We start from the raw sequence: 118,420 nt of genomic DNA, 5'->3' as shown, positions 1-118,420 counted from the left end.
CTGGCAGGGAGGATATACTTAGGCGGACAATCGAGTGATTGATTGTGTTGATTTATAGTGATACCTGGTTACATGCATATCGCCAGCACCCTAATCGGTTGACTTGTCAAGTCGACTCATTTCTTTTTTCGTCCGTCCAAAATGTTTTCTAATCATCCTAACCGACGAGACACATCTAATCTAAATCTCTGCGCTGTCTGCCTGGGGCGGAGGTTTTTGAGAAGCACTTACTATTATATAATATGTAGGAGTGTATTAATAATAAAGAGTTAATGGATAAGTGGTTTGATTTCCTTTCAATTGCTGAATACCAGTGTGTACCATTTTCACTTAAATTCGAAAGTTATGACTAGGTGCACTTATTTGAAGGCAGCTAGGGTGGGGTGTGTTAGCTAATGCTGAGACGCTTAGTATCTTTACTCAATATGTCGACAATTTACTGAATTTTCTGCAGTTATTAGGTACAGTGAAGGGATACGGAGACTGACATGAGAAAAGGAGACCCGACAAAGGCAAACCATATGCGTTGTACCTCGTTTATTAGATGGTACGTCCAGACTGCGAAGATTGTCCGTCAGTTAAGATCCGGCAAATGTCCAAATACGCATCCAAATTATTTTTTCCCGAACACTGACTCTCGCAGACTACTGGGCAGGGAATTCCTTTGCACGTTTTTACCACCCGCTCTTCCTCTAAAGGTGTGGATCTGTGGATGTACAAGGCAAACACAATGTATACAAATTATATTCGCAATTCAGCTTATGCTGCTTGTTCAAAGTATGTTCTCTGTATATAAAGAAAGAAAAAATCTTAATAATTTTCTGGTTTTCTGCCCCGCTGGAAACATTTAAGTGACATTAATAACCTGTCGAGCTTCGGCTTGCTCAGCCAGGGTGAGTCGCAAACAATGGTTAAATGTACCACAAGTGCCTGTACCGATTGATTATAGCTATCATATCATGTTGTGTGGTGAAGAATCCACAGTAATGTATGTTTCCTAACTGCGATATCCCCCATACTAGAAAATAAAATATTTCATTACAAAAAGCAGGAAAAATCCACATTCTTTTTAAACAGAAAAATGCAGATTTATAGGACCTTGCAGTAATAAACTGAAACACAACAGGCCTATTGAAAAGATGTGATTGATCGTTTAAACTTAGAAATTAATTTGAAATGCATGTTTGGATGAAATTAATAATGCGCATATCTTCCTATGGTGTGTGTCGCTCCCGTGCGGCTGATCGTGGTACTGCAGTTAATTATTGCCTTTCCGACATCGCATGCTACCAAACAAGTTCCATTTAAGCAGTGCAACAATTAAGTTGAACAACTACGAAAATACTCAAGCTTGCAGAGGCGTATGTCGTCCAAAACCTGACCGAGTTCCCCCAAAAACAAGACGAGGACGAAAAGGAAATTTTAGCACGAGCTGCCCATATCATCTATAGAGACAGGAAAATCTGAACCGGTGAGTGCATTGGGAAATTTCATTTGAATTGTTCGATCAGACGTTAGTGCCCACAACTGAATCGAACAATCAACTGAGTTTCATTAAATGTACGTTTAATTAAACAGGTGTGTGAGGCAGGTGCAGAAATGCTGCCGGTAACCAGATACACAGCCCTGTGCCAACCTGTGCAGTCTCTGCACAGGTAAACCAGGTATTATTGTGTTTAGTAATGTCCTAGGCTGCTGCCTCATGGCCACCGAACAAAAGGTAATTCCGCACTTCTGTCTGTTTGCTCAGTCATTATGTTATTTCCATAAGGAGGTTCTGTGTGGCAGTGGGTCTCACAACCACTGTTTTCAATTGTGAAATTTAGTGCACCATAATACAGGTTATTAGACAAAATGCTAGCTGAATATCTTTGGTTTTGAATTACCCTCAATCACATGTTTGATCTACACACAAATTATATGAAGACTTCAAACCCACCAGTTAATATGTCTCAACCATTCTGTGAAATTCCTTTACCTTTATTTTAACAGGTGCCTGTTGTCAACAGCAGTAGCAGCACAGTAGCACAGCACAGCCATCATTCAGCACGTCTGAATCAGCATGTCAGCCGGTTGGCTGGCTAGCAAGCTGTGGATTGGATCAACACCTAATTTAATCTTTCCAACAGAAACTTACCACACACTTCATCCTTCACTCTGTCCACTTATTGATGACTCTCCGCATTGGGTGCCATTCTGAATATACTCAGAGTAACAGGGCATGGACATCAGCCCTCTGTCTTGTAGACATTGTAGAGGTTCCAATACATTTTCGTTGTATACTCTATTGACTCTAATGCATACAGTACCAAAGATGTGTTTGTGTGTGTGTTGTTGCAGTCTACGGAGCTGCCCACAGCAGATAGAAAACCAGAAGGAACCGCAGAGAGATATCAGTGCTCATAACTTCAGATAATGCACGAAACTGACCTATGAAGTGCTGGATTTGACAAATGTATCCTTTGCATTGCGATGTGTGATCAAAGACCTGGGAAATGGCAACATTTGAATTAAGGGCACTACAGTCAACCTCCCTCCATCTGTGTGCTAAGTCTTTGGAACAAATAAACAACATGAGAGAAGAAATCTGAATTATTTAAAAACAATTATATTCTGGATATAATGATAATTACTCATGAGTTTTTTTAAGTATGTAGTTGAGAATCTTAGATTGGTGACAGCGCTGCCTTGCAGAAATTTGAGGTCTCATTACCACATTTCCCCACCAGGTGTCGCTTGTGAGAAACTGCTGTCAGAACCTCAAGTTTTGTGAGCAGCTCATACACTGACACAACAATCACATCGGCCAGTTATTTAGGTATGATGTAACCTTTATTCTTAGCTCCGTCAGTTTTAAACTGGGGTGCCCATTCCAAGGCCCTGGGCCAGATGGTTCCTTGCCCATCTCAACACTTAAGCCCTCGAACTATAATTTACCGCCTTAATAATGTAATATGTTTAACCAGTCATCAGAGTTCGGAGAGATTTCCCTTGGAATAGAGAGCAACGTCAGACAGCTGAGATCCCTAGTGTTGCCGAGAAATGAAATTGAACTAGAAGACAGCTAAATTGATAGGCACACAACTGCATGCATTTGCCATGGAGAGGTAATTTAGAGCGGCGCTCCTTCTCATTCTCTCTTTTATAGATGCTTCATCATGTCATTGATTAAACATCATGTGTATATTGCACTCAAGTGGACCTATTTTCAGTGCAGCGTTTGTTTGGCTGCGATTATGAGCAGGGGTAAGGAGAGGGAGAGCTGTGGAAATGCGATGATTTTAGAAAGTATGATTAAGTCCTAAAGCTCTCTCAAATCGCATAGCGGAATCAGCCAAGTGGTACCATGACGAAGGCATTTTTTTCTCACGTATGGCATTGACAGTTTGAAAACCAAAGATGCGGTTTCTATGCAGTTATGACAGAGACCTGTTGTTGCTGTTGGTAATATTAATTACAATGTAATGGTCTCCTATGTCAGATATTTTAAGTAATATCAGAAGTAAACTGTTAGGTAGCTCCAAAAGGATACGTAGTTTCCACATTGTTTCTATTTTTGAGCAGTGTATGAATCGAAAAATTGCATTTGCTGATGTTGATGCATGATGATGATGATTCAGGGATGAGTCCTGTCTGCTCAAGTTCAACTTACGAATGTGACCTGCTGACGAGCAAGTCAACTAACTAGCTAATACGACCGACAATGGTAATATATACAGTCAAAAACATATAACACGGAACACTTACTATGTATTACCATAGTCTTAAAGGATACTGCCAACAGCTCCGTGTAACTGGTTCTATGGTGTAATGGTTAGCACTCTGGACTCTGAATCCAGCGATCCGAGTTCAAATCTCGGTAGAACCTGACCTTTTCCTTATATGATGTCACTTTCAGGGACTTAGATTTTCACATATTTAATATTTCAACCGCAACAAAACACAAAATGGCCTCCCTTCTACAAATTAGCGAGCTTCTCCTCTTTGTGAAACGTTGAAACAAACGCGAACATTTTTTTCCCCCACAAATAACCGGATGAGAACTTTTTGTCAACCATTCATATGACCAAGGTTTTGCATAAGCCTGTTTGATTGGACATCCCCTTTAAATAAGGGCAGTATTGTAAGCGCATGCGCAGCCGGTCTGATCGAGCAGTTCTACAGACAAGATGGCGGCGGCAATGGATGTGGATACCCCAAGCGGCACAAACAGTGGAGCAAGCAAGAAACGCTTTGAAGTCAAGAAGGTGATTGTTTTGAAAATGATAGCGAGGATAAAACATACGGGGCAGTAAATGTGAAATCCTGATTTGAACCCATGTTACTGTAGCTGGGCAGTGTTAGTTTGTTTAACTTGCTAGCCCATGGCCTAACCATTTCTAGGGAGAACGGGTTTTCCGTTTTTCAGACGTATTGTAGGTTGCTGATGTTAACGCCTTGATCGTTGACAAGCTATCGAAGTTAAAAAGATATATCTCCATAGATTCTTGTCACTTTGGCTCAAGTTGTTAAATACGAGGAGCCGGTCGTTAATGTGGCTTAACGATAGATACAGTTCAGTTCCGCCTAGTTTTGGGAGTTCACGGTATAACCTTATAATAAGTTATTGACAGGTCTTTCGGCCAATGAATCCGTGAATGTAAGCTTACGTTGAGGCGCAGTTGGTCGATAGCTATGTCAGTAAACGCAGGCGACTATCGAGTAGTATTTCTATGTTTTCGATTTGGTTGCCAGCGACTATGTAATCTTACGGTATATTCTTCAGTGATTTGTAAAGGATATCGTTACATAAATTCAGACTAGTCTTTGTGCGATTTTGGGCGGTTCGCTAACATAGCCATCAATAAACTTTACCAACGCTAGGAGCTCAGACAGCACACTACTATGTGCGATATGTCACCATTGAACTCCAGTACTCCATTATTTAAAAAAAAAAAAAAAAAAAGCACTAGGGAAAAAAATGTGTTCAGATGGTGTGCGCTTTTGTTATTGAATCTTATGTTGTGTGTGCACATGTCTTGAGAAAGCGTGTCACTGCATTTAACTTTGTGTTGGTAACAGTGGAATGCTGTCGCTCTCTGGGCCTGGGACATCGTTGTAGACAATTGTGCCATTTGCCGGAACCACATCATGGATCTCTGTGAGTATGGGCGTTCATTTTGACCACACGAGACTGAGAAATGATACTTGCCAAGATTTTTGCCTCCGGGAGACTGCAGCTACACTTAATACTAAGACATACCTTAGGAATCGCACCCTGATGTCTTTGTATTTTTCCTGGTCCTTCAGGTATCGAGTGTCAAGCCAATCAGGCCTCAGCTACATCAGAAGAGTGCACTGTGGCTTGGGGAGTTTGCAACGTGAGTCTCTATTCTCTTTGTTTTTTGTGTTGATTGAAAGCGCTTCATTGCATTTGTCTTATTTAGCAAATCAAAACTTCCATTCCACAATGGACTGAAGAGAGTGTGATGCTGCAAAAATGTAGCAATGTCTTTTATTGTTTTACTATTTTGGTGAAGTTGTAGTTGGTGGTAATTCTCTGAAGTTGGTGATCAGCCAGTGATTATGTCTTGAACTCCCCTCTCTCTGTTTCAGCATGCTTTCCATTTCCACTGTATCTCCCGTTGGCTGAAGACCAGACAGGTGTGCCCTCTAGACAACAGGGAGTGGGAGTTCCAGAAGTAAGTGACTCTTCTATATATATTCCCATTGTGCGTGTTTGTGTACATAGTATTTTCAGAGCGTAGAGTATTTTCAGAGCGTAGTTGGCAAATGCAAGCAAGTCCAGATACAAATAGTCAATGCACAGGTATCACTGGGCAGTGTCACAACAAATGACAGATGACCTTAACTTTAAGAAACTGTAGCGCAGTTCACTTCCCAAAAGCCCAGGTGGACATCAGTTTAGACCATGCTCTGTTACTCACTACTCCATAAAGTCTAGCAGTGGGCTCAGAGTACTGAGTGCATACATATTATAAAGACTTTGCAGTTTTGATCCTGTGTTGGTGTTAAATATGTCTCTCTGTTTTGTGCAGGTACGGACACTAATGAAAGACAGGACCATTATTTAGACTTGTTGCAGCAGTGTCAAAAGTGAACAGTGATTCCCAGCTACACACACACACACACACACACACACACACACACACACACACACACACACACACACACACAAACAGCATTGTGTGGGAACAGCAGTCTACCTGTAGACTTTCTCTCCCATTCTGACATTGTGTATTTCATTGTCTGTTTGCATTGAAAAATGTTTTTTTTTTTTGTTACAGTTTGAACATGGTTTAAATTATAAAGTAAATGTTCCATTAAGTTGTTTTTGCTGTGATTCTTTCAAGTTAAACACATTACAAGGTTTGCTGTGCTGCTCTTTATAATGTACAGCTTCAAAAACTCACCAGTCTCTATGTCACTCCTCAGTGCAATTCATTCTAGTCTGACTTTTTTGAAGGGCTTTGATTGTCAGAAGGCTCATGTAATTCATGTGTGCTCTAAACTGAACAGTCCTGAATAGCCTGTACGTTATGATTAGATTTGGCTTAGCACACACTCTTATTAAAGCTTAGAATTTTTGCGTGTGTCTCATTTATACAGGTAGATATGTATATGTACTGAGGCAACAACACTTATAATACAGGGCGTATGTATACAGGGTATATGTCCAGGGCACAACACTAATAATGTCACAGGATTGTGAGCTGGTGGTGACAAGCGTACTGAGCTGTAACAATGAATTTTTAACCTAGCAGTAGGCCTAAAACCCAAGGTGAAAGTGCAGATTTGAATGTTGAAACTTCAACACCTCACACCAGACATGGCATCGGTACAAGCAGTGACACATAAACAATTAAGAAATTGTGGGGTGAAGATGAAAGATGAGTTGGTATTTTGGGGAGAAAAGGTGGTCAGATAATGAAGGATGTGTCATCATCATTCAGGGAATATATAGCATGTGATCATGAAACCAGTGATCTAGATGCTTTATGTAATATACACCAATGTGAGGTGTGTCTACCTTACTGACGATAAGGGGAAAAACAGTTCTGCAGCAGTTTATAGGCAATAATGAGCCTAGCAGCTGCATTTGCTAACCTGTAGCTCATCAAACCAGTGTGTGCCAGGGTGACCACTACAATATGGCAAAAAAGAGAAGGAAACTGCTCTTGTAGTTGAGCAAGTCAGCAAGCAAACGTCAAAGACAAATGGTTAGAAATAGGAACAATTTTTCTGAATAAGACAGGATAAAACTTGGGACGGCGCATGTAAGTTCCAATGTTAACACTGGAGAGAAAAGGGATGGTCCATAAATCAGGAAGAGATGAGCTACTTTACCAAGTGACCTACTGATAATCGGCAATAGTCTAAATACAGCAGTGAAAGATATTGAAACTATAAAAATCCCCCAAAAATTCAAAAATTAAATGAAATTTACTATTCTTTACCCATATTCATGATGTTTGTTGCTCCACTGAAATACAGTAGGGTTTCTTTACATGTTAGCCTTGTATGTCTCTCTGGATAAGGGGCATTGGGCAAATAAATACTAACAGAAAATCCTTCCGGCAGGAGAAGCTAAACTTCAAGGACATTAAATAGTGTGTGGACCAGACCATCAGACAGCTGTCTGTGCAGCCTGGAGAATTATGCAGTCAGTTATTTCAGTTGAGTCAATAACTTCAGACCTTCTGAAGGCCTACATGTGGACGCAGTCTGAAGTAGAATGCAACGTTATGTTCTGTAAGGAAAAAAAAAAGAGCATACACCATGAGGATTCTCCAGCAACAAACTATAAGGTAATCTGTCAGGACCCGTTCAAAGAAATGAAGATGGTTGAGACAAGGTAACAACTGGACAAAAGTTGGTTCTTTGTTTGCAACAAAAACTTTAATGATTTTAATCACTTTTTTGTCCTTACAGATTTCAAACCCCAAATAGAAGAAAATATTTTTCTTTTTTTTCCAGAAGAGAAAGACAGACAAGTCACGGACATGTTACAGTGAAGGAGATGAACATTAGAAATCTGAGGGAGAGCAGTTAATCAGAAACCCCCAGTTTCTGCCCCTGAAAACAGATAACTGCCACTCTTGTGTTGGCAGTTGTTCCTGGAAATGAACAATAGCCCCATGTATTAGTTTTATTTTGTCTGTGCTGGTGGCTAACATAATGCCAAGCTGTTATATTGGCTTCGTAGGTACACTTTTATTAACCCCCTGTGTTTAACATTAGCCCTAAAGGGAGTAACTGGGGCTTCTGATTATGGGGAAAGTCTTAGGTTGTCTAGTATGGACTCCCCTCATCAAATCACCATTCGTTGTTATGTTTCTATGAATGCTAATTGCCAATTTGCAGGCTGGCCCCATTAATAGCAAGTGCATGTAAGAGTTCATAGTGCAGCCCCTTCCCCAGCCCCCCCCCCCCCCCCCCCAACACACACTTTCACCTTAACCTGACATCACTTCAATCCATGCTCACACTCTTTGCCTCCACTCCCCTGACACTTCCACCCCCAACCGTCATACCTCTTAGTTTACAAACCTGCACATGCGCGCACGCACACACACACACACACACACACACACACACAACCTTGCCCCTCTCTGTCTGCCCCCACCCCACAGCCCACATCTGCCAGCCTGGCCCCCCTTCCATGAAATGTGAGCATCGCAGTAATCCTGAAGTTGCTTTTTGACCCTCCCATTCTCACAACTCCTGCACCTGCCCAACTCTCCCTCACTCTCTATGCCTGGGGACCCCCAAACTTGGAGCTCAGTTTGGTGATGAGAGCCATGATCTTGGGGTTGTTCTGGTATTTGGCGATGTTGGCTGGATTCTGGGCCACGTCCTGGAAAGCTGCCATCACCTCTGGGTCCTGGGGGGAGGTTGGGGGTGTAGGTATGGGACAGAGGGGTTGGAAACAAGTTGTTAATGGGGCAGTCCCAAACAACAATGATGAAATCATAGAGAGGATTACAAGAGACTGAGTGAGGATAATGTCTCTGCAGTGCCTTACCTTCATTGCCATGAGCACCTCAGGGTCATTAAAGAGCTCTCCCAAGCCAGGCATGCCGAAAGGAGGGGCTCCACCTGGGAAACCAGCGCCTCCTGCGGGACATGACAGAAACTGCAATCATCCACACTGGTCTCTTTCTACTCTTTACCGTTCAAAGAAATGCTACAGGGTAACTGCTCAAACATGACAGGTGTTGGCTACATTGGGCCTATGTGTCAGGTCAGGTTGCACAATTTAACTTGTGGTAGGGCTTGAACAGTGTTATTCTCACACTCACTGGCCTGGGAGTGTTGTTGGCCTGATCTGACAATGTTGCTCATTCAACTTGAATGGATACACTTCTGTTCTTGGATGGACTGAATGGATACCCCGAAGGACTTCCAGCACAGGCGTACACTAAATGAATGTAATGTAATGTGTGTGTTCTGTACATTGTCCTCAAGTGTGCATTTTTATAAATGCCTACTCAGCATTACCCCACCACATGCACTCTAACCTGGGAATCCTCCTGCAGCCTGCTGCCTGGCCTCCTCTTCCTGTTCCCAGAGAGAAAACGCAGAGGTGAGAAAACCTAATAGCCTCCATCAGCCTCATCTCCCTCCCTCACTCCCTCCCTCCCTCCTTCTCCTCCTGCTCTCACCCTCTGTGCTCTCTCGTGCTCCTCCCTTGCTTTCTTCACTCTCTCCTTCTTCGCCCTGATCTCGCGCTCCTCTCTCTTCCGCTCGTACTTGCGTCGGTGCTCCAAGATCTTGTTGGCCTGCACAGGGAAGAAGAGATCACTGCCGCCACACCGCACCGACAGACCGCAGTCCCGGCGAAGGCGGGGACAGACTGACGGGCTCTAGCTGCCGCTACCTTGGGCTGGACTTCCTTCAGCATGGCGCTGGCTTCTTCATCGTAGTCCAGCTTGCAGGCGGTGGCCAGGTCTTTAGCAGCTTCTTCCCAATGCCCGAGCAACCTGGCCATGAGTGCAAAGCAGATAGAGGGGAGCAGATAAGACCATTCACAGCAGTGGCTGCACAGTTTTTACAGTGTGTGTGTGTGTGTGTGTGCACGAGTGTGAGCTGAAGGGAGCAGGGGGGCTTGTCGATCAAACATAAACAGCCTGTGCTTCCTTTGTTCCATGTCCGTGATTCATCCTGCCGACATTTACAGAGCTGCGTCTGCGTGGGTGCTCCCCTCCCCTTGTCTGAACTCTCTTGACTTCACCCTTGACGCGCATGGCGCTCTGAGTTGGACCACATGAGCGAAGGCTCATCTCCATCCACGCACACGTACCTGTGCGCCTTCCCCCTCCACTTGTATGGCTGTGCGGAGTCTGGGTTGATGTCAATGGCCCTGTCGCAGTCCCTCACGGCCGCATTCGGCTTCTGCATGCGGATATACACACTGGAAAACCACAGGCAACAGTCAGTACACACAGAGTCCAGCAGACACGCAGCGCTTAGCATCCTACACCAGTAGGGGGCAGTCAGCCCTCGCTCACCTGGCCCGCTTGGCGTACAGGATAGCCAGCCGAGGGTTGAGCTTAATGGCTTCCGTGAAGAGATCCAGGGCTTTCTGCAGGTCTCCTAAAAGAGTGCAGGAAGTCAATAACCAAATGATACAGTTCTCAGTATGTGAGACTGAGGAAAAACTGGCGTAAACACTTTGCATGTCACAGCTGGCACAAATATTGTAGCTGGATATAGAAAAACTTGACGACAGACAAATATGAACAGGCTGCACTTTCTGATCAGATCAAGCCCTGTAAACAGTCAGTCTCACCCCCCCTTATTGAGACCTCCATGGTGGGAAAGCTGCATTTTCGTCACCATCAAAGACTGCTCCACAGAGAAAGAAACAGCGAGCGACAGAGTCTGAGCCACAGCATTAACACTGCCCCTCACCCTCTCCAAGGGCTCCGATGGCTTCCACCTTTTTCTCATTGGCCTGGTCCATCATTTCGTCTGTCACCTGCAAGTCAAACACACTCATTAGCACATATACAAAAAGGGAAATAAAGGATGTGGACAGTGAGTTTTGGTAAACGAGTTTCAAATTAAGTACATGAAAAAAAGATGTCACCTCCAAATTCTCGTAGTCTCCCATCTCCTGAGGTTCATCTGTGTCTGGCTCAATCACCCCATCGTTGTCGATCTCTGTAAAAAAGAAGTGCGAAACACAGACAGTCAACCACGTATCTCTTCCATAGAATCAGAGAGCTGAGGCTGCACAAAGCAAGATTGTTTTGTTTTTTTAAGTTGTGAAGCATTATTCAAGCATATGACAACCTTAAATTTGTGATTGGCAAAATCAATGGCATAAATCTCAATCGGTAAGCATGTACGTGCTCAACTGTATCCACAAATACACTCAAATGCGCACACACACACACAGGGAATAAGTGAGACGCATACCCAGCTCACTCTCCTCGCTTTCAGATGGAGGGGAGGGTTCCTCAGCAGAGGAGGGGGTAGGAGCAGGGCCAGAGCATGGGCACTCCTTCTAAACTCACAGCAGATGGTACAGTACAGTTAAACTCCTATACCAAACAAAAGATCTGCCTAAAGAACAAATAAAATATATACACACACATATGTCAAATGAATTCAACACAAACTCACAACGGGACTAAATAAAGTCCTTTTATAGTATAGAATAACTCTCATAACATTGCATTTACTTAGCTCTCAAAGGACAACATTAATAACAATGACTTAAAAGGGCCGATAACAAAACCAAAAAGACGAGTCAGACTCCCCCATTACCTTGCAAGAAGGGGGTACATCATTTGACTTCAATGGAGGGATAGTAGCTCCCATCCTAAAAGGAATAATCGTCAGCAACCACAAATAATGAACAATCAATCCATCACATCACACATCTGTCAGCGAGTGTGTATAAAAACTGAGACTCAGCGCCAGTGATGCATAACTTTGCCATGTGCGATTCACGAGTAGTTCAGAGTTTGTTCTAGTACGTGCCTGCCAGCGGGTGTGGCAGCAATGACCCAGCAGTGGGACTCTGCATGGTCGTAACCAGAAATGTGATATGCGTGAGCTAACGCCTCATTAAAAGAAGCAGCTCCGTCAACACATGGCGGTTAAATTGTGCATACACCGTCTTTGTTTAGAGCAAATCAAATTAAACAGAATTCGGTCTACGTGCGGAGTTTGTCGAAATTGCTTAAGTAAGCTAATGGTTCAGCGGCAATCGGTTTATTTACCGCAACACTCATGCACATGAGACCTGTTTGTAAACTTCCAGAAAAAACTGACCCCAGCAGCCAGGTCCGGAAAAAGCCGAGCTCTGGCAGGTGCAGCACGGATGGATTCTCGCTGCACAGCTGAACGAAGGCCTTCAGCTCCGTTACTTTCCGCGGGTCCATTCCCAATCCGTAGACCTCACAGACGCTAATCGTTAAAGGGGGATTAAGAAGGAGTGTTAGCTAGCTAACTAGCAACAAGATCAATAACACAGCAAGATAGCAAACTGAACCAATACCATTCGCGTTTTGCCCTAGACAGCTCTGCATGCGTAAAATGAGTTTACTAGCTAGTTGCTACTGGCTTGCTAGCAACATCCAAACCTGTATAAACAGTATAGCTGTCCATACGCATTGTGTCTAAACTATATTTTGAACAACACTGCTAACAATGCCGCGGCGCATCGATGTGGAACAAATTTGGAGCGAGCTAAAACAGGACGTGTTTCTGGGGATTAGCTTGTCTAGCTAGGTTGCAGCCAAACCCAGTGGAATATTCTGGAATAACAAGCTAACGAATGAGCTATCAAACTAGGGAAGCGATTGGATCGTGCATTTCCAAAAACAACACGTAGCTCGCTAATTATCTAATATGCTATTTAACAATAATAAAAACAGACCGTTAGCAAACTCGTTACCTGTGTAACGTTTAGTAACTCTCAATTTGTAATGATCCTCCCACCAACAGCCAGTCACGAGCACTGGATCCCTATGCAGTTTTCCTCGCCTCGATAACTACATGCGTCAAACTGAATGCTGCAGGCTGAGGAGGTTATTTTAACTCAGGCACGATGTCAGGCGCCAAATACGTGTTCAGTTGGGTCCTGGATCGTTGCGAAGAGTCGAGTCGCTGACGAATATAGTCATAAACGAGCACGTCCAATCAAGCTGTTCCGTCCGTGTCCAAGAGCAATGAGAGCCTTAAAGGGGAGGTACTGTAAATCCTTATGTCAAATTTCAATCAGAGAAATGCGGTGGTTAGATAGAAGAGTAGGTGAAAATTAGCGAACTGCACTCATGTTCTCTGCCAGGGTTCACTCGATAGACCTATTATGTTGCTGTGTTTTGTTGTTTTATTTAACGTAAGTCCACGCAAGGTATAGTGACCTATACCATCACACTTTGAAATCTACCTCAAGTTGAAAGTTATGTTGCTAGCGCGCTAGCCTCAGAAAACAAACGTGATCATTGGCTTGCAACCAACAATGCTGACTTCACCCAACGTTTTCATCAAATCTGCTGTCTCACTGGTGTCACGGTCTTTTTGGAGTCGAGGTTAGATATGTTCCTTGTGTGCTCCTTTGTGTTGTTTGTATACGATTTCCAAGTAATATAACTCGGGGCTAAGCTAAGTGTCACAAGGGGTGGGAGAGGACATCATTGAATTACGTAAGCTTCTTCTCTTACACAAATTGGAACCTATGCGCTTGCAGCTGTAGATGTTCGACACCCTACTGCTATGCACGGTGTCAAACAGCTCCTTGACCGGATCACAGTTCCGAATGGGCCGGAATATGACGTCACTGTCGTGTGTGTGGCTTGTATACACGTGCGTCGCTTTTTCTCTCTGCAGGTAGTGTGTGGTGTCAGAACAGGAACGTTGCTGTGAAGACAGGAGGATGGAGACAAAAGAAAGTTCCCCCAAGATATCTTGGCCAGCCCAGCCCCTACACCCACCCACACCTTCTCAAACATGGTGCATCTCACTTTATGTCTCCCAGTTGTAGTTTGTTCTTGGTATTTGTGTATTTCTTTTCATATGTTTCAAGATCAAACCATCAGGCAGCCATAGTAGGCAGAGCGAGAGTAAGGGACTATGTTACAAAAAGAAAATATGTCAAGGGAACAGGAGCTGTTAATAGTGAAGGAGAGATCTCACCTTAGATGTGGACAGCCCCAGTTTGGTCACATACTTACATGTACTTTTGTATTATTTGTATTATTCTGTAGGACAGTCCAGAGCTTTGGATCAGAACATTGTGTCTTTTCCAGTCTGCCTCACTCTTTCACAAAAATGTCCGATTGCTCGATATATGCTTCTGTGTGTTTCTTCAATTTTTGTATCCTCCCACGTTTTTGCCTCTGACAGGGGAGGTGACCCCAGGGCTGACCCAAACGGAGTATGAGCTTCGCCGGCACAAACTGGCCTCCCTCATCGCAGCACAGGCCGAAAAGCAAGGGTCCGCCTCCTTGCAGGGCGCCGGCTCCTCCCACATCGCCGTGGTCCTCTCCCACCCCACCCGCTACATGACCAACGACATCCCCTACCCCTTCCACCAGAACCAGGACTTCCTGTACCTCACTGGCATCTTGGAACCGGATAGCGCGCTGATTCTGTGCTGTCCGCCCCGGCCAGAGCGGGCCATCCTCTTCGTGCCCCGCAGGGACCCGGCCCGAGAGCTGTGGGACGGGCCCAGGTCCGGGAAGGACGGGGCGTCGGCGCTGACGGGCGTGGAGAGGGTCCACAGCACCGAGGAGCTGGGTCTTGTGCTCAGGAGCTTGAAAGGTACAGCACGCCTGTCTCCCTGCCACTGTGACCTGGTACATCCAGTGTTCCTATGTATTGCGTTTCCTTTTAGAACTGAATACGTGATATTACTGTCATTCTGAGTGACTTTCACACTTTTAAGTTTCATATTAATTTCTCCACTGTACCCTTTAAATGGCCTTGAAAAACATGAGTGCCACTTCTATAGACAAGTGGCAATATAATGTCAATTTGTTGCCCATTCAAAATAACTGACAGGCTCATGGACTGCGTTTGATTTTTGTAACATGCTAAGTGTGTGGCAGTCTCTCATAGTAGTGTACCCCACAGCATTTTTACAATGTTTTTACAATGGATTTCATTACTGGTATGATTTGATTGATCACAAGTTATAACCTCATATTAACTTCCCAATTGCTGTCCTTCAGAAAATGTTAGGACGTGGTCAGAAACAAGGCACTACAACACCCGGAGACATGTTACATCTTCTTCCCCTTTTTTCTCTCTCTCCCACTCTCTCCCCCTCTCTCTCTCAGGCAGCACGTTGTGGTACGACGGGTCCCCGCCCTGCCACCCGCAGCTCCACCACGCCCACGTACGCCCCCTGCTTGAAAGCGGGCCCATGGTCCGGCCCCTCAGGCCGCTCATCCACTCTCTGAGGGCCATCAAAAGCCCTGCGGAGGTGGCCCTGATGAGGGAGGCAGGGCGCATCACAGCACAGGTGGGGCACCGCTGTTTAAGGCTGGAGGTTGAGGTATTGGACACAGGGGAGCAGGTTGCCTGTTCCTGGCTCAGAAGCCAATTTAAGTCTTAAGTTTGCTTCCACCCAGATAGTGAGTGGAATGGCCAGACTGTCAAGGTCCTGAATTCAGAATCTACTGCATGATGCTGGGCACTCGCACATCTATGGTTGTTTCAGCTGAACTATATGAATGACAACCAACGCACCATTCTTATTCTGTTTGAATGCCTCATGGGAAATACTGGCATTTCATTCAGTTTCTACAGAAAGCACCTATTGTTTTAGTTTGTGAAAGTAATTCTCTGCAGGAATGATGAGGATTTTGCATTTGAGCCACTCACACAATATAGTGTGAAATGTGATTACATGAGTATTATTTCAGTCATTAGCGTATTGCATTAATCAGAAATCACACCGCAACAGTTAATCTCAAGTGAGGTGTAGTCATTCGCTTTACATGAGGGAGTTTCACGATTATAAAAAGGATGGATGGTAATGGATTGTGCTATGAATTGCAATGAGAAGCTAAAATAATGTATGGTAGTTTGTCAGATCCTCTGTTGTATATGTTAGTTTGCTCCCTGAAGTAGCACCAGTATATCAGAGACCCTCATTAGAGACCCCATGTCTGTATTAATCTTGCTTCTCTTCAGGAATTTTTTCATATTTTAGATAGAGAGAGATATCTAAGAATACTTTTGTCCTCCCTGCACAACAAAAAAATTGTCAGAATTGTGGATTTACATTTTTTAAATGCATTTGGAGCATTGAATGTGTTTTTCATAAAACTGACATTGGGTCACAGGTCATAATTTTTGTTGCAATTTTACCCCAGATAAACCTGTAAATTTAATCTAGTACTTACATTTCCCAAGACCATTAGGTTATTCTGAAGGGTGCAAGTGCAAAGATCCACCTAAATTCTTAACCAACTGATTTGGTCACACGTACAGACTTACCCAGTTATACAAAGCTGGACATCAGTGGATGGACGGAGCACATGAGGCTTCCTGCCACCTGCATGAGCTCTCATGTGAGGCAGTGTGGGACTGTGTTCAGCTTGTTCAGGCTGAGAAGCTATTGGGAACAGTTACTATACATGGGTTCATGGTTGTGTGTCAGTTATCAGTCCATCATATAACAGAATATGTGTGATTCCTGTCAGCTCAAACCTTCACTTTCAGAATACAAACATTCCAGTTTGACCTTGTCATTTTTGGTTTTAGTTCCAAAAGGAACTGAATTGAGCATTGAAAAGTAGTTATAACATGTAAAGGCCATATGATATACCAAGGCCATCAAAAATAACTCATTAAATTCATTTGTACAACCTGCAACATGACACAACACAGAATCAATGCTTTGAACTGGCTGTTCAGTGCATGCTTCAGACTTCAATTCAGTTGAACATCTGTGGTTTTAAATCAAGACAGCATGAAAGAAAGAAAATCCAGGAGCTCCGAAAGAGCTGGAGGAGTGGTCAAATGTCCCTCAGTGCTTGAACTTCCTGAAGGACTACTGGAAGCATGTTCTCAGTGTCAAAGTAGTAGGGCCATGCACAAAATCTTGAGTACATGGATGTGAATACTTTTTTAAAAACGTGCATTTTTGTTTGCAAAATTCCACATTTATCTATGTTGTGTGGGTAGTATTACTATTTCCAATAATATCATATTTAACTTATTTTGCACTGAAATCAGTTATTTTGTTGTACAGTAGAATAATTAAAACATATACAGTTACATTAAGTTTATCCTGTGCGTTTTATGGCGCTGTTAAATGGATTTCTGAGTTGACCTGTTCATAAGAGTTCTAGTGCAGTATGGAATAATGGAAGTTCAGCATAGCCTCACAGCGGCACAGTATGGCCCCGACTCATAATCCTCTTCTTTTCCTCCAGGCATTTAAGAGGACTATGGCCATGTCTCAAGGGGATGTGGATGAAGCTTTACTGTATGCCAAGGTGAGACTCTTCAGCAAACCTCTTTACTTCCTGTCCATCCTGTCCGTTTGCATGGCCTGCATCCAGCGTACTCTGCCCGTTTCCCAGTGCTATCACCGAGTCTGCGGTTTGTACCCCACACAGAGTGTAACAGTAACCTCAGCAATCACCCAGCACGCTGCCTGTGGCCACAATTTGGATATGTACACACAGCATTCAGGTAGAACAACTTATTAAGTAAGCTGTGTTTACAGTGACGCTGTGTTTGTACATACCTGCGTGTTAGTGGTATTGGAGTCACTAGAGTCATGAGACTCTCAGTATTACCACAGAGTAAACTCCTCAGTTCTTTTCATTTCCACTTTTTACTGGAGTTTATTATTTAAATTATGTGTTAACCTCACGCTGTTGTCACTTCTTGCCCTAACCCCTTTGATAGTTGTTAATTGCAAAGCTCAATTTTTCCTTGAAGAGTTCACCTGTGTGCCTCTTCAGGAGCGTCGGCTAAAAAAAACCAAGTTAAAACTTATCCGTATTAACAGCTGCATTTCGCACTTGCTCTGAGGAGGGAGTACACATAACCCAGTTCAGGAAACATACACAGTCAATATGTACAATGGTGTGTTAAGGAGCAAAGTGGTGTGGAAAGCCGTACCCATTTCATTGATCCAATGAAAATGCAAGTGTGTATGAAACCTTTTTCAGTGATGAATCCATTGTGCCAATGACTCGTATATGTGGTATGGGAGGCTGAGTAAGCACTGACTGGATAGTAGTGTTAAAATATTTTGAGGAACTGTATTATACCTGCCCCCCTAGCCATCTACCCATCCCCAGCCCCAAATATAGCTGAATCTGTGCCACAGGGGTCTAGACTAACTCTTGCCAACTATGACTGATGCCACCATTTAATTGGATCCAACTCAGTCAACGGTGCTATCCCAGACCAATGAAAATCACGGTGGTGGCTAGACTTCATTTCACACCAGATTTTAATCACACGCACATGTTATTTTTGTAACTGTAGATTGAATGGTTGTAGTCTTTAGAGTCCTTAGAATTGTTGTGTTATTGTAGTGAGTATGCATTATCAGTGTTCATCATCTTTTGCTCTCTCTCTGACTCTTTCTCTCTCTCTCTCTCTCTCTCAGTTTGATTTTGAGTGTCGTGCCCATGGTGCCAACTTCCTGGCTTACCCCCCTGTGGTCGCTGGCGGCAACCGTGCTAACACGCTGCATTACATCAACAACAACCAGATTGTAAAGGTGAAGCAGAGACAGGCTCATGAATGCTTTTAATCAGAGTGCGGTTTGAAGTTGCTGTATATTAAAGACCATTCTAATAATGCACAGACATTACACAGTGGAAGGTTGTACAGGCCAGTTAGTACAACACTATGGTTATTCACTCTGATACACTCTCACTGTCACTTTTGTTCAGATGTATTACTGACAGTATGTGACTCTTGGTTGTTATAAACGTGGCCCTACTAGATGTACCTTTATGTTGTGGGAACCTTTGGAGAAGAGCAAAGCTAAATGCAAATGTACATACAGTACCAGTCAAAAGTTTGAACACACCTGGTCAAGATAATGGGAAACCTGTATTCAAAGACTTTTTGATTTGAAAGCTTATGCTTAAATGCTTGAAATTTGTTTCTTAGGCATCTACTTCTCTGTTTATATTTGTCTATGTATGAATTTCTTTCCAAAGAATTTTAGGTTCTTCAAAATAGGCAAAAATATTTTTAAATTAAAAATATTTTTGGCTATTTTTAAGAACCTAAAATTCAAGATATTATATAATAAAAATGTCATTATTAATATTAAGTATTTATTTGCTTATAACACTTTTTGTTTGTTGCATAATTTCATTTGTGTTATGTTTGATGTCTTTACTATTATTCTAAAATTGGGAAAATTGTAAAAATAAAGAAAGAAAAGTGTGTACAAACGTTTGACTGGTACTGTACGTAGATAATGAATGTCTGACGTGCATAGTGACACATATACTCACATACACACTGATTTTTACTCATACTGCTTAGCATGTGTGAATTTGTACCAGTGTTAATATTGACTGCGTTGTTGGTCTTTTTGCCCTCAAATGGTAAAACATTTTATTCCTATCTACCTCCAAGGAAGAGATGGGGCGCTTTCACGCTTAATTTGAATAGAAGTGCGGTTTGATTCGTTTGGAGCTGTCTGTGATGTATTAAAACCACCCATTACAAGAGGAGGGGGGGAGTTGCTGAACCTTGGAACTTTTGGAACCGACCATGGCGCATTCGCGATTTTAGTTCCGCCAAAAAAAAAAAATTCATAAGTACAAAAACAAACTGAGGTTTGGGTGGAAATGAATGGCGCCAGACTGCCGAAGTCACCGGTGAAACGAAGTGACTTCGGGCTGTGTCCTGTCCTCCCGATACTCGCTTCAAAGTCCTCCCCAAACAGAGGCAAACGCTCGCTTGGTGTGCTCTGTTTCCGCAGCAGTTAATGGGTGAAAGCAGAAAAATCAGAGGGTGTGTGTCCTCCACATAACAGTGTACTCTCCAGAGAACTTCCTCTGGAGTTAAACTGTGAGCAAAACGGCGCAGCCGACAAGTTTCAGAGCGAAACCGGTGGGATTCTTGTTCTTGCTCAGCAGCAAGTGGACCGAGCAAATGCAAATGAATTCGGGTTTGACTTGGTCTGAAAGGAGGCGAGCCGAAACTGGTAATTTTAGAAGTGCGTCAGGATGCGAACGATTTGTGAGTGAAAATCAGAGAGTGAGTGAGTGAGTGAGTGAATGAGTGAGTCAGGGAGGGTCACAGCTGCTTCTGTGATGGATTTCTTCAGCTGCGTTGCTGTTGTGCAAGGAGGTATATGGCATTTGAATGTTTGGCTTGTTTCACAGTAATGTGAAGTTAAGAAGAATTGGGTATATGGGTACAGTGCCTGTAAATTAGCCACAAAGAGTGAAGTACTGCGATGCATATAGTCTCAGGCATCCAGATGATGATCAGGTGATGTAGATCTGACTCCATTAGGACGTTCCTGCGCTCACAGCCACATGTTCTTGTACACACAGACAAATGCACCCCTCTCCACTCCCTGTCACCCTTTCACTGACTGCCTCTCTCTCTCTCTCTCAGGATGGGGAGCTGGTTCTGTTGGATGGGGGATGTGAATATTTTGGCTATGTCAGTGATGTCACCCGCACCTGGCCAGTGAACGGAAAGTAAGTGGCGTGCTAATTTGATACGATTCTGATTTTATCTGTAGCCACACTCACAGTAGATCTCATTGCCCAATAATGATTGGTGTGCGCTGGAAGCCCTGTCATTGACTTCATTTACATGCACTTATTATTTCTGATAATAGTCCTTACCATTATTACTGTCATATTCAAAATAAGCCGCTTACATGTACCATGAGATACAGCCACCACCAGTATTCCTGTATACATGGTAATGAGAGCATCTCAAATAAGGTCTGTAAAGAACAGGTTTTAATTTTCTTGGTAATGTGGAGAAGAGGTCAGAAGATGACCACTTTTTCAGTACATTGTGTTGATTTCTGTACACTTTTGCAAAATAGATTATTGCAGTCACCTCCTCGATGCTGCAAAAATATGAGCTTTTTGTGTTTGCCATGACAGCAAGCTTACCAGTGAATTATGACCCATTATTCCTTGCAAAATATTGAACATGCGCAGACACAAGCTTACATGAGGGGTATTCCACATGAGGTTTGTACATGACTCAGTACTGTACTCAACAGAGGAATATCCCATATGTCTTATTCGGTTTGTCGTTACCAGAATAAGGCGTTTACACCTTAGTCAAAATACTTTAATTTTTTAATTGAAATCGATACATTGAAATATTAATGACATAAAGAACAGTTTTGGGGATAACAGTCCTACAGGGGACGAGAGGTACATGGAACAGAATGTCTGGGACATAAGATCCAGACATGGGACACTTCAGCAGGGGTGTGGGGGCCGTGAGTCATCTCATTTAGGTTATTGTTGTTATTATTATGTCTGTATGTGGCAGATATCCTCATCAAGGGCAGTGTAGAGGATGTACTAGTTCCAAATGCACAACATTTCACAGAGCAGTAATAACAACTACTCTAAAGAAGACAGGTATCCTATAGTACAGAGAATATGTGTGCATATTAAATATATTGACTAGTATTTTTGCCAACCTTACCTGCCTTTTTCTTACTAATGTACACAGGTGGTTCCTTAATTAGACTGTGACTTGTACCTTTAGTTTCGTACAAGGACACACAAATTGGATGATTGTGTCCTATGAAGTACTTGCTGTATTAATAGCATACCAGGCTTTCATTTGAGCTTTTATCAAGTAACTGCAGGCAGCTGAATAATTTGTCATTTTATGGGCCCTTAAGCATTCCAGTTAGCCCATCTTTCCGGGTTCATTTATTTGGTCAGCAAATTCAAAGACAAGCTGTATTTCAGAAATAAATGTCAAAATCTTACAAGCTTAAAAATAATGAAACATTGGTCATAATGTCATTTGCCTCTCCAAATACCTTGAACAACCCTGGCTTCAAATGGAGCTATTATCTTTTGTGGTCTCACCAGATACACAGCTGAATCTTAGCACAGGCTGTGTAGCAATTAAAACCTGTGCATTACATTTCATTCCATTACATTACATTCATTTAGCAGACACTTTCATCCAGAGCGACTTCCAGCACAAGAGAACAGAGGTGTATCCATCCAGGTTAACATGAGCAACAGTGTCAGACCAGGCTAACAACGCTCCCAGCACTACCACGAGTTAACTTTTGCTAATCTGAAACTGCATGACAGCAAAGTTACGTATATAACAAGTTTATCAAGCTTGAGGAGGTCTACTTTACACTGGCAGTCACACCAATAATATGCAAACCAGTTCCTTTCCTATAGATAGCATATTTGGTAAGTATGTGGTTAGTATATGGTGTTAAATTGAGGATTAGAGAAAGTAGAACTGCTTAACATGCTGTAGATATACTTGTTAAGAACATGCACTCAAATACTTAACAAATAATAACTTGCCATCTGACTACCACTAAAATATGGATGGTGTGTGACACGTATTAAAGACCACCGCACATACATATCAAAGCTGCACTTCACATTTAAAAAACCTGCGTTCGTGAGCGTACCGGCTCAGGTACCTTCACCAATTCCCGCCTTGGTGCCACAGGTTCTCTCCAGCCCAGGCGGAGCTGTACCGGGCGGTTCTGGAGGTGCAGATGTCCTGCCTGTCACTCTGCAGTCCCGGCGTCAGCCTGGACCACATCTACAGCACCATGCTGGCGCTGCTGGGGCGCAAACTCAGGGAGCTGGGCATCATACCTGGCACGGCCAGCGATGCCGACGCACTCAAGGTACCCAATGGCACTGGCGTTCTTTGTTTTTCTTTTTCAATGCTATGTCTTTATGAAGATGTTATAGATGATTATTAATACAGCCAAATAAATCAACGTAAGATTTATCTTAAAATGACACATGACATGTGTGTATCTTAGTTGTCAAGACTGAAATTAATCAGCAAATGATAAACGACGGAATCTTCAACAGCACAAAAACAGCATGAGTAATACGGTAGTAACAAATGTTCCTGTAAACAAGTGCTCCCCAAATAAACCTGTCTGACGGAGGGAGCGGCGGAAGTTAGAAATAGACTGCAGTTCTGATGACCCACCCACTCCACCGCTAATGGCTAAGGCCGGATAGGTAAAAATGACTGAAGATAAATTTAAGAAAAGAACACAATCCGAAGAATTACATGGATCAGTTTACAAAAGCATTTCCGAACTGCTCTGAGCCTCGGTACAGCATACAGTTTGGGGGAAGATGGATTGAAGATTGGCTTGAATGTTTCAAAACCTGATTTATTGTGTTTGTTGTGCGGTAACCTCAGCATGAAAAGATCTGTGTGCAGATGTGATGTAAACACAAAATCCTATTATCAGACTTTGATTTAGTTGTGCCGCTTTGATGTTATCCTGTAGAAATTAATTATCCCAAGACATCATCTTGCCAAATAGTTTTAAAATTTTTGTCTGTAGTAGTACTTTGAGAGTGTTATTGAGTATCACCACAGTATCAATATCATTACGGTGAACTATGACCAATATGTAATGAATTGTCTTTATGAGTATTTGCACTACCTATCATAACTCAGAAACTTGTGAAGTGTGATAGTTTAACAGAGACTATTCTTTTTACCACTAAGCAAGAGCTGATCATGTGAATATCAAGTCAGATTTACAAAATGTACAAGTTTTATAACCATACAAATTATTTGAGTATGGCTCATAAAAATATTAACCCATATGAGCCAGAAATCAACGTCCGATTTTTGAGTATTTTGGGCACCTCAGTGCTTTTCAGCAGAAAGCCGAACATCTTGAAGGTCACATGACCTGATCAGTATCGAGGTAATAAAGTGGGGTATCTTCATTTGTATCATTCTCTGCAACCCTAAACAGTTAAAACCCACCTGCTTGTTTAGGAAGTGGGGTGGTTGAAACCAGTGAACTTTAGCTGCCTTGACTGTCAAAAGTTAACCTCAGTCATTTAGCTGCTGCTGAAAGGTTCACTCATGACAATCCAGACGATGAAAGATTAATGGAGGTGGAGGCGGGAATGGACAGATGTTTCTGTCTGAGGTGATAAGAATGCGTGAAGTGTAGGTCCGAGCTGTCACGCGTTTCATCCCGGTGATCCATATCGCCCTGCAGGCAGCCCGCCGATACTGCCCGCATCATGTGGGTCACTACCTGGGCATGGACGTCCACGACACCCCTGAACTCTCCCGTTCCCAGCCCCTGCAGCCTGGCATGGCCATCACCATTGAACCCGGTATCGGTCTTCAAAAGGATACTGGTTTTGGCTGTTGTGATGCACACACAGTAGTGCTTATTTGTACCATCATACATACAGCACACAGCTATGGAAGCCAGGATCTATCCTAGGGGTGGAGCTTGTCCTGATTTAAACAGTGTGAGGAAGCTTAACACACAAGTAGGAGGCGGCAATAGTATCCCAGGGCCTTTGCCCCGTCAGTCATTTCTGGAGTTTTTCGGTAGGATCTAAACCTTTTAGTATAACAGTAGACACTGACAACAAGGCCCCCCTGTATCAGTACAGAACAAGATACTGGCTTAAATATGATAGATAGATAGATAAATAGATAGATAGATAGATAGAGTACTTTATTTATCCCCAAGGTGAAATTCCAGTGGTACCGTAGCAATTGACATAATGACAAAAGACACACATAACTAACAGAAACGCACACAATGGGGTAGATAAAAAGACAGAACACAGAATTACAAAATTAATATATATACGAAAACCTACTAAATAAAAAATAAATAGAATAAAAATAGAATGTGCAAATTAAAAGTAAAATGTGCGTTGTGCATTGCCACCCAGTGGAGGAGTCTCCTCTCCTGGCACAGAGGGCCGTCATTGTACGCTGTACACTATATTGTATGCTGCACAGCATGCCATATTAATAATGTGCGTCAAATAAATCAGTTATGCAAATGTTACTTTGTACAATGCCGCTCAAAGTGTGATTGTCACAGATCTCTTAATTACCGTACAGTTGTGCAGGCAGATCGAATGACAGGCCTGAAATAATCACCTGGGGAACATTACAGCTCCTCTTTTTCCTCCCTCAGGGCTGTACATTTCTGAGAATGATGAGGGATGCCCCGAACGATTCCGGGGACTTGGAGTGAGGATCGAGGACGATGTGGTGATCCAGGAGGAAGGGGGGCCATTGATCCTGTCTGCAGATACCCCCAAAACCATCCCTGACATCGAGCATGTCTGTGCACGAGGTTGAAAGAAAGTAGGGGGTGAGACATGGGACTAAACTATGGTCTTTAAACCGGCACAAGCATGAGGGAGAGAATGGAAGGCGGATATCGCAAAGTCCCTCTCCACTCAAGCAAGGAAGGTAGAAATGTGGGTGTGTTCTGTAAACTGGTAATGTGAATCTCTACCATCACTGTACCTAACTGTGAATGGACTGTTTTGTTAGTGCATACATAATGCCAGAATTTTTTCAGTGTCCTGTGGGTGAAAGGACTGTAGAACCTTTTGCTACTCTCTCAATAAAAACAAATCTTGGAGGTTCGGTGTGAAATAGGTAAGCAATCTAAAATGTCAGCAAGTAATGACATTTTGCCCTCGAGATCTCTTATTAACCTTGTGCTTTATTTTATGGCAGCTGTCTTGGTCTTCTTTAGGGGAGGGCTTCCTCCACCATAGCACTCTAAACCCTCCATATAATATACTGTCAGGCAATGCCCCTCCATGATGAATGTATGACACTTCAACACTTCTTTGCAACTACAAAATTTTAAGTGTGTGTCTGAAATTAGACCATCAGTAGTTTATCAACGTATACTGATTTCTACTAGTTTTATATGACAGAAAGGTGGTACTGAAATATAAGGAAGCACATCAATCAGAAATTTGTAGTTTCTTCAGAAATTACACGACTTACTTTTTTCTTTAAATTATGCTGCACGAATATAGTAGTTGACATCTGTTGTAATTTGTTCTATGATGATACAAAAAACGTACACATATTTAGAATCACTGAAACTGTATGCTGGAAAGGGATTGTACCCAAATGGGCAAGTGAAAGTATCTTTAAAGTGTAGTTAGTTCTGTTATATATCTTGCTATTTATAATTTGCCTGTGATTAATTGATCAAGCGACCCCTACAAACTACTCAGAGGCATCCAGCTTGGGACAATGCTTAGTGGTACCCTTAACTTACTGTATACTTATATAGATGAGGCAGTTTGTAGGCCTCTCTACTGGAAGCTAAATGGACTGTTGACAATTGAGGGTAATTTGGTGGCTTTAAAAAATACTCTAGTGCGAAATGGTCATAAATATTTTGGTGTGACACGACTGCCCTCCTTTGATACTCATGGTGGTACTGCAGGTCCGAAAGACTACGAAAGTCCTTTCCGGGAATTCCCGAACACCAACCCCCTTGTTATACTGCTGTACCTCCAACCCTCCCCCCGTATCAGAGGAGTAGAAACAACAAGCCGCCATTTTGTTTGTGCGGAGAGACGGAGAGAGGCAGGAGAGACCGAGAGAGAGAGAGACTTCTGCGCCGATCACAACGACTCCGAAAGCCGCCGGGCACAAAAGAGTGGCGGTGTCACCTCGGAACAAAAAACAAGAGAGATCAGAGAGAAGGAGAAAGAGGAAAGGAGAAAGGAAATTCTCGTTTGAAAATCCAAGGAAGGGGGTGTTTTTTACGGAGCCGAGAGGAGAGGCGGAAGAAGGCGATATATTTAAACGAAGGAAAACCTGCGAGGCAGCAGAGAAATTATAATCATAAAAATAATAATAGACCAGTCGTCGCGGGAGGAAAACTCCCAAGACAAAAAAAATGAAAACGTGAACTATCCGTTAGCTAAAGATCAGAGAAAGGGGGAAATTACAGAAAAGGAAGAATTAACTGAAGAAAGAAAATAAAAAGGATAAACGCGAAGGGGGGATACACCATCACAAAGACTCAATGAAAGGATTGAGGAGCCAAAAATATTTTGGGAGGTGTATATTTTTTGGACCCGAAGCTTCCCACTTCAAAAATAACCCATAATATTGTAGCGACCCCCCTCGCTTTATCCGATTTTTGCTCATCGCCGTATTCTCTTGTTCTTGGTTGGGATTTTTTTCTTTACTAGCCTAGCTAGCTAGCTCGTTATACGCAGTGTCAGAATATTTCTTGCTACATTTGCTAATCAATTCACACGCGCGAATCACCGGTGAATTTGCATTTAGCAAGTTGCTAATATTGCTCGTTCTAAATAAAATAGCTCTACTTCGTGTAAACAGGAGCAAACCCTCACCATAGGAAGCGTCCACTGCAAAATAAAACTAAACACTAATTGGATCAATCTGATACCAATTAGTTGGCTATTGTAATAATTTGATACCTAGCTACATCTTTTATGTAAGAATCGAATAATCAGGTTTTAGTTAACTTGCTGGCAGCATATAATAATTGGAGCGGTTCATACAGCGAGCTACGGTTTGGGATTTTTGCAAAGATTTTTGAACCCCGTTTTTTGCATTCAGCACATACATACAGAGGGCGCAAGATCCAAATTTGATGAAAATATAAATGCATAAACAAGTGTTTTGCTATTTTAAAAACCCCTAATATTTACGACTGTACGAAAAGGACAGTAATCATCTCGTTACTTAAGCAAGGGGATGTATTGAATATGCAAGTCATTTATTTTCGAAAAGGTGTAAGCTCTGAGCATCATGGTAATACCGTTGCACACAGACACTGAACATGCATGAGAATTTCATTCAGTTGTCTTTCAGTGTTGTGGCTTAATATTTCAACAGTATTGCACGTGTCTGTTATTTATTCCACTAAAAGGCAATGCAGCTTTTCTTGTCAAGTATTTTATGGTAAAAGTGGAAACGGGTGCTTCTTCCATATGCATTTTCAATAACTAGCTATCATTTTTAATCGACTGCGCCTACATTTGACGGTAGCTACCTACTAATTGACGTTTCAGAATTTTCACTAACCTCGGAGCTACCAAGCTGTGTTTCTTCATTATTTAAGAAAACGCGATAATATTTTTTCTGTGGTGCTTCTGATTTATGAGTGTGGGCTACCTACATAACACAGACGAGCAGTTTCAGATATTAGCCAGCCATCATATGTTTGGAATTGGACTGGAAAAGCGTTCAGCCGCTCTGTTTATATTGAAGAGGCTCGCTAGCTAGTTAGGAGAGCTTGCTTGTTGGGTAGTTAACTTATCAACGCGTGCTCGCCAAGATTGGTCATTGAGCTAAGTAAAATTCACAGGATTTCTTTGCACCGGAAAAATGCAGTGATACAGACCGCCGACAAGCTACCCCCCTGTTCATTTGAGGATTCATTTTTTTTCTTCACGTTCAGCTCACGTTAGCTAGCTACAATGGTAACGGGATCAAATTGTATTGACCGCAATGGGAGCCCCGTCCAAATCGAAGGTTTATTCGTTCTGGGATTTCTGCTAAACATTGCATGAGGCAAACCCTTCAAAGTAGCCGCAGGGGGTGCGTTTGGGTTGCTTTTTTTTATCGCGTTTCCCATCGCGTTTCCCTCGCAGCCACTGCTGCTCCCCGGCTCGGCTTCCTCGAATTAAAACGCTCGATTTCGCCGCCCGACGATGGCGGAAAAGACGGATGCGGTCATGGAGGACAGGTCTTGGGACGATTTCTCCGTCGCCGAAGAAGCTACATGAGTTGAAAGGCCTGTTCGGTTGTGTCTCTCCTCTTTTACCGACTCCACCTTCCCCTCCTCCTACTCCGTTTGCAGAAATCTATAAAGGAACAAAAAATCCGACAGGGGAGGGGGGTTGATACGCCGTAAGCTGAAATCGAGAGGCGAACCTAGGGAAAGAAGAGTATTTTTATACGACACTTTCCACCCCCCGTCGTCAAGAAAAAGGAGAGGGGGAAAAGACAGACTTTCAAAATAAGGGAAAATATCAGAAAACGACGAGAGGACGCGGATAAGGGAACATCTCTCTCGTTTGTGGATATATATTTTTAATTCCTGAAAAATATGGCCGATAATGTTCTGGACTCCGGCCCGCCTTCAGCCAAGAGGCCTAAACTATCCTCTCCGGCACTTTCTGTCTCTGCCAGCGATGGAAACGGTAAATACTAACTATTAACATAAATCGTTGCATTTGCGTTACTGCCGCAAAGTTTTAATCACACAGCGTTTGTTTTTCGTTATTTATTAAACACAAAGCGATTGGCAAGTGTGTACCTTAGTGAGCTAGCTTGTTAGCAAGCTAATTGCCTTTCTCTGTTTTTGCAGTACTAGCCAGCTAGCTGGCTAGCTAGGTAGCTAGAGCTAAAAGGTAGCTAGTTGGCTAGCTATGAAAATATTCTTAACTGTTCAGATAACTAGACTACCTTGGCTTGATTTGGTCTTTTTTAAACGTTCGTCCATTATATCATCATAACTTGGGCATCAGATAACTAATTAGTTGATAGTTTGGAAATGCTTACAACTTCAAGTAATAGACAGACATGTTTTAAGCAACTTGAAGGAAAACTCTTGGCTGAACAAGCTGGTGTTGTGCGAATTGTGTTTTGGTGTATGACGCTAGCTAACTAGCTTTCTGTTTAGAGGATGACAAAGACAACCTTGTTGCTAGTTAGCCATGTAGCTAAATGGCTACCAACCAAACTAAAATACGTAAAAAAGATGAAATGCTTTGTTATTGAAAATGTAACATAACTTTTATTAAAATATGAAAATGTGCTCGAATTTGACAACGTTAGGTAGGTGGCATTTCAGTTGCTTGTGTGTATTTAGCCGGCTAGCCATATAGTTAGCTAGACCTTTTTTCTCAACACTGTTAGCTAGCTAAATCAGCCGCATTTCTTCGTGTGGAAAATGTTGAGCTAACCAGGCGGCTAGATAGCGTTCACGTATTGAAAACTGCTCTGTCCACCGTTTGCCTCGGAATTACATGATATACACTAGGCCCGTCACTGTCCGTGTGTGTTTTGCATTGTTAGCTTAGTTAGCCAGCTAGTATTTTCTGGAGATGGCTTCCCCCCTAACTAGTTATCTAGATGGTTAGCTACCCATAGCTAGCAGCATCTCACCGCAAACTCCTAGCTGTAAACTCAGATCGCATTAGTGTGGTCTGAGAGACAAAGTTGGCTAACTTGTGAAATAACTTGATGTATCACCCCGTATAATGGGGTTTAGGCGTTGTGTGAAGCTGCAGTGTCATTCACATCACCGAATGTTAAGTTGGATTTCGGACATTTTCTCCCATTGTATGCCGTCCCTATTGTTCACCATCGGTCGGCTGTCGTTTTCGGCTTCAAACTCGACAGCCAAATAAAAATGTACTTTTGTATATATTGACACACATTAATACATTTTTTTCCACGAGACGAAATGGTGAAACGAAAAGGCAACACGGGAAAGGCATTCATACACAAGATTAATTTATGTTGCGCAAGTTAACGCTATTTAGTGTAGCTGTGCGTCGATTTGCCATTTTGGTTGTGTGGTTGACGTGTGCGATGAGGAGTGTTTCTAATAATTTGTGGGCTAAGTCATATGTAGTATCGGTGGCCTCTGTGTCTCTGTCTCTAACAATTGAAGACTTTAGGTACGTAGTGGATATCATCTGGCAAACGACAGAAACTGTTCAGACGTATAAAGGTGAACATTCTGTTGCCAAAATGAGAATTGCCTTTAATGGTGTATTCTGCTTTTTGGATTTAGCTGCCATGACTGTAAGAGCTGCTGAACTGCACTGATTTAGTTCCACTTTCTGTTTTTTGTTCACGAGTGTCATGTGTCTGTCATTACTACAATTTACCCACAGATTTAGTGCCGAATTCCAAATATGTGTTCACTTGCACAGTTAGTAGTAACTTGCAGCAGCTCATAAGTCCAAGACCTGCTGTCCTATGTTTTGTTTGACATACGCGGAAAGAAAGCATTAAACATTTTGCTTGTCCTCTAGACTCCCCTGATGAAAATCATTGAGGTGGCATTTTTGCTCCTCAGAAATAAGTCATGGTTGGGTTTTAAGGTTTGAGTTTCCCAGTATAGTGTAATGTATTAGAAACTTAAGTACCGCAGAATACCGATGTGTCCTGTGAAGTGTAATTCAGAAGGATGAACGAAGATTTGGGAGCCATTTGATTTAGTTGTACAAGTCACTTTTTGTAAAAAGTTGAAAGCCAGCTGCAGCTACATTTCACAACACATTAGAGCAGATATGTTGGACACATCATGGTTAATGCACCTGGGATTTAGCCATGAGTATCAAAACATTAAGCACAGCTGGGACTGTTAAGTTTCCTACAAACTTTGATTTTTGAAGTTTGAACAGTTGACCAAACTCGGCATACACAACTGATTGAGCCATGGCAGTGCTGGAGATGCCTATAGACTTGCATGTCAAAATTGCTCTGCTCTTTGCTGCCATGGCCAGAATGCTCTTCCAGCCACACAGTCTTCCATTGCTTCTTGCAGGCATTCTATGGCAAGCTGGTTGTGAATGTGATAGAATTGCGGTTCAAGGTTGTGCACTTGCTCTCGCTGATTTGAGTGTTTTCAGACATTCTCTCTGGCGCTTGAGGATGTCAGTGTTCAGTTTTATAGTGCGCTGGGCAGCTTGGTCCAGAGTTGTGGTACATCTGGGCTTGCTGATGTAATAGCACTATGGTCAAGCTGTGCTTGGCTAAGTCAGGCTCCTTCTTCTCAGAATTCATGATGCTTGGGCGACTTGTGCGTTTGTGACACCCAGTCCTGCTCCTCTGCAGAATCAAAGGGAGAACCTTCCGCCCTTCCCAGTATATTCCCAAAAACATGTATACACTGTGGTTAATACACTAAGGTTTAATACACTGATACAGGTTTTGCAGGAGAGCTTTTTCTTAGTCATCATTCAGGGCACTGAGTCATTATTGCATTGCTCTTTTGGCAGAATTGATGTTTTAGTCTCTGTGGGGCTTGCATGGTGAACATTTGGTTTAGTTTGGAGTCCGAATGTGTTCAGTGTGGAGGAGTGATTCAGAAATTCAGGGAGAAAGCTAGGAGATTAGCCTTAATTGTTAATGCTGCTGTAGGTTTTTTTTCTGACATGCTAGTGAGTGTTTTGTTAAAGCCATCCTTGTTCTGGTCCGGCATAATGGGGGATGGACTAGAATGTACTTTGGGATGTAGTCTTATTTCTGAGGCTCACGCGAATTTTTTTGGCCCCCTTCTTTAATGGACATTTCACTGAATGGCTCATTCCTTTTTGGCTTTGTTTTCCTTGTATTCATAATCAAGAATAAAGCCATTTTGATATGTGCGTGTTTTGTTCAAATCAGAGCAGGGAGCGTGCAGTATGTTGTAGGCCAGCATATGTGTCAAGCTGTGTAGAGATGGAGCTACATCTTACTAATGGAATACAGAGCTACAAAATGACGGCTGTTTTGTAGATGCACTACCAGAGAGTGCTGGAACCAGGTTTCTGCTGATTTATTTTTGACCAGAAGAGCTTAAGGGGGCTATGTTGATTGGATCTCGTCAGACAACCCCCCCCATCTCCCCCTTAATGGTGATACCTTTTATGCCACATTCACGGTCAGAATCGGAGCCTCATTTTTGTTAGAGGTCCCATGCTAACATTGTATGCATATCTGTGTAAAGTCTTGGTGCGTGCCTCTGAGCCCACTGTAGCGCGCTTGTCCCAGTGTGTGTGTGTGTGTGTGTGTGTGTGTGGAAGCGCAGTGTACGCGCACCTTCCCTTTAGTGTTTACCTCCCTGCGGCTTCACACCCCTGACCCTTCAGCTTCCACTCGCTGCCTGGCACCCTGTCAAACCACAGCTCGTGTCCGGGAGAGGATTCCTGCCCTTGCAAGTGGCTGGGAACGGGCTCAAGCCCCACACTCTGGGCACCGAGGGTCCAGGAGAGGGGTAGAGAAACATTGGCACTCCCCTCTCAGGCCAGCGGCTGTGTCCGCTCAGTCGGTCTGGTCCCAGTCGTCCCTGCCACTGCTCTGGCTGCGCCGTGCTGTCCGAGGGCCCACGTGGCCGTCAGTCTCGCAGCGTGGTGACTGAGCACTGCAGCACTGCTGTCATCATTTTGTGTTCATGTTGCGTTCAAAAGACTCCACGCGGAGCTGGCGCATAGTGTAAGTGTCTGTGGTGAAGCTCCGTCAGGAGAGGATCTGCTCTGTGGAAGCGTTTGTTTGGCAGTCACACGAATACATCTTTTTTTCTTGAGTCTTCAGGCTGCGATCCCACTGGTTGTGGGTTGGGTTTAGTTGCTCTCTCACTACACTTTAAGGTTCAGGGATGAAAGGTATCATACAAAGGCAAATGATTATCCGTGACATTCAGTGGCAGTCTTTAAAACCGGAGAACTTGCCCCCCTCCGCTTTGAAATATCTGTCAGGCAACCTGTGTACTTCAGTGGGCTGAGGGATCCAGTCTGAGTGGTGGTATTTTATCTCTCTCTCTTTCTCTGTGCCGGAGAGCCTAATTGTGTTAACATGTGGTTGTCAGTCGTGGAAATCTTTCCACTTTTAAAGCCCAGCGCACTCAGTATATCTTCCTTCATTTCACATAACAGCTTAACATCCAGAAACTAGGGTGGTGTAAACGGCTAATCATTTAAGATGACTGTCAGTTAATGCAGTGTGTGGTCAGGACCTATTACCGTATATACCCATAAGCCCTTTCTCACAGCATGGTGGCGGTAGCTTTGATGCGTCATCCAGCCAGTAAATACACCCTACTGACATGAGATTCCTGGCTAGCCCTCAGTGGGGCGATGCACTGTAATATCTAGTCTTGAGTACAGCCTTGTTCCTCTGCTTATTGGTCAAAAGGGCTCGCTAATTGTGGTGTTCTCTGTTTTCCCCAGATTTCGGTTCCCTGTTTGACCTGGAGCACGACCTCCCCGACGAGCTCATCAACTCCACAGAGCTGGGCCTGCCCAATGGCGGCGACCTCAGCCAGCTGCACACGAGCCTGGGAGGAGGGGGCGTGGCCAGCGGCGGCCAGGACGCAGCCGCCAAGCACAAGCAGCTCTCGGAGCTCCTGCGGTCGGGTGGCCCGCCAGCCTCGGCCCAGCAGGGCGCGGGCGGCAGCCCCGGCGGGGGCTCCATGGGGCTCCTGGGCAGCATGAACGCCTCCCCCGGACCCCCGGGCCTGGGGCAGCAGCAGCAGCAGCAGCACCCCTCGCCCCAGCAGGCGGGTATGATGCAGCAGGCCGGCATGGTGGGCGTGGGCGGCCTGAACAGGGGCATGATGGGAGCCCAGAAGGGGAACGGACAGCAGCAGGCGCCCACGCCCCAAGGCCTGATGGGGGGTCAGGTGATGAACGGCTCTCCGAGGATGAGCTACTCGAACCCTGGGATGGGGAGCAACAGTAACCTGCTGGCAGAGACACTGCAGCAGCAGCAGCAACAGCAGCAGCAGCCAGGAGGCCAGCAGCTGGGAGCTGCAGGACAGACTGCACTGAGAGCACAGCAGCCTGGAGCACTGAACAAGGTATCCGCCCTGGAGTACCAGCGTGGAGCTTCCCCTGCTGCAGAGCTCAGCTGGGTTCTGCAGTCCTGTGGAAAACAGCATGGTTTTGGTGTTACCACTGTCTCCACAAATAATCTTTTGTGAATGACATGATCAGAAATACTAAAGCAAGACATGTAGAAATAGGGTACTGGTAAAAAAAAAAAAAAAAAAAAAAAGCCATCGTTTGGTTATCAGCATGACTGGGCTACTCGCTTGCGGTTTGTAAGTAATCCAGCTAGCCAGCATACATACCAGGATTCCTGTTGGCCTCCAGAATCTTTGAAAATATTTATGTGAAGAGTGATCAGGAAATTGGATTATAAAAAAGTACATCTTTCAGGCCTGCTGGCCTCAAGTGCCACTCGTACAGAATGACATAAGTGTATTTGTCAAATGTGACAGGATACTTAACTAGACGTATAATGATTATAGTTACACATAAAAAAAAATCAGTACCTAGCTTGCCATCTTTGAAATACGCCTTACAGAGAAGGGAGGCCACTGCTCACAGAGAGAAATCCACAGATCTCTCCTCTTAGCAGGGAATCAATAAAATGGTATGCAGTTTGCTTTCTCTGGCCAGTTTTTGCACAAAAGGCTCACCGCTGAACTGCCATCATTTTTCTCTTTCCTGCATTCTTTTCAGAAAAATACGGCACTTAAATATCATGGGCGCCTGGTCCTGCTGCTAAGCAGTAGCAGCAGTAGTGTTAAGCCCTGTAGAGTGGCTGTTCATATCCCTGGGAACTGGTGCTGTGACATCGCGTAGAGGCTGAATGGGTGGGCTTCTGCAGCGGTGGGAAGGACGGTGGGAGCTAGGGGAGAGTACAAGGGGTGGAGAAAGACTCATAAGGGTGAGCAGTGGGTGTGAGAGACGAGCGTGTGCGCGGCGGCTGTAAAAACCCAGAAGGGGTTGTGTGTAACGGCAGGATCTGGGTTTTGGACTGTGGATGTTACAGAGCTGGAGGCAGGCCAGCCTCATGAATCTGCCGCTTACACGTTACATGTGTTCTGTTTGATGTCGGATGTGCTGGACCAGGACACTGAGGTATTGCTCACCTCCTACTGACAGTGTCAGCTGGCAGTGAGCAGATCAAAGACCAGCCAAGTGTCTGGTTGGGTCCGGTGTAGTCTCGTATTTGCACCTAATAATGTCAAAAAATGAAAGAGTGCAGCGGGGGGGAACACAGTAGTCCTCAGACGGTTTTATTTTGGGATGTATACTTTGTGTAACTAATTGTCAGCATTGGTTGACTTGGCTAAAGTAGATGTAGTTTTTGCATCTTCAAAGAAAATGTGTTAGTCTGATAGGCTACTGCCAGACCCCCCCCCCCCCCCCTTCTCCCTGTCCCCCAGTCCTACCAAACAAGTTGACTGTTGGTTCTGTTTCCCCAGAATGATGAGCTTTGCAGATTGGAAACCCATGCACCACATTGATCAATTAAACTCGACACACAAGTTTCTTGTTCGCTCACGTCAGCTCTGGGCATTTGGGCCGCAGTGTAGCATAAATGGGTTGTTGTTGCAAACGATCTTGAAAATGACTTAACCGAACAAACCATTCTCTGCTTAATTGACCAGAAGTGAATTGTCTCAGCTACTTAAAGGAAACTGACTCTGTTAAATTCTGGGGGTGGGGTTTTTTTGAGACACAACCATGGGTGTTGCTTTTTCTCCTTGGCGCTAAACACATCCGTCTCTCGTGTCTTGGTGCTCTTGTTGGGCTTGTTGTTCACCTAAGACCTTGTGAGGTAGTGACAGTCTAAACTGAGCACCTGAACCTGTGTGGCTGGACAACCGCTTTTTTATCAGAAGCCTTGCTAGAGAGTACAGTGTGTAGAAGGTCTCTTAAGAGAGCCGCAGTTTTAGTTTTACTTTTTGTTCCTGTCAGGAACTTGCACGTGTGTAACAGTGAGGACTCCCTCGTATAATGGTCATCTTGGAACCTGGAAGCACAGCTGAGCTTACCCACAAATTGGTGTTTCTCATGCCCCTCCCTCACCATTTTTGCTGAATTATTCCACCATTCGTTTTCTCACTGCCCCTTTTTCCCCCCTCTTCTTCTGCTCCTCCACAGATGGGAATGATGGGTAACCCGGGTCCCTATGGTGGCCCCTACGGTCAGTCCACAGGCCAGGGTATGGGCGGGGCCGGGCTGGGCCCGCAGCTCCAGAACAAGCAGGGACTGCCCAACAGCATGGCCCAGTTCAACCTGGACAAGAAGACGCCGCCTGTACAGGGGATGGCTGGCATGGTGAGGGTGGGGGGGGGTGGAGGGTGGTCTGTCTGTCTGTGTCACATCTGTCTGTCCTCTAGTGTCACAGTGTCCATAGTGTCTGGTTTAGAGCCTCATGTTTGCTGTATGTGTAAATGCCTGTGGATTCCCAGGCTGTTTTCTGCCCACTGTCCTCTGGCTACAGAGTTAACTCCCCTTCTCCACTGTGTGCAGGCCTCCCAGCAACCCCCCGCAGTAGTTCCTGGAGCGACAGGAGCCGGCGGTGCCGGGGGGATGCTGCCCTCCGCCCCCAGCGCCCAGGGCGGCCTCGGATCGGTTTCGGCAGCCTCGGCCGTGGCACCCCCAACCGCCGACCCGGAGAAGCGCAAGCTGATCCAGCAGCAGCTGGTCCTCCTGCTCCACGCCCACAAGTGCCAGCGGCGGGAGCAGGCCAACGGGGAGGTGCGGCAGTGCAACCTGCCCCACTGCCGCACCATGAAGAACGTCCTCAACCACATGACCCACTGCCAGGCTGGCAAGTCCTGCCAGGGTGAGTAAGAGCGAGCCGCCAGGCCGCTTCAACGCACCGCAGCTCCACCACACACTGAGCTCAGGTGTGACGGACACTCCATCTGTCTTGCACCTCTCCTCTCTCCTCTCCTCTCTGCCTTTCATTCCTTTCGTTGTCCAGCTTGCAGGGTGTCTCTCCGTACCTCCCCAGCTTCTCGACCTCTTGCCTCCTCTCTGAGCCCTCCCCCAGGCACACCGAGCATCTCACAATGCTCCATTGAGCTCCGCCGTCCAGCGAGCACTTGGCCTGACGTCTGTTCTCTCTTCCTCTCCCCTCAGTGGCGCACTGTGCCTCGTCCCGACAGATCATCTCTCACTGGAAGAACTGCACGCGACACGACTGTCCCGTCTGCCTGCCGCTCAAGAACGCCGGGGACAAGAGGAACCAGCAGTGTGAGTGTCTGTATCCGTCTGGTTGGGGCTCCTACTCCATTTGCAGCTCTGTCGCTGGTGCTCGTGTCTGTTTTGCTAATTAGGGCTTAAGCCGTTTCTGTGAGATTCTGTTGTTTTGCTCTGATGATGCTCTCATTCAGGATGGTTGTTGTAATACAGTGCGCCAGGGGGCTTATTGCACAGTACCGTAAGACTCACTGCCGGGGAGAGCAAGTGTTTATACTGTTTGGTGGATTGCTAATTTACTCTCTGAATAATTGTGTTAGATATCGATGCCCGTCTCTTCTTACTGGTCCCTCTGTTTCTCTTCCTTTCTTTAGCTCTCTTGGGCAGTGCAGCAGTTGGCCTGGGCAGTTCTCTCGGGGCTGTTCCAGGAGGCCAGCCCAGCGCCTCCAACCTCAACCCGCCCAGCCAGATTGACCCCAGCTCCATCGAGCGGGCCTACGCTGCCCTGGGCCTCACTTACCAGGGCAACCAGATGGCGCCACAGCCTGCCCAGACCTCACTGCCCAACCAGGGGCTGCAGGGCCAGCCTGGCATGAGGTCGCTCAACGCCATTGGTGAGTTGGGAGGACCAGAGGGCGGGGTCACAGCTAGTGAGGACTTCAGAATACTCCAGCCCACAAAAGGAAGGAACAGTCTCAGTACAGATTCCAGTCTGGGAGTTCAGTTGTATAAAGTGGCTCTGCTTTGAATGTAGTAGGTGGTTGCACGCCACTGGTGTGGTAGTAAAATGTGAAAGTGTAATAGTAACGTGTCAGGTTGTATGGTAAAGTGTGTGTGTGTGTGTGTGTATATGGTGAAATGTTGCGTGCGAGTATGATAAAACATCAGTATATGGGTGTGTGTGTCTGTATTGAAAGTGTCCATGGGACTGTGTATAGCCATGCACCTCTTTCCTCTTCCCTCGCCCACACCAGCAGGAGGGAACCCCATGGGTGTGAATGGAGGAGTCGGGGTTCAGCCCCCAAACCAGCAGTCGAACCTCCTGCCGGACACCATGCTGCACACCAACATCAACTCGCAGAAGTACGTCTGCCTCTTTTGCACGGCTCCTAACACACACACAGCCCCTGTCGGTGTGCTGTTTGCTGAGTTTGCACTGTTCCAAGGGCAGAGTAGTGTGTTATTTCATGTTTTAAGCTTGGTCTGCCCCACAATGTGAGAGCGCATGGTGTGTTGGTGGTGCTGAGGCTGATTTGATCATTGACCCGTCTTCCCCCTCTCTCTCTCTCCCGTCCTCTCCTTCACTCTCCCTCCCCCCAGCCTGATGAATGACAGCAGTGGGGTGGGCAACATGGGCTCCATGCCCACGGCCACCCCACCCTCCAGCACGGGCATGAGGAAGAGCTGGCACGAGGACATCACCCAGGACCTGCGCAACCACCTGGTGCACAAACTGTGAGTGCAGCGCGCCTGTCCCCAGCCTGCGGCACAGATCCGTAACACCCCCCCCCCCAGCAGCACTGCCTACACCCAGTGAACATCATCACTGAGCAGTGTAGTCCAGAGGGAACCCTGCTCAGCTGTTTTTATCCCATGGTTTCATGCACTCATATCTCTGTCAGCTGGCTTGTACCTTGTCTGGCCAACTGCTGAAACTGCTGTGCTTCTAATGTTCTAACATTGTTGACTCCCTATGTGACTTTTTGCTTGTGTTTTACTCTGCCTCACTTGTAAGTCGCTTTGGATAAAAGCGTCTGCCAAATGAATAAATGTAAATTTAAACGCACATGCGCGTGCCACATTGCTCCAGCATCTGTGTGCCCCTTGTGCGGGGCGCTCGCCTCCTTTACCACGGTCACTCACATCAGAGCATGTTAATGCCTTCCCAGTGTACTAAGACTCTGGCTCCCTCCAGAGGAGCTAACATCCCTCCCCCTCTCCTGTTGTATGCACAGAGTGCAGGCCATCTTCCCCACGCCAGACCCCGCAGCCCTGAAGGACAGGCGCATGGAGAACCTGGTGGCCTACGCCCGCAAGGTGGAGGGGGACATGTACGAGTCGGCAAACAGCAGGGTGAGCCCCGACCTGCCTCTACACACCAGCACGGGCCGGCGCTTTTAACCCTATCAACCAGAGGACTCTGATTTACTTCAAATCTGGCTCGTGTTAATGTTGCGTATGAGTGTCTATATCCCTGTGTCATAACTTTCAGTCTGGGCCACCAGACTTTCGTGCCCCATTCTAACAACATCCAGTATGTGTTACATTAATTATTTGCTTAACATGTTGTAATCCAAGGCACACGATAAGGCATGGTTTGTATGTGTGTACAGCTGAATGTTTACTGATGCAGTTTGGGCTAAACTCATTAGTCAAGGGTATAAGCACCTGGAAATTGAAGGGAGAGATCTTGGCTTACAAGTCCCATAACACAATGCCACAGTGCCTCCATAATGTGTTCTTATAAAGTTGTGAGCACGTTGTGGGGTAGTGGGGTATTCGTTCCGTATTGTAAACCCCCTCTCACTGTTGTAGGCGGAGTACTACCACCTCCTGGCGGAGAAGATCTATAAGATCCAGAAGGAGCTGGAGGAGAAGCGGCGGATGCGGCTGGAGAAGCAGGGAATGATGCCCACGCAGCCCAACCTGCCCCCCTCAGCCCTGGCACAGGGGCCTCCGGGCCTCGGGCAGCCCCCGCTGGCCCCCGGACAGCCCCCGAGTGAGTAAACGCCACCACTACCACCACACACTCTCTCTCAGACTCTCTCTCTCTCTCTCTCTCTCTCTCTCTCTCTCTCTCTCTCTCTCTGTGACTCTTTCTCTCTGACTCTCTCTGACATATTGTCAAGAAAAGGACATCATGGAGACGCCAGTAGTTTGTTGTAGGCAATGGTAGCTGATCTCAGATCAGTGCAGGTGTTCCTACCATGATGTGGCACCCTTTTATTTATTCCTTATTTCGATGCTCGTGTCTTCCTCTCCAGATGGCCCTCACTCGGACCCGTCCCTCGTACGACCCACGGTGCCCAACCAGATGGTGAACAGGATGCAGAACCCTGCCGGTATGTCCTCTCCATCTCCCCAGGGGCCAGAAAGTGAGCGCAGAGATCGGTGTGTGCTGCACACAAGACTTTCCAGCTGTGCTGTGGACAGGATTCCTTTATTCCTTCATTTTGGAAACTCCATGGAAAGTGGTCAGATATCCCACTATCTGTGGAATGATTACCCTTAAAACATTTTTTACTCCTGTGGGGGAGAGAAGCCGATCTTCATTGCTTCCTCGTTATTGTGATGTCAGATACTATCAGATCAAACGGTGTCACTTTGCTGATATTACCAACAAATAATGCAGGCTTGTAAATTACCCCGGCTGCCACCAAGCCGTCCATGCAGATGTGCTCAAAATGTCATCTGCGCGGTATTTACTAATATTGTAAAGCATTTGTTATGTAATAGAAATGTGTCCCACCACGGTTCCATTCTTAACATTGACCATCTCTGCTATTGCAGCAGTAACGGTAATCCTTGACAATCTTAATTATCCTTAAAATGTCATGGAAAATGTAAATCACTTTTGTAAGTGGTTGCCCTGTACAGAGATGTGTGTTTGTGTGGTGTGTACACATGTGTAAGCCTATCCCATGTTAAGATGGGGGTGTGTGTCTACTAGGGCAATATAATGCGTGGAGAGTAGTCGTAGGCGTGTGTCATGGTTGAATAACTGTGTGTGTGTGTGTGTGGGTGTGGATGTGGATGTGGGGTTGTGTTTCAACATCGCTCTAGGGTGTGTGAAGCTGTTGCCCTGATTAGACACTTCTGTCTGAGCGTATGTGAGGTTGTGCATTGCTAGGTAGTGGAGCGGTGTGGTATGGTACTGTCTTGCTGCAGTGGTGCTGAAGGTTTGTGGGTGCGTTCATGTTAGTCTTTATGAGGACTCGGTGCTGTGAACATGTGTGTCTGAAGTATGGTCATTTTGGATGATGCCTTTTGCTACCCTGTGCCCATCCACTCTCCTCTCTGGTCTCGCAGGGATGAACCAGTTTGGTCAGATGGGGATGCAGGCCCCGGGTATGAGGTCCTCCCTCCCTCTGCAGCTCGGCACACCCCTCAACCAGGTCAGGAAAGCCAACATTCATTTCTACTACTACAAGAATAACGCCTGGCCCTGCAGAGCTGTTTGAAGCTAATGTTCTGTGTGTGTGTGTGTGTGTGTGTGTGTGTGTGTGTGTGTGTGTGTGTGTACAGATGGGCATGGGGCCAGCCAGAATGGGTCAGCCCAATGTAGCTCCGCTGCAGAGCCAGTACCTGCCTCCTGGACAGTTCCCCGGATCGGGCCCAGTGGGCATGGCACAGCCCGGGACACAGGGCGGCATGGCTCAGGTGAGGGGGTGCTCCTGGCTTCTCTAATGAACAGATGGCAGCGCACACCTGTACATGTTATCTGACAGACATTCTCTCTCTTTCTCTCACACACACACACACACACACACACACACACACGCTCACGTCTTCAGGTTTTATAGTATTGGTCAGCTTACCTGAGCTTTCTTAGTCAAGTTCATGCATCGTGTTTTGACGGCTGTGACTCATGAGCTGTGTTCTCCATCTCGCCCCCCTCCCTTCCACCTGTTCCCTCTCTCTCCCTCCTCCTGCAGACTCAGATGCCGACACCCCCTTCGCTCCCCGTCAACAGTCCAGTGGCGCAGCCGGGGTCGGTGGGAGGGGCGGGGGGTGGGGCGTCTGTGGGCTCCATGGGGCCTGGCAGCGTCGGCCCCGCCTCCAGTCTGCCCCCGTCCTCCAACTCCTCGCAGCCTAACTCCCACCCGCACTGTCCTCCCCTCCGCCAGAACTCGCCCTCCCCGGCTCGCAGCCTCACCCCGACCCCCCACCACACGCCTCCCGGGTTGGCAGGCTCGCAGACCCCCCAGCCCCAGACTCCAAACCCCCCCCAGCTGGCTCCTCCGGCCCCCCAGCCGCAGTTGCCTCAGCCAATGGGGCCAGGAATGAGCTCGGATAAATCCGCCCAGCTGCAGCAGCAGCAGCAGTTGGGAGGCGGAGCCTCGGGGACGCCCCAGTCCGGGCTGGCTGTCTCTGCGCCCACCCCCAGCGCTCCCCTGCCACCCCAGCTCCCACGCACTCCGGTGAGTACCGCGGTGCATGGAGTACGGTGGAGGCCCAGATCCCCCCTTCCCTCACGGTGTTACTCTTGCATGCATTCTTTACCACCCGATCGTTTCGCCTTTTCACTGTATGGGTACCCTCGGTCATTTTCATTCTCCATACTGGGTCATATTCTCTTTCCTCCCTCTTTCTCTCTTTCTCCATTGGCTGCAACTTGGTCCTTGTTTGGAACTGACGTATCCCCCCTCTTGCCCGCCCGACAGTTGTCCCAGAAGTCCTCGCTGACTGCGGACGGCCAGGCCTCCACGCCAGCCTCCGTCAGCAGCGCGGACACGAGCTCCCAGCAGGCTCCGCCCGACGCCACTGCCTCCCTCGACCCCAAGATGGAGGTCAAACAGCAGGACGAGGATGAGGGCGAGACCGAGGGGAAGGCCTCTGGAAAGATGGGCGCGACGCAAGCAGAAATGAAGAGCGAGGAGAAGCCAGAGGTGAGAGGAAATGAAGGAGGGAGGGAGGAAAGAGAGAAGTGAGTGTGTGATGGAGAGGAGCTGGCGTGAGGGCACAATCTCATTCCTCCCGTCCCCCCATCTCTCAGATAAAGAAGGAAGAATCGGCAGGTGACGGATGCAAGGTGGAGCCCATGGAGACGTCGTCGGGGGCGATGGGTGAAGACAGGAAGCCAGAGATGAAGGTGGAGCCTAAAGGGGAAGAGGAGGGATCAGGGTCGTCAGGCACTCACAGCTCTCCGGCCAGCGCTCAGAACAAGAGGAAAAGTACGGAGCGGCCATCTTTCTTTCCCACTCCATCACTCCTGTCTGTTTCCAGTTTGTGCCCCGGTGCCAAGACAAATTCAGTCGCTAACCAAATGTGTAACTGTACTTCATCAGCCTTCCCCTCTAGCCATCTACATTACATTACAATACATTACGTTATGGCCATTAAGTTGACGCTGTTATTCAGAGCAACTTACATCAGTTACAGTTTTTTTAACATGTTACAGCTGGACATTTACTGAGGCAATTCTGAGTTAGGTACCCTCCCCAAGGGTACTGTAGCAGTGCCCCAGCAGGGAATCGAACCAACAGCCTTTCCATTACGAGTCCTGCTCCTTTACCACATTGCTACACTGCCGCCCTTCTCTGTGTAGTGTTGACATGAATTACCGTTATGGTTCTGTAACCTCAGTAAGGTGCTCAGTAAATCTCAGCTGTGCTCAGTCATCACGTTAATCTGTCCTGTGCCGTGCGTGTGCGCCACACTAACTCTCGCCCCCCCCCCCCCCCCAAACTCTCGGTGTGCCAGTCTTCAAGCCCGAAGAGCTGCGGCAGGCCCTCATGCCCACCCTGGAGGCGCTGTACCGCCAGGACCCTGAGTCCCTGCCCTTCCGGCAGCCTGTGGACCCCCAGTTACTGGGAATACCCGTACGTATTCGAACTAGTAACCGAACTAACCTGGTAAGGGACTGCGCTGGCTTCCATTTTGCTTTTTTTCGTTTGTTTTTTGTTTTGTTTTTTCTTCATTTCTCTTCTTTTTCTGATCCTTCTGACTCTTCTTCTGTTCCTGCTGTCTCGGCTCTTTCTCCATCCACTCTTCCATTTCATGTGTGTAAGAGAATGAGTGGGAAGCTGACGCCATGTCTGAGTGTACAATGCCGTTCATGGTTGCAGTGTGTGTGTGTGTGGTGTGTGTGTTTGTCTGTCATAAGTGAGTCGTTTGACTGTTGAGGGGATGAATGATTTGGGTTTGTGAGAAATTTGGCTGTTTGCATGTCTTCATGTGCCTGTATGCGTTACTGTATTTTTGTTCTGAAAGTATGGGTTGCACAGATTTCCATCAGATGGTAACCCAGGCGTCATGTCTGTTGGACGGGTCATGTGAGGATATGTGTGTGTGTGCACGTGTGTTTGCCTGTGTCTATGTGTGAGTTCACGCTTGCTTCCCTCCAAATCTTTCTCATTTACTGCAAAAAAATTCAGCCTTTTTATGAAGTAAAATAATGCAATACTAAAAACGTTTTCTCTTCAGTGGCTGTTCCACTCCACTCTGCCTTTAAGCACCTGGAGCTTAGGGAGTGATGCGGTTCAGAATATTTAGCAACTGCATTAAACTGTACAAAAGCAGCGTGTTTGAGGGTGCGTGATGCATCTGCAGAATGAAGACTCAGTCACGCACCAGTGAGTGTAAATTTAGTCTCGGGCAGAGGCGGGGCCTGGGAGTACGTGGTTAGGATTCCCCGTTGGTGACATGCTAGGCCGCAGGGTTCAGAGTGTGCCGTTCAGGGGAAAGGTCGTTGGTACCCCCCCCCCCCCCCCTCAGATCACCGGGGTAAACGGAGCAGGAGCGGAAATGTCAACGTCGGCGGAATGTTGATGGCTTCATTAACGCCGCGGGGGTTGCCTGGATACCCAGCAGTGCTGTGTCACTCACGGCAACGGAGTGTAGAACTACCTCCCAGCCGCCGTTCGGCTTCGTCTTGGGGACTAGTAAGCAGCGCTCCGCTCTGGTGCTAGCCATAGTCAGCGCAGTCAGCTGCTGCTAACCCCATATGGTGATCCAGTGTAAAGCCAAGCACCTTCTCTGAAGAGCTCACTACACCAGGGAGTAGCAGGAAAAAATACTGAAGCACCCAAATCGAAGTGTATTACCATCAGAAGTGTCAATGAACACACCTCTGGGTGTGGGTGTACTTTAAAGCCACTAAGCGTTTTTAGTCTATTGCCTTATTTTATTTCATTTCAGTTATTTTTTAAATTAATTTATTTAATTGCAAGCTTCAGAGCTTCCCCAAAGCTTTTAAGCTTTTTTTAAAAAATATTTTTAACCTGAATTTTTTTTAATTGCAAATGCTTATTTTACAATGCAAGCTTCCTAGACAGTTCCTGGCCAGTAATCAGTATTGTGTTGAAGTTGTGTTTGCAGTCAGCTGCCTGGGAGGAGTGTGCCAGCACCAAGCCTGTGACATTGCTGTTAGTCCAGTCTGCTTCTGAAGCCACTGAGTGTTTTACAGCATTCAGACTGGATGAGCCCACACCATCTGTCTTACCGGAATGCCATTGGATGGGCGTTCTACCTCCAGTCATTGATAGCCCCAAAAAGGAATAGCGGAAGCACTCCTGTCTTAAGGAGACACTTTAGAGATCTGTGTTATGTGACCTCTAGCTGTGTGTCTTGTCACCCTTCAGTCACTTGCTGGAGTCCCAAAATTTTGGCATAGCTACACAGTGCAGGTCTTAGTGCAGGGCTTTCTTTGGAGTCCTTCTCGCCGGACAAAGCACTGGCCTCTGCTTGGTGGGCAACATGTGGAACCCGAGACTCACAAACCTGGGGATGGCCTAATTCTATCCTCTCAGCCTGCCGAACGTGGCTGACTTGCTCGGCTATGCATTTCATGGCCTGAGGATGAAACTCCATGAATGGATTGTACGTTCACACCGACGTTCTGTGCGGTTCATCAGCATGGTCTGTCAGTTTAACACGTGGCCTGGGTCTGTAATTTTACCCAGGGCAACTTGTGTTGACCGTGGCGATGCCGTTGATCCCCAGGTTTTGTCTCTGGTTTTGGCTGTTGTTGTGGCACACTCCTCCACACTGGCTCAGAGCGTGATCCCCCTCCATTGCCCGAGTGTCCTACCCCTATCTTACTTAATCCCCATCGAGTGCCGTACACTCACAACAGCGTGCTTGCTTCAATGAGTGACAACTTCCACCTCCCCCTTTGTAATCCAGTCCAAATGAACTACCCAGCCAGCAATGTTTAAGTTAAGATATTAATGTTAAGATGCTGCTGATTTGCCACCCTCCTGGAATTTGAATGACTTCATGCGTTTTAAATACAAAGTCCCACTCCATGCACGGTGTGATTGTATCACTTTGGCAATGGGGGGGCTGAGCTTTGAATTTGACAGTTTTCGTGTCTTGCTACAGTGTTGATTCTGTAGCGGAATAGGCTGTCGGCTTTGTTCTGTTCATATTGCTTTAATGACTTGATGCACTGGGCTTTAATTGTGCTGCTCGTGTTTTGCTGTCCATTGCTTGGCCAGTGAATGCTAACAGCAGTAACGCCAGTGTGAGTGTGCAGTCTGTGCGGACTTCCGCAGTGCCTCTCTCCTCAGCTTTGCACCCAGCTGTTTTGTGTGACATTTCTCATAACTGCACATTCTGCAAAACGAGCCAAAGTCCTGCGTTCAAAATGCTGAGCAAGATTCGCTTAAAACGGCGCTGTCTCCTTTTCGGCTTCATTAGCTTCATTCTGCTTTCTCGCATCACATACATACATTATATCTGGTCTATCAGGGATGAAACGTAGTACAGCCTTTTTAAGATTCAGTTTGTCTGGAGACTTCATGAAGTAGGCAGACCGGCAACAGTAGGCTAGCACTGCAGTCAGTGCTTGAGTCAGCTGGGCCAGTGTCACCTCGTGGTCAGAAGGTGCAAGGTTAGGAAAAGCAGGTATTACTGTCATTTTGCTGTCTGCTCATGATAACTTTGCAGCTGTCAACATTTCTCCCCTGTTCTTTCTCCTCCCCCCCCCCTGCACCGGACTGATGCTGATGACAATGTCTTCTTCTGATCGCCCCCTCCGCTGTTTCTGTTCATCCACCAACTACTCCAAAAATGACCCTGCCTCCGAAACTCTATCCCCACCTACCATCACGACCAACTGTGGTTGGACTCTGCCCCTGGTTCCACCCCGGAACCTATAGGACTACTTTGACATAGTGAAGAACCCCATGGACCTGTCCACCATCAAGCGGAAGCTGGACACGGGGCAGTACCAGGAGCCCTGGCAGTACGTGGACGACATCTGGCTCATGTTTAACAACGCCTGGCTCTACAACCGCAAGACCTCCCGCGTCTACAAGTACTGCTCCAAGCTGGCCGAGGTGTTCGAGCAGGAGATCGACCCCGTCATGCAGGGCCTGGGCTACTGCTGCGGGAGGAAGGTGAGAGAGGGGGAGGCTTGCCTGCTTGGGGGGGGCCTTGAGTCAGTAAGGGGGGCTGCCATATTCTGCATTTAAAAAAAAAAAAGAAAGAAACGCCAATAAAGAAATTATACTTGGTGTGTCTCTCAGGATGAGAGCTTTAAAAAACTGCTCTAAGGGACCGGGAAGTGAAGGCTGTATCTCTGCCCACTGGAGCGTGAGGGAAATTGTGGCTTCTACCAGCATGACCACCATTCATTGTAGCAGTCACCCATGGAAGAGTAATGTCTCAAAGGATGCACAACCTTTAAGAGCCACAGAGATGATTAGGAAACACTTTGCAACAAGGAGCGTTGCATATGTGTGCGTGTCTGCACGTTTGGAGGGTTGGGTTTTTTAATTATGGCAGGCCAGGTTTTTTTTCCCTTCCTCACTGGATGGTCTCCTTCGTGCTTTGATAGTGCTGCTTTCTGCAGGACGTGACCAAACCCTGGTATTCCTTCTCTTCCTCCTCCTCCTGCTTTGTCCTGGTCTGTCTGTCCTGCAGCTGGAGTTTTCCCCCCAGACTCTGTGCTGCTATGGGAAGCAGCTCTGCACCATCCCACGCGACGCTGCTTATTTCAGCTACCAGAACAGGTGAGTGCTGGACACCACACAGACACGCACACACACACGCACACCCACGCACATACATACACCGACGAGCAGAAACGGCCTTAAATACCTGTAGGCATCGTTGCCATTATTTTATAGACTTAGCTGACACCCTCATGCAGGGTGAATTCCACAGCTTGCATTTCTCACACTGTCCATTTATCCAGCTAGAAGTGTGTTGGAGCATTTCAGATTAAGTGCCAAGCTCTGAGATACATCATTGTCCCCACCTTTCAGGGGTTCAAACCTATAGCCCACTTTATTCTAGCGTTTGCTCAGACGTGTGCGCTAGGGATTTTTGGCCTGTGAAGTGCTTCAGCATGCATGCAGTTCACCTGAAACATTTAAAGAGAAGTTGTGTTGCAGTAAAGCTTCTGATCTCACTTTTAAATGCATTGAAGTTACAGTTGTATCAACACTGTACACCTCTAATGTATCTACAATTAATTTCACTTGAGAATGTCTGCATATTAACGGATTGTTGTACTTTGGCTATGAATGGTTACCTCACATTCACACCTCATTTTCATTGTTTAGAGAACCTTGGCATTTGTAAAGTCGGTCCCTTAAACAGCCCCCATTTTGTCCCTCATAGGCATGGAACTGATATATGTGAGGCAAATACAGCCACGCTGGCATTTTCTGGCCTATAGCCAAGGCCAGTCAATCAAATCTTATCGTTGATTGGTTGAATTATCCATCATTTTTGAGGAATTCAGAGAGCTGGACATCAGCTGGATATCAGCACTTTTATTTTTTGTAATTGACTGATTTCATTATTGTAATGCACTTTGCATGCGCATGCAAGTTATTTGAACACACAAATTAAAAAAAATATTGTCACTACAATTTGAATTGCACCTGAAGCAGAGCTGCATCTTGATGGATAGATGTTGATTCCAAACGGAAGACCAAAGCGCAGAATTTGAGGAGTAGCATTTTTTTTCTTAGAAAATAATGGCTGTACAGTGGCCTTTTTCAGTGAATTTGCAGTTGAAGTGGCCAGCATCAGCATGATTCCACAGGTGCGCTTTGCTTTATAAATGCTTGAATCTTTTTTTGACTGTGCTTAGAAGAAGCAGCTGTAGGAAAGATGTCCCTTAATCACTGAGACGCTGAGTTAAGGGCCTCCATATTATCTCACTTTGCTGCTGGAGCCTCTAGAGGTGGACAAGGCTAATAAAATAGCCATTATGCAGAGGGCCTGTTCAGCTGATTTCCTTGACCAGCCTTTGAAAATACTAGGAAATAAAAATGGGACCTACTTTAAAATGGACTTAGAAGATTATGGATCCCTGTTACACCTGTATTTGTTTTTTTGTTTTGCTCATTTGCATATTTTTGCCCCTCCACCCCCCTGCCCATCCAGTTGATTCTCCTGTTACTGTCTAGCTGTGATGTTGTTTTGCTCAGTGACTTGTCTGGAAGCTAATCTGTGCTTTGCCTTGGCTTTCTGCTTTGTGTTATCTTGGATGTTGTCACGTCCTCCCCCACATTTCCCCTCCTTGCCATCCCTCTGTTGTCCTTGTCTCGTCTGTAACGTTTTATTTTCACACTTTTTTAATATTCATTTTACCCTTTCCTCCCATTGCCCTCTTCTCCCTCTCTCTCCCTCCTTTTTTTAACGCTTGTGATGTCTGCATTGGCCTGCTTTGCTGTGACCAATCATCCACTCCGAAATATCACACACAAAACCCCCCAAAAATCCTGCATCATGATTGGCTGCCCCGACGACGACCCCGCCCTCTGCCTCTCCTGTGTGCCCGCCCCCCTTGGCCTGCCCTGCCCTGATTGGTGGCTGCTTCTTCGTGCCCTCTCTGTGATTGGCTGTGCTGTGGGGAACGGTGTAGTTCACCAAAATATGGGCTTCTTGCTGACAGGTACCACTTCTGTGAGAAGTGTTTCAACGAAATCCAGGGCGAGAGCGTGTCCCTGGGGGATGACCCCTCCCAGCCTCAAACGTGAGTACACAACGCCATCTCACCCCCCCCCCCCCCCCACAATGTGTTTATGTACCTCTTCATATCTAACATGACTCCTATGTTTGCTGCTGCTGGAGTCTGTCCAGCCTGTCACATTTTACAATGTGCCTTTTCCCCCTTTTGCTCTTCCCTTGACTTCCCTGACTCTCATGTTTTCTCCTCTTTAATACAGTCTTTCTTTCTTTCTAAATCTAATGGCAGCCTGCTCTTTCTCCACTTCACTCTCAGATTCCCTTTTGCCTGTCAGTTTGGTTCCCTCTCTAACCTCTCCTTTATTTCCTACTGCAGGGCAGCAGTTTACATTCACTGTGCTCTCTTCTCTCTGTCTCTCTCTCTCTGACTCGAGCTTTTCATCATTCCATTGTATTGTAAGAAAACATGCCGTGATGTTCACTTTACCCAGTGTGTAGTTGACAAAGGCATTTAGAATTAGCCGTAGCTGATGAAGATGGAAAGAAGCCAGGTGGAGTCGATTGCTGTAGCTTAGCCTCGCTCCGCTCTGGCGGTGGCTGTTGACTGTAGGGTTGTGGGAGGGTGTCTTAACGGGAAGGCCCTGGGGTCGAAGTTTCACTCGCTGCGGTCCTGACGCCCTGCACTCGCCGGGCTTCTCCTTTCGTTTCAGATCCATCAGTAAAGACCAGTTTGAGAGGAAGAAGAACGACACACTGGACCCTGAACTGTACGTTCGTTTCTGCTCGTCTGCCGCTCCCAGACCACATTTTACTGCCTTTTTAGGCCGTACAGAGCTTCCTCATTGCAACAGTACTTCATAGTCTGTGTTTGTGTTTAGCGGTATCTACAGTGCCACATCATTTGACGTCAGGGCTTAATCTAAATAAGGAAGCAAGGGTCTTTTTTTTAGGTTTACAAGTAAATTCCGAATAATATGTTCAGTGAAGCTAGGTCTCTTGAAGTGCGGAACCCTTGTTTAACTCCTTATCTGTCTGTTGCTAATAGTTGAAGGCTGTACACCCTATGACAGTGCTTACTCCCACCAATGATTTAGTGTATTGCTGACCCCTGTTGAATGCATTTCTTGTAAGTTGCTCTGAAGTGCTCTAAGTGCGCCTGCTGACTGAATAAATGCAAATGTCCTTTTTGTCTGTGTCTGTCTGTCTCCCTCTTCTCTGCAGACTCGTGGAATGTATCGACTGTGGTCGTAAAATGCACCAGATCTGCGTCCTGCACAACGACACCATATGGCCGTCGGGGTGAGACCGCCTGCCTCTGTGTTCTTGTCTCGTGGGCTTTAGCTGTTCCTCCTTTTCACACCGTCACAGGGTCTGTCTCCGGTTCCGTCTCCCTCTCCCTCCTCACCACTCTCCTGCTCTGTCCTGGGACTCTGACCGCTTCTCTGACCCCCTCTGTGCCCCCCCCGTTGAACACGTCACTGTCTTTCTTGTTGGAGGTTGCCTGCGTCTCTGCAGTCAGTCATAAGCGTAAATCTCGCTCTCTCTGAATCCCCACAGCTTTGTCTGCAATGGCTGCCTGAAGAAGTCCAATAAGACAAGAAAGGAGAACAAGTATGCGGCAAAAAGTAAGTGCAGGGAGAGGAAAAACGCTAGGGAGTTTGATCGGCCTTTGCGTTTTAGACACACAAATAAACCTGATTATTAGGGTTTGTTTTTTTTTTCCCTTCCTTAAAACAAGTATTGAACTGTTTAGCCATCATTGTTTTTATTATTTTCATTGATATTATTTCATACCTTAAACATGTTTTATCTTTCAATAAACTTGGCTGTATTGGCTGTACTGAACGTGTGGCCCCCTTCGTTTCTAACCAGTCTGTTTCTTTTTCTTCCCTTCTCTCTCTCTGCTCATTCTATCACCCCCTTCTCTCTCTCCCTCTCACTCGCAGGGCTGCCCCAGACGAAACTGGGAAGCTTCCTGGAGACGCGGGTGAACGAGTTCCTCAGGAGACAGAGCCACCCGGACTCTGGTGATGTCACTATCCGTGTGGTCCACGTCTCTGACAAGGTGGTGGAAGTCAAACCAGGCATGAAGGCCAGGTAAGGGTCAAGGAGGAGTTGGGGTGGTGATGTCACCATTGGGTTAGTTTCGATCAGTTAGGAAAGAGTGTGTAGGTGGCTTGTTAAGAGGGTTTCCCTTAAAATTCTGCGTGATCAAATGTTACGGTTCTTGAAAAGTCATATAGAATTGCCCCAGTCTTTAAAATCAAGTTCCTTTTCCTTGTGTAGAATGTTAAATATATCAGTCTTTCCTACTAGCTCACTTGGTTGCACATTTAAGTCCACTAACAGAAATCATTGCATTGACACACAGTTGCAGATTGGCAGCAAACACCAGTCACCAGACGAAATGGTTCTAAAGTAACGCGTCTTTTAAGAAGTACATCCCCTGCGGTAATTCCATCTTCAGAGTGGTACAATTTCACGGGAATTTGACTGTTGCTGCAATAAAAAATTAATCCTTGAAAATCTCACATTCATACTTGGAAATATTGAAAAGTTAAGTCACAGGCTGAGTGGTGGAACCCGTGTATCCTGGAGCGGGGCAGTAGGGAGGCCGGGGTGGAACCGGGCGCGTGCTCAAACGCCGATTGTGTGAAATGCCGTTTAGATGAGGTGAGGGACGTATGACCGGGCCAATCAGTGGCTGAAATGGAGAATGAAGAGGGATTCAAGGGACAGGGAGAGGAAAGGATGGTCATGCTTTTTAATCATTTAATTGTATTCATTATGCGCTCATATAGAGCTGCTTACATACGTAGTAGTCCATAGGGGTAGGCATGTAGCTGTGTAGATACTGAATCATCATTGAATATAGTGGTATAGTGGGAAACATTCCCACTCTAAGTATCGTTGCCATTTTAAGCCACTGAGCTTGCACTGCCACAAGCTTATTTTTTGCCACCAAGCTTTTTGCCCCAGAGGAGGCTTATACTGCTACCAGGCCTCTGTATCCATATAAGCAAGTTGATTAATCAAGTTTTACCACAAGCTTCTACCTGTGGAGGTGGGGGCAGGTTGGGTTTGGGGCCAGTATGTTATCTGCAGAGGTTTTCAGTCTAAGGGTTTCAGCCTGCACCTGAAAATGGACGGCGACCCAGCTGTCCTGACTGTCGCCCAGAGCAGACAAGGGCATGCTCAGTGGTTTCAGCTGACGGATTGTGTCTTCCACACTCCTGTGCTCACCCTCCTCTTTGCCTCGCCCCTGCAGGTTTGTGGACAGCGGGGAGATGGCGGAGTCCTTCCCGTACAGGACGAAGGCGCTGTTTGCGTTCGAGGACATCGATGGTGCCGACGTCTGCTTCTTCGGCATGCACGTGCAGGAGTACGGCTCGGACTGCCCGCCGCCCAACCAGAGGTGAGGAAAACTTCCACACTGCACCCTCAACGTCAGCCCAAAACCCGTCTCGCAGCCAGACATCGGGATGGAACCCTCCGGAAGCTCATCTGTCCAGCTAGCCCTGTGTTAAAACGCAACAATTCCTGCGTCTCTAACCAACACAGGTCAAATCACTGTGTGGTTACTAGTCCAAGTTAAAGCTGCATGTGTCCGCACCCGCTCAAGCCCTCAGGGACCAAAGTTGATGATCATTTGTCTTTTTACTACTAATACAACACAATGACTAGATCGGTCTTATTAGCTGTTCTCTTTAACCTGTGTGTCTGTTCCCCAGACGGGTGTACATCTCCTATCTGGACAGTGTCCACTTCTTCCAGCCACGCCACCTGCGTACAGGAGTCTACCACGAGATCCTCATCGGGTACCTGGAGTACGTCAAGAAGCTGGGGTGAGTGAGCCGGTCCTCTAACACACGCTCAGTCTTACTTCTAGATTACTCTCCACTACATGCTCATACATCTCTCTAGATTACCCACCACTACACATCAGATGTTCATGTCTTCCCTGCAATGTCCATATATATGTATGGATATTATATCCCATGCTTAACGTATGCCAACATACTCAGCCTGTTACCCTCACCAATGAGAGCCCTGCCTTGTCTTGTCAGGCCTGCAGTCTGAGATGGCATTGGCTTGCTCCCGGTGCAGGCTGGCCACACTGCATGTACTGTGTGCTCCAATATAAATACCATTCCAGTTCTGTGTTTTCTATCCTGTTTTCTATCTTGCTTTTGTGTACCTCGCCTCAGAAGAGCTGGCTGAGCTGTTGGTTAACCGTTTGCGGTAAAGCCTGAGGACCTGACTTGTTCTGCTTTTCAGGTTTACAACGGGGCACATTTGGGCCTGTCCCCCCAGCGAAGGGGACGACTACATCTTCCACTGTCACCCTGTCGACCAGAAGATCCCCAAGCCCAAGCGCCTGCAGGAGTGGTACAAGAAGATGCTGGACAAAGCTGTGACAGAGCGCATTGTACACGACTATAAGGTGGGGGAGAGTGTGTGTGTGTGTGTGTGTGTGTGTGTGTGTGTGTGTGTGTGTGTGTGTGTGTGTGTGTGGGGGTGTGTGATAATTAATCCCACGTAGCAGCCAAGTTTGACATTCTCAACGTGAGCTAATTTACTGTGACAGCGGTGTGCCCTTTTATCTGATGAACTGATGTCTAGATAAATGTTAGGGTCTAAAGAAATCAGAGCAGCGAAGGTTTGGCTGCAGTGTAAATCTGTTGCACACTCTTACCTCTGTTCTCCCTGAAATTAACACCCAATTGCACCCTACGTGTCCACCTTCGTGCATTGTAATAACTCAGTCACCTGATGTACTCCATAAATCCAGAAGAATACAACCCTTCCAAATCCTATCCTCCATACAGTGCTCACTCCGCAGTGGTGCACTGTGGGACTTGTAGTCTGTCGTAGGATTGCGTTCTTCACATTTCAGCGCTCCTGCTGAGTATACAATGTTGCGGTGAGGCTGTCTTAATGTAGTACAACTGGTAATTCCAAAAGGTGAAGCAGAAAAGAATATACTGAAAAAATAGATCAGGAACTTTTTCTCCCATATGGATCCTCGTTTCTTGTTACAATCCATTCGTTACACTCCACACTTGTAGTTAATCTAAGTACTATAGCAGAAATTGGATATTTTTCAAATTATGGTTGTTTCATGCAAAGACCTGACCTTAAATCATTTAGTTCAGATCATTTTTTTTTTTTTTGATAGAGGTGAGGCTTTGCCCTATTCTTTTCCCTTTCTTGAGGCTGACAGCTCTGCAGACCCACGCCTCTGTTCTGTGTTATGCATTAGAATATGTCAGTCCTTTTTGGCAGTGTGCTAACCTCCGTCTCACCCCTGCCTGTCCTCAGGACATCTTCAAGCAGGCGACGGAGGACAGACTGACCAGTGCCAAGGAGCTGCCCTACTTCGAGGGGGACTTCTGGCCCAACGTGCTGGAGGAGAGCATCAAGGAGCTGGAGCAGGAGGAGGAGGAGAGGAAGAGAGAGGAGAACAGCACCTCCAGCGAGAGCATCGACGTGAGTGATGATGGAGAGGGAGGCATAGGGCAGTTTTCGTGGCACTTTGAAGTTTTAGGCTAGAATGGGAGATGAGCACAGTTCTGAGATGAAGGCTTTGTGCCGGTAGGTTCTGAGATGAAGGCTTTGTGCCGGTAGGTTCTGAGATGAAGGCTTTGTGCCGGTAGGTTCTGAGATGAAGGCTTTGTGCCGGTAGGTATGAGCAGCTGTACTGATATCTGTCTCTCCGCCTTTATCCTCCTCCGCCGCCGCCAGGCCACCAAAGGGGACAGTAAGAACGCCAAGAAGAAGAACAGCAAGAAGACGAGCAAGAACAAGAGCAGCCTGAGCCGAGCCAACAAGAAGAAGCCGGGCATGCCCAACGTGTCCAACGACCTGTCCCAGAAGCTCTACGCCACCATGGAGAAGCACAAGGAGGTACAGGAAGCACGACTGTCAAGGCCTCTACTGCTAACCTGTTCACTTAGCCGTATGTTTTCACGATGTGGATTTTTTGTTTGACAGCCCAGGCAGTCTGAAAATGGTGCCCTTTCCCACAAAATCAGATGTACACTCTTCCTATATGAGCAGTGTTACCCATCTTTCCTTGCTCCGTTGTTGATGGTTTATGTTGCAATATACATGCAGGCATTCTGCATACATGCTGGAAGATGTATGAATGTTTCAACCTCCCCCTCCTTCCCCCGCCCCCATCGCCACGCTTCCCTCCAAAGGTGTTCTTCGTCATACGTCTGATCGCGGGCCCCACGGCCAACTCCCTCCCGCCCATCGTGGACCCGGACCCCCTGATGGCGTGCGACCTGATGGACGGGCGGGACGCCTTCCTGACGCTGGCGCGGGACAAGCACCTGGAGTTCTCCTCGCTGCGACGCGCCAAGTGGAGCTCCATGTGCATGCTGGTGGAGCTGCACAACCAGAGCCAGGACCGCTTCGTCTACACCTGCAACGAGTGCAAGCACCATGTGGAGACCCGCTTCCACTGCACCGTCTGCGAGGTGAGGGCGGGGGCCCATGTATTTGGCGGGGGTCGGAGTGGGGCGGGTCTGAAAGAGGAAAATTCAGGACGTTGAAAGGCCCCAGTTCTAGACTCTAATGGAATCTGTGGGGATCTTGTTGAATGAAGCTGTCAGAATTGTGGAGGGAGGCGAAACTGGCTTAATCGTGGCGCTTATTTGCTCGATTGGTGGCAAAGCACTTGGCTGGAATTGGAGCCCTCCTTATCCAGGGCTGAGTAGCTGTGGTGATGAGAGAGGGGGTGGGATGTTGCTGGGCGGAATATGATTGTGAAAATGGGATAGACCCAAAGTGGCTATCAAACAGCAAACCAGGGGTGGATGTTTAGGTGAAGAGTGGTTCTTAAGCAGGGAGGGAGATTAGTTTTGACTTCACAGTGAGTGTAGATTAAAGGAACAAGTCTAGTACAACCAATCACTGAAATATTTAAAGGGGACAGTGGGACAAGGTGGAATGGGGAGAGTATGATGCGGTACAAGCCACAGAGCTTGTGTGACATTCCTAACCCACTCCTGTTTTCTCCTCTCCTCACAGGACTATGACCTCTGCATCACCTGCTACAACGTTAAGGGCCACGAGCACAAGATGGAGAAGCTGGGCCTGGGTCTGGATGACGAGAGCAACAGCCAGGCGACGGCTGCGACTCAGAGCCCCGGTGACTCCCGCCGCCTCAGCATCCAGCGCTGCATCCAGTCGCTGGTGCACGCCTGCCAGTGCCGCAACGCCAACTGCTCGCTGCCGTCCTGCCAGAAGATGAAGCGGGTGGTGCAGCACACCAAGGGCTGCAAGCGCAAGACCAACGGCGGCTGCCCCATCTGCAGGCAGCTCATCGCCCTCTGCTGCTACCACGCCAAGCACTGCCAGGAGAACAAGTGCCCCGTGCCCTTCTGCCTCAACATCAAGCACAAGCTCCGGCAGCAGCAGCTGCAGCACCGGCTGCAGCAGGCGCAGATGCTCCGCCGCAGAATGGCCAGCATGCAGCGGACGGGCCAGCCCGCCGCAGGAGGAGGAGGAGGTGGCGGCGGGGGGCTACCGTCGCCCGGGAACAACGGCACCACTGCCCCCAGCACGCCCACGTCAGGAGGCACCCAGCCCCCCACCCCGCAGACCCCCACCCAGCCCAGCCTGCCCCCCATGCCCCAGCCCGGGGTGGGGGTGGGAGGCCTCCCCGGCCAGCAGCAGCAGCAGCAGCAGCAGCTCCAGCAGCAGATGCCCCAGCAGGGTGGAGTGCCCCAGCATCACCTCCACCACCACCTGCAGCAGATGCCCGGCGGGGGCATGATGAGCTCCCCCCAGCAGCCGCAGATGATGCCCCAGGTCCCAGGTCAGCAGCCCCAGCCTCCCTCCGCCCAGCAACTCCAGCACGCCAACAGCCTCCCCCCATACACGCCCCGTCACCCGGGCTCCTCCCCGCACTCCCAGTCCCAGGGGAAGCCGGGGCTGGGCCCAGCCACACCCCCCCAGCAACAGCAGGCTGCTCCGCCTCAAATCCCCCAGCAGCCCAACCCCGGCCAGTCCCCCATGGCCCAACAACCCCAGCAGCAGCAGCAGCCCGCGGGCCCACCCCCTGCCGCCGTGGAGATCGCCATGAAGATCCAGCGTGTGGCCGAGACCCAGCGGAAGATGGCCCAGGTGCAGATCCTCCAGAGGCAGGTGGCGCAGGCGGCCGGCATGATGCCCCCGCACCCCCACCACCAGCCCCCGCAGCCCCAGGCCCAGATGGGCATGAGCCACCCGGGAGGAGGGATGGTGGGGGCGCCGGGACTGCCCCCCCAGGCGCAGGCGGCAGCCGCCGCCAGGGCCCACATGGAGCAGCAGCAGCAGCAGCAACAGCCGCCGCAGGGCATGATGGTGGGGGCGGGCATGCAGCAGCAGCAGCCCCCGCAGGCCGCGACGCAGAACCAGCTGCCCCCCCAGGTGCAGCTGCAGCAGCAGGGGGGCCCCCAGCTGCAGCCCCCCCAGCAGCCCCAGCAGCAGCAGTGGGGCAGCCCGGCGATGCCTCCCCAGCAGAGGCCCGGCATGATGGGGCAGATGGGCCACCCGGGGATGGTGGCAGCCCAGCAGCAGGTCCCCCAGCAGCAGCAGGTGCCCCAGCAGCCGCAGCAGCAGCAGCCCCAGGTGGGGCGGAGCGGGGTGATGGGCGCCGCGGGAGGGGTGCAGGGCGTGGCCAACCTGCCCCAGGCCGCCCTGCAGGAGCTTCTCCATGCCCTGCGCTCCCCCAGCTCCCCGCTGCAGCAGCAGCAGGTCCTCAACATCCTGCGCTCCAACCCGCAGCTCATGGCCGCATTCATCAAGCAGCGCGCCTCCAAGTACAAAGGCGCGGGCGGCCCTGGGGGACCCGGGGGGCCCGGCGGACTCCCGGGAGCCATGGGCGGCCAGCCGGTCAACGTGAACCCCGGAGCGGCCGCGGCGGGCATGCACCTGGGCCAGGGTGTGGGCATGCCCGCTATGGCCCAGCTCCAGCAGCAGCAGCAGCAGCAGCAGCTACAACAACAGCGCCCTCTGCTGGGTGGAGGTCTGCAGCAACAGCAGGTTGCGGCTCTCCAGCAACAGCAGCAGCAACAGCAGCAGCAGCAACAACAGCAGCAGCCCGGGGGTATGCAGGGCCAGGGCCCCAGCATGGCCAACATCAACCCTCAGTTCAGAGAGATGCTGATGCGGAGGCACCTCCAGCAGCAGCAGCAGCAGCAGCAACAGCAGCAGCAGCAGATGAGCAACCACGCCCAGTTCCAGCAGCCCCAACCCCCCCAGCAGCAGCAGGGCTACCTAGGCCAGCCCGGCATGCCCCCGCAGCAGCCCGGCCAGCCCCAGCCGGGAGGGCCTCAGCAGGGAGGCCAGCCGGGGCAGCAGCCCCCCCAGGGCTACCCGGGCTCCGTCTCCCAGCAGCAGGCGGCCGCCGCCGTGCTCCAGCAGCGGCTCCAGCAGCATCAGCACCACCTCCAGATGCAGCAGCAGCAGCAGCAGCAGCAGCAGAACGCCATGGTGGGACTGGCGGGGGCTGACGGAGGGCCGGGCGGAGCGGGCGGAGGCCCCCCCCAGCAGCAGCAGCAGCCCCAGCCCCCCCCGCAGCCCGGCCCCCAGCCCACCTCCTCCCAGGCCATGCTGCAGCAGGCCATCCACCAGAGGCTCCTGCAGCAGCAGCAGCAGCACCTGGGCGGCGGCTCACCAGCCCAGCACAGCAGCCCCATGAGCCCCCAGCAGCAGCAGATGTCCCAGCCGCTGCCCTCCTCGCTCAGCAGCCAGGTGCGCTCGCCCCAGCCCTCCCCGCGGCCCCAGTCCCAGCCGCCCCACTCCAGCCCCTCCCCCCGCATGCAGCCCCAGCCCTCCCCCCACCACATCTCCCCCCAAACTCAGACGGGGTCCCCGCACCCGGGACACCTCCCCCAGCACCACCCTGGCATGGTGGTCCCCCCGCCCCAGCCGCCGCCCCAGCAGCAGCAGCAGAACCAGAACCCCAGCTCCATGGACCCGGGCCCCTTCGGCGCCGACCAGAACGCCATGCTGTCGCAGCTGGGCGGGATGGGGGGCCTGCACGGGCCCGGCCCGGCAGACATGTTGGCGGGCGGCAGCCAGGACCTCGGGGCAAACATTAATCACAGTACCTTAGACATCATGTAGCATTACAGTACATTCAGAAAAACCGGGTGCCGGGGACAGTGTTAGGATTTTTTTATTATTATTAATATTATTTAATATTTTTTCGATATAAATAAAATGAACTGAACTTCCTATGGGAGATGCTACAATAAATCAACAAGTCAGTGAATGAAATAAAATAAATGAATGGTAAGTTATTGCTGTTAATATATTTTTTTTTGCTAATTGTGTACAAAAGGGGATAGTTTGTCTCTCTCCCTCAGAGAAAAGACACAGGTAATATTTTTGGGGTTGGGTGGGGAAGTATTTGCCTTTTTTAAGAGATATTTTTAAGATTTTAAAGTGGTGAAAAATTAAAGAGCAAAATGATTTAATGCAATGGACTTTTTATTGTTAATTCTTTCCTCCATAAACCAGTCTCTATTGTATCATTTTTGCAGAGTGATGTGGATTTATTATATTATTGATATTTTTCCTAATCCAAACATCACAGCATATCTTCCTTTAAAGTTTGGGTTTGCTTTATTTTATTTATTTTAATTTTTTTTGACGGTTTGTTGGTATATGTACTTTGAGACTGCTACAATTCACAAAGAATATATTTTTGTTAATAACTGTTGGAACAGGGGGCGGTTAGTTCATTTTACATTTCTATTGCTGGGGGTGGGAGTTTAAATAAACTGTAAGTATAGTGTTGGAGAGATTTTGAGGGTAGGATGCAAGTTTCTGTGGCCAATAAGTTTTGTTTTTTGTGCCGCTTTGGAGATGCCAAGCCATTGGACAGAGGCGAAGCCCTCCCACACGCACACACCCTCGACCCTTGAACGTGTGTGTGTGTGTGTGAGTGTGCGCGTGCGTGCGTGCGTGCACTCCCCTTGTATTTGACACTTATTTAACATTGGATCAGGGGGTCACATGCCGGTGTGCTGTAACTGTGTGAGTGTGTGGGGTGGGGGACGGGGAGGGGGTCGGGCAGGCCAGTGGAGTTGTGGAATTGGGAATGTTCTGGAATGCAGAGGGAAACCCTTACAGTGGACTGTACTAAACAGAACTGAGGAGGGGAATCTGGAGAGCAGGGGGGGGAGTGCGCCCCTCCAAACTCCCTGCTGCTCCCTCTGGACTCAGACCCAGCACAGAACCCTGAAGAAGCCAAACCCCCCAGCGCCCTGCCCTCCCTGGAAGTACCAGTAGCCTGCCCCTCTCTCTCTGCTCAGAACTTTGGGATTTTAATTTAATATTTTTTACTGTACAAAGAAAACACAACTGTGGACTTAAATACTGTTTTTTTTTTTTTTATAATAAAATGAAAATATACAAAAAAAAGATTTGTGAGGACTTTAAGATTGACAGATTGAAAGGTAAGAATTTTTTTTTGCTGTCTGTCTCCCTTCCCTTCTGGTTAGTTTCTGTAAAATGGCTAACAGGAATCACATCACGTCTCTCGACAGGAGTCCCTATGAAATGTGACATCACAAAGGTGTAAATGAGTACCAGTATGCCTTTGACTCCTTACCTGGGTTTGATAGAGGGCAGTGGAGATGCTGGTGCTTTTTGCAGATCAACATGCGTTCACACACACCTCCGTTGTAGCATTTCTGCTCCTAATGGAGTGTGCCGGAAGGTGAGGACTGTGTAGCATTTGCGTTACAGTCTAACTACATCCCCAATAGACATCTTGGGCACTGCAGTGGCAAAGCCAGTTAAGACACCTGTTGCAGGCAGAGCCCTGCAGCTCAGACCCAGGTTTGAGTGTCATTTGCTGATGAGGACTGGAGTGGAGAAGCACGGTTAGCTTCATTAAAGCCAGTTTCTCAGTATAGCTCAGCTCTGTCTCGGGGTCCTCAGAGCCTCTATGGTGTCCTGTAGCAGTCTGTCAGGTGCCTGCGAGTCAGGCCAGGGGCACTGTGGACCTGGTAGTATGAAACTTGCACAAAACCAGCAGCAGTTATCACTTGGCATTATGTCATTTCAGGTGGGCAAGTGTAGAGTAGGCTACAGTAGGACAAATTGGTGATTCCAAATCTGGTGAAAAAGGCGAGAGGGAACAGAAAGAAAATCCTGAAGAAAAAGGGCTTCGAGGTGGCTGCATTGGTCCTTAACCAGTGCTGGATTACAGTGGGGTGAACATAGGTCTTTACATGCAGAAAAGAGTTGTGATTATTGGAAAGTGTTAGGATTCCTGAGAACATGTAGTTGCCTTGACTGACCTTGCAAATGTGACTGTTCTGTGGGCTTGGACCAGAGGATGCTGGAGTAGTGGTTTGCATGCCTGTGCAACAGCCACAAAGCTGTTACCCATGAGACGTGTTGTGGCTGTAACTAACAAATCATTTTCACAGAGCCAGACAGTGCCCTACCACCAATTTATGAACCTACAGGGAACAGTCGTGCATCTGAGCCTGCAAAGAAGATTATCAAAATAATATGACAACAAGTTCAAAACATGGCAATTGTGTATGTATTTTCTTCCATGGAGAAAAAAAAACAGCTATTGTCTTGGGAGGAAAAGAGGCTCCTCATATTAACACAAATGTCTTCATGCTACTGCAGACGGAAGCCACAGGTAAAAGGGTATGGTTATCTCTGTAGAACTTGAAATAAATGGGTTGTGTTCTTTAATTGAGGGATAGCTGTGAAATAGGATTAATTGAATTTATGAAAAAATGATGAATTTAGGGGAAAAAATAAGTTCTATAAAGACAAAGACCTATGTTCACTCCACTGTAATGATTTAGGACCAGTCTAGCCAATTTGTGATGTTGATGAATTAGTCCTGAAGGCCAAGCAACTGGTACAAATGTGGCTTTTTTGGGTTAGCGAATTTTGAATAAGTGGTCAAAGAATGATTTCCTTTATATATCATTAACCCCTCCATCTCACTTGACCAATCAATTATCTTCTGATGGTGCTATTGTGATGTCACTACAGTGATGCAGAGATCATATCACTGGAGAGAAGATGCAGTTTGCATCCCTTACCGGTGAGTTCCTGCTGCTATTTAACATGTTAAACCTAACCAACTTATAGTGCCTAACCCTTTACTTCCACTCCAGGTTAATGACAGATCTCAGCATCTAGGTTTCATTGAATACCCTTCATGCACCAGATAGTACGCATTGCACAGTGTAGGATCAAGGTAGCTCTTGACTGATGTAAGATCATTAGTTCCCCCTACTTATATGTGTATTCCAATTAAGTGACTTACCAAAATTTCCCAAATTATGAACGCAAACCTACAGCTGTAGCCAAAAAAAATGCTATGTCTTCCGTTTCCGTTGATCAGCTTCTCAGCCTTCACACCCAAAATGTGGCAAGGCCTTGTATTACTTAATTTCTTAATATACTTCACTCGTCTGAAGTGCTTGAAGAGGGAGTATTTGTCTTCCTGCCCACTGGGGTGGAGTTGATATACCCAAACCTAGTCAAAACCGTGTAGCCTGCAAATGGCACATATAAATGTAATGTGCTGATGATCACATCTCTTACCTCAGTAACATTCTATATTTGCAAAACCCTCTACAGCCATGGTGTCTCACCATCAGGTTTAGGAAATGACCAGGTTTCCAGGACATTGAGAGGGTGCAGTACACTACATGAGGATTACTGAGACATGAAGGCAGAAGCAGGGGGTGGCCCATGGCGAAAAGCACCTTTCATGATCAGCATACATGTGCCCTCACAGAGGGTGTGCCATGTAGTTATACTGACCTCTGGTGGTTACCCCAGGAAGTACTAAGCACTGTATGTCAACGTGAAGTGTGTGCAAGTGACATTGTACCAAACTACCTAAGATGAATTTCATATGCATAACACCAGTGTAGGATCTCAAAGCGAAGATCTCCAGTGAACAATGTGTATCACCCACCAGGATAGACAGTATTATAGAATGGTCACTTTTGACTGTCCAGTAGTCCAGACCAAATTCATTTCTCAGGATAGGTGATCTCTGTTTTTGTGTTTCTAAATAAGCACAGAAACTACAATAAAAAACTAGCTTTGATACAAATTTTATCAGCTGTTCTTTCTGCCGTTCAGGATCTGCATATTTTAACTGACGTGGTTCTGTTCTGGGTTAATTTGTAAGTACATTCAGCTTCTATGTAAGTCTGCTGGGTATACCCCTACATTTGTTCCAATGTGAAGTGGAGATTATCATTCATCACTTACAGGTTTATGTCAGTCATCACCATGATCTACACCTTTATCTGAAAGTTCTATTTAGCAGTTTAAAAATGCTACATGTACAATAAAATTATGTTCCGTGAAAAGGGATTAAAATGATTAGAACTGTAACTCTTGAAATGAAATCTACCCATTCAAAAATATTGAATATTGCCCATTTATTTTTAGTACAATCAGATAAGAATGTCTTATAAAGAGGACTTGCCACAGACTTTCTGATACTCTTTAACTGCACAATAGTCATTACGTCATTTTTTTAACATACTGGACATTACATGGCACAATGTTCTATCTTACTCAACAGCGAATCAGTGCGACACAAGCAACAGAGAGTACACTGGCGCAAACATGCACGAGTCCTACTTATCATTGCAGTATCAGCAGTACTGTCATTACATGAAGGAACACCTCTCCTTAACAAACACGTAGGTTTCCTGCAAAATAATCACATTCAGTTGATAATACAAAAATAGAGCCACATTTTTAAATTCTACTTGGAAAAATAAATGGCAGAGAAAAACTAATTAAATTCTGGTTTTCTTTCCTTCTCTTTTTGCCTCTGAAATGCTGCACTCCAGGGCTTCCACCTGCCTTCCAATGGGTTTTCCTCTTCTGATTGATATTCCTCTTATTTGGGCAGAATTTACCTGAAAAAATTATGCTGATATTCACAGCACGTGTTAGTGTCTCCGATCTGGATTGTGGAGCTATAGGTGATAAAAAAGAAAAATAATGGTGATGCACCTGTGCCACCTGTGATGTCATGTGATCATGTGAAGACCCAGAAACCATAAATCAACACATGATGTAATCATCAAAGTTCAACTTATTTGTGAGCACTTCATCGTGATAGTCTCCGCACCAACAGCAGCAAATTCTTCATTTTTATATGGCAGATTCTGATTATTTCAGCAAGTGGATACCATTTCTTTTGCAATATCCATCATCGCAGCCAAATTAAAGGAGCATTTTGGAATGTTTATCGTGCAACATTAAGGCCTCCTGTCACCCTTTTAACTGATCAGACAGTATTCCTGCCCGATAATTGTCCCACGCTTTTGTTAAATGCCACTTCTCATTCTCCGCAAAATGCTTCTTTTAAATTAAAATAAGAGATTATATACATGAGAGAATTAAGAAAAAAAAAACTATTTTCTCATTACTGTTGAATCACAAATCAAAGCAAATTACAGCCTTAAGGAGGTTCACCTCTCCAGAATGCAGATGCTCATAGAAAGAGGGAGGGGCCAACAGCCTCCAATTACCCGCCAGAGATGACAGACATCTGCTGAGTGGGCCACCTGCTCAAATGCTGAATGAACTCTTCCTGTAACAGAGGAAAACGCTGATGCTAGTCTCATACGTGACATAATAAAATAATGCAGTGTAGCCCTATCTGCAAGCTTGCCAGCCTCAAGCTTTGACATAGTGTGTTTCAGTGCAGGTGCACGTACATGCATCCAGTGACATGTATCATGTATATGACTGTGACATGGATATTTCAGTAGGAGAAAGTAGCACAAAGGAGAAGAAAAAGAGAGAGAGGGAGAGATAAGAGAGGGATTACTCAGGAACACAGAACAGAGGGAGGAAGAGAGAGAGAAATAACGCCGTCCTTGTTGGGAGAGAGGGAGAGGAGGTACTGGAAGGGAAGACATAGTGGCTATGTTTCCATTCGAGGTACTAGAGTTGACTCAATAGTTGTGGAAAAATAACGCCAACGGAAACAAATGCCGCAAGTAGCTGTGCGTGTCAACCTAACCTCCAATTCCAGACAGATGCAGGAGAGTCCGTGTGCTCAGCACAAGTTTGTGTTCACATTACATGTCTTCAAAAACACAGCATGGCTGCAATAATTCATTTCTGACACCAGGAATTCTACACCTGAACCGCATAATGTATGCAATTTGGAGGCAGGTCTGGTGGGTTGGTCTGTGAGGTAACTGATGAATCCTTACCTATAGAGGAATCATTACTTTGAGCCAGCAGGGGACAGTGTAGAAGACATTAAAATCCAGCGGAGGTCACCTGACGGTGAGGAGCGCCTGTCACTTACAGCTTGTATGTTTGGAAACATAGCCACTGTCTTACCGTTTCCCTCTCCCTCTTTCACCCACCGTCTCCCCCTTCCCCCTTTTCTTCAGGACTCGAAACCCCAGGCCTTAAAGAAGCCTTTTGCTGCCAGGGCCTCTTTGAAAGTCACTGTGAGCGAGTTGATGGTGACCTCAGTGACAATCACTTTGCCCGGGCTGAGCAGCGGGGAGGAGCCCTCTCGCATGTCACTCACAGTCCCCACTTCCTGTCCCGCTGTGGGAGCGCAGCCTTCCGAACTGCCAGCGACCGTGACTTCCTCCGGCCCAGCTGCAAGGGTACGTTCCTCCTCCTTCTCTAGCTCTGAGATAGAGAGAGAGAGAGAGAGAGAGAGCAAGTGAGAAGTGAGTACATTGCTACTCAGCCCTAGGCTTGGAGGGCAGTGGTGTCTGCAGCCAGGCACTTCATGCACCTCATTCAACTGATCATTGCCTTTAGTAAGTCAATATAGCCTCCCTTTCTAGTTCAGAGAGTGTGGGGCCTGCAGTTTATAGTTGTCCTAATATGCTGGAAACGACCAGTTGTGCATCACGCTCCTCACACTGCAACTTGTATGGGAGTGCAGTGCTGTGCACATGTCAACCACAACTATTTCTCACATTACAATTACCACAGTGCCAGAGGAGAGCAAACATGAGACAGAGGAAAATCTTCCTGGTGTCAGAACCCAGCCTGCCCCGGTGAAACAAAGCCAATTATGTTCCACCGCTACGGACCGCTCAGACCTGAACCCTGGGTCTTAGCTGAAGGACTCAAAGTGAGTGCCACAGTCAGCTGAGTCACTCGTTTACATGGTCACAGGAACACATGGGCTTATTTACATTTACATTTACATTTATTCATTTAGCAGACGCTTTTATCCATTTATTAAGTTTTATTTTACCGTTATGTGTAATATGTGCAGGTTTTTATATTTATGTCTGCTAGCTAGCTAGGTGCTGGCTTTCAAGCTGATGAAACTAAAATGTCAACAATTTTATATCATTTTTTTACTGAAAATGTTCGCAGAGATTGAGGAGCAAACACATGTTGAATGTGTCATCTTCAGTTTTGCCAGGGAATGTCCTTACTTAATGTAGAGTAAGACTGTTTGGCGTGTGTCCTAGCTTGAAGGCTTTACCCTCAGCTGCACAGTTCAGCAACTCACACAGTGTATACCTGACCAACCGTAATCACAAAACCCCGGACTGAGAGAGTGAGAAAAAGTCAATTCGACTGCTGCTTAATCACTATGCGGCTATACAAACACCTACCAGGTAGAATGTCTTCATGCGCCTCTGTCATGGGCTCTGCCTCCGGTGTGCCCTCCTTCTCCCCCTTATTCTCATCCTCTTCCTCTCGTCCTTCCTCCTTCTCTCCCTCTTCTTCCCGGGCTGGGGTGGGGGACCGCGGCGGAGTGGGGGACCGGGGTGGAGTGGGGGACCGAGGCGGAGTGGGGGACCGAGGCGGAGTGGGGGACCGAGGCGGAGTAGGGGACCGGGACGGAGTGAGGGACCGGGGCGGAGTGAGGGACCGGGGCGGAGTGGGGGACTGGGGCGGAGTGAGGGACCGGGGCGGAGTGGGGGACTGGGGCGGGGTGGGGGACCGGGGCGGAGTGCTGAGGCTCCCGCAATGGGACGCCCTCAGCTTGCGTTTGCACGGGACCTGCTGGCGGTACCCGGGGCCTCCTGCCACCTCGTCCTCCGGCTCGGCGCTCAGAGAGCGGGCGAGGGACAGACGCTGACGGGCCATGGGCTTCTCCGGCATCTTGTGCGCGCTGCGTAGGTCCATGGTGTAGATGTTCTGCTGGAGAAGAGAAAGTTACTGCTGTTCTGCGCATGTGCCGACCAGCCAGCGGTGTAGCGGTGCGAGAGCAAGACGAGGTGTAACGGTAATCACAGTTTAACTAACTCAACACCACACCACGCTTAAATCCCTGCTACTTCTCTCTAATTCTACACTTGGATAGAAAGCAAGTATGCTTACCTGCAAGAGGAGTCTCCTGGCCCGGAGCCCTTTTCTCCTGTACGCCAGGGCTCTGTCCTTCTCCTTCCTGATGTAGAGGCAGAAATGGGAAAGAAAGAGAGACATACGCTGATCAAGGAATGCAGAGAAAGAAACGGGCAATTTTACGAGAAACACAACCAAATCATTATGATTTCAAAATACACAGCTGGAACTGAATGTGATAGAGTGGTACACACAGAATGTGTGACTGTATAACTGTTTGGCCAGTAGAGGGCCTTTTCCCGTGGAATTGCGGTGGGCAGGTTTACTCACTTCTCCTTATAGGCCAGGAGCAGGAGAGGATCTAGAATGTTGTCTTCTGGCTCCCATGTGCTGTACCTAAGGAACGCAAGGGCACGCAGTCACGTGGCGCCCACGTGCAAGAGCATTCTGATAGGCTGCAAACGTCGACTGATTTACAATACAAATACTACCTGTATTACGCTTTAAATATATACTTACTTCGGTGGCCACCCCTGCCACTTCAGCAAGTATTCCACAGTCCCCTGCGAAACAGAGAGATCTGCATTAGAGCAGTGCGGAAAAACAAGAGGTAAAACACTCAGCTGACGTTGTCCGGTCATGTGGTACAGGCGAGCCCCCTAAAATAATGACCTCTTAGCATAGCAAATGCTCCATATTATCGTGGCAATTTTCTTTGATTAAGCATATTATCGCGATCAACAATTCGTATTATGGCGTTTATTTAAATTGCGCGTAGCTGGAAAGCTTTTGTACTGGTAAAGTGGTAAGAAGGTAACAGCGGTAATGACGGGGCGAATAAAATGAATCGAACGTTTCGAGCGAACTGGGGGCGTGGCAGCTAACATGTAAACAAATCTATTGCGCAACGTGCGGCAGCATTCAGGTTCCAACCAGAGCGGAAAAGTCTGGAAAGATTCACCGCATGCGTTTCCAAACCCCTGTGGCACACGTATTGGACTCACGATATTTAATATTACACGAATCATCGTGTAAATATATGATAAATTTAATCCCCATCATTCGTAATATTTTAATGCAATTGGCCATCACATATTTGCATGCTACGTTGTTGTAACATATTCCAGTTGATAACGTTATATAGCCTACCACACTACAAATGTGACTGATTTATCAGCATTATCCCCAAATCCCTCATTTTGTCCGTCGATTCACTCTGTGCGTGTATAAATAAACTGCGTAGGTTGCCCGCCCCCCCCCCCTCACTCAACACGAGCACCAACTCGTGTAATCTCAAGCACGCACACTGATGCTACGGACTGGGAAACGAGGTTACCTACTCCCGTTTCGCCCCATACGTTTCACGCAAAATTCAACCAACGTGAAAAAGACTTGGATTTTTAGTTTATATTCATGTTTACCGTAGTAGTCTGAAAGGAGGACGTTGAAAAGTTACCGAAACAGCTAAAACATACAGCGCGCAATCTGGTAGGTTGTTTGCGCGTTATTCAACTATATAACGTTACGGAAACTACGAGCATTTTTACACACTACACTGGACTCTGGTGCATATATGGAGCGCATAAACATCTTCCCGAGTACCAGTCTTACGAATCGCAATAGCTTCCATATTCCTTACCTTCCTAATCCTCTTCTTCGTAATCGCTTCTACGGCAAATACTTGTTCACCTATTGATGACAGCTCCATCTGTACTGCGCTGCGTGTTCAGCACGCTCACAAGCAACGTTGATGGTGATTCTGTTTACTGCCCTCTTCGATACTCCCCGTTCTTCACAAAATAACAGTATAATCCTACAGTCTGTATCGATAGTTGCTTTCCTTAATTTAACTCCTCCCTTCCGCGCTACAATTTTTATTTCGGTTTCAGATGCTTTGTTTTTTCTTATTCATTCTCTTTCTGTTTCGCGGAGTTTACAAATCTGCGACACATCTACACTGCCAAGCGCGTTCCTGTGACGCTCAAAGCGCGCCCCCCGCGAACTGTCCTTCCCTTTGCAACGCTGTTTGCCCCTAGCTGCAAGCACGCGAGTCCGTGCACGAAGATGAAAAGGCAAACAATAGTAGTTTAACTGCGACACTGCGAGTACAGGATCAACAATATTTTAACTAGAGGAAAAAATAGTAAAGTATCCAATAACATCAATACCTCCAATTATATTTCCCCCACAAATTATTTAGCAAAAACGTGCTAAGGAATATGCAGCAAGGATTGATAACCTTTACACTCATCTACACGCTTCAAACAAATGCACGCACACATGTCACGGATCCCCTGCATGATTACCTATAGCTTGCTATACCTTGTGCACAAACACAGTGTTCATAACATACAGAAACGGGCACACAAATCAGACCCAACAAAACAAGTTAGATAAGTACAGTATAAATCATTTTATTTAATGTGGAAAAACAATGACATAACCACTTCACTGAAATCCAGGTCTACTTAAATAGAGGAGAGGGATACAAGAGTGAGAGAGAACAGGAATATGAGTGAGAGAGAGAGAGAAAAGGAAGATTGTCTTACTACAGTAATATCCAGCTCATTTCAATGCACCATGAGAAAAGTGGATGTTTTTTTTCACCCATTATGTACTACGTACAACATGCAAAGTGCAAAATACACTGAATATGAGAGAAACATAATGCTTTCTATGTACATGTGTAAACACTGACCCTGATTCTGGTATCATCAAATATGCAAATTGTAGTGACCGATGAATGCTTTAAATAACTCTGCTAAATGCAAAAGAGCATTTAATAAGAACCAGTCACTGTGTCAGTAACAGTACATTTTTGTACTTACATATTGTGTATCATTTGTGTTTTTCTAATTCAGTGTTACCAATATTCAAACATCCATGATTTCAGACAGCTGAAACTCTGATAAAGCTGGGGCTGTTGCATGCTCAGCTGTCTTCTACACGCCAGCAACAGAATAAAATGTCATATTAGCTGCGTGTCCTACGACAGCAAACATCAAAACGCCACTCCGTGCATGGACTCCGTCAGATAGTAAGTGAGGGAACATTTCGTTCTGTTGCACTGTGTTTTACTAAGTGTGATTGCAGTGTTTGCATAGTGCAGGTGGCTTTTATGCATCTGTAACTCAGTTCTTTTTTATAAAGCTATGCAATAAACCTGTGTGAGTAACCTGCAATGATGCCAGTGCCATGTAACATACACAAGTACGCTGTTAGAAAGTTACTGGTGTGCAACACGTTTATATATTGTTTCTGTCATTATACATTATCTTGTCAACCGTACCCCAAACACCAACAATAAACTTAAACCTAATGATATCCCTGAATATATTTTGCACAAGTTTGTTTGTGAGAAAGTTACACTCTACTCCACCTCAGTAACATTGCCCACCTACTATTAACTGGTCAATATTATACTGATATTAACTTATTCTAATATGTATACTTTACATCTGCACAGCACTGGATTCCATGTATCTGTAAGAACCCTGGTACACAGTTCCGGGAAAATCGGGGTGTTTGATTAGGGTGCCATCAAAACACCTGGGTGGGTCTTGCACACACTGCACTAGCTGAAAAACGGACACAGTTACATAAAAACGCACACACACTTCAATTAGATTTGATGGGATGCCAGTGGCAGCAGAGGAAAAGTGAACTTTGACCTTTGCTGTGACAGGTTTTTGCTACGACAAAACGTGGTGCACTCAACGGTTTGTAAATATCCACCCCAATCATTTACCGCTCCCATATGGATAGGTGCATAGATGTTGTGAAGACAGACAGTGAAGGAACAAGACACTAGCAGACATTTAAAGGAAAAGAGAGACCGAATGCACAGCAGCCAGGAAGAGAGACACAGACAGACAGAAAGACAGATGTTTTGATAGTGTCATATACTGTAAGATTCCCATTTTCAAAACATCAACACTGACAATGTAAATGGAACATTAAAAAATTGATCAAAAAAAAAAAACATACTATACTTCCCAAACACCAAACACGATGTTCATAGATTGGTTTTGCATTTGCTGAGGGTCCTCTTGTGATTGCCTGTGGATGTCCAATCCTTTCACTGCTTCAGTGTCCCAGGTCTGTCCAGCATTGCAAAACAAGAAAAATCTGGCCTCTGTGCTTCTTCTCGATTGGCTTAACTCATCCCTACCTGTTCTCAGACTGGCTCTCTGACTTAGCCATGCCCACAACCTGTCTGACCATTGGCCAGTCGTGCCGTTAAAGGTGGCTGAAATATTTAACCGCTGTCAGTCCGCCATGTCTGCTGAGCTTCAACCTCTTCCGGCACAACCAATAGGAGTTCACAGTTCTTCCCTCGTAGCTGGTGTCGTAAGAACTTCCTGTCATGTGATCGGGAGTAAAGAGATGAGCATGAGGTTGACTTTCAGTTCTACAGAAACATTAAGATCAGTGACTACAAGCCCACAGCTACATCAGTGGTCATTACCGATTACCATTATAATGAATGATTACAGTTCAAAAACAAATATTATGTAAATGTGCCTTCAGCAAACAGAACATTTTTGTGGTACGTCTGCTTGGTGCAATTTGGAGTAAGTTCTCAGCTGTCACTTGAGCGGAGTCAGTGAAGCCTACCTGACCTCCATCTTTTAAAACAGTACAAAGTACAGCGTGTTTTCTTAGAGAAAAAACAAGAAATATTCAGTGTAAAAACAAAAAAACTGTTTCCCATCACTGTGTCAGTAAAGGACCATAAATTTGTTCAAGGTAATCACAATAATCATTACCTTGTACTGCTGCAATACTTACTTTCAAAACAATATCAGGGTAATTACAAACAAAAAACAATGTTGTCCCTCCCAGAGGGTAAGGTGTACAATAAAAAAAACAAGGCACCATGTGGTAATTTCATCTCATTACAAGACCCAATCTGCAGAAAGGAGAGTTTGAGGTTGGTCCCAGTAGTGCAGTATTCTCCAGAGGGCAGTATAAGAAGATGAGCTCTGATCAGGTGCAGGCAGGCAAGTGGAGTCTTTATAAACCAGCATCAGAGGCTTGGGGCAATGAGGTAGCGCAAAGACGTGGGCGGCGCGGAGCAGGTACCTGAGCTCGTCAGGGGGACCGATGGCGTGGGGGGAGCGCAGCTTGGAGTCCAGGTTGTAGTAGGTGCCCCCCACCTCCCGCACCCCGATCCAGTGCTGCCGCTTGAGGGGGAGACGCAGGGGGCCCCAGCGCAGGTTGGAAGGCACGTTGAGGATGAAGCCGGTCACGTTGGACAGCGCGATGCTGCCCACGTCCCTGAGAACAAAGGGGGAGAGGGAGAGCGCGCACACTGACTGGCTCGGTACGACAGCACGTCAACGCTATGCCGGGGGAGGTTAGTGCGAGCGCGCACACTGACTGGCCCGGTACGACAGCACGTCAACGCTACGCCGGGGGAGGTTAGTGCGAGCGCGCACACTGACTGGCCCGGTACGACAGCACGTCAACGCTACGCTGAGGGAGGTTAGTGCAGGTTAAGCAGGCGTGCGCTCACGGAACGCTGTGGCGCGTTAACGCGGCGGGAGGCGGATGGGGTTTGAAGCACACTGACTGACACGGGGAAAAACGCAGTACATTAACACAACAGAGAGAGAGAACGACACTGTGTAAACACCTTTACCTCCTAGACAAAAAGTGCAGTAGAATATTGAGAGAGGACAGGGCAGTATAAAAACACTTACAGGACAATATGGTACATCAACACCACTCAGAGGGAGGACGCTACATTGCATAAACGCACAGACTGACAGGAAATGATCAAAAGGCACAACTGCTAAACCGGGTTTAATCCACACACCGGCTGTACTGGCCAGCACTCCTCACTTGACAGAATCTTACCTCCTCTTGTCCCACCACACAGCCTCAAACCCCCGTATCTGCAGGGCAGCCATGATGACATTCACGTCATAGTTGCCATTTCCCAGCATGCTCTTCTTGTGTGGTGTCACGAGAGTATTGGGAGAGAGCCTTGGGTGAAAAATTCCAGAAAAAAAAAAAAAAAATCAAAAAAACACTGATGTTTAGTAAGACAGACAGAAAAGTAAGGACAGAAAGATAAGTAAATCTCCCATATCAGAAACCCCCAGCACAGACAGACGGTGATACCACAATCAATTTCAGTAATGACAGAGATGCCACAGGTCACAGATTTGTGCATGCGGTGCACAGATATGCATCCTGGCCTGCTGACATTGCAAATTTCGAGATCTATTCCCATTAGACGTTGGAAAAGTTGAAAGAAGTTTGTGTTCTGGAGTGGTTACGTGCGTACCAAGGCACCGTCTTGTGTCCCTCAAGTTCTCACAACTGTTGCATGAAAACACCATACATTTTCAATTGGATGTAACATGGAGCGTCTAAATGCGAGAAAAAAACTGTATGCGTGGGAAATCCAGTTGTATAATCCCAACAAAGCAACCACTGGAAAAACCAAGCCTTGATGGATCATGCAAATATTAAGTGGTTCACATTCGTGCAGCGCAAAGACCACGCTACCCGCTCTCACCTCTGGAAGATGTCCTGCAGTGTGTCCCTGCTGAAAGCTGCCCCGTCCTGGAAGACGTTATTGAGCGCGTGCAGAGCGCACAGCTCCCGACGCTGCTTCTCATGGTAGATGGCAGGGGGCGGAGTCAGAGAGAGGGGAGGCCCCGAGGCGCCACTCCCCTCTCCCTCTGAGGAACCACCTCCGGCCGCTGTTCCGCCCCCTTTCAGCTTGCTCACTTTCCATGGCATACAGCCCAGCTCTCGTAGACCCCGCCCCCCCCTCCCCTTCCCTGAACCCGGGACACTCCCCATCACTGACCCCCCGTGCCACGGCAACTCTTACCACAGCAACCATCCACAAGCATTAGGAGGTGAGGGGGAAGCAAGGGGAGGGGGAGCGGGTTAACAGGCAGTGAACGTCAACCCCTCTACCCTTATCGCTGCCCTGGTCAGAAAAAAGGTAAGAAGAACACCTGATCAGTGTTTTTTCCCTTAAAACTGTTAAGAATGGGAGTGGAATAATACAAGAAAAATGGCCTGAAGATGAGAAGAAAAAATAGTGCCTATGTTTGGCCAAAGAGGAAAAATATACACATGTACACAATATGAAAAAACGGAACTAAGAAAAATACATTGTCAAACAAAAACACATTTCCCTTCCTTCCATATCATCCATTATGCTCTTCCCACCTGCCTCTCCCAATCTTAAAGCCCAGAAGTTCTTTCCATTTTTAAGGTCCCTTAGGCAGCTTCCAGCATGAAACCCTTTTCTGTAGACTCCAGTGAAGACTCTTCTGTTCAGGAGTTACAGCCAAGGTCTGTGGTGCATTGAGTCAGAGAGGAAGGATGTGGCGCTCCTCTTCCTTAACTCTGGAGGATAGAAGGTTCATTGCTGTAGGAACAAGGGTGAAAAGGCATAAGGCACGTGATGGGAGAAAAATATACATGTCAGACACTCTAAACCTTAACTGAGCCAACGGGGCTATCTGTGGACAACATCCAACACTGTTCAAAGTTTGATAATTTGCGGTGGAAATAAATGTGTTTCTAAGGGTGTCTGAGCGCATACCAACACCTGATCAATTTCACATGAGGGTTCTTACCAACAAGAAGAAAAACAAATGAACGACACCCATTCACACCCTTTTAAATGGATCTCTATACTCTGTACACGCAACGAAGGAGTGGGCTCTAGTACGTGTGACGACAAACCAAAGTGCACTTTCTCCCTCAGTAAAATTGTCAAACAATTACAGGTGGCAACTTGGTCCGGAAATGACCCAGCTCGGTTTGTAAATCAGTTAGTTGTATTTAAATAAAGTAGGAGTTCTACAGACCAAGCGGACTCATTTTGGGGTCAGGTTACCATCAGACACAACTCAAATAATCTCCTCCTTAAAGCGGTCTGGATTACTGGGTCTTCGTTGATGAGCCAGGGGATGTTAAAGAATATGAATCTCCATCAGAAATGGACCAGCAATACAAGAGACAAGGAACAGATAAGGAATCACCTAATGTCTTTTTTGAGGACGGACTAATGATGCACGTCTGCCTGTATGACAATTCTTACCTGGATCTCTTTCCTCAAATCTCCCTACATTGTTACCAATAGCTTTCAATCTATTGTTCCCTATACTGCTGAAGTGCGTTTAACAGGAAATGTGCTCCTATGTCACAGACAAATGACCTAACTACCTTCACAGGATGCAAACTATTATAACACACGACAGCTGAGACGCCGACCTGATACTTCTATCAGGCCACTTAACTTTAAACGCAGTAAAAAAGCTAAATTTACTAACGTTAAGTAACCATAATACACCAAGCACCACCTACCAGGAGATTCCAGTTATTCCTTATATTTTACAAGATCTGACTGTTTTGCGCAAACCAACATAGAAAGAAAAATGTACCACCAATAGCTAGCTAACTAGAAACATGACATACATATAACTAGGTAGCTTGCTAAATTTGTTTGGTTATTTGGTTCTCTGGAGGCTAGCTAAGGAGCTGGGTAACATCTGAGTTTCAAATGTAAAACGGAGCAAAATGTAACACTAAAAACAGCCAAAAGAGCATGTTGTAGCTTTCGAACTCATTTAGTTAAAAATAAAAAGCTAATACCTAACTATGAGGCTAGTTTCTTTGTAAACAAGAATCAGATCGCAACGCACAAAAAGCCAGACTAGCTAGCCAGCTGTAAATTCTCAAAAATATCTTTTTTGGACAATCTCGTTCCAAATCGTCAGGTAAATCTAACAGACACATCGAAACTGGGTTGTGGAATTATCTGAGCACCACCATCTATTTCTCGATATTAACATTAATGTTCACGTACCGTCCTCAAGTTATTTGCCTCTTTTCCCTTTTGATCTATTTATTCTTCCGTCAAAATGCTTTTTTTCCCTTCTTGCAGCAGCAACTACAGTAGCTTCGCAAAACACAAGCATGTGTAAAACGTCATTCGATTTTTGCTGGCGTGTCATGGCTTGCGTCACATGCGATCCGCGTGCTGCAGTGCCTGGAATGCGCACGTTCATGAGAAAGGGAGGATCAGTCGTGCGCACTCATACCCGCTTTGGTAGTAACGGGGCTGCGCAGCGTGACCCGTTGACATTTATGAGATCAGATTACACGAATCTTTATCAACGTTAGACCGGTTCTGTGAGGTATATCTCAGTTACACCTCCGCCTGCCAAAAACTGTTTGGGGGACCCTATGCTTACATAGTAGTATAGTTACATTCACATTTAAATTGATTCAGTTGGCAGACGCTTTTATCCAAAGGGACTTACAAGTGAGGCAGGGTACAACACAAATACAATATATTACTTTTAACAAATAAATCAGCAAGATCTCCTTAGCAGGGTTTTGGCAATAGTACTAATCTAGACTATTATACCCCTTCTTGCTGTGTGCCAGGTAGTTTATGTTCTTGACAGCAAATTAAGACCATCTTGCCCACCCCAATCTTAACCCCAACAATTTAGTTAAAAATTGTCTCTGATCAGGGTTCAGCTGCAGACCATTTCCACTCATAGGAATGTGCAAGTCATGATGTCACAGAAATAGACAGACAAACTGAGATAATAAGCCTTGATTATAATAAACATCAAAGGGGTGCTATTACATTTGTCTTATCTAATTTTTTTGTTGTGATGGAAAAAATGCTTTTGAAATGTGTATAGGGTTTTCATCCCAACCAGATGATAAGCAAATAATGACCAAACATGCAGAAAAATAAAGTTAGACCACATGTGGTCTGTTGCCTCAGGTGATTGAGTGGAGTGATTGCAATAACCAGACATGGGGAGTCACACTTATCTGAGTCCTAAGTGACTCAAGTCATAACTCACAAGTTGCCAGAGATGAGACTGAAGTCCTGAGTCCTGCAATGGTTGCACTGAAGTTTATATTTGTACTAGTAATTTATTAAAATATGGTAAAACAAAACTTATTGTATATAATTTTCTTCCAAATAAAATTGCTATGCACACTAATAGTCTATGCATTTTAGTAATTCATTCACCTTGACATTTCAATCACTCATCTGTATTCTTATGTCTGAAGAACAAAAATTCACAAAGTAATCGCACCCAAAACAACCAAAAAATGCTGTTAAAGGACATGAAAAGAATTGTCATCCCATCCTAACTTACAACAGAAACCTACAAGTCATTGCACTGACAAAAACTTTGAACTGGGCAAAATTTTGTCACACAGCTGACAGCGATAGGCCTCAATATGACTGAACATGTTCTCCACCAAGACCACCAAGGCTCTCGATGCAGCGCAGAAGAATGAAGAATCCTCCAGTTTAGAGACCAGAACAGGAGACAATTCTGTCCACACTGCATGTTAAATTAGTGGCTGAACTTGATGGCTGAACTACAGATTTTTACTACAGATACCCAGTTTTTATTTCCCAGGAAGTAAAAAATAGTTCTCTTTCTTTTCCAGATAGAACATTCACTTTTTTCTGTGATTGTAGGGACTTCTGCCTTTGATGCATTTTTGTAATCATATTTCACAAAAATCAAACTGAAATCAACTGTTGATTACAAAGTGAACTATTGAGCTAATTATTACTACTTATACAGAGCAGACTGCTGAAACATAGGAGACAATAGAAACAAAACAGACATTTGCTTGAATACGGATGCAGATCAAGATTATTTTGTTGTGACATTCATGTGAGGAATCTACCTCTGTATAGACAGAGACATATTCAGCTAAAAAATGCACTTTGCAATAATCAGTTAACCCCTTATTTTATCATCATAAGGTCAGGCAATATGTTTGCCACTGATCTGAGCTATTAGAAAACACACAAATGGAAATCAACACTAAAATCCCGACTGATTGGTGGGCCACATGATTTATGTCACTTGACTTTTTTGGTATTTATTGACTCGTTAGCTAGCTACAAATTAATATAATGGCAAGACACATCAACAGAGACATATCTAGTGAGCAAGTGAATATCTAACCTAGCAGGTCTTTGCATGATGGTGTGGCTTTAACCAAAACATTTCATCTGCACACAAGTGAAACCACGCAAAGATATAATCAGTGGATGCATCAACCAAGAGATGTGCAGGGACCAATCAGCGCACCAAACCAAGCACACCAAACCAAGCAAGCAATGAGACTTGGAGAAGAAAGCTGCTTATCAGATAAACAGCTGCAGAAATAGATTCATGGCCAGCTTCAGTTTATACATTTTCATTGCAGTGGGGATTCCTTTGCTATACAGCTGAAATTGTGCTAATACACACTGTCTAACAGTGTTTGTTGAAATTAAGCCCTTAATTGTGAATGAAATTAAATTAAGAGTTTAAATACCTTCAAAATCAATAGTAACCCAATAGTTGATAATTACTTAATTTGTGAAGGCTTCAGTTTTCATTTTTTCATGTGTTTTGGGAGGGAATTCCTCAGACACTAATGGACAAATAAATGCAACACAAATATAAATCAAATACACTAGCAACTACCTATATTAAAGTGCACTGATAACTAAATATGTTTATTAACATAAATGAGAAAGACAATATGTAATATAACTGTGTATCTTCTGAGCACGTCTTAAAAACTATCTGTGGTCATGTAACATGTTAACCTAAAAGTGTTATTTTTCTTTATTAACTCTTACTGAATTCACAGCCCTTACAAACATATCCATTATCATTAACAAAGGTGGATAAATGCAAAGGGGACGGAGTGGGCTACAAACAGCAATACAAATACCACAATTTACATAAAATCAAATATCAAACATTTTTTTTTTTAATACAACACTACAACAGTAAAGCTACCCAGCCCTGCGCTTTGTGACTGACCAATTTCTGTGACATATCAAAGCTGCACACAGTGATAAGAGGACCAGTCAAATGACAGCGCCGTCACGAGCCCCTTGAGTAGAACTGGAACAAACAGTTCAGGGACTCCCAGGTCATATGAGGCCCCCTGTTCCTGAACTTCATTGCTGGTCCTCTCCCTGCCCTTCCCTCCCCTTCCTCTTCAGCCTCGTTTGCAGCTCTGCGGCCATGGTCATGAGCTGCTCCTGCCTCATTCTGTCCTCCTTCCTCTGCAGCTCGTGCAGGTAGTGCCTCCTCTGTGCCCTCATCTGTGCCACCCTCTCAAGCAGCCACCTGCTCTGGGCTTTCCTTTCAGCCGCGGGGCAGGTTGGTCCGACGTCCAAGATCTCTGGCCTCTGGCCACACAGGGACAGCATGGTCCTGTGGTCCCCAGAAGGCTCTTCCAGAAGCCGGGTTAGTGTAAAGGAGCCACTGGGAGTGTCAGTGTGGGTGAGGACTGGGAGCACGTGGCTCAGAGCACCCTCGCCAACCAGCTCTAGCAGGGCCCTCAAAGCCTTCATCCCATCCCATGTGTCGCTTGTTCTGGGAGCCTGCAAGACCAGCAAGAAGGCGTGTGGGCCTGGGCTAACCAACTGCAGGCCTCGTAAGGCTTCCCACGCCACCTCGCCGAGCCCCAGAGAGGAGCCCAGGATATCCGGCATGGTGACTACCATCACCTCCCTCCCCTCCACAAAGGCTTTCTGAATCTCACACTGCTTGTGGTACCCTGTGGCTCTTCTCCCACGAATGTCATGGCAACCCAGCAACATGTCCCGTAACAAGATAAGGTTGGCCACTTCAGGCCCCACCAGAATCAGTCTGAGCTCAGGTTCAGAAGGACAGAGAATCACAGGGGTAGGGAGTTGGAAGTGTCTTTTCTGGGGAATGTGGACAAGGAAAAACTCTGGAATGGAAGACAAAATGTGATAACAACAAGAAAAAACACCAAGTCAAACCTAATATCGCATGGGAACAATTTCACAATCTGTAGCGGGGGTTCAAGCCTTCAGCCACCGGACCACTGAACTCTTAGAACTGCAAAACTCTACCCAATTTCACAGATTCATTTAAAGTTAAAATCCTGCAAGAACCACTGAAATTAACTTCAGATGAATGTATGAAGAACAGGAAAGGCAGTAGGAAGTACATATATATCTGGTGGACTTTTGGGGTGATGTAGGTGACTCACCTCTCAGTTCCTGTATCATTTTGGTCACAAACTGAAGGCATTTCTTCATGTTGGAGAGCGAATCTGGTGAGACGAAATTGCACATAGATTCAAAACAGTCTAAGATGCAGGTTATAATGATGGTTACATAAATTCAAGACAAACAGCAGAGCCCAGAAAGCCATACTAAGAAACCTCATTTTTATTGCTTTTGTTTGTGTGGTCATAAATATTTCATTTGAAGAAAAACAGATATTGACATAGAAATTTAACTGCTTTGGCTTGGACAACTGAATATGGTTATATAATATATTAGATTATAATAGAGCTAAAGTACATTAACTCATAAAATGACATTGATATATCAAATGAGATGGCCACCATATGGCTTTAAAACAAAGAGTATATATCAGGCACACTTAGACACTTCAGACACTTTTCTGTAAGATGCTGGATTTTTAACTTGGAGTACTGAATTGTACTAAAACATTGTCTGACACTTACAACAAGCATATAACACACATTCCTAATTTTAAAAATTCAATAGCAAAAATCAGTGAATATAAGTAAGTCTATAGAACATTCCTGTTAGATTTCAAAAATTAAAAATGAATTTCAGTTTATACTTTTGCATTGAACATTGGACTTCAGAGACTCACCTACTGCAACCTTCTGGAGATGACACAACCACTTAAATAAGGTCTGTAAACCTGAAACACACAAGACAGTAACATCAACACTCAACACTTTCCCTGCTTGCTTAATAAAAAATTCCGTTGTCTCCAGTCATAACTTATCTTTCTCCGGTTTGTCATCTTTGGATTACTGTAGGATATGTTGTACTGTTGTAATACAAAATGAATGTATGCCCTTACATATTGCACTTCCAAATTTATTGCAGCAGTAAGTATTTTTAGCTACACTAGCCATTATAGCAGTGTGCGAGATACTGACGCACATTCAGATGTGGTTGGTTTTGTTTTTTATACACTGTTGGTCCTGCAGCTTTACTAAACACCATTTGTGCTCTTGCTCTGTAAGCCACTCTGGATAAGAGCATCTGCTAAAGGAAAAAATGTGAACGTTAACGTCTCATAATGGAAACTAGGATGACTCATAGGGGCAAAGCTTATCACAAGCAGAGACGCAAATGGTTGACATTTATATACAGTGTTTATATGGTATTTATATAACGTTGACATATATAGGTTGGCAAGTCTTTTTGGTGTGGCTTGTGTGGGGAATGAACCCGCAGCCTGCTTGCTGGTGACCTGGCACAGGAAATGAGCAAATTAATTTTGTCAAAATGTGCTAAGGGTGCAGACTCTTATCCTGCTTTTCCCGATCACCAGGAGCAAGCTTCAGATGGAGGCTGATGCTGGACTCATATATACTCAGTGCTACATGTGCTAGGACAGATTTGGTAGGCCGAATATAGAGCAGAACACAGTGGCCAGCGAATGCTCCAGAGTCATACGGATAAAATCAAAGTGCTCCTCTCAGCCCAAAATAACTTCCTCAGACAGAAAGTGTTCTGCTGTTCTGTTCAAATCAGCGGTGCTACTAGAAGTATTTTGTCTCACTTTTCATTGTAGAGGTGCCGTTTTCCAGGTAATAACTGCGAAAAAAAAAATGGATATGCGGTTCCACTTCCCCCCCTTCATCCTTTAATTTTTTATTTAGAATAGTATCAAAGAACTAGCATTTTCATCTTCTGCTGAGGAAGCTCTGAGGAAAGGAGGCACAGAGAATCAAGTAAAGGCTCTGATATTTAAAAAAAAAAAAGAAGATAAAGACATGCAGTGAACTAAAGCTGCAGACCCTCTGGGGCTTGCTTCCCAATTTCTTTTAGTAGTTATCCTGCTGTTTTCTAGAACACATATAACCCTAGGAGAAAAAAACATGTTCCATTCACATCCAATTTAGTATAATTAAAGCTGCATACAAATGTGCAAATGTAAGCTAAACAGGTATTTTTTGGTGCCAAAATTTGAACAAGCTGAAAAAGTTGAATGAACAACACCTTACCATGCAATCTTTTCATATCACCCATTTCATGCATGGACTGTTTGATTGTTTATTGTCATCCCAATGGGAAATTTGTCCTGCATTCCAAAGAAATCTGATATACTATTCACTTTTAACTGTACGAAGCTGTCCTGTCCAGGACATGAAAGCCCACTAAGACTACACGTTCAGAACAATGAACAGCAGCTAAGAAGTTACTACAGTATTACACGCTGGCCTTGGTAATTAACTTCCTTCATGCAGTTAAATACGCAAAGTAAGACACACCTATGGAGAATGAGTCCTACAAATATGATCACATCCTATGTGCTTTGTCTCCCACCTCTTTCAGGTAAGAGACCAGCCAGAATGGGCCTTTTAATGCCTCTTACCTGTAAGACAAAGAGACATCAACACAGCAGGCACTCACCGAGGATGGTGTTGACAAGGCGGGACACCCAACTCCACAGTGAGGTCACACCTGACATGATGAAAGAAAGAATCCTTGTAGCAAGCATTTGAGATGTTATAATGTATTTGCAAAAACATTTCACTTGTTCATTTCCTACAGCAAAACCTGATAAACGGTCACTTAAATGTCTCAGGAAAGCAAAAATTTCAAATCCACATGCAGGAACTGTATTGGTTCCTGTGCACTGTCATAACATCATATGGTAAATATAACTATGTGTGTCTGTGAGTGATTCTCTCCCAATGGCACTGCTGCTCTGGACAGATGTGCACCTTCAAAAACATACCCGTGAGAGAGCAGATAAGACGGACCGGCCATCTTATCAGGGCAGGGAGAGCTGGCAAGAGAATGTGGTTTTAAGAGTTAAGATCTTGATGGGACACCAATTTACCCGTGATTCAGAGTGATGAATTGCAATATATTAAATGAGCAAGAGTGGAGAAAGTTTTCAATAAACTCGAGAAGAAAGAATTCAACCAATATGCCTAATACAAAGAAGCGCAAAACTGTAAAAATACAACAACAGAATTCCATTTTCTGACCACCATGGTAGATGGAAGAAATAAAGTGTTACAAATAAAATGGCCAGTAAAACGTGGATGGAACAGACAGAGAGAGGAGAATTTGCTGACCTTGTGAGAACCTGTAGAGGCAGAAGCCCAGGATTGCAAGTGCTCCTGTCAATACATTGTTGAAGTCGAGCCACAGGGCTTAAATATAGACACAGACACAGGTAAAAGACTGGTCCAGATAAATACAAACGCAAAAATACACAACTGATTGAGTGGAAAAAAGACTTGGGAATCCTCCGAAATTCAGCAGAAGTTTCATAATTTCTGTCGTGATTAACAACTCAAGTTAGTCGCAAGGAATGATGTTCAGTTGTACTTTGCCCCTTTCTGAGACCGCCTAGACACAACGCAAAAATCAATACACAAACAGCTATTAACACGGACACACTACATTATAATAGTTTACAGTCTCAAACAAAACGCCAAAGTAACCCTTTTGAAGGATCATATTGCCTGACAAATTCCGGAGGGAACATAAACGGAACGCAAATTGTCCAAATTCAAAATTTTTCAATAAGTAGGGTATAGATGTATAGGTTCATCATAAACCCCCTTGACGTAAATGTCACTTTGAAAATAACTTGTCAAAGAGAGTTGGTAAGTTATCCCATCACTCTGAATGCCTCACCAGACGCGATGTCCTCTTCGGTTTCACAGGGGAAGGTCGAAGTGCACGAACTCTCGGGTTTACAGTCGCACTCCATGGCCAACCCACAACACGGCTATAGCGACCCCCACACCTCAGCAAACTCACCCGGCCCTTTCACCATAACATACTTTATCTGTTTCTAAGTGACGCGGTACTGACGTTTTCATCCTCTAACCACATCATTTTAATCTGTTATTTTTTTCTTTTACTAGATTATAACACAAAATGGCTGATGGAGCATTGATTCAATTAACCAATCACAATGATCTACAAATCACAAATCTAACTGAATACCGTCCTCGTGATTGGAACACATTTTACTGATAACCACCTTGCCAGCATTTAAAGGTAATTGCCCGGTGATGCGGTGCAAAACACTGAACAAAACATCGGTAACAATCATGCAATAAAGGCGCAAAAGGTTTATTCATACCAGTAGGGGAAAACAGTTACATGCACAACAAACATGTATTTTCACCCCAACTTGTATAGTTTATAGCCTACAAATTTTGGCCTTCCTAATCAGTGCCTTAGACATGAATTGACCACAAATGACATGTCGAGTTTTAAGCTACATGACTCATTAATTACTACATGACAGCCTACTGTTATGCGTTTTAACATGTGGCTATCGTAAAACACTTGAATTTATTAGTTAGATTATTTATTATTATTATTACTGTTATTATTGACCTGTTACTGTTGGTGTCTCAATCTGTAACAGTGCGGAATTTGTTTGAAAACAGCGGTTTGGACTACTTGCAAGAAGCGATCCCGTGAGGAAAAAATGGGGTAGCATTTGTCGCATCCGATACACCATACCCCCCTCAACCCCTACGTGTGCAACAATGTGGAAAAAATACTAGATATACGATGTCAGCTGTAACCAACTAGCTGCCAGTAGGCCGCTATTCTTAACAATGAATGTGCATTTTTCACACCGGTGCATACTGTATATTGCTGTATGGGCATAGCAGACAGAGCTTTGAGCTCTTAAGTAGGTTCGCACGCAGCTTATGCACGGAGTTTGAGCACATATCGTGTCATTCGCTCACTAAGTAATGTCGTTATCCTGATTTGTTCGTTTTATTCTGTTTGCCAAGTAACACTATATATGTATGCAATACTTTTAGTATTCCTTGTTAATGTATAGACCATATATTTCAGTGCAACTAGCTACTGAACTTGTATTTTAGCTAGCTAAGTTAACCGGTTTTCGTAGCTAACCTTAGCTAACAAGCAAAAGGAAAACGGAACGATTTTGGGAGGTGATGGATCATAACACGACATTTACGGTTAAACTCTACATTTACGACCTTTCCAAAGGAATGGCTCGCCAGCTCAGTCCAATCATGCTAGGTGAGTAGTTTAGCTAGCGAAGATATTATGGCAACTTTAGCTGGGGTAGGATGCCAGCTAGGGGGCAGATGGGAAGTCAGGAAACGGCGAGGAGGACGGAGGTGCAGGCTGTTTCTGTGGGATTACTGGCAGGCCAGTTAGCTGGCTTTAGACTCAGCCTTACACAGTAGATAGCAGGGGCTAGCTAGATAACGGCTATAATCTAAACAGTGCCACTGCTGCATTTAACTAATGTATGAAACCGGCGACCTTGTCACTTTTTACTGTAGTAGTTGAAGTCGTCCTGTTGCTGGCTAGCTGAGCACCGCATCTACCTGTATGGCTATCCTGCTAACAAACTACCCAACAGCCGACAGGTGTCAAATGAAAATCAATAAATATATGTATTTTATATAAGAAATTGATGTCGCTTGAAGAAATGTGTCTGAGCAAATTAACGACCACTAGGTGTGACAAAGGCAAATGCTTAAAGGTTGCTAAACTAATACAGTCGATAGCTAGGTAGCTAAATACCGTTACATAGATGAGGACTAGGTAATGAATGGGCCGTGTATTTTAAGAGAGATTGACCAGTTGATGATAAAATAATATACAAGATACATCTGTAGACCACTCGTGCTTGCATTTTGGCTTTTAGTGTATGGGTGCAAGGACAGAGTTCAGAGTAGTATGTTGGTAGCTAACTAGCTAGGTAGGCCTAGTTATAGCTAGATTAATTCTTGACAGATTTCGAATCAGTTCACTAATTAAATGACCAGAAGTCAACGATTCCGTTGCAACGGATCATCCACCTTAGAGAGAGATCCTCTACTGTTTCCCAAACCACAAGTATTTACAGATTAACACTTTTAAGAAAATGGTGCATTACAAGTGAAACTACATCATAAGGATCCCCTCCATCACTGCATTCCACAGTTCACTATTTCACTAGTAACTTTGTATTACAGGTCAAGTTTGAACTTTGTACTTTGTTTCTTTATCTTTTTTTTTTTTCCAGGGAAGCAACTTGATGGAATTTGGTAAGTACAAAGAATTCAAAGAATTCTGATTACTTCGTGGGTAAAAATGCACTCCAGTGATTGTGGAAGTCAAAATGTCTTGTCAGCATTTAGGTACTGCACATCCATACCTCGTGAAATTCAAACTTTGTGAGAGAGTGAAGGAGAGAACAGCCATGTCTATGTAGCACTCTGTAAAAACACATTTTTTGCCATTGTTGTAGGCACACCTCCATCGTGGTCTATGGTGAAGAGTTCTTCTTTGGAGGAGTGGGCATTTCAAGCTGCCTGCCGGTAAAATATTTATTTTGTTGTATTTACTTATATATATATATATATATATTTTTTTTTTTACTTTTATTGTATGTATTTTACCTTTATTCCTTTTTGTGGTAGACCTAACATTAATAATGCCTGCTGTAGTCGTACTGTAGCTAATGCTATTGTAGTGCCAGCCAATGAACAATTGACCCTGTCTCTGAATGGTTTCCCTGTGTATGTGTATACTCACTGACTCTAGCCTGCCTGATCTTCAGCTTGCTACCATACTTCACTTAATACACCCATGTAAGCTTACACATAACACATCAGCCCCCAGCACTGTTCCTTGTACCCCTCATCACAAAAGCCCACTATATGTACTCAATAATAATCAGAGCGAAAAAAAAATCATTGCGTCTCTATGCATTAAGTACTGGCTGCTGGTTACAGAAAAAAAGAGATCTGCATTAAAAATATGACTATGAAAATCACTATAATTAAGGACTGGTAATGATGAATCTCTTAATGGCTTAGTGCCCTTAGCAACCACACTTTTTTGGGGGCGGGGAGTAGCAATCTTATTAAAGCTTATGGAAAAATGTAAGGAGTAGACCCTGCCTGACAGGGAAGCAGTGGGTAAATGCATTTTACATGTGGAGTAGGGTTGAGGCATCTGCTGCAGGGCTGAAGTGAACTAGAGGCCTGGATCAGTTGAGAGTCAGCTGCAGGGCTTCATGTGACCTGTGTATTTCAGGGCGGGACTGTGCTGGGTGAGCCCAACTCTATCATCGAGCTGGGAACTACAGAGGTGACAGAGGAGATCTTCATGGACTACCTGTCCTCACTGGGAGAGACCACATACAGGTGTGTGTGTATGGATAGGGGTGGGGTGGGTGCGGTGGGGGGGCATTGTAGTTTGTGATACCTCTTCACGGGATGCTGGATCATCATGTGGAATGTAAGTGTACATGTTTGTGTGAGAGTGTCTGGGTGTGTGTCAGTGTTTTTGTCTGTTTTTCTGGACTTGGTACTGATGTCTGCATATTTGTCTTTGTGATGCCTCTCCACTGGGTGAGCATAAGGTTTATGCATTTGGCTTAAAGTGTATATGTATGTCTCCGGAGTGCCGCCATGTCGTGAATCTCATTACAGCCTCTCCCTCCCTCTCCCCGCCTCTTCAGAAGGGACAGGTACCGGCTGTTTGAGCACAACTGTAATACCTTCAGTAATGAGGTGGCCCAGTTCCTGACGGGAAAGAAGATCCCCTCGTACATCACAGACCTGCCGTCCGAGGTGCTCTCCACGTAAGTCTGCTTTCCCTCTCAGCCTCAGCGGAGCAGAGGAGCTGCCGGTGTGTTCAGTGACTCACAGTCCTACAGCAGCGATGTGGATGTGCACTCTTAAGAGAGGCATTTACAGCACAGGTATAACCTGGCTAGCACACACACACACACGTACAACATAAAAACATTGGGGAGAGCAGTGAATAATATTGCAGCATTTTTGTAATGTGCATTTCCAGTCGGTGTAGCAAAACTGTGTGTTATTGTGATGAGAGATCAGAAATTCGGTTATACCTCCTCGATACTGCTACATTGTGTCTCATTTGGCAGTGTAGCATAGTGGTAAGGAGCAGGACGCATAGCTGAAAGGTTCAGTTTCCCGCCGGGGCACTGCTGTTGTACCCTTGTGCAAGGCACTTAATGCAGTCAATATCCAGTTGTGTAAATGGATGGGCGGCAGTGTAGCATAGTGGTTAAGGAGCAGGACTCGTAACCCAAAGGTTGCCGGTTCAATCCCCGCTGGGACACTGCTGCTGTACCCTTGGGCAAGGTACTTAACCCACAGTTGCCTCAGTAAATATCCAGCTGTATAAATGGATAACATTGTAAAGAACTGTAACCTATGTAAGTCACTTTGGATAAAAGTGTCTGCCAAATGAATAAATGTAAATGGGTAATATATATAAAAATTGTAACTTATGTAAGTTGCTCTGGATAAGAGCATCTGCTAAATGCCAATAATAGAATGTAATGTAATTTGCACTGTTGGTTCTGTGTCAATAGTGAAGCAGTATATTACGAAAGCCAGGGTTGTTCAGTTAGGGCAGGAGGAGCACTGTTTCTGTCCTTACTGATCTGTGTGTCCCTCTGTGTCTCCTCCACCTCCAGGCCCTTTGGTCAGGTCCTCCGTCCCATTCTGGACTCCATCCATATCTCTCCCCCCGGGGGAAACGTCATCGGTGGACACCACGACCAGAGCTAGACTCACGGGTGCCTGCACACACACAGAGTAACATATACATGCATACATATAGAATACATATATATTTAATATAAGAACCGTCATGATGTAAGGCAGGTCTGCAGCTCTGTGCCTAATGGGCTTCTATATCAGTGGTTCCCAAATCTTTTTTTTTGTGATTGTGTATCCGTGTGTAGACATACTAAGACTTTCCTGTAGTTTTACTCTTAATAACTATTCAGTTTGTCTGTCAAACTTACATAATTTCCTGCTGATCCCGCTATAATTGTTAAACTGTAACATGAGATTAAACTAGTGAGAAGTGGCGTACCTGTGTTCAGACACCTCCCAGCTGCTTTGAAAGCTTTGTGTTCCTCTGGATTGGGACATATTGCAGAGTGTCTGCTTTTCTGTACTTTCTCAGTGAATGATCACTGAGAATAAGTTGGAAGAGGCTTAAAAATAGAGGGGAGACCTGCAGAATGGAGGAGAATGGATGGGATGTTGAGCTTCGAAACTGAATTGAAATCGCTACATTGGGGGACGTGGTCCCAAAGAAATTACACCCTCTGCTCAACTCCCCCCTCGCGAAAAATGATAAATGATGGAATCAAAAATCGAAGGAATTTCACATATGTGACGTATGTCAGCCTGTAGATGCAATATAATACAATCTCATTCACTCATTAGCATAGATTGTAAAATTAACAAGCATTACAGGAGTGATATAATGTTACCTGAAAGTGACTGGAATTGACATTTTGTATTCTGCTAAACAGTCATGTTTCGAGTTAGCTGTGATTACTGCTGCTGAATACCAGCATGGAAATCACATTAGAAAAGTGCACTGCCCTCTGCTTTACACAATTATGTATTACAGTATGTACTATAGATGCTTTGGTAGGCCCCTGCTGCAGTCTACCAAGCTATACGCTTTCTACATAGGAATATTCAGATTTAAGAATTAATACAGATTCCATACATGAATGTTTGTAGATGAATGAATTTTGTAAAATGCATTAGGAATGTTTATAGAAGGAAATGCGTCATGTTGAGCAGGTTAATACTGGAACTGAATTTGTGACTGTATCATCCACAGATATATGGCTACTGCATAAGCTACGATTCTACAAATCGCTGTGTGTGTGTGCGCGTGTGTGTCTGGCCCCCAAACTGAAGGACCATTATAACACAGGAACCCTTTACTTGGTGTCAGACATTGCCAATTGCCATTTACTTGACTTCCAACAGCCTTCTGTCAGCCATACGCCTAGACAAATTGTTTAACTGTTGTATTACCGTGTAACATTTTTGTAATGATAGATGGAATTAATTGCTCTTTGTTGTCAATATTATGATATTTAATAATTTATTATTATTGCTTTATCAGTATCATTAGTGCTATGGTCATGCTGTTTTGATACTTTTACTTGTAACTGTGAAGCCATCCACGAAATGTTTATACCAAGCATTTCTGTTATATACCTCTATTTGTTTGCCACGGACCAACTGTCCGTTCATTATTTTAATTAAATAATTAAAATGTATTCAAAACGGACTTATTTTGAGGCTGCGGGTTTCTGTTTCCCATTTGAGATCTGACGTCGCTTGCCAAAGTGGTTTAAAGTACCTAACGGGGAAGGGGGCTGTTACTTCCCATGGTCAGTAAAGCAGTGCATGCTGGGTTACTACATTTCAACATGTTTTAATGTGTCATTCAATCCTGTCCAACGCATGCATTTACATTCCTGATGAGGATTTTGATAATATTGGGGCGGCAGTGTAGCATAGTGGTAAGGAGCAGGGCTTGTACCCCAAAGGTTGCTGATTTGATTCCCCACTGGGGCACTGCTGCTGTACCTTTGGGCAAAGTACTTAACCCAGAATTTCCTCCGTAAACATCCATCTGTATAAATAGATAACGTGAAAATTGTAACCTATGTAAGTCTGCTAAATGCCAATAATGTAATCAGTGTCATCAAAATGTGGTTGGTGTAAAAACTCTTTAAAATAGTTTATCCTATTTAAACTATTAGAGGTTATGCAAATATGTGAGACGAGAGAGCACTTGGGATGATTTGCAGCATGCCTGTACTGCCAAGGAATCAGTGGAAGAGATGGGGTACAATATTGCTCTATAAGCTGTCTCCTCTGAACATCCACAGGATGGCGCCAGTGTTCTGTCTTAATTTTGCTGCGGCTTTTCTGTCAACTTGGAGTCCACACACTCCAGCACATCATCGAATCGTCACACAGTCCCATCAAAACAACGTGGCTACGTTCTCCGCTTCTGTGAAACATCTGCGATTCACACTCCGGTCGTAAGCAACAGACCCTGGTGTGATGGCCACCAGCGATCTGGGGAAGCTGTGGCTCAAACCCTTAACCCTCAAACTCCCTTCTCGGTCAGGCTTACAGGTGGGAGCATGGGGTGTTTAGAGTCATGCATTACACAGGTACTTCCAAGTATAAGGTAAAGCTTACAAGCGTTTGGTCAGAGGAGCTCTCTGTTCATAATGCTTTAAAGCTCTTGGCTTCCTGTTGTGAGAGTGCACGGACCCAGACAGAAGATGCACAAATTTAATCTGAGGATTCTGTTTACTATGCAGGAAGGCACATATTATCTCCAAAAATAGAAGCAGTTTATTTAATTATTCATTGTTAAGTTTATTATTAGGTCAAAGAGCCCTGAAGAGGACTACTCTGACAGAATTCATTGCTGCGAATTTAACTCAAAACAACAACTGCGTTCATGAAAACATTATTTCTGATGCTATTCACACATTTTAAAACCCAGTACTTAGATTTGTAGCCTGCCAGATCTGTATGTGGGTAGTAAACAAAACAAAAACAAAAAACAAAAAGCAACATTCCAGTAATGCCAATTATTGTACTCCACGTTAAATAAGAAATGAGACAGAGCAGTCAGCGCAGCTGAATAACGGAATAAACTAAAATTATGAAAATTACCCCTTTATCTCCATTCACTTCCCATAGTGTTTAATCCTCATTCAAGAGTAAAATCTCACGGTATTGTATGATAAACCTCATTAAAATGCATTAAAACCTTTCACTACGCATGGAGGTATAGTGCAGTTCGATATAATGTGATAGACAGCAGGAAAAAATTCAAAGTCCTATGGCGAAAATATTGAATTAATATCAGCTTTTACCATAAAGCAGCTGGCTAAGCTCCCACAAAGCTGTCAAGGTTTAGGTTTTTAATCCACCCCAGATCTTAATGGCCTAACTGGAGCCGTCTTTGACTAGGCTGTCAACACATGCGCAGTTCTGCTCTCTTATTAATTGTTCATTAAATGCGTCTGAAACCAGAACCATTCACAGAGGATTTGAACACCACCCCCTCCCCGTTTTAATCTGTTGCATGCTGTTTGTTTGTCCCTTGTTTTCTGAAAACTTTCACCTCCTGTCTTCCCCCTAACCTACATTCCCGTCCGCTCGCTGTTTTCTTTCGGGGGCCTGTTTCAGAGGAGTCAGACCACATGAGCGTCAGCCTCCCCCTCGTCCTCCTTTTCTCCCTTGTGTTTCTGCGCTGAGGTTAAGGCATGCTCTGGTTTTCGCTTCGATTCCCCCACCCTTCCTTCCTCCTCTCTCAACCCCCTCTCCTCCTCTCTCTCCAGAGAATCTTCTCAGCACTCTGAGCTCCCCTTTTAAACACCGCTGACCTGAAACCTCTTACTAACTCCTAAGTAATCACATGATTTAAGTGACCCCCACAGACCCCCCCCCCCCAGCAAGTTTTGCTGTGGATGCAGTACTGGTATTAATAATGCATGGCACATGATCACAGAATAATGAACCAATGGTGTGCTAGCTCACCGAAGAGATAAGGTAGGAGGTGATCTTGTGAATTCACACATGCTAGCATGCACACAGTAAAGCGCACAGTCAGGCATACAGACACGCGTGCACATGGCATTTAGTTGTTCTCAGTGTAGGGGAACAAGTACTATCAATCTGAGGATAAAAAAAACCATTTCACTGCATGTAGCAGGGATTTAGCAGAAAATAAATAGAAAATTAGAGAAGAGAAATGCAAACAGAGACAACTACTTAAGAGCTTGGAAACCTATTCATTTTGGACCCTCTCATCCCACCTTAGCTTTCACTCCCTTGACAGGCCACCTGTTCAGATCTCTAGATGAGATACCCCATGAGAATCTGCCTCCCCAAATTCAGACCAAGACAATTCCTGCAAATAATGCCACATATAATACATATACATGTATACCTTTTTTGCTTCTGTTAGGATTAGTTCATTGATGCTGAAAACTTCTCAGAAATGCCTCTGGGGGTTGGCTTTGGGAAGCTGAGTTGGCCTCATGTGCCCCTGCCGATATATTTGTTCACAGACAAATCGTACCCACCTCCCTCCACCACCTGTTTAACCGAAGATCATGCTTGCACTTATTTCTTTCCTCTCGATTGATATATTTCCTTACACACAGATATGCTGAAAAGAAATCATATTTGATCACCTGCCTGATGAATTAAAAAACGAGAGAGTTTGTGCCTTTTTTCCTGTGGTGACTCTGCTTACAGTACAGTATGAAAATCAATCAAATTATATCCAGTGCAGTGCCCTTCCCGGTAAAACTGCCATATGGTGCTTAGCAGAGTAGAGCTGTGTAGAACATGTCATGTCTCTGCTTTTTACTGTCAGAGCAACTGAGAGAGGGGGAAAACAATCACAATGCATGCAATGCACACACGCACACACGCACACACGCACGCGCGCACGCACGCACACACACACACACACACACACACACACACACACACACACACACACACACACACACACACACACACACACACACACACACACACACACACACACACACACACCATGGTCATAACAACAGTGGGAATTATAACAGGACTGGTAGGCTTATATGTTAATATGTGTTTTACATTATTTCTTCAACATATCTAGATATCTAGATGCATTTTTTCATTAGTCTAAAAATTTCATTAGATTTCCTTGTTATAAGTTTTTTGTTTACCATGTATATACAGTTCATATCATATATAATTTCATATGATATATCATATTCATGTTCATATCATTTTATCTATTTATTATAGAACATGCTGTACAGTACCATACACAATGCACTATGTATATGATTATCTGTGGGAACATGCTGTAACAATAATTGATATACTTGGCTTTTGTATTTTCAGTGGTCTTGTAATAAAATCACACAATTGATCAACTGTGACAAAAGGTAGTTTTAACAGAATACAGGCAAATGTGCAATTTGTGCATTTTTTTCCCAGACTAAACTATGTAAAAGGGCTATCTAGGCTGCAAAATAACAGCAAATGTTTTACAAATAATTGTATATTTTTTAAAAACTACAGTCAAATTCGTTCAGACCTTTTAACTATGTATCTATAATAATCCTATAAATTTTGTAATCCTGCATCAAGATTCTGTTGCCTGGAGGCTAACAGAAACTTCTGGAAGTTCATAGAGCTTAAAAAATCACCAGATATAAAGAATACATATAAGGGCAAATAATTGATTTGGTGAATTCATTCATTCCCTCAGTCAGCAGGCTGAGAGTTCCCTTCACATGCTGGTCGATGAATAAAAAAATGAAAAGCAGCTGATCCTACTAGTTTCTATTATACTGTCCAGTATCAAGAAGTTCATAAAGTGACAAAGAGGATCGCTACGTTCCCACGAGCTGTTAAAAATTTGATTTAGAGGGAAAAAAAACCCAAAAATCCAAGCGGAGCGATCTTGAGCTCATCAAGCTACGTCTCAGAAGCTACCCTTGGATGTTCAAGGCTGAACTGAAAGGATGAGCCTCTTCAGCGATCACAATTCAAAAAGAAGTGGAACTGATTTGTGAAAGTCATTCTTAATGAGGCATGTCGAAACACTGGTGTCCTCATTTATCTACATTCAAAAATGTTGAGTGCACGCCTTTTATCACTGTACTTACAGAAACGCTTTTGATCTATGCACCTCTGTTATTAAAGAATTCTATGGAAAAAATTACTTTTCAATTTGCCGCAGTGAGTTAGGAATACAGTAATAGTCATAGCGATAATTAACAGAAGCACTGATAGGCAATTACTTTCTTATTAGCTTTTACACCTGCAGTGACATTTAGAGTTAGGTAAAAAAAAAAAAAACACTTCCACTGATGAAGGCAGAATGCCAAAATGTCTGAATCTTTTATATCGCCTTTAATAAGAATCTTTGGATGTGGATATAAGTACAGTTCCTGCAATTATTTTGATCCACACACCTCTGTTTTAACTTATAGGCTGAAATGAGTGCAAATCCGCTTCTTTTACACAGTCTACACGGAAGCGTTTCAAGGAAGCCATCCTGATCAGACACCTCAACATGAAAGGAAAAGGCCCTGGTTCATAAAAAAGACATTTATGACCATGTTCTCTCATCGGCTTAAAGAGAAAGAAGGTGAGATGGTGAGATGAACATCATGACCTCTGTGAAATATGGAGGTGGATCTCTTGGTTTTGGGTGTTTTGGTCCTGGTGCCCCTATCAGAATGGGGGGAAAAAAGGATTCAAAGGTAAAAAGGGCAATGAAAGAAAAAGTAAGAAAAAACTGGTTCCCTCCACTAAGAAGCACAAGGTTTGTTTTAAAAATCTGATTGCACATTTTCATGTCTTTTTCCAAATGATCATTTTATCAGAGTTTATCAAGGGTATGAATACATTTGGATGCCGCTTAATAATTTAATGAATTTTCACAATAAATCAAAATTTCACAATAAATCAAAAACATATTCTATAAGAAATATAGAATTCAAGATTTTAACCACATATTGATAAATACTACTTTTGCCACCAGGGCTTTTTTCAGTGACTCATTGATCCTTCAGCCTTGCTGAGGATCACAGTAATGCATCTACGCAACAGCTCAGACATTAAAGACATTTACCAAGCAGCTCAGACGTTAAAAGCATTTACCAGGCAGTTCAGATAGTCAGCAGCCTCTGTGTTGAGGCATAGCCAGGGCTAAATCCACAGCCACTTCAACCCTGTAGTCTTTACTCTGGAGAGCGGAGGGTAGCCTGACTGCATCGTTATTATTCTTGGCGCTGGCTGTCTCCTGACAAAAGCAGAGAAGAGATAATTAAACCTGCCATTAATTAACCGCTTGCCTTGTCTCATCAGGAAGCAGGTGAGATTATGTGTGCCGCTGCTGCATGCTGATAAACAGATACTGAATGGAGAGAAGATACAATGGAATCTTTTCTGGGCCGCTGCAAATGTTAGAGCCGACTACTACGTGTGTGTGTGTGTGTGTGTGTGTGTGTGTGTGTGTGTACGTCCCGTTGCCGTTCCTGAATGGCGTCACAACCCACATTCCTTTACATCTGCCCCACTTTCCTGTGAATGACACACTGTGCTAATCTACATAAAAAACCCCAAACAAACAGAGAATCAAAGCCAAGGAGAAAAAAAAATCGTCCAACATAAATAATGTGAGAATCATCCACTGATTAATCTTTGGGGGATTACCACTGTCACTCTGTGCCGGCCAATGTCACTTACTGGCAAGGGCGTGGAATGGGCTTATGCAACATAGACGGAGTGTCAATGACCCAAGGGATTGGGGGGGGTTAGGGATGCTTGAATGTTGCTAGGATGCTGCTTGGATGTTGTCCAGTGAGCAAGGCTGTAAGGCAGAACCTGGGCAGCGCTGAGAAAATACCCAGCATTCTCATTCGCCAGCCAGTGTGACAGAGGAGGCTGATACATATCCGTCCACACCAGGAGGCGCTGTTTAAATGCAGCCATACGAGGCTGCATTATCCATTAACATGATGCTCAAGGCAGTGCAACAGCGATTTCCCAGGTGTGTATTTCAGGCTGGACAGAATTATTCTTTTGTCTGACTTAACATTCAGTTACTCCCCTACCTGTGCATTTACAGTGTATAAAAACAAGTATAACTGTGTACCTATACCGTGACTACAGTGTACATACACATTGTAAGTTCTTACAGGTGTAGCTACACTGTACACCGTACAGACAGGTTCAACAGGTGTAGGCACAATGTAACTGTGTGTAGTTACTTGCATTTTGTAAAGTTTGCTCAGGCACTCTGAAGCCAGAGGACTCGGTTTTACTGATGAGTACGGCAGGCTGGTGGCAGCTCCAGCTGTGGCGGGGAACGGTGTGACCCCGTTAGGTGATTCAGGCTGACATCTGCATAAGAAAAATGGGGGACACAGCTGTGGGAGGTGCTTCTGTGCTGGGAGTAACAGTACATAGGGGTGGGGAGAGAGGAGAGAAAGAGAGGGGAGGGGAGGGGAGAAGGAAAGAGAGAGGGAGAGTTAGGTTAAAATAAGGTAAGGTGGGAAGAAAGTAAGAAAATATCAGAGATAGACTTTTTGATGATTAACATTTTTGACACCAAGAGAAATCTTCCTTGTTATTTTGGAAAATGTGGTATTTTAGGCGATTACAGAGGAGGAGAAGGGGAAAGCACGGTGGGTGTTGACTAGCCGAATGTAAAGAGAGAGAGCAGGCTTCTCTACCAGTCATTGTACCTCGTTTCATTCGTGCATCATTTCGGAACTGCAGCCTGGAGCGAAAACGTGACAGAGCAGAGAGGGGTGTCGGTGTGGCCGCGATACTCACGGTGCCGTTGTCATCTGCCTTTTTTAATTGGAACCGACCCTGGCGCTGTGATTGGATCGAAGCTTTGACCCGGGAGCCGAGCACACGCGGCTCGGTGCTCCACTTACGAGAGGGCCGCGAGCCCCCCTACACCCCCCCCCCCCCCACCAGCGGGTGGATTTGGGATGGATGGAGACAGGCTGAGAGTCTTTTTTCTGAGCCACAGTCTGACTGCAGTGCGTGTGTACAAGGCTGAACACCATCTCCAAGCGTTACACCCTCCTCCCCATTCCACACAGAGGCAGGCGATGGCCAGCCCACAGCCCACTCACAGTTTGCTCCTTATGAAAACCACCAAATGGACTGTCAAATTCGCCATTGGAGATGTGAAGTGCAATGGTAAATGGTCCTGTAGAAAGGGATAGACGAAACACGACTACGTTTGGCTGAAGTGCATTATTCAGTCTGTGTTTTGCAGATGTTCTTTTCCTGGGTGATGAGCACAAGAGCAACATTTGACATCCTACATATACAACATTTGTAAGCCATTTTTTTACAGCTGGGTCTCTGTGAATCTCTTCAGGTGAAATAATTTGCACAAGCGTTCAACAGTAACCTAACATTACATTGCTTAAACACACACACACATACGCAGTTATGTCGCACATTATATATATTATACATATTAACAATATGCTACATTCAACTGAAAGCCCTCTTTTTAAAAAAAAAAAGTCTTCAGGACAAAGGTGCACACACAGTACAAATGTATCAGATATGCATGGTTACTTCAGAATACACTGGAATGGAACACACACTGAGCATAATGTATCCTCCGGGTAAAACTGTCCTGGACACAGGATGGAACCAAAAATAATTTAATTTCTTCAAGGGGACAAAAATGAATCAAGATGTTTTTTTTACTCCCAATAAAAAATACAGTGTATCATGTTTTTGGGTCTGGTGTTGTTCTTCGTTCACTCTACCAAAAACTGATTCATTACATAAGGGTGTCTTTAACACCCATACAGAGGTTATGCTCCACTTATGCAATGCTGATGCTACCCTGCCTTAGACTTAGCTTTTCTTATCAAATGTGAGTGTATTCTGTTTTGCTGCTTTAAAGGAGGGCCTTACAGTTTAGCATTCAGAAGAGATCGGTGTTCAGAAGAATTGATTCAGCTTAGAGAAAATATAGACATTTCAACGAGGCTGACAGGAATACTGACACAGAAACTGAGACCAAGTGACAGGCAGACAAATGCGTAGACATGGAGACAGGTATATATGAAAGGCTTGTTAGAATACTTTGACTCAAAATCAAACTGTGAATCAAAGTGTGGTGGATTTTACAGCACTCTTACATCACAAAAGACACCCGCTTTGTAACCGTGCAACATTCAATCATTCCATTGTCATTTTGCCACACAATTTCTTGGCCACATCTCAACTGTGACCTCTTTTTCACGACTTCAAAACAAGCGGATGAATGATGTGAATGGCTAATTATCAACAGTCACAGACAGGCAAACACAAAGTCCGTCAGACGGACAGATATTCCCAAAGCCTGCGAACCACCTGCATCGAACTCCCCAACAGTGACAAGATATGCTCACTGCTCTTTGGAGTGAAAAAAAAAAACAACAGCCAGCTCTGCCCAAGTCTGAAGCCTTTTCTGTGAGGCTGAGCTCCACAGATAATGCTCTCGGGGGAGTTACCTGAGAAAGACAGCATCTGTTTAATGCAGAACATAGTTAGCATAAAAGCTGAATCCCAGCCGCCCGGCTGCATACATCACTTTCTCCACAGGCAGCTTTAATGTGCGGGGTGACACATAGTGCACAGAGAGAGGCGCTAATGCGGCCTCTATATTACGCTGAATGCAAATTTGCTCACGGACGAATCCGGCGCCAAAGGCTGCCGGCTGCACCTTGACGGAATGAGTTACCACACTGAGCCGGGAGCCCACAGGTAACCCAATGCAGCTTCGATGTGATTGGACGGCTCGTAGGCGGGGTGGGGGCGGGGCTAAAGCCTTATGAAATTGTGGGGAAACTCAGCAAACCTACGTAAATGGGTAGCAAAGAGCGGTGATTACGCTGATAATTATGGCATCATCATCATCATCAGTATCATCATCATCATTATCATCATCATCATCAGCAGCATCAACATCATTTACAATTTCAAACATTATCTTAAAAGATACAATTACTCCACTGCAACACAAATGAGTTGAAATTTTCATTTAAAATGCAGTGCAATTAATGAACTGAAATATTATACTATATTATTCAGTGTTATATTACTGAAATATTGATATTTCTATTCCGGGCCTTTGTGTTCGTGAGAGGGAAAAGGAAAGACAGGACTGCCATGGGAGGTTCTGGAGGAGCTGCATTTATGCATTTCTCTGGATGGCGCCCTGCTTCTCAGATCATTATAACCACAGTTTCAAGATGACGGGAATCCCCTGTGGCAGCTCCCCTCTCCATAATCAGGCCCCTGTAGCAGTGCCCCTGACTATCATCAGCCCTGTAGCTGGGCCCCTCACTATAATCAGCCCTGTAGCTGGGCCCCTCTCTATAATCAGCCCTGTAGCTGTGCCCCTCTCTATAATCAGCCCTGTAGCTGTGCCCCTCTCTATAATCAACCCTGTAGCTGGGCCCCTCTCTATAATCAGCCCTGTAGCAGCAATGCCCCTCTCTATAATCAGCCCTGTAGCAGTGCCCCTCACTTTAAGCAGCCCTGTAGCTGGGCCCCTCACTATAATCAGCCCTGTAGTTGGGCCCCTCTCTATAATCAGCCCTGTAGCAGCAGTGCCCCTCACTGTAATCAGGGAGCCGTCTTTGGGGATGCTCTACATCCTACCCTCCTGCTACAGACTCACCTCCACTCTACTCCTCTGTCCTCCTGCTACGGTCCCACCTACTCCTCTCGTCTCCCCCCTCTGCTTCTGCTGCAGTCCCACCCCCTCATCCCTCTGTTTTTGCTGCAGGGGTGACTCACAACATTTACAGTTTAATGCATACTGTGACCCAGAACAGCTGCAAGCTGGAGTGCTGATAAGCATCTGGACTCCAACCCACGACCCTAAGGCCAAAGCATTTGATGGAGTGATGGGGACTTGAAAAGAGGCAGGTGGCCAAAGGTGAACGGGGTCTTCCGAGAAACATTAGTACAGACATATGACATCCAGAAAAATGAACAAGGGCACACTCCTTGTAATAGACTGAACCACTGAAAAAACAAAGACGAATGGGCAGGTGACCTTAGTAGACTGGACACAACTATGCAATAATTAAGATACTATGATAAAATAAGCTACAGATACCATGATAATGCTATTTCTGAACACCACAGATGGACAAATGAAAAAAAAAAAAACAGACAAAGAGAAATAAGTACATGGATGGTTAGAATCAAGAATAGCTATTTCCATGTGGAGTATGAAGCCTGGTGCCAGCATTGTTCTAGAATCAGATTAGATAGTGAGAAGAAACAGAAATAGCTGCCCCGCTCCCCCCTCCTTCACGTGCAATATGTTCTGATCTCTGTGCGCCTTAATCACCGTCGCAAGTTTGCCGTAAATAAACCCGAGTCACACGCTGGCGTGCAAAGGTGCACGTTTGTGAGTGTGCGTGGGTGCACTGTGTCCCGGCAGAGGTGTGAAGTGAGAAGTCCTACCGCCTGAACAGAGATTGTTGCGTACACTGCTGAGAATCTAACTACAGGGAAAGAGCAGGCATTTGGCACTGTGATTTAAATAACGTCTAATCCAGTGTATCTTTGTAAGGGTTGAAACACGCAGAAAAGCAACCCCGGTTCCATTAGCAGAGGAATGTGTGTGTGTGTGTGTGTGTTTTAAGCAGCTGCAGAATCCAATGTAGGTCAAAACATTGCTAAGTGTGGATTTGCTCTCTGACTTTTGCCTGAAACTAACTGTTAAATAAGATTATACAGACACACATACACACACACTTACAGCCCAAATATATCTAGGTCAGCCCAGCGGTGGAGACAGTATTGACCTTTACACACAAATAAGATCAGTCTGTTATGCACTGGGGCACCAAGAGACAGTGTGTGTGTGTGTGTGTGTGTGTGTGTGTGTGTATGTATGGTGGAGTTGTCCCTGTGTTTGCCTGGTTCTGTTTATTTCTACCTTCGCATTTCTGCCTGGCCAGCTATATCTCCAGGCTCCCTCTCTGTGTGTAATTTTTAATGTAAACAGATGTTTGACAGGCAATCTCAGCAAAAACAGCTTGGGGTGTTTGTTGTGTTTTCATAGCATCCAGACATCCAGAGAAAAAAAAGTATATCAAAGTACTTTAGATGTGATAAAGTATATCACATCTAAATCTGCCCACTTATGCACACACTTGCACATGAACACACGCAGGCAGGCACACACACGCACGCACACACACATACACACAAGCTTTAAACCTTGATCTTCACACCTCGCACCCTCCAGTGGCTTTGATAGAAACAGAGGCAAAACTGTAGTGATGTCAGAATCACCGGGCGTCTCTGGGGCATCACACGCGCCTAGCTACGCCTGCCGGCCCCGCCCACCAACGCCAATTCAGGGTCGGCCTGAGTGGAGCTTGTGCTAATGTCTCCATCATCAATCTTCCCCTTCCACTGTAAACAGCAGAGGCAGCGTCATTATGCCAGATGACAACTCCCATTCGTTTCTGGTGCCCCCTGAATTTCCTTCACTCAGCAGAAACCTCAGCCCCGCACCCTGGGAAAAAAAAATTCCAACTGCTCCACATTCTGCCTCTCTCATGTGCTCTTTCCACCAGTCCTCTCTCTCTCCTCCATCTTTACCAGACAATGCATCCTTCTAGGCAGGATTAGCTCCCTAAAGCGAATCCCTTCTCTGATCCCCCAGTCACCTGTATTACAGTTGGCTGGTCGATGCTCCCCCTTTTCCTCCAGGTGTATCCAAGTATTCCACACATACACTGGCTGTGCAAAAGAATATGAAGCACTAGGATACATACATACTGTCTCTTCCTTAGAGTACACTGAAATTATTAGGGTGCAAATGCATTCCCCCACTTTATTAGGACACACACACACACTTTACAAGGGTATAAACATAAATGTTGTATCTTCTTTGAACTATGTTCAGGGACAGTTAATGCTAATTAGCCAAAGTCAGATATATGTGTATATATAAATATATACATATGTATTTAAATTAGATTTAAATATATACAGTGCCTTGAAAAAGTATTCAGCCCCCAACCCTTTTTTTCACAAAAATAATTTCCACAACCTGAGATTTTGACTAATTACACTGAGATTTTTTTTTATTTGTGAATCACTTAACTCTACAACAGTGCAGCCCAAAAAGGAATAAAATTATAAACCATTAAAGAATAAAAAAAATCAAGAACCGAAATGTCAACACTTTAGTACTTAGTTGACCTACCTTTCGCAGCTATTACAACCATCAGACTTTTTGGATAAGTCTCTATTAATTTTGCACAACGTGATGGAGCAATATTAGCCCATTCCTACTTGCAAAATTGCTCAAGCTGTACCAGGTTAGTTGGGGACCAGCAGTAGACAGCAATTTTGAGATCTTTCCACAGATATTCGATGGGGTTAAGTTCAGGACTCTGATTGGGCCACTCAAGGACGTCAATTTCCTTCATTTAAGCCAATCCAGTGTTGCTCTGGTAGCGTGCTTGGGGTCGTTGTCCTGCTGAAACACAAACTTCCTCCCTCGTTTACACTTTCTGGCAGAGGGGAGTAGGTTTTCATCCAGAATCTCCATGCATGGTGCAGCATTCATCTTCCCATCAGTCTTGACCAGATTGCCAGTCCCTGCTGCTGAAAAGCACCCCCATAACATGATGCTACCACCAGCGTATTTCACTGTGGGGTTGGTGTTTCCTGGCTGATGTGCTGTGTTAGCTTTACACCACACATAACGCTTAGTGTTTCAGACAAGAAGTTCCGCTTTAGTCTCTTGAGACCACAAAACCTTCTGCCATATCTTTGTAGTATCTTCCAAGTGATGTTTAGCAAAGTTTTTACAGGCAAGCATGTGCTTTTTTCAGCAAGGGCTTCTTCCTTGCCGCTCTTCCATAAAGGCCCTTTTTGTGTAATAGCTTGGAGATTGTTAACCCATGGACTTCATTTTCAGTAGCAGCCACTGACTTCTGTAACTTGGGTAGAGTGACAGTTGGCATCACAGTAACCTCTCTGACAAGTGCCATTCTTGTTTGGTGACTAAGTTTACGGGGGAGGCCTGCACTAGGCAGTGTGGCTGTAGTTCCTTATTTCTTCCACTTCTGTATGATGGGCTGCACTCAGCTTCGAGGTATTTTCAGTGCCTTTGAAATGCTCTTGTATCCTTCTCCAGATTTGTGCTTCTCCACAGTTATATCCCTCACTTGTTTTGAATGCTCTTTTCTCTTCATTTTGGTTTGTTCAATGGAAAATCCAACCATACTGTTTGACCATATAGAGAGGGAAGGTATTTGCGTTCATGAAGTAATTCAAAACAGGTGATCCATTAATTTCCTACACAAGTGGAGACCATCAACAAATTACATGAGTTTATAAGACAATATCGTGCACCTGAGCAAGGTTAGACTTAAATTACAAAGGGAATGAATACTTTTTAAATTAAACACTCTTCAACAAATTGTCACTCTTTTCACTTTTCATCAGCTCTCTATCTCTCTGCCTTCTTCCCATTCCCTACCCACAGTTCCTTTCTCTCCCCTCTTCACACTCTAGTAATTCCTTTCTCTCGCTTCTCCTCCAGCTTCATATTTAAATCTGCTTTATGGGCATGACAGGACTTTTTTTCTAGTGTTGCCAAAGCTTTAAAACAATCCAGATGAATAAAGGCACTCAATATGCATTGTGAATCATAATTGTAATGAATAATTCTTCTTTTCCATCTCACTCCATCTTCGCCTCTCTAAGTCAGACGTGTCCCTTGCATCCTTTATTGCCACAAACCCCTGCTTACTCCCGCCCTAACTTCCTCTTTCTCCAAGCGCCCCCCCCCTTCTGCTATCCCTCACTACCCCCCACCATTTTCCTTTTTACGTATTCTCTTTAAACTTCCAGATTACAGCAGATGCAGTTGCTCGGGGGCACTCCTCAGTAGCTTGCCAAACCCCTGTTCCTGACGGCCATGACATCCTGCAGGATCAAGAGCCTGTAACTAAGACTGCTCATATGTTAGAGTAGGGCATTACACATATATATTTGCGTTCCTCATTATGTGAATCTGGGGCAGCTTATCTATTTGTACATATCATACAGTGAATGTTGTGCTGTGTCATTGTTGCGGGCGTTGGTGTTAGAAATGACGTGATAGTGTATGTGTAGGTGTAATTAATAGGGTACAGTTAATGTGATTTTATTTATGTGAGTAGACACTGTAGTAATGTAATGAAATATTATGTGGATAGCAACACACCTGATATTTTGACTCACTTCCTGACTTAAAAAACCAAGAGACAACTGAACATGACTAAACCGCACGGTTAAACCCGGCCTGACTGTCTCCGGATCCCGGCAGGTGAGAGATTTCTTGAGAAGAGAAGCCCTGTGTAAGAGTCTGTGTGAGAACCCCAGTGTAAGTGAGATGTAAAGAGAGAGAGAGAGAGAGAGAGAGAGAGAGAGAGAGAGAGAAAGAGGGAGAGAGAGAGAAAGAAAGAGAGAGAGAGAGAGAGAGAGAGAGAAATAGGGAGAGAGAGAGAGGGGGAGAGAAAGAGGGAGAGAGAGAGGGAGACAGCGGGAGCAGGGAGGCAGAGCTTTGACTCAGACTCTGATCCTATATGAAAGGAGGCAAAGTCTCGCCGTTCTCCTCACAGCAACAGCACCGGCATTCTGTGAGCCTCTCCCACAAGGAAGCCCTTTTGAAGTCTCAAACAGCGCGCGCTGGAGCTCGGCTATCGCCTCCATGCTTGTTATTCTGATTATTCCAACGGCATCAAAACAACAGAGACAAAACTGCAGCTTTAGTATTTATAGAAGGAAGGTTTTGGGGGGAAAAGGAGGGAGGTGGAGGCAAGGAAAGAAAAAAGGGGAGGGGGGGGTTACATGTAAGAGTTCTTGCAGATGTTAATATTGGTTTTTGAAGATATAGAGACAGAGATGTCGGGATAAAGAGCAATGCTGGAAGATACAGTTGGTGCTATGAATGACACACTTTCCCAGACAAGTAGTTGCAGATAATTGCATACGCTATGAATGCTGAATTCACTCAAAGGTGCATACATACATACTACACACATGTAAATACATGCTGGAGACACATGCAGCAGCGAGGACAGAAATCAATGTAGAAAAACACACACACACACACACACACACACACATGCACACATACACACACACACACACACACACACATACACAAGTGACAAGAATTCTAATAGTGACAAAGTGGGGGATCAGCAGAACTAATCAAAGCCATTTGCATTTATTGGATCCCAGATGAAAAAAAATCAAAACAGCAGCATCCAGGAACAACTACTCAAGAAAAAGGAGAGAGAAGAAAGAAGAGGGCACACAACACCAGAAAACTGGAGGGGAAAGAGATAGAAATAAGTATACTCAGAAGGAGGGAGAGAGACAGAGGCAGGGAGGGAAAGAGGCGAGACAAGAGATGGGCTCTAAATTTAGCAACAGGCATATCTATTGTTTTCAGGTTAGGGAAATCAGACTGCTTACGGCTCTGAAGAAGTTGAAAAGTCTAGACCTCCGTCTTTCAGATCTTTAAGCTATCAAAATAATAATAACTATTATTGATCATGATGACAACAGGCAATGATAACAAGGGTCAATGCTGCATGCAAACAGCCACATGCTTTTATAATTTTGAATTTGACACTCCGGCAGGAGTATGTGAAAGTGAGAGGTGACGTACATACAGTATTTCATGCACTGTCATTAATATTGACTGGAACGATCACCCCGTGCACCAACGGCATTACGCAACTGGAGATGACGCGAGGTTAGGGGCCTTTGCCAACAACCACCCCTGTGCACATAAGCACTGTACAAGTCCACTTAACCCTTTCACCCGCTTTCTGGTCACCACGGTAACACACCAAAACCCCGTGTTGGTGGCTTATATCTTTTTTTTGGATGGCACGTCATAGGTTGCGGGTTCGAATGCTGAGCATTGGTGTGTGAGAAAGGCACTGTATCCTGTGAAACGAAGCTCTCTGCTAGAAATCAGCACATCACACAGAGGGAGCACACAGATAACTGAGAAGGTACAGTGGGCAAAGGTATCGGCTGTGGCCAGAGAGACAGGAACAGCGCACTAGCATTGGACTGTACTGTCACTCACAGGCCCAGCAGAGACAGCTGTGTCGAAAGTCACCACCAACAACGGAAACTCCTTGTTATGTTTTCGGGAGGCATACTAATTAATCATAGAGGAGTGTCAGAAAAATATTCTACAACAAATGAATGAGATCGCTCTCTCTGCCCCGAACACGCTGTCTACAACGACTCCCAATCTCTCGTCATGTCCTCTTTTCTTTTACAGTTTTTACTGCTAATTAATTCTGATTCTGTTGCCGCTTTGCCGCTAATTAATTTGGCACTGCTAATTAAATGGAAAAAAAGGCATCTTTGTTTCACTCCTCCTGCGCGCTTTGTTTTCATCTCTGTCACCCAAACCGTGTAGACGACACGCTTTCTAATCTGTGCCCCGCAGCCCGTGTAGCACAAAGCCGATCTTATCTAAAAGTTTGCTGGGGAAGATGGAGATACAGGCAGCCGGCAGCAAATCGGGAGAGATCCCTGCTTATAGATGAGAACAGAGAAATGTTGTGGGCAAATACACTTGGAATGACCCTTCTTTGGATTTACCACAAGAAAGTGTTCCCTGTCTCTTTTATGCACACACACACACACACACACACGTGCGCACACGCACGCACACAAACACACACATACACACACAAACATACAGACTCCTACCCTCAGCTCAGTAATACTGAATCTTTTTTTCTTTACAATTACAGGAAATTTGGAGGAGATGTTAAGTAATTTATATTTATTCAAATAAATCAGTAGTAGTTGTGCAAATTCAGTCCAACTAGGACGAAACACTGGTGGAATGTAATGGTTATAAAGCCTTTAGCAAAGCCAATGTGTAGAGCCTCATGCCTAAAAATTCAGGGAACTCTCTGTGAACTATGGCCGAAATTTCAGACGTTTTTCTTTTACTTCAGTTTTTTGGTAATGGACAGAGATGTCTCTATCCATTAACCACACTGACAAGCAAACACAAGCGCACGTGAGTGCATCTACTGTACCTGCCAAAGTGCATTTCACTCTCTCGCCCGAGATTCCTCTGATATTCTCTCTCGATATTCTCTCTCTCTCTCTCTCTCATTCTCCTTTGCTCCAGATTCTGTCCACATTCCCTTTCTCTCTGTTCTGCATGTGAGGGTCGCTCCTCCACCCCCAACCTCCATTCTTTTTAATTGAGCTCCTAATGCAGCAATGCTCTATTAACATGTATACTATGTATACTGCCAAAATGTTTATACCAGTAGGAAATATTTACATACATTTAGATAATCCTATTTTTTAGATATTTCACCAGGATTGCTGCATAATTGATTTCTCGATCAATACATCTCAACAGGTCAGTGTAAATGGCTGCTTATCCAGCAAATTTCTACTTTCCACAGGTTTACCTCAGGGTTGTATTCTCTCCTCTGCTCTTTGCATGATATACTGTCGGAGTGTTGGACTGTATAACATGTAATGCCGGAGCCAGAATGAGTCGTAAAAGCTCTGGTTCGAGAAAAACGCATGCAATTTGCAAGGCAAACACTGACTTCCTTTTTCCTGAGACCACTTAGCAGTTTTAAAGTAGACAAAACCCCCTAACAGCCTTCTTTTACGAATCTCTTACCGAGTTGGTTTTAACATTTTCATTGTTGTGGTGGAACAGCAACCTGAATACTAAAGACAAAAGCGCTGTGATTCCCACTGTGAAACTTCACAAAAAAAAAGACCAGGAGTAGAACAAGAAAAGAACAAGAAAAAATCTTGTCCAGTGAGCAAACCTCGCTTAAGCCAAAAAGTATCTGTGATGTTAATTTGTACCCTTTAGTCAGTGAATCCCGACTCCTGCCCTCTGGCTGTCCTTTCAGTTTTCCATCTTTGAGCATAACTGCCTGAATCTCCTTTGTTCCAAAGGCTATAAACATGTTGAAGCAGAGTGAAAATGAGCTGTTACCCTCAACAGCAGTTGGCCTATCTGCTACTCATTTTTGTGCGTGTCTGTGAGAGTTGTTTTGATGTTTGAGTTGTTTTATTCATTTGTAGTGTTTGTAGTATTCAGCGGCAGCTTATCCTGTGTTTTATATGTATTATATTAGTATTATATGTATTATGTGTTTTTATGTAGACTCTTTTTTCTTTATTTTTATGTACAATCTCACCCGCACTCCAAACTGCCCACTGTGACAATACATTTTTATTGTATTGCATTTTATTACTATGATCATCCACGGTCACAAAGGGGTGGATCTGGCAGGGAGCTCATGCAGGGTTGTAGAGTCTGATGATGGATTGAAAGTGGGAGGGAAATATGCCCTTGACTATCCGCTGGAATAACAACAGGGTCTTGAATTTGACGCAAGCAGCAACTGGAGGCCAATGAAGGGAGATGAGGAGAGGAGAGGCAAAACCTGGGCACAGTCCAGGAGGCTGAAGACCAGGTGAGCGGCAGCGTTCTCTGGTGTTCAGCTGGTGAAGCTGTGCAAGCAGGACTGGCTGAAATTAAGACGGAAGGATCTGGAACAGGTGCTAGGAGGACAGAGCGGTAAGAAGCAGACAAATTCTTCTGTTGTTGGTTAATAACCCTAAGGGCTGGGTCACTGAGTATAACGTTCCCCGTGATTGAACGCTTTTCATTACAGAGAGGTTCCTTGCGGTCTGGGACGGGAACAGAGCAGAACCATGCAGAGTTGAAGTGAAGTCTTAGAGAGGTCAGGATTTGGCCAGCAGGTGGAGCAGCTCTATTTCAGTGACTTAGTTCAAGATGATGGCACCCAGGTAGATAATTAAACATGAAAGACCATAACAATATTGTTAAAAATGAGAATAACTAGTGACCAGTAACGCTCACACACAAACCTCTTCATGCTTGGAATTTTCAGACTTGCTGCTGGGGTCTTTTTGTGCATGCTGGTTTTTCATTCAAACCGGAATTGCAATTTCCCAAGTATAATGAGTTGGTAATTGATCTGAATTAGACATTTATGATGATTTGCCCTCCAAGGCCACATTGTGTCAGAAGCAGATATGCATTCTAAGAAGAATGAATATCCCATGCTCATATGAGCACTTCCTAACCAATCAGATCAGTTCCCAGGCAACTAATACATTAATTCTCTCTAATGTGCTCTTTGGCAAATAATGCCTTTAGAAAGAGGTTAAATTTGGTTGATTGATTTATTGAATCTCACTGAAGCTGGCACACACATTGACAGAAACAGTAAATCATAGACCAGAAAGGATGACAAATATTGTATTAACCACAATATGAAAATCAAACTTATTTTAACGGCATAAATCACAACAAATATGCCACAAATGAAGGAGACATGGTCGGTGTGATTTCAACATTGTGGGTGTGCTGAGTGAAAGTCATCCAATTCACAAAGGATGAAAAATACTATCATGAGCATAATAATATGAAAATTCATTTTCACTGCACAATGCAGCACAGAAGGCTGAGACATATTAGGTGTAAGTGAGCTGTGAGTGAGCTGCATGATGTCATATTCCTGAAAAAAATCTTTATAATCTTAGCTAAAGCAGCAAAAACAACACTTATTGTGGCACAAATGTATAATTTATGATTTATGGCTTGTGCATTCATGGGGCTCACACCCTCAGTGAGATATTAATTGATTTTGTGACAGGTCAAATCACACCGGGACCCTAAATGTTGAAAGCGTGGACACCTGGTTACTGACACCAAACACCTGCTTGCGGAAAATATAGAGCTCCAAGACAAAGCAAATGGCAACGGGCCAAGCCGGCGTTCTGTTCCGAAATCAGTTCAAGGACGAAATCATAGAAGCAGTTAATGTTTTAATTTTAACAGAGCGGAGAGACTGGCTGGAATGCACCCCAAGTGTACTCAGGAAAAGGCTCCTGGACTGAATTTTGGAAGCGCCGCTGTGTAAAATAAAAGTATCATTGGTACGCCTTTCATTGCCATTAACTGCCGTTGTCACAGCAAGGGTGTCCTTTCCTCCAAATGAATCTGTGTTTCTGGTGCCCAGCCAGCAGGTGTCTGCCCTGCCAGGGTATTCATGGACACGTAATCCAGTAAAAAAAAGGAAAAAAAATCCCTCTGTCTTTCTGTCATCCTTGGAGGCATTCAGCAGAGTGGAAGATAAGGTAATGACGCATCTGGATTCTAATTCTTGCCTATAGGAAATCATGGTTGATTTCTCAGTTTCCTGACTCCATATAATATGGGGCTTTAAAGCACGATTTGCGGAAAATGGGAAATGCCATATGTAAGATAATGGAGGGAGTCACGGGAAGCCGATAATGTTTGTGTATGTGAGAAATCGTCCTAGAAACCCTTGAGACAACTCATGCGGGAAGAGAAAGCACATCCCGAGGCTCTCCAATCTGCAACAGTCAAGCTTTTGATCACAGCCTTCCACCATGTCATCACCAGCCACATCGATACCATTTATAAATATCAACCTACAGAAATAAACAGTTATAAGCACTGACAACTTCTTGTCATTTGTCAGATACAAACGTGAGCTATATATGAGATTAGGAAGACTGACATACTGGGGGTAGTAGTGTGGCACAGTGGTAAGGTGCAGTGCTTGTAAACGAAAGGTTGCAGGTTTGATTCCCCACTGGGGCATCTCTGCCATACCCTTGGGCACTTAACCCTCAGCTGAGTCAGTAAATATCCAGCTGTATGAATGGATAACATGAAAAGATTGTAACCTATGTTGCTCTGGATAAAAGCGTCTGCTAAATGACAGTAATGTAACGTAATGTACCAGGCTGAAATTTTCTGAGAGCAAAATTTCAGAGAAAAATCTGTCTGCACTAATCTCCATGAGCAGTATGAGTAATTGCATGTGTATGCACCCTTTGTAAACTACACCTTTCAAACTACTCTACAGCTGGGGAATGGTGACTTTGTGACATGCAGTTTTGTGTGTTACACTTACAAGTGTGTATGTGGGCATGTACTTGTGTACACTTGTAATTCTGTGCCTGTTTATATGTGTGTGTGTGTGTGTGTGTGTGTGTGTGTGTGTGCGCGCATGTGTGTGTGTGTGTGTGTGTTTGTACAGGGATCATGTAATTCCAGAAATATCTTTTTTCTTATTTTTGATGACTTAAAAGCATTTCGTTAGAGCCGGTGACAGATTTATAGTCATTTATTTTATAGGAAACTTGAAGTAAATTTCACATTAAGCCATAATTAGAACTGTGAGACAACTCCTTTTTACAGCTCACTTATTTTTTGTATTGGCTGATTAATTATCTAATGGGCAAAACATTGGTAATAAAGCAATATTTTCATACAGACATTATTAGCAATTAGCAGCTGTGTTTCATTTCATTATCTAGAACAATTAATTAGCTACAGTCAGATGTTAACGAGTAAGAGTATTATGAAGAAATATATTCTTTTGAAAAGCATATCTATGGGCAGTGTAATAATGTGACAAAATCCAAGACTTTAAAAAGATAAAAAAGAATGTTGGATAAACAACTCTATTTAGTTCCCATTCTGTACAGTCCAAGTTCCAATATGAACAGGTACGATTCTTATTCTGTTTGATTTGCTGTTTTTAGAAATAATAAATCTTAATTGTATTTCATTGTTATGAGCTGTTCCTCCTGTTGACAGTTCTTAAGAAAGACGAAGGCTCAATATGAACACAGACTTCAAAATAAACCATTCAATACATCCAATCACTTAACTTACCCCACACACATCATCTAAAATTTAAAATTATTAATTTTAATTATGAATTGAATTTCACAATTTGAAATGAATATTTAAACAATTCCAATAAATTATTTGGTCTAACTCTGAATATTTAACGTTTAAAGTAAAAAATGAAACCATTAAGTTGAAAAAAAAAGTTTGAATGTCTAAAAACCTCAGACATCAGTTCGGAATTTGAGTAATTTAAGATGAGCCTGAATAGGGGCTGTTATGAGCTGTCCATGAGAGGGGCTGTTAACTAACATTTTGACTCTACAAAGAGCGAAAAAAGCAGCTTTAAAGGAGGAATCTCGGCTCTGCGGCTAAATGTCACCAGAGGAACATGGCTCACTCCTCACTCAGACAGACAGGCCATTTCTCAGATAAACATGGAAGCGCTTTGGGAGAAGGGGGGGTGAGTCATCATTGGACAAGCAGGAGGGAGAATGAGACAAATATAAGCAAGGATAAACTTTAGATGTGTACACACACACACACACACACACACACACTCACACACACACACACACACACACACACACACACACACACACACACACACTCACACACAAACACACACACACACACACACACACACACACACACACACACACACACACACACACACACACACACTCACATACAAACACACACACACACACACTCACATACACATACACATACACACACACACACACTCACACACACACACACACACACACACACACACACACACACACACACACACACACACACACACACACACACACACACACACACACACACACACTACGTGGCAGAGGGGTTACTGTGGGTAATGAGTGGAAAGGGTTCTGGGTCGAACCGCTTGAGAGGAGAGGCTGTGCTTTCCTGCCTGAGGCCTCCATGCCCCATTCGATGGGGTAGAGCCTACAAACACATCAGGGTAATCTCACACATAATGACCATTCTCTCCCTATTACCTCCCTGTCCCCTCTCCCTTCCTCTATCTCTCCACCTGCCATCCAGTGTTCCCAATCTCCTCCATGACAATAATAAGAAAATCCACCTCTGAGGCCCCGGATTACTGTGAGTTAGTTTAATACAGTGACTGCGCCCGACTATGAAGTGCATTAAAACTGTGCCGGGAGAGACAGAGAGAGAGACGGGCTGAGAGATAGAGGTTAATTCAGAATATACGTTACGACTGACTGACTGCATCAATACCGCAATACATTAGCACTGCACTGTTCTGAGAGAGGGAGAGAGGGAGAGGGAGAGGGAGAGGTGGAGAGAGAGATAGAAAGAGAAATGTCGAAAGTGAGAAAGAATGGGGGAGAGAGAGAGAGGGTGAAGAAGTGGGAGAGGGAGACGGAGACAGAGGGAGGGGGGAAATTGGATAAAAGTATTAATGGTTGGGGGAAGAGAAATGCAAGAGGACAGAAAGAGTGATGAACATGGAGAAAAAGAGGAAGCGAGACGAAGTTAGCGGGAGGAGAGAGGAGCGCGGGGAAATGGCAGGACTCAATAACGGCGAGATTAGTGGGCCCCTCAGTCAGCCCTCCTCCCCCGCTCACTCAACAGCCCGCGCCAGCCTCAGAGCCGTAACCTCAAAGTGCCTTCAGAGAAAAAGCAAGCTGGACCAGTGGCTGCTGCACAGTGCAGGAAAACTCGCGCAGCGTGGTGTGGCGTTTTGGGAGCCAGACGTGTAACCTGAAGGTTGCAGGATCACTCTCCTGTTGGGGCACTGTCTGAGCACGGTAGTTAACAGCAAATACCCAGTTGTAGTAACATTGACAAGGTGTTGGCTGCCCGGCATAAAGACATCAGCCAGGCAAAAAAAAAAAAAAATAAAAAAAATAATAAGGATAATAGGATAATAAGACAGAGCAGCAAAGACTTCTCTCTCCCTGCAACTTTCCTCTCTTCCTCTCTTAATCTCTGTAACTAATCCGCTCTTCTCTGTTCTTATTTGTTGGTCTGCTCACTGTCTTTGCAGTCCTGCCTTCCTCTGTCTAATACAGAGGTGCTGCACTCACGTTGCCGATGTCAGTCGTGCTTTCACAGCAAGCAGCAGCCGTCAGGGAAGACACCAAACTCCAAAATACACAAGCCTTTTTTATTCAACTGCGACCGTTATCGTCCAACCAGTTTATTGCCAATCTGAGAAAATACCTCACCCGAAATACAATTTCCGTGATATTTACAAATCTCCCTCATAAACACGGCCTACTGAAAATACCAGTAAACTGGCCAGGACTTTAGCATAATTTTTTGTGGTCAGTAAGCCATTTAAGAGATTTACCTCGTCTCTTACACGACTTTGGGCATTAACATGAGAGAGATTGCTCCAGCACTGGCAAAGCCTTTTCATTAAGAACACTTGATGGCTAGAGGGACACACACACACACGGTCACGCGTACACATGTACACCTGCACACATGCATGCCCACCCACATGCATGAACATACACATGCTATTCCTACTCCTTTACTGAGCAAGCCACAGATCACTCCTTTCAGACCCAACAACACTGTTATCCCCCTCACCCCCAAACTCTTGGTCTAGCACTGCCTGTTTCTCTCACCGTACTCTTTACGCTCCAAGTGGCGCCTTTTCTCCTCATATCAGTGTCTTAGCGGGACTTGAAATGTTCTCTGCATTACACACAAAAATCCCCACCTTCACTGCGAGTCTGGTGGTGTGCAGTGTTGTAAGTTCACAAGAAAACTGGAACACATGCATACATTTGCACGTAGGAGAAACACATACTGAGGTACTCTATGTATATGCATGTCCAAGCTGACCTCTCTTTCTCAACCTCAGTCACCTCTGTCACCCTCTCCCTTACTCCACACGAAGATCCACACTACATTGTCATACCATTTATTATTAAGTCATTGTGCAGATACTTTATCCAAATACAGGACAACAGAAAGCATTTCAAATGTAAGGGGCTAGAAGATTTTGGTTATTTTTTAATAGTTTTCTTATTCTCACGTGTATCAATTCCTTCCATGTGAATGCACGGTACAGTACGTTATTTCAAACCTTTAAAGCCTCTATCTTGGAAAAACGGCAGTAGACACAGGTGTGGTGGACTTGCATTCTGAGTTGGATTTGAATGAAGCAGCTGGAGTTTACCGACACCGGTGGGTCCTTCTAAACTAAGTTTTGTGCTTTACTGAAAAAGACGGTGCTCATAACAAATGATTATTTAGCAGCGGTCACTAATAAAGAAAAACAAGTGACCAAAAAAAAATTGGCAGTTCGTTGGACCCAGCCACAGGTCATTTCATGAAGTAAACACTGCATTTAAAACGTAGACTGCAGAAGATTTGCTCCAATCAAGTGTAACTCTCACATCAGCAAAGATCACAGGAGTCATTGATACCATGACATACCGTGGTTAAAATTAATATCTGATTTCGCTGTTTTCGTATTGGTGTTGCGGTTTCTTCATATCACTTCCTGTTGAACAGCATAGACCACGGTCTTGTTGGTAAATCTGCAAAATTACAACTCAGCTAAATGGCTTCTTTTAATCAAGCTTAGTTCTTGTCTGCACAATTCTCCTATCCCCCCACACCCACACTGCAACACAAACAATATAGAACATAAAAAACTTGAGTACTGTAAGAATGTATAACACGTCTTAAAACGGAAATAATTATTGCGCAAAAAATAAAGGTTTATATTAAAAGTGATGCAGTAAACTACACCTCGAAGGGGACAATGAAACCACGAGAGCAAATAAAGAACAGAACAGAAACAGAAACTAAATCAATTTAAATGTACAGGGACATTAAAAGCATTAGCACACGGGTCACAAAAGCATTCCATCAGAGTGTTCTCTGTTTTTACATATATCTCTATTGACCAATCAGATGCATAGTTAGAAGCCAAAGGCATCCATCAAAACTTGACAGGTGGCCCCATGTGGGGGCAGGACTTTTTTTTATACCCTCTCTCTCTCTTTCCTCACAAAATAATGCCTGGTGGTGGAGATACTGCCAGCTGGTCATTTCATTTGTTTGACTTCACTCATTTCAATGCTCAAGTTGTCCAGTGTTAACATCTCCCCCCCCTCCCCCCTCCTGGGGTTAGCACCAAAATTAATCTATAGTGACTGACATTTACTAAGTTTAGGCCTAGTGTACTGCTTGTAGCAAGACAGCGAGAGAGAGAGAGAGAGAGAGAGAGACAGAGAGACACACACACAGAGACAGAGAGACAGAGAGAGACAGAGGCAGAGACAGAGAGACACAGAGAGAGAGAGAGAGACATGGAGAAATAAAGGGGGGGAGGGAGGATAAATATAACAACAACGGAGGAGTTGAATGAATGGTTGAAAAGTGGTGTAATATACTTTGCAATTTATCTTTTACTTGGATTTGAATTAATATGGTTAAATTTCTAATGTTCCCACAACATATTGAGTTATTTTAATTTAATAGAAATTCAATTTGATTTTAACGGAATTATTTTTGGCAACAGCGGACCTGAGAGCAGAGAGGGCAGACGTCACAGCACTTTGTGTTGTGTTAGTCGCGCCACAGTTTCTTCCCTTTGTCTTTTAATATCCCTTCTTCTCCCTTCTGCCATTCACAAAATCCATTAGAG

General features: G+C 45.1%; 7 protein-coding genes and 1 non-coding gene across 12 annotated transcripts; 5 read left to right on the top strand and 3 right to left on the bottom strand.

Moving 5' to 3' along the window:
* The first annotated feature begins 3,796 nt into the window (after positions 1-3,796).
* trnaq-cug lies at positions 3,797-3,868 on the top strand. The gene has a single exon. It is a non-coding gene; the product is annotated as a tRNA-Gln (tRNA).
* Positions 3,869-4,163: 295 nt separating this feature from the next.
* On the top strand, positions 4,164-6,052 carry rbx1 (ring-box 1, E3 ubiquitin protein ligase). Its single transcript, XM_036552339.1, has 5 exons — positions 4,164-4,247; positions 5,062-5,140; positions 5,290-5,360; positions 5,596-5,681; positions 6,039-6,052. Exons 1-5 carry the CDS (start codon positions 4,170-4,172, stop codon positions 6,049-6,051), a joined length of 327 nt encoding a protein of 108 aa, XP_036408232.1. The 5' UTR covers positions 4,164-4,169; the 3' UTR covers position 6,052.
* Positions 6,053-8,460: 2,408 nt separating this feature from the next.
* st13 (ST13 Hsp70 interacting protein) lies at positions 8,461-13,035 on the bottom strand. The gene is made up of 13 exons (XM_036552330.1): positions 12,911-13,035; positions 12,286-12,420; positions 11,776-11,830; positions 11,425-11,512; positions 11,093-11,166; positions 10,915-10,981; positions 10,512-10,596; positions 10,304-10,414; positions 9,881-9,983; positions 9,666-9,782; positions 9,522-9,561; positions 9,026-9,117; positions 8,461-8,884 (listed from the first exon to the last, which is right to left on the bottom strand). Exons 2-13 carry the CDS (start codon positions 12,393-12,395, stop codon positions 8,753-8,755), a joined length of 1,074 nt encoding a protein of 357 aa, XP_036408223.1. The 5' UTR covers positions 12,396-12,420; positions 12,911-13,035; the 3' UTR covers positions 8,461-8,752.
* A 194-nt stretch (positions 13,036-13,229) lies between these two features.
* xpnpep3 (X-prolyl aminopeptidase 3, mitochondrial) lies at positions 13,230-25,502 on the top strand. Its single transcript, XM_036552319.1, has 10 exons — positions 13,230-13,547; positions 13,846-13,968; positions 14,362-14,778; positions 15,297-15,481; positions 17,403-17,465; positions 18,596-18,709; positions 20,578-20,663; positions 22,651-22,834; positions 24,194-24,314; positions 25,142-25,502. Exons 1-10 carry the CDS (start codon positions 13,478-13,480, stop codon positions 25,306-25,308), a joined length of 1,530 nt encoding a protein of 509 aa, XP_036408212.1. The 5' UTR covers positions 13,230-13,477; the 3' UTR covers positions 25,309-25,502.
* A 1,031-nt stretch (positions 25,503-26,533) lies between these two features.
* ep300b (E1A binding protein p300 b) lies at positions 26,534-60,689 on the top strand. 4 transcript variants are annotated; one of them, XM_036552300.1, is made up of 31 exons: positions 26,534-29,165; positions 33,909-34,537; positions 36,636-36,812; positions 37,008-37,323; positions 37,623-37,736; positions 38,057-38,296; positions 38,660-38,765; positions 39,003-39,137; positions 39,638-39,755; positions 40,218-40,401; positions 40,667-40,744; positions 41,712-41,797; positions 41,928-42,062; positions 42,338-42,823; positions 43,067-43,291; positions 43,399-43,576; positions 44,106-44,224; positions 47,507-47,746; positions 48,273-48,361; positions 50,260-50,340; positions 50,984-51,040; positions 51,495-51,572; positions 51,831-51,898; positions 52,220-52,370; positions 53,542-53,688; positions 54,005-54,118; positions 54,552-54,717; positions 55,596-55,763; positions 56,019-56,180; positions 56,477-56,758; positions 57,312-60,689. In XM_036552300.1, the coding sequence occupies exons 1-31, from the start codon at positions 29,072-29,074 to the stop codon at positions 60,393-60,395; spliced, it is 8,307 nt and encodes a 2,768-aa protein (XP_036408193.1). In that variant the 5' UTR covers positions 26,534-29,071; the 3' UTR covers positions 60,396-60,689. The 4 variants fall into 4 exon arrangements, with proteins under 4 accessions (XP_036408193.1, XP_036408192.1, XP_036408191.1 ...); XM_036552299.1 differs by having other exon boundaries at positions 38,657-38,765; XM_036552298.1 differs by having other exon boundaries at positions 37,623-37,742.
* Positions 60,690-64,712: 4,023 nt separating this feature from the next.
* On the bottom strand, positions 64,713-70,561 carry cbx7a (chromobox homolog 7a). The gene is made up of 6 exons (XM_036552811.1): positions 70,216-70,561; positions 69,096-69,139; positions 68,907-68,972; positions 68,613-68,679; positions 67,901-68,429; positions 64,713-66,950 (listed from the first exon to the last, which is right to left on the bottom strand). The coding sequence occupies exons 1-6, from the start codon at positions 70,282-70,284 to the stop codon at positions 66,697-66,699; spliced, it is 1,029 nt and encodes a 342-aa protein (XP_036408704.1). The 5' UTR covers positions 70,285-70,561; the 3' UTR covers positions 64,713-66,696.
* A 1,097-nt stretch (positions 70,562-71,658) lies between these two features.
* Positions 71,659-77,525, bottom strand: LOC118795184 (josephin-1-like). Of its 2 annotated transcripts, XM_036553579.1 has the most exons (6): positions 77,422-77,525; positions 75,774-75,975; positions 75,106-75,528; positions 74,439-74,567; positions 73,662-73,856; positions 71,659-72,937 (listed from the first exon to the last, which is right to left on the bottom strand). In XM_036553579.1, exons 3-6 carry the CDS (start codon positions 75,393-75,395, stop codon positions 72,835-72,837), a joined length of 717 nt encoding a protein of 238 aa, XP_036409472.1. In that variant the 5' UTR covers positions 75,396-75,528; positions 75,774-75,975; positions 77,422-77,525; the 3' UTR covers positions 71,659-72,834. The 2 variants fall into 2 exon arrangements, with proteins under 2 accessions (XP_036409472.1, XP_036409470.1); XM_036553577.1 differs by having other exon boundaries at positions 75,106-75,975.
* An 8,654-nt stretch (positions 77,526-86,179) lies between these two features.
* On the top strand, positions 86,180-91,708 carry desi1a (desumoylating isopeptidase 1a). Its single transcript, XM_036553021.1, has 6 exons — positions 86,180-86,670; positions 87,668-87,689; positions 87,893-87,962; positions 88,684-88,793; positions 89,111-89,233; positions 90,101-91,708. Exons 1-6 carry the CDS (start codon positions 86,583-86,585, stop codon positions 90,192-90,194), a joined length of 507 nt encoding a protein of 168 aa, XP_036408914.1. The 5' UTR covers positions 86,180-86,582; the 3' UTR covers positions 90,195-91,708.
* The last annotated feature ends 26,712 nt before the right edge of the window (positions 91,709-118,420 follow it).

The sequence above is a fragment of the Megalops cyprinoides genome, chromosome 19 (genome assembly GCF_013368585.1).
Source record: "Megalops cyprinoides isolate fMegCyp1 chromosome 19, fMegCyp1.pri, whole genome shotgun sequence".
Taxonomy (NCBI): domain Eukaryota; kingdom Metazoa; phylum Chordata; class Actinopteri; order Elopiformes; family Megalopidae; genus Megalops; species Megalops cyprinoides.
Note: the sequence above shows the minus strand (reverse complement) of the source record. Positions and strands in the feature narration are given on the sequence as shown.

Coding starts and splice junctions, on each gene's coding strand:
- st13 (XM_036552330.1), bottom strand. CDS start 12,395: ATGGACCCGCGGAAAGTAACGGAGCTGAAGGCCTTCGTTCAGCTGTGC. Junction 10,597..10,914: donor CATCGGAGCCCTTGGAGAGG/GTGAGGGGCAGT, acceptor GCACTCTTTTAG/GAGACCTGCAGAAAGCCCTG. Junction 9,783..9,880: donor TGAAGGAAGTCCAGCCCAAG/GTAGCGGCAGCT, acceptor TTCCCTGTGCAG/GCCAACAAGATCTTGGAGCA.
- LOC118795184 (XM_036553577.1), bottom strand. CDS start 75,395: ATGGGGAGTGTCCCGGGTTCAGGGAAGGGGAGGGGGGGGCGGGGTCTA. Junction 73,857..74,438: donor GTGTGGTGGGACAAGAGGAG/GTAAGATTCTGT, acceptor CTTTGTTCTCAG/GGACGTGGGCAGCATCGCGC. Junction 72,938..73,661: donor GGTCCCCCTGACGAGCTCAG/GTACCTGCTCCG, acceptor ATCACATGACAG/GAAGTTCTTACGACACCAGC.
- ep300b (XM_036552297.1), top strand. CDS start 29,072: ATGGCCGATAATGTTCTGGACTCCGGCCCGCCTTCAGCCAAGAGGCCT. Junction 34,538..36,635: donor AGCCTGGAGCACTGAACAAG/GTATCCGCCCTG, acceptor GCTCCTCCACAG/ATGGGAATGATGGGTAACCC. Junction 38,766..39,002: donor ACCAACATCAACTCGCAGAA/GTACGTCTGCCT, acceptor CCCTCCCCCCAG/CCTGATGAATGACAGCAGTG.
- cbx7a (XM_036552811.1), bottom strand. CDS start 70,284: ATGGAGCTGTCATCAATAGGTGAACAAGTATTTGCCGTAGAAGCGATT. Junction 68,430..68,612: donor CCAGGAGACTCCTCTTGCAG/GTAAGCATACTT, acceptor CTTCTCCAGCAG/AACATCTACACCATGGACCT. Junction 66,951..67,900: donor GCATGAAGACATTCTACCTG/GTAGGTGTTTGT, acceptor TCTCTATCTCAG/AGCTAGAGAAGGAGGAGGAA.
- xpnpep3 (XM_036552319.1), top strand. CDS start 13,478: ATGCTGACTTCACCCAACGTTTTCATCAAATCTGCTGTCTCACTGGTG. Junction 13,548..13,845: donor ACGGTCTTTTTGGAGTCGAG/GTTAGATATGTT, acceptor TTCTCTCTGCAG/GTAGTGTGTGGTGTCAGAAC. Junction 18,710..20,577: donor ACAACAACCAGATTGTAAAG/GTGAAGCAGAGA, acceptor TCTCTCTCTCAG/GATGGGGAGCTGGTTCTGTT.
- rbx1 (XM_036552339.1), top strand. CDS start 4,170: ATGGCGGCGGCAATGGATGTGGATACCCCAAGCGGCACAAACAGTGGA. Junction 4,248..5,061: donor AACGCTTTGAAGTCAAGAAG/GTGATTGTTTTG, acceptor TGTTGGTAACAG/TGGAATGCTGTCGCTCTCTG. Junction 5,361..5,595: donor TGGCTTGGGGAGTTTGCAAC/GTGAGTCTCTAT, acceptor TCTCTGTTTCAG/CATGCTTTCCATTTCCACTG.
- desi1a (XM_036553021.1), top strand. CDS start 86,583: ATGGATCATAACACGACATTTACGGTTAAACTCTACATTTACGACCTT. Junction 86,671..87,667: donor GCTCAGTCCAATCATGCTAG/GTGAGTAGTTTA, acceptor TTTTTTTTCCAG/GGAAGCAACTTGATGGAATT. Junction 87,963..88,683: donor GCATTTCAAGCTGCCTGCCG/GTAAAATATTTA, acceptor TGTGTATTTCAG/GGCGGGACTGTGCTGGGTGA.